General features: G+C 32.7%; 5 protein-coding genes across 9 annotated transcripts; 2 read left to right on the top strand and 3 right to left on the bottom strand.

Annotated features, from left to right (window-relative positions):
- Window positions 1–17,244: 17,244 nt before the first annotated feature.
- On the top strand, window positions 17,245–18,933 carry LOC132756941 (forkhead box protein F-like). The gene has a single exon (XM_060748084.1). The coding sequence runs from the start codon at window positions 17,549–17,551 to the stop codon at window positions 18,731–18,733; it is 1,185 nt and encodes a 394-aa protein (XP_060604067.1). The 5' UTR covers window positions 17,245–17,548; the 3' UTR covers window positions 18,734–18,933.
- Window positions 18,934–22,863: 3,930 nt separating this feature from the next.
- Window positions 22,864–26,087, bottom strand: LOC132756940 (F-box/LRR-repeat protein 21-like). Its single transcript, XM_060748083.1, has one exon. The coding sequence runs from the start codon at window positions 26,032–26,034 to the stop codon at window positions 24,649–24,651; it is 1,386 nt and encodes a 461-aa protein (XP_060604066.1). The 5' UTR covers window positions 26,035–26,087; the 3' UTR covers window positions 22,864–24,648.
- A 9,634-nt stretch (window positions 26,088–35,721) lies between these two features.
- LOC132756939 (F-box/LRR-repeat protein 21-like) lies at window positions 35,722–38,439 on the bottom strand. Of its 2 annotated transcripts, none has more exons than XM_060748082.1 (2): window positions 38,360–38,439; window positions 35,722–37,645 (listed from the first exon to the last, which is right to left on the bottom strand). In XM_060748082.1, exon 2 carries the CDS (start codon window positions 37,615–37,617, stop codon window positions 36,229–36,231), a length of 1,389 nt encoding a protein of 462 aa, XP_060604065.1. In that variant the 5' UTR covers window positions 37,618–37,645; window positions 38,360–38,439; the 3' UTR covers window positions 35,722–36,228. The 2 variants fall into 2 exon arrangements, with proteins under 2 accessions (XP_060604065.1, XP_060604063.1); XM_060748080.1 differs by lacking the exon at window positions 38,360–38,439 and adding an exon at window positions 38,106–38,319.
- Window positions 38,412–67,831, top strand: LOC132756938 (intraflagellar transport protein 88 homolog). Of its 3 annotated transcripts, none has more exons than XM_060748077.1 (23): window positions 38,412–38,542; window positions 41,000–41,121; window positions 41,778–41,846; window positions 42,251–42,446; window positions 43,149–43,221; window positions 43,715–43,805; window positions 44,874–44,978; window positions 46,237–46,339; window positions 46,844–46,958; window positions 47,257–47,488; window positions 50,395–50,421; window positions 54,411–54,481; window positions 54,804–54,990; window positions 56,405–56,491; window positions 57,724–57,793; window positions 58,349–58,465; window positions 61,735–61,843; window positions 62,675–62,713; window positions 63,620–63,731; window positions 64,708–64,823; window positions 65,209–65,327; window positions 66,591–66,758; window positions 67,563–67,831. In XM_060748077.1, the coding sequence occupies exons 2-23, from the start codon at window positions 41,011–41,013 to the stop codon at window positions 67,796–67,798; spliced, it is 2,553 nt and encodes an 850-aa protein (XP_060604060.1). In that variant the 5' UTR covers window positions 38,412–38,542; window positions 41,000–41,010; the 3' UTR covers window positions 67,799–67,831. The 3 variants fall into 3 exon arrangements, with proteins under 3 accessions (XP_060604060.1, XP_060604062.1, XP_060604061.1); XM_060748078.1 differs by having other exon boundaries at window positions 38,415–38,546; window positions 41,004–41,121; XM_060748079.1 differs by lacking the exon at window positions 50,395–50,421.
- Window positions 67,832–72,660: 4,829 nt separating this feature from the next.
- On the bottom strand, window positions 72,661–143,006 carry LOC132756937 (afadin-like). 2 transcript variants are annotated; one of them, XM_060748075.1, is made up of 26 exons: window positions 142,721–143,006; window positions 135,228–135,420; window positions 128,105–128,199; window positions 126,827–127,100; window positions 117,156–117,313; window positions 115,777–115,891; window positions 114,174–114,335; window positions 113,720–113,820; window positions 113,056–113,256; window positions 112,403–112,629; window positions 111,847–111,923; window positions 110,985–111,190; window positions 110,495–110,723; window positions 109,894–110,198; window positions 108,998–109,292; window positions 107,872–108,005; window positions 99,654–99,836; window positions 89,642–89,707; window positions 86,201–86,274; window positions 85,334–85,452; window positions 83,449–83,631; window positions 80,341–82,181; window positions 79,393–79,517; window positions 76,364–76,478; window positions 75,902–76,015; window positions 72,661–75,529 (listed from the first exon to the last, which is right to left on the bottom strand). In XM_060748075.1, exons 1-26 carry the CDS (start codon window positions 142,823–142,825, stop codon window positions 74,672–74,674), a joined length of 6,555 nt encoding a protein of 2,184 aa, XP_060604058.1. In that variant the 5' UTR covers window positions 142,826–143,006; the 3' UTR covers window positions 72,661–74,671. The 2 variants fall into 2 exon arrangements, with proteins under 2 accessions (XP_060604058.1, XP_060604059.1); XM_060748076.1 differs by lacking the exon at window positions 142,721–143,006 and adding an exon at window positions 137,667–137,783.
- Window positions 143,007–144,179: the final 1,173 nt, after the last annotated feature.

Genomic DNA, 144,179 nt, shown 5'->3' with positions numbered 1-144,179 from the left:
TTGCATTCTAATATGAAATGGTATTCGTCTTCTAAGACATTACATGAAAAACATTTTCTATCATTTAAAGGTGTATTATTTGGTTTAGTTCACCTACCTGATTCTATGTAAGAGTATGAGATGACACTCTTAACCAAGTGAGATCTTTACAAAACCGTTCAACATTGATAATATTTAGATATGGTTGAAACTTAAAAACAGAAATATGTCTATAAAATAGAGCTCTACTAGAGTTATCTAATCTATTATCTACTAATTATATACATAATTTAAACTTCACAGCTGATTTCGGTAATGCTAAACACATAACGGGTTGTTTAGAACAAAGGGAAGTAACTCAATAATAACATTTTTGTTAATAACATCAATAACATACAATATTTTCAATAGATTTTTTAACTGAAAGTCTATTTCATTATTTTTCATCAAAAAATAGAGCTCTACTAGAGTTATCTAATCTATTATCTACTAATTATATACATAATTTAAACTTCACAGCTGATTTCGGTAATGCTAAACACATAACGGGTTGTTTAGAACAAAGGGAAGTAACTCAATAATAACATTTTTGTTAATAACATCAATAACATACAATATTTTCAATAGATTTTTTAACTGAAAGTCTATTTCATTATTTTTCATCAAAAAATGAAGAAATAATAGCAATATTATAACTAGTTTGGTTTTTATGAGTTGATTTCGGTAATGAAAAGTTGATTTCGGTAACTTTACCGAAATCAAGTTGATTTCGGTATCGTAACGTACCCGTTTAGAATGACAATGACATCAAAAGATAAAAAAATAAATAAAATAGCAATATTTAATTTCAAATTAAGCATGGTCTGCCGTGTCACGTTCCGCCCTGTCCGAAAATTTGATTCGCCCTGTCCAAACATTCCGTCCGTCACGTCTCACGGTCCGCCCTGTCCTACGACCAGTCAGGGAACCAGAATAAATGAAAGCAGTGCATAAAATACCAAATGGCACTTTTAAAACAGAAAATGTAAAATAGAATGAACGATTATTTTATACTATTTCACCGTAAAAGTAAATCAAGCTCGCTTGGAGTCTTTGCCTTTTTCACATTAAAGTTTTGGAAGCCAGAACTCAGATTTTCAAATGATGCTAGCTTCATTCAACTGTTTAAAACAAATTCCTACCCCTAATTTATCATGCAATTTATCCTTTCTTGAGTATGTATAAGTAAAAGAATTTCATGAATGCAGAAAACTAGTATTTTTATTAGATTTTTGAGTTGTCTCCTGGTTCCTGAAATTATTCTGATAAAATTTCCCGATTTCCCCGAAAGTTCGCCATTTTCAGACTCAATTTTATGCACAGAAATTTTACAAAAAATATGAGAAACAAACAGGTTTAATTATGTAAAACATACTACACTAAATCATGCTACTTACAACAGGACAAAAATGTTCACATCTAATTCACTTGAAAATAAATTTTGCACGACTTCCAAATTTTGTAAGGTGTTCCACTGACACCGGAAGTGAATAATTTGACCTACAATGTTTAACGAGCGGCTGAAATTTATCTGCGGTACCCAGTTGATATATCTAGTTCGCGACAAAATGTACAAAATGCGTTGTCAATTATAATTAATATTATCGTTTTTTTATTGATAAACGTCCACTCGTATTGGTCATAAGAGTAATATGTGTTGATCTTATTGATTTTACACTCGTTTATGTCACTAAAGTTATGGACGGTTCCATAATTATTAATTGATTAACTAACTAAGTACAACGGAACTAAAATTGTTATTCATGACTAATTATACATTACACGGGGGTGGAACCCCATATGAATCTCAAAAATGAGCATCGGTAAAAATGATATGTGAATTTCCGCTGCACCAGATGTGAAGCATAACATCAGATGTGACTGGAAAAATAGGCCGATCGCAGGGTAAGTTTTCATCTTTTCAAACATTTATATAAAGTTCAATCCTTTTTTTTAAGAAAATCGAAATGTGATTCTACCCTCCTGACTCTCCTCTATATTATCCTTTGTTGTTTTGGATTTCTATGCAGTCTTTATCGAGATATTCTTTCCGTCGTGGGTTCTGGTGTGTCCAAAACATGCAATATGAATGAAGAAAATGTCACAAACGAACTAAAAAAACATAGATTTTACGAAATCTCACTACAGGTCGATGCTAAACATTCAAACAAATCCTGGTTTAAATATTTATTGAGATTTGGCTACATACAAGGGAATCGCTGCTCAAAATTGCATTTGAGCTCCAGATGTGCTGAAGAGATTCATAAGTGATGTAGAAAACCATCTACAAAACTACGGACCACTTCCATATACTCATTGAATAGCCAATGTATAGAAACAATATAGGTTTTGCATCTTTGGCTGAAAGTTTAATTGTAATATTAGTGTGTTTGATTACCACAGTGACAGAGCTTACTAGCTTATGCTAGCATTAGAAATACTAAAAGGCCCGAGTACATGAAAATGTTGACGCAGAGCGGATAGTACTCTTATGATAAACCATTCACTAATAAATGATATGTAACTTGGACAAACCAAACTGAGAGTATTAAACTTTGTAAAGCTATCGTGTCATATAATATGTTTCTTTAATAATGTTTACATTCACAAAAATATCTATTACTTTAATATTCCACAAGTTATAGTAGTTATAGCGACAGACTGTTATGTGTAAATATCATGGCCTGATGCGACATCGAAGGTTTTTCTTTACAGGATATGGGCCGAGAACATTGTCTGTAAGTAAAACCCGAGATGCCGCCCCAGGTCATGATATTTCTACATAATAGTCGAGTTCGATATATTACACCTGTTTTGTCGCATGATATACAGAAATGAGAATTTTAATAAACAAACAATTTTAATTTATTATTGGCTTCTCTCCATAAATTAAATTCCCCACACGAAACCTTGGTTACTTTTTATGTAACCCATGTCATCCATAATGTCTATCTGTTCATTGCAACTGATTTTATTTATCTTTGCAAATCCTTTCTGTGGAGAACATTTCATGGGATTTAATAGTTGTGAATTGAATATTAAGCGTTTTTTCTTTGAACTGGAAAAAAGTAATACGTGCACTTTCTGGTGAATTTTTGGACTTCGGAGTCTGCGATACGCGGAATCTTTTGACACATGGGGACAATTTAAAAGGCGAAAAAGGAGATGTAAGCGCTGATGACTTCCTCTTTTCACGATACACGTGACGTTTTATTCTTGAAAGTTTTAAACCTTTCCTTTATGTGCCTAGAAAACAACCCATTTTCCGGAACAATAACAAAAGAAACGAATTACGAAAGTGTTAATAATTTACAGTTCCCACTGAAATAACAGTTATAAAGCGGAGAATAAGTTTAGTGATCTTTTGGCGTACATGAACATTTTCAGGAAACAATCTATTTGCATTATGAGCTACGCATGTCCGCTCAATACGGTTAAGATATGTTAAAGTTTCTTTAAAACCATTCAAAGAATTACAGAGCAGGCATAAATTTCAGGTAGGCATTGACCCATAATTGCGACTGTGAGCATGTAAATATTCTGCAGGGACGTTTCTTAATGTGGAAAATAAATATGCAAATCTTCTTTGATCTTTTTTTAAAAGTTTATCACTAACTTTCTTACAGCATCATAACAAATTCAAATACGCTTCACATTACTCTCCTATTAATCAGACAGTGCAGTCGAGTGAATAATTAATTAATTAATTAATGCATGGTGGCATAAAAAGGGAAAGATTGCAGTACACACGACGTCAATAAGTCAAAATAAGCAAGGCCTTCCCACCATATCTACGTATTTTAAAAACCTTTCATATGCAGAATGTCTTATACAATGTATCTCTTTCTATATGGATACTATGTTATTCAAGCTCGACTCGTACAAATGTGCAAATGTGTCTATTTCGGATAATAGTATTTATTACAGAATGATACACAATAGAATAAATTCTAGATTGCCATATGAAAGAGATGCGTAATAATTGTTCATGCTATGCACATATGAATCTCTTCAGCACATCTGGAGCTCAAATGCAATTTTGAGCAGCGATTCCCTTGTATGTAGCCAAATCTCAATAAATATTTAAACCAGGATTTGTTTGAATGTTAATCATCAAATCGTAGTGAGATTTCGTAAAATCTATGTTTTTTTGAGTCCGTTTAGTGACATTTTCTTCATTCATATTGCATGTTTTGGACACACCAGAACCCACGACGGAAAGAATATCTCGATGAAGACTGCATAGAAATCCAAAACAACAAGGGGTAATATAGAGGAGAGTCAGGAGGGTAGAATCACATTTCGATTTTCTTAAAAAAAGGATTGAATTTTATATAAATGTTTGAAAAGATGAAAACTTACCCTGCGATCGGCCTATTTTTCCAGTCACATATCTGGTGTTATGCTTCACATCTGGTGCAGCGGAAATTCACATATCATTTTTACCGATGCTCATATTTGAGATTCATATGGGTTTCCACCCCCGTGCGTTTGCTCGAAGACACCCAAAGTAAAAGCTATGGAATACATTTATTTCTGCTAACATCTATGTATGTTTTAAAAAAGAATCTTTGTTCTCATTGTACCCACCGTCATAAAGAAAAACAAAAGTTACTTACAGATTCACTCTATTCTTCTTTTGGGTTTGAGAAGGTGACTTTAATAGAGATGATCGGTGTTTCGTTCGTAAGACTGATAAGCTGATCGTTACCATTTAAATGATGCTCTAAAGAAATTACTTAATTACCTTAGTATAGCTGCAGTAGTCCTCTGTGTAACACCGCCCCATAGCCCCGGAGAAAAGCAAGGGCTTTAACATTGGAACCAGAAAAAACTTGCCAGCAAGGACATACAGATTGTTAATGGTCCCAGATTGTTGGCTAGGCTATATCCCCGACTGTTTTGGTGTAAAAATAAATAGAAAGGTGAGAATTAGGGCTAAAATGAGCATTAGACGGTCACAGAAGTAAAACAAATGGTGTCATATATAAAAATGTTCAGTATTGTTTCAAGTTGTTTTTTATAATATTAAACAAGTAAAAAAATCTGAAGTTGCTCCGGGCTAAAAATACGACATTGTAACATGATTAGTAATATTCTAATATTTGCATGGTAGCACAAATTGTCTTCAACATTTTATATACATGTATAATAATATAATAGTTCAAATTAAATTCTGGATGGTCCAGATGGGGGCAATGCAAATCTTCCTCTTTCATACAAAATATATATATGTGATCTTTCTTTTATGAAAAATAAAAAGTATTAAACACCTATCATATATATTTGATAAAATCAGGGTATTAAATTTACACGTTCCTGTTATGAATTATCCACCCAATATTTGTTTTGTTATAGTAAATAAAGTGTTAATTACTATTGCTTGATCACATAGGAAAAAAAAAACAAACAATGCTTAAACTGAAAATTGTATCCAATTTCAAATTTGCACGTGCTCTTCGTCTTTAATTCTAAAGGACGTGCAACAAACAGTAATCATTTTAAATTTACCGCCGCGGTACACATCAATTAGTGCAATACGTCAATTACGCGTCTTTATTGCGCGGTTTTCTTTTAAAGTTTTCACCTATGTATACAAGTGCTACTTTAGCGAGTACATCTTTTGTTTTGCATGCTGGATTTTGCTAATAAAACTCCCAGAAAACTAAACTTTTTATACACTTTCAAAGAAATAATATTGTTATAACATTGTGATACTGTGCCATACAAATTGGATTACAAGGACGATTTGTTGCCAAGATTTTAGGTAAGTCAAAGCATAAATTATTTACCTTAGAATTGATTTTTTGTTCTGTGAATGTAATGATATTGAATTATAAAGGACTTAGCATTCAACTTGATAATTCTAGTAAAAAAAGGAAAGAATAAGGTCATATGAAGAAATTAAATGTAGAAAATAATTCCAATGAATGACAATTTAGTTTTATACATCTGTCACAGGAAAAGTTAGTTTAGTCAAGACCTTAATTACATAAATCCCATCTTAAGTACATAAGTCCGTGGTTTTGTGGTAGCCAATCTCTATTTCTAAATTATGGTAACTTTAGCCATTACAATTTATATCTTAAGTTATTTTTGGCTGTATGAAATCCCCTTTGAAATGTGATACTTATTTATATATTATTTTTGACTGTTTGAAATCCCCTTTGACACAAGATTTTAACCTTATTGATACCTTATTTCTAACTACAATGTTTATCACAATACAAAATATTCTGTCTTTATCAAATAATTTGAGTTTGATATAGTCATCATATAGTCATCATAGATTTCAAATAACCAATTTTATGCCTTCAAACTTTCTTCAAGACTGCTTATGTACATAGAGCTATCAAAGGAACACTTAAATAATTAAATATTGTAAAACTTGACAGTAAAAATAAAATTCAGACTAAATTAAAAAAAACAACAGTTATGATACTTAGGAAATAGTTCTAAAATAATTAAAATGATTCATGAAAATGTTAAGTCATGTAAAGCCATGAAAACATGCCAAATTCTCAATTCTTTGATATCTCACTTGATTAGAACAAGGGGAACCACTTTGCCCTTGCTTTTTATTCATTTTTCATTGATATAGCTACTTGTGTTGACTTTTAACAACATTTTTTGTCTATGTAGCTGACAATATTCCAGCATTAGTTTAAAGGGACTCCACTGAGGTTCTTTAAAATGATGGTACTAAAAATATTTTGAAATTAATGTTCCATTTGATTTAGGTATATACCATGTATATTTAAGATCAATCACTAACTTCACTTTTCTAGAATAATTATTTTAATTGTGAATAATAACCCAAATTTGAAAACACTGTTTTTCACTCAAATCGGTTAAGAATAGTACAAAAATATAATTTTTTTCTGAGTAAATTTGTTTACTGGCTTTGCATATATCTTTGTGTTAGGAGTGCTCCAGTTGATCTATGTAAGAAATGCATATTTCATGTTTTAAATTTTTGGCCCTCGGTGGACTGGAGTGTGTTCGAATAATTTTGTTATCTTGGTGTACTGGTTCTTTGGTTGGTGCTGTAAAAACTCTTGAACAGTCAAGCTTTATATATGCGTAATATACAATTTGTTGTCTTTGTTTAACTAGATATTAAAACTAAATTGTCTCTATTTGATTCCAATACTTCTGGATCTGAAGTCTGGGGGATATATATGGATCTGAAGTCTGGGGGGATATATGACTTTATATATGACTTATATAGAAATTGACAAATTAAACTGGGTTTTGTAGAATGGTGCTCAAGTGGTGTTAGTCCCCAGACTTCCGCTGCTGATGTTCTTAAAGTCTTGTTCGCTTTTTTTAAAGAACCTGCCCCGAAATACTTTTTAAATACAATGAAATCTGCTACATACATTGTTATTGAAACATTATATTTTGTTAATACCATTTCTACCTGATCATGATGAGTTAAATGTGAACAAGATATAGCCTTGGATAAAGTTACTTGGAATAATCTTGCAACCTTACCTATGTCTTATAAATTATATGATTATATTTAATCAAAGACTGTAGGATCAGTACTTACAAGCATGGCATGATACAATAATGAATCAGTCCAAGTTATTCTATTATAGAAAATTTAAATCTGTGTTTTAATACAAAAAATATTTAGATATTGTGAGATTTAGATATATAAGCAATTTAGTAAGGAATTGGACCATTTTTGGCTTTGTTCTCATCTTTTTGAAATAGAATGTGGAAGATTTGCTGGTATTGATAGAAACATATGAGTATGTCAACTTTGTGCACTTGATGTTGAATCTGAATATCATTTATTGTTATGCTGTTCACTCTATAGAAATCTTCCTGAATAATAGTACTTGTATTTATTTCCCTGTATTAATAAATTTACTAGATTTTGTCCACAAATATCAGCAACTAAAAGCTTAACTTGTATATTATGCTATGCAGCTGAGAAAGTTATTGCTGCTTTTTAAGCTTTTGTATAATAATATTATTTTATTTACAAATGTTTGATATAAATTGTGATATCTTGACTGCCCTTGACTGGCCACAGGTATATGCCAATAAAATGAAACTATACATTTATTTATGTTGCTTTAACAAAATCAAGAAAAACTGAAGTGTCAGGTTATTTCATAATGACTTACACATGTATATTAATTAAATAAATAAATAGGTTATTAAAAGAAAATGACAATTGCTTTAACAAAATTAAAATAATAAGTTCAGCTATTTCATTCCATGTAACAAGCAAATAAAAAAAGTGAAAATTGATAACAGAAATTTCTGAGATGCAATTTTAATATTTTGATAATAATTGAAGACAAACAAGAACTTTCTAATTAATTTTAAAAAATTAAAAGGGAAATAATTCTGGATATAAAGTGATCAGAGTTACTGACCTTGGTTATATGGGTGATAATAAGGAACAACTTGTCAGAAGCAATCTGTTATAAAAAGAAATTAGTAATTTTCCCAAAGAGTTTAACCCTTTCGCTGCCAGAGGGTTATTTATTTCTTGATCACCTATTTGCCAGAAGGTTTTCTAAGAAATTACTATATCATTTATTAATATAAATATTATTATTTGTTATTAGTATTATAATAATTATATATGTTTTCAAATGTGCTAGTATATAATGATTATTGTCGATTATATTATCTATATATTTATTATTGTTATAATTATTATTATAATTATAATTGTTATTATTATTATTATTATAGAAACGGCAAAAGCCGTCCATATGGCAATACGCCGAAAATATGCCGTCCCTATGGCAGTGAAAGGGTTAAAGGACTGATAATTCTTGAAGCATAGTTGCATGATAGACTTCTTTATGTGTTATTTGAATTAAATTATTTAAACTTAGGTAAATCTCTTTGTAGTAAGGAAGATTGAGAAAAAAACACACATTTTACTCAAAGTTCAAGAACTTATATATATGTACCTTCTTAACTTTATTAGTTCATAAAGTAGTGAAAAAGTAGCTGTCCTATCTTGAAATTTAGGTGTAAGTTATGAACATGTTATGTGGCTGGTGTCACTCATAAAACAACTACATTTAGTTAAACAAATTTATTTTAGTTTAATTGTGTTGGAAGCATCAACCATCGGCCCACCATCACTAAAAATAACTACATTTGAAGAAGTTTTCAGCAAAATGGTGTATTATTCCTAAAATATAACTAGATTCACTAATTAAAATCCATATCATGATTTGGGTGAAGTTTAGTATTTAGTGTAATTCTCTGCAGTATAATATTTAATAAGACAATACACGGCAAATATTTATACCAGAAAATATTGGTGCAAAGCCTATTAAAAGTAGCTGTCCTTTTATTATCCCAAGTTCATAACAGATTGAAATAGATTTGGCATTATCCCTCAGGCTGTTTGTCTGTCCATATTGTCAACATTCGGTCTGTCCTGTGTCATGGAATTGAAAATAATTCGAGCAAAAATCATCATTTTTTTCTTTCATCATTGTTTGGAACCTAAATATCATCACCTTATTGCAATAACTGGTTTACTCCTATTAAATTTAGAAGGACCAACCCGTTACTGCACCGAGGTGATGATATGTGGCTACATCTCATGGAGTAGAAGTGCTCAGTGCCATATCTCTTTTAAAAAAGTTTTTAAAAAATTTCCTTTTGCAATTTTTCATACTTAATTTTGTTACTTAGGTATAGCAGGTATTTACTTAAAACTTTATGGATTGATAGATTTTATAGGCAAGAACAATGAAATTGAACCATTATAAAATCGCTTTTCTGTTATTTGAGAGTTATTGCTTGCTATTTTTTATTTGTATTGGAAATAACTGAAAAGGTATTGCAGGTATTTAACTATTTACTTTGAACTTTATAGATTGATAGACCACATAATGCAAAGGGCAGTGTATTAGAAATATAACTCACTTTGGTATAATTTCAGAGTTATTGCCCTTTCTATTTTTCATACTAAGTTTAAGTACAGACTGTGTTATCTCATTAGCAAGAAGCACACTGTTTTAGAACCATAACTCTCTTTTATATGATTTAGAAGTGATTGCCCTATGTATTTATTTTACACTTAAATTTTCTCCAATCAACTTCATAGTCATACATAGATAGATCTCATTTAGGAAAACTGCATTATCCAAGAATCATTCTTTTCTTTGGCATAATATAAGACTTACCCAGGCAACTCCTCTTTGCGATTTTTCCTATTCATTATTTGTAAGGGTCATCAGAATAATGGTAGACCCTGATGTTGTTAATTGCAAATGCCGAAAGTAGTTAGTCCGGAGAGATCACTGTGTAAAGATTGTCAAAGGACAGGCACATTAATTTTCAAGCAAAATAGTTTCCGAATGGTAGAAGATTTCTAATATTGTTTTATTCTTTATAGATATACATGCTTATTGTAAGCTCTATGATTATTTACAACAGTTAGCTTCGAAATAATAAGGGTTACAAACCCTAATTTAGAATAATATGGTTTTCTTCAGGCCGTTAACATATAACTTCACCGTGGCCGAGGTGTTGTGAAGCGAAAGGTCTGGAGTTTAAATCCCAGTTAATGCAACTCATTTTTTTTTTCAAATCAAGTCAAGTCAAATAAACATTGAATTGAATATCAGTGTTGCAATTAGTCTTATATATAGCCAATTTACTACAACAAAAGCACAGGAAAGTATTGGTGGCACTATACAAAAACAAATATCACAACCTGTACCTTTCTGACATTCTGAGACCCAAACAAATTCAGCGCCTTCTGTGCTTTGATTTTTAAAAGGTATCAACTATATAAAATGTTATATGCGTCAGTGCTGAAACTTCACACATTGATGGATCTCAAAGCAACTATATACAAGAACCATAATTCACCTTTACATAATTAAAGACTTCTACCCCCTTTGCTATTTTCCTATTTAGCGAAAAAGTAAAGTACCGTACATGTTGTATTCAACATTAATGTGGTAAAACAGAGTGATACAGGGCATAGGAATTGAATTCTACATTTAACTTAATTGCATTTGAGTTATTGCCCTTTGTTATTTTTTTGTATGTTTTTCATATGATCTAAACAGTATAAAAAGTTATCTAATTAAACTTCATATAGTGCAAAGATGTCATTGAGAAACTGCACAATGCTGTCACAATTCACCTCAACTGGGGATATCAATTCAAACCCTTCTTTCCATAAGGATTTACTACATGTTACAAGATTCATAACTCTGCAACACATCTCAAGAATTATCTCCCCTTTAAACTTTGAATTTTATTAAAACATTGTAAATATTGTTATATTTTACTGTACTGAAGTATTGTTTTAATATTAACATGAGACTCATTAATTTTTTGGAAGCTTTTTATTAAGTATCCGTAATTTATTACGATTTCAATTTGAATTTTAATGATAGGAAATTTCTCAATATTTTATTTAATACCAACATCCCGATGGACTGGTTGAAGTATGATAGCATAGCAATCGCGAAGGTTCGAATCCTCAACAAACTATTTTTCAGATTTCTTTAATGTTTTTTTATTAATTTCTTAATATCTTGTGTCTTTTCTTTAAAAAAAACTATAACTTTGATTTCTAGATGTATTAATTCAATTTGTACAGTCATACAATGGGTGATGCTCATGCAAAAATGATTCACAAAATATAATAAAACAAGAGCTGTCACAGGAGACAGCAAAGCTCAACTAATTAAATACTAGACACTTTAAGGAAGACTAAAATATGAAAGAAAAATCAATTATGATATAAATATATTTCTACTTATGACAAGAAGTTATAAATGTTAACATAAAATTCAAGTTTAAGGGGGAATAATTCTGGAAATAGTCACACTAGAGTTATGGACATTGTACCACACTATGTGTATAATGATAAGAAATATATATTTGAAGTTTGAAGAAGATACCTGAAAAAGTAAAGAAGTTATAATATTTCTTAAAGAAAATTCTTATTTCAAAGGGAGATTAATCTTAAAATATTGCTTCAAGACTTATGAACCTTGTCACATTAGATCTGGTTGATAATAAGGAATATGTATTTGAAGTTTGAGGTAGATCAAGTTCAAGGGGAGATAAATCTGAAAATAATGGTGTTGAACCTTGTCACATAAGATGTGGTTGATGATAAGGTACATATATAAATCTGAAAATATTGGTGTTAGATTTATGAACCTTGTGGCGTAAGATTTGAAGTTGATACCTTAAGAAAAGAAAAAATTATAGTAAAAAGCAAAAATCTAAGTTAAGGAGATAAATCTGAAAATATTGGTGCTAGAGTTATGAACCTTGTCAGATAAGATGTGGTTGATGATATGGAACATAAATATATTTGAAGTTGAAACCTTAAGAAATGAAAAACTTATAGTAAAAAATAATATTTTTTGAGGAAAATTCTTAGTTCAAGGGGAGATAAATCTGAAAATATTGGGGCTAGAGTTATGAACCTTGTCAGATAAGATGTGGTTGATGATATGGAACATAAATATATTTGAAGTTGAAACCTTAAGAAATGAAAAACTTATAGTAAAAAATAATATTTTTTGAGGAAAATTCTAAGTTCAAGGGGAGATAAATCTGAAAATATTGGGGCTAGAGTTATGAACCTTGTCAGATAAGATGTGGTTGATGATAAGGAACATATATTTGAAGTTTGAAATTGATAACTTAAGACATGAAAAAGTGGAAAATATTTACTACACCAAAACCAAATCTGAAATCTGGACATAAGAAATAATGTTTCATTTAGATTCAAACCTACAACTTTCAATTTGAAAGTAGAATTCTTAACTCCTTAACACCGAGGCTAGTTTAACAAGTGTTGTGTCGGTAACTTGAAGTTATATGTAAACCAAACCGTAATGCCACACTTTAAAATCCGTATGATTTACTTTGGAATCCAACAATTACCAACAAAAGATAATTGGATATTCAAAGTCTTGGGTCAATATTGCCAAACAATAAAAAGTCAAATGTTAACACTATGGAAACAATACTGATAATGGAGGTTGGTGTAAGAGATAGTTATTAATGTAAACAAAATCACTAATACTATACATGAACTTAATATAAAATTCTAAAAAATGAAACAGAAGCAAAAGATTGTTCAGACTATATGGTTACTTTTTTCAAACTGTAACAATTTTATTATTTTAGAGGTTAATTAGTCACCAGCAGTTTATAGCCTACATTTTATTTTTTTATCTACACAGTCATGCAAGTTAATTGATACTTGGCATGTTGGTAGAGGGCCATATAGTGATTATGCACATCATTTTAATTTTTATGTTCCCCAAAGGAACATAATAGTTGATGCTTGTTCGTCCTTCCGTCTGTTTGCCATCAGTCTCACTCTTGTCTACAGAATAACAGAAGTGTTGAGAAATAATTGTATTTAAATTTCACACAGTGATAGAGATCATTGAGAGAAAGTGCAGTATCTAAGAGTCATAACTCTATCACAATTAATTTGAAAATTATCTCCCTTAAAGTCCCTCACCCATTATGCCTCATAAATACTTTTATTTTTATTTCTCAAAAACTTTACAATTTTGGTGTTTTTGTTGAAGTATCCAATAATTAACCCCTGAACCATCTTTTCCATCTGCTTTTTGGCAGAAAGTAAAAGTTTGTATATTGTTTGGAAGTCAAAATATTACATTTTGCTACTTTTATGACATTATTTCAAATTTATCATTACTATCTTCAGGTAATAAGCAGTTAAAACCATCATTAGTTTTACATTATAAAATTCATGTTTGATCCGTCTAAAAAAGTGAATTTATTTGTTTCCGAGGCATAAAATTCTTGTCCATAGTATAGCTTACCTTAAGTATAATTGACATTTCATTGAAATTACACACAAATAATTATGAGGGAGTTATTGCCCTTGACATAGTATAAATTTGCAATTTTCAACTTTTTCATGCATAGCTCAAAAAGTATTTAACCTGTAGGCCTGAAAATTTACAAGAATGATGGTCAGCATATGTTTTTATTCACCTTGGGGTTTGCTTGTGGATTTATTTTGGTATTTGTAAAGTTTTTGCCCTTGACATAGTAAAGATTTTTAGTTTTCAACTTGTGTTACATGCAGCCCAAAAAATATTTGAGTCATAAGATTGACAAAACAGTGGTGTGGGCGGGGGGACCTTTGTCCTATTTCTAGTCTTATCTTGTAATTAGTTTTTTCTAATTATCTTAAATTATAATAATACTTGCCAGCAGAAAAACACAGTGAAAGATACCAGTGAAAACAAATGCAGCCTCAAATAATTATCTTGCTTAATTTTTTTAATTATCTCCTTTTGTGATACTATTATGATGTTTATTAATGCTTGTCGGAAGTATAAATTCTAAACTATGATATCTAGCCGTCCAGTTAGCTCAATCGGTAGACCTCAGGCAACCCAAGTTTGATTCCCGAACGGTACAGGTCACTTTGTTGTTATTGATCATGAAATTCTTTCTTCGTCATTCACAATGTACCTCTACTCTGGCATGTACAGAAGTTTCAGTTCATTTCGAAGGGAAGGCAACTAGTACTGGTAAACTGCTTGACAGCTTGCCCAGGAATGTTACAGTGGCTGAACTGTGCTCTGGTAAATTCAATGTGGCTTACTGCCATGGAAAACTACTAATACCACCATATCTAATTCAAACTTAGTAGTAGAGGCTAATGAGAGGAAGTGCATTGCCGAAGAACCATAATTCTACATTACTTAGATTTTTTAACTCCCTATTATAAATTTAATAATAATGCCTAGAGAATTACTTAAAAAATATTGAAGAAATTAGTGATAAGCATGAGGAAGTGCAGTGTACAAAAGTGGTAATTCTACCTTGCTTAATTATCTCCCTTTTTGATACATAAATTTTTCTTGATAATGCTTGTCGGGAGTAAAACTGTTTATAATATCGTATTGAACCTTCACATGGTTATAGAAAAAAAGAAGTTTGAGGAAGTGCAAAGTTTAAGTACAATAACTTCTCTGGCTAAGTTTATGAATTATCTACCTTCACGATGCATAATGATGTTTGTATGGCGAATAACTTGAAATGTATTCTAAAATTTTTATTAACACATTAAATGCAACTTTGAACTTGTGCATGTGCAATTTTAGTTTTTAGACCCCTACCGATTTACCGCAGGGGAATTTAGGTTAACCCTCCGTCTGTCCGTCCGTCTGTCAGTCCTCAAAACTGGATCCCGCGATAACTGAAAATATTTTTATGAAACTTGATATATGGATAGATGGCAGTATGGGAATTATGCACTTTTTCTTTTCTTCCTATGAAAGAATTTTCTGGTTGCTATGACAACAAATAGACTGAAAATATGGCAAATTTATCACATAAACAGGATCTAGTGATAATGCAAAGTACTGAAAATATTTTTATGAAACTTAAAATATGGGTAAATGGCAGTATGGAGATTATGCAAGACTTTTTCTTTTCACCTTTTTTGAAAAAAATTGGTTGTCATGACAACAAATAGACTTAAAACATTGCAAATATAACAATATTTGTGATAAGTAAAAAAAACCTGAATTTCTATGAAACTTAAAATATGGATAGATGGTAGAATGGAAATTACACACATCATTTTAATCTTTTCTATAGGGATTATATTGAGAGTTGTCATACTTAACAAATGTCGGCAACCTCGTCAAGATTTCTGATTCTAGTTTTTAGGCTTCTTTATTTCTTAAGGTATTTATTTCAAACTTCAAACTTTATGGTCATCAGGTGACAAGGTTTTAACTCTAGCACAAAAATTATCAGAATTGCCTCCATTGATAGTGTTTTTTTAAATAACTTCTTTTTTTCTTAATGTAACTTCTTCAAACTTTCTTATTATCACTCAAATCATTTGTGAGAAAGTTCAATACTCTAGCAAGACTATTTCCAGAATAATGTACCCCTTGAACTTTTTTTTGAGAAATTGGTATGTTTTACTCCAACTTCTTCATTACTTACATGATTTACTTCAAATTCCCACATCATATCAATATAACAAGGTTTATAAATCTAGCATCCATATTTCCAGAATTATCTCCTCCTTAAACTTTGCTTTGAATTTTTCTTATTCATTCTTTTAACTTTCTTTTACTTCAAATTTAAAATCAACATTCATTATGAACAGCATCATTACTAATTGTTCTGTTACACTCACATCATGTATGACATCTTGGATCTTTATTTCAAGATATCTCCTCTTTAGGAATTTTGCTTTTAGAAATGTTATATTTTGGTAACAGGGATGTTTAAAAAATTAACTTTAGAGTGTCCTTCAGCCTGACTGTTCATAAAAACTGTTTCCTGTGATCACTTTTAAAGAACTTTTCCAACAAATTTTCTTAAAAAAGAGAAAAATTGAAACATTATTGAATGGCCAATGGCCATTCAGAATGTTGATGGGGTTCTAACCGATAGGGGACATAACGATTGCTTGCAATACTATGATAATTGCTTGTTTTTCTTGATATTGAAAAAATATAGAGGATATTCAAGTTAATTCTATTAATACAGGATTTATTTTTATTGAGTGGTATGAAAATAAATATTTCATGAATGGTGCTAGCTATAAGTAAGATAATTTTCATACCACTACATTAAAATAAATCCTGTATTTATAAAAAACTTAAATTTTCTTTTTATTTTATTTATTTTTCTCTTACAATTTGAAAGACCTTACATTTTTTGTACTGGCCAAATTTTGAAGAAAGGAGTCCAACAAGACACCAGTAAAAATATGCCGAGAGTGAAAAATAATTTTTGAATGAAAATACGGAAAATGAAAATATGCATTTTATTTCATCAATATTTCAATTATAAGTATATAATAAAATATATTAATTGATTTTAATTTCATAGTTGTTCTGCTGTCTTCTATGACAGCTGCTCTTGTTGAATTGTGCAATCAGCTTTGCTTTTTAAGATCATTATTTTTTTGTTATTGCTGGAATTTTTCATACAATGGCTGTGGTTTTATACAAGAAACAAACCTTATTGTATTGTATATATATTTTACAATACACACTTCTTATGTACATGTCAAAAGCTCTGAAGTAATCTAGCTTTTTAACAATGTATCACAATGTCTGCATATTCATTAAGTCAATACTTGATAGAAAATAAACCGAACAAACTTGCATTCATTAAATTGTTATAATTTATTTAATAATTGAATTAATCAACTTAATATCTTATTTCAGATATGGAGGGCCAGAATTTGTTAGATTACGATTACCCACTGCTAGAGTCTCCAGCTAACCTTGTCATCAACTTGGACACACCAGCAGCATGCGGTGATGCAAGCTCAGTCACAAACGAGCCACTTCCATCATTCAACACATTCAATCAAACAGTGTCTGATATTGCTTGCTGGTACAAGTTACCTGCTCTCAGTGAAATCTCTTCTACACCAGCAATTGACACTCCTGAAACTTGCAGCGCTAAGCAGTTTTCTGAATCAGAAAGCTGTACAGGTGAAAAACAAGAGTTATCTGATCGATCATTTGACATGGACAATATTCTCGGCATTGAACGTCACTGCTACAGTCCACGCCACTCTACACCCGCAAAAGATCTCTGTAACACATTACCACATCAGACATCAGAAACTGAAAATCTACTTCAATCTAATGTGACTGTGAATTATGGACAATATCCAACATTTACCATGAACTCCCTGTTGAAAGCCACAAATCAAAATGAAGCTATGGCTCATCCAACTGTGTACAAACGACAAGAAGACAAACCCCCTTACACATACGTAGCAATGATAATAGTCGCCATCTTGAATTCTGAGGAGAAAGGACTTACACTTGCTGGCATTCGTGACAAGCTTACGGAGATGTTTCCTTTCTTTAGTGGCGAGTATACGGGGTGGAAAAGCAGCATTCGTCATGCTCTCTCAAACAGCAAGTGTTTCTACAAAATACAGAAAAGAGATAATCAAGACACCTTGACAGTGTATGTATGGAAAGTTAACACCAAGTTTGTGAAATCTTACACATTTAATCGTCAGTCAAAGGGACCTAAGTATGAAAGTTACAAATTCACTCTTCAGGAGGAACTTGGCCTCCCTCCATTTGAATACCCATCAACTGATGACAGCTTGGGAAAAGACATTAAGCTCCCGCCAAAACCTTGTTTCCATAGTGATTCTGTGTCATTAGCCGGAAGTGTGTCAGAGGACTTCCTTAATGCCAGAAATGACTCTGTTCCAACTCCTATGAGCGTGATATCTGACGTTGACAGTGCTCCCTCTAGTGTCAGTGATAACAAGCCATCTCTTAAACGTAAACGTAATGAGGATATTACATCATCTCAGCAGACGGCACCTGCAAGCAAAAGGCAGACGACATACTACAATTATCCACACTATGGATATCAGCAGTACCCACAAAGCGCCTATCATCCTACATACTATGGATCAAGTTATCACAATTCTACTCCTTTGTCTGTTGGTGACCAGTGGTCACGTGACTATAATCAGTATGTGTACCCGCAGCAGTACAGTGCTCAAACAATGAACGTTAATGCTTACTCCAACGAGATTCTGGCCATGAGAAACTTGTGGTGGTCTTATTATAATGGAATGGTTCCCAGCAACTCTCATCTCCCACAGAATACAAATGACAGTGACCGGTACCCTAGTACTCCTATCAACATGACCAAATGTGATGAAAAACAAAGTGAATGAACTAACTGTTGTGATCAAAAGGACATGTGAGCAAAGTGAGTGACCAGTCATAGATATGAAAATAGAATAAACGATTGTTCTCAACTCATCATCAAAATTAATGAGTAATTTAAAGTGTGATGCGTGGTGTTGACAGAATTATACATGTATATTGTATTTTAAATGCATAAGGTAAAATATTGTTCATTGTGACATTAGAAAGTTTTATTGTTTCAAATGCATTTTTACAGTACATGACAAGGTTTATGATATTAAGCTTTATTTTGATGAAGACAAAAATACTTCTGTTAAGTTTAAAAATAAAGACAAAACGTTTTTATTGATTAAAAAAAACTAAAGTATTTTTTGTTTTACTGAAAAATGGTGGTTTTTATTGTATTTTTAAACATAAAACTGCGCATAGGCATTAAAAAAAATATATTTTTTTTTAAAGTATAGAAAAATTTTTTTTACAATGGGAAAATGCTTTATTATCTTTTAAAATTATAACCCCTAATGTATAAAAAGAACATTACACTGTATTTAGATATTAACAAAATCTTTATTGTTTAAATTTATAAAATTATTATAATTTATCAGTTGATCTCAATACTTCTTGCCTGTCAAAGTTGCATGCCTCCAGTTGAGCAAGAATATTTTACGAAAATCTTGAGAAAAATGTTCAAAGATTTAAAGAAGTCAAAAGATTCAAGTAATACTTTACATTTTATCTGACTTTACAGTATTTATCACCATATTTCTACAGTGTACATGTAAATGGTTATTTTTTGCATTCATCTTTCTTAGGTAATTTATGTGGATTGTAAATGTTGTCTGCAATATAATCTTAATTACTTTCTTTGTTCACTTCACCATATTTTACTTCTGAATACATTTTATTTAATATTCCTGATAGCACTTTCTGTTGTAAATTTAGAAAATTAGAATTTTTTAAGGCATGCGGCTTTAATTATCAATATATTTTCATTTATTATCTGCCATAACACTTTCTTTCATCTTCTGTTCTTTTTTATTGATTCAAGATAGGCCAAGATAATTGTTACACATTCTATTTGAATAAAAAATTTTTTTTAGTTTTCCTTTTCTGACTTTAAATTAATCCAAATCATGATGTAAATAAAAGAATATTGATCAATAAATGTCTTTTACAAAATTCTATAATGAATAATTATCAGAAATTTTTTTTATCAGTTGTGCTCATCAACACGATGTAACTAAAAAACGAGATGTTTTTTTTATCAAGTCTGGTTCAGAACTACATGTATAATCTTTCACTTAGCTCAAGTTTGACTAATTTTTGTTCTTTTTAGCTTGAAATATCATTATATGTTTTAATGATGAATTTTTATTGCATGTATGTTAACTTGCCGATGTTGTTATCCTGTTCTTAAAGTTTATCGTTTTAATAATATATCAGCTTATTATAAAAACAGTTACAATAATCTTGATTATCATTAATAAAAGTTTAAAACTATTTGTGTTTCTGATATTTATGTGCACGATGCACATGTTGTACATGTGAAATAGTTCTGTTCTGTTCTGATAAACCAACAACTTTTGTGATATTGCCCCACAAATCCCTCAGAAGTATTGGATGGTCAAATCTCCATCCATTATCTCCCTTCCTTTCTTTTATTTACTGCTGTATAACGATCAGGGGAAGTAATTGCTTCTTATAGATCTACTATATATATATTGGGTTTTTAGGTTCAATCACAGGAAATTGACAATCTATAAGCAAATAAATAAAAAATAACGGCAAATATACCCCTTTATACTATAAATAAACACAATTTTTTGCTTATATTTTACAATTAGTGATAGAATGTCAGCTCCTGTGGTTCAATCCATATTTCTAAAGTCTCAAATCCACAGACCCTTACATATAAAAAGGTAGAAAATTCCATTTAGGTATAATCCTACAAATAAACAACATGAAAATTAATTAGTTTTATTAACAAGAGGGCCATTATTGCTCATCTGAATATAAAAACTTTCCATGACAAGGAACAAGTAATATTGTAAACTATAAACAAAAGCAGATGTAAAATCCAAATCTTATACTGATATCACACAGTTCATATTTGTATCTGAAATAGTGCATGTTTAAAAAAATTACTGGTTGCTATTGCTAAGGGAAAAGAACAGTTCCAAAAGATGAGTACATATTTGGAAAAATCAATGACTCTGTGATGTGGGGCCAATTCTGACTCCAACAAACTTGGTAGACACTCACTAGAAGATGTTTCATGCTAAATATCTAAGCTATATCTCTGGGTTCTTTTAAAAAAGATTCTTTAAGTTTAACTACATGTATATACTTTTTAACTCATTTTTTCATAGAAGTGCCTCTGGACACATCTATTACCTCATGCAAGCTCCTCTGGATAAAAACATGTGTGATAATTGTCTAAATAATAAGTAATAAAAATAAAGACCTTCTTTTTGAACCTTTCCCTTATTTATATAGATTTAGAAGGAGATAACGATTAGTTTCATCTACCTTTACTTTAGTGTTCTTAACCCATTGCTTCATGAGCATTTTGTGAAAAATGGCTGTTTTCATTGAAAAGTCTCCCGTTACAAGTTCAAATTGCTATAATACTATAAAAACTGCTTCAACACTAATCAAACTTGGCACAAATGTTGACTGGACCATTGTCCTTGCAACAACATGCTCAGGCTTAAATTTTCTGTTACCATGGCAACGAGGGGACATCTCAAAATTGCCAAAAATCACTATTTTGCGTTGATTTTTTCCATCAAAATTGATTTCAAAGTGCTGCAACTTCTCAATGGATTGAGATAGAGTCAAATGCTTTTCAGCGTTGGTTACACGTTACCTTATGATCATTCTGGGGTCATTTACAGCCTCTCACAAGTCCAAAATTTTCTTGGCGATGAGGGGGACTCCGCCCCCTTAAAACCCCCCCAAACAGAAGGGGGCACATCCCCCTTCTGGCAACCCCCTGATGTATCTTTTGGTTGGGGGGCCGCGCCGAAAAAAGGGTCACTTTTTTTTAACAACATTTCTCAAACAAAAACAAGTTTTTGGGGCCTAAATAAGGCATTTTTCATCATTTGAGACAACAAAAAGGGGGGGGGGGATGAAAAAGGCGTTAAAAGGCGTGTATATGAAGTAATGGGTTAACAGAAAATGATGAAAATACTTGAAATTACCCTAAATCGCGTTTTTTCATGTTTAAATATGGCCTGTCATATAAATTTGAAGAAAAAATTGTTGTTTTGTAGATTTTTTCATTAACAGAAAATGATGAAAATGCTTGAAATTACACAAAATCGAGTTTTTTCATGTTTAAATATGGCCTGTCAAATAAATTTGAAGAAGAATTGTTGTATTGTAGATTTTTTCATTAACAGAAAATGATGAAAATGCTTGAAAATTACCCTAAATCGCGTTTTTTCATGTTTAAAACATGGCCTGTCATATAAATTTGAAGAAAAATTGTTGTTTTGTAGATTTTTTGATTTTTTTCATTAACCCATTACTTCATGAGCATTTTGTGAAAAATGGCTGTTTTCATTGAAAAGTCTCCCGTTACAAGTTCAAATTGCTATAATACTATAAAAACTGCTTCAACACTAATCAAACTTGGCACAAATGTTGACTGGACCATTGCCCTTGCAACAACATGCTCAGGCTTAAATTTTCTGTTACCATGGCAACGAGGGGACATCTCAAAATTGCCAAAAATCACTATTTTGCGTTGATTTTCTCCATCAAAATTGATTTCAAAGTGCTGCAACTTCTCAATGGATTGAGATAGAGTCAAATGCTTTTCAGCGTTGGTTACACGTTACCTTATGATCAATCTGGGGTCATTTACAGCCTCTCACAAGTCCAAATTTTCTTGGCGATGAGGGGGACTCCGCCCCCCTTCAAACCCCCCCCAAACAGAAGGGGGCACATCCCCCTTCTGGCAACCCCCTGATGTATCTTTTGGTTGGGGGGCCGCGCCGAAAAAAGGGTCACTTTTTTAACAACATTTCTCAAACAAAAACAAGTGTTTGGGGCCTAAATAAGGCATTTTTTCATCATTTGAGACAACAAAAAGGGGGGGGGGTGAAAAAGGCGTTAAAAGGCGTGTATATGAAGTAATGGGTTAATTGTGTGGCTTATCAGTATTGGAATATCGTAGGAAAATCACATCTGACCTATGGGAAAATTGTGCAATAACCGAGGCGGGGCTAACTTTGACCCCTAGGCTTTTATTTGAACAAACTTGGTAGTTACTCGCTAGAAAATGTTTCATGCTAAACATCTAAATTCTAGCTCTTTTGGATTTTCTATAAGAAAATTGTTTTGTTTTTACTATATACATGTACGTAAGGAAAAATCAACACCCTTGGGGCTTTTATTTGAACAAACATGGTAGACACCCACTAGAAGATGTTTCAAGCTAAATATCTATCCTGTAACTCTTTGGTTTTTTAAAAGAAGAGTACATTATGCCTCAGAAATGCATATTATTTTTTAATCCTTAAGAAATGTCAAACACCCCTGGTGCCAATTTTGCCCAGAGTTCTGCATTGAGCAATTTTTAAAGGTGACCACTGAAGGAATATTCCTGCGAATTTTGGATGAAATTGACTTACTGGTTTATGAAGAGATGTTGTTTGAAGTTTACGGACAAATGGCGGTCACATAAGCTCATCTCATCACTTTGTGTCAGGTGAGCTAAAACTAGAACTGTGTCCAAAGGACACAATTGCCCCTACTGACAACATATATATGGTATATAGTGAAAAAATCAACAAAGGGCCATAATTCTGTTAAATTTTGTTGCAGCAAAAATTCTTCCTTTACTTCCATCTACACATTAAGGTTGTTCATCCCTGGAAGTTTAAGCAAAATCTGCCATCCGGTTTAAGAGGAGTTGCGTTCACAAAATTTCTATATGGTATATTGTGAAAAAATCAACAAAGGGCCATAATTCCGTTAAATTTGGTCACATCAAAAATTCCTTCCTTTACTACAATCTACACATTAAGGTTGTTCATCCCTGGAAGTTTAAGCAAAATCTGCCATCCGGTTTAAGAGGAGTGGCGTTCACAAGATTTCTACATAGTATATAGTGAAAAAATCAACAAAGGGCCATAATTCTGTTAAATTTGGTCGCAGCAAAAATTCCTTCCTTTACTACCATCTACACATTAAGGTTGTTCATCCCTGGAAGTTTAAGCAAAATCTGCCATCCGGTTTAAAAGGAGTTGCATTCACAAGATTTCGGGACATACGGACAGATGTAGGGATGGACAGATATACGGACGGACAGACGTACAAGTGCAACGCTATATGCTCCCCACTTTGTGGGAGCATAAAAAGAGTAGTTTTTGATAAATGAGATAGATTGAAAAAATAATGGAAATACAAAATGTATTAGGTATACAAAATAAATGTCCAATTATTATACAATGTAGTTTTCCTGAAAAGATGGTCACAATAACTGATAGTAAGCAAACAATAATGGTGTCATTAGTGCCTATTATTGCTATTTCAAAGGTGTCAGTCTCTTAAACCTTCCTGTATTTCTTAAATGGAGTTTTCCATAGTTGGAACTTTCCATGATAAATGCAGGGGATTAGCCAACAGAGCCTGGTCATATTGGACTTACTGGTGGCAAAGCTAATCACGTCCAGTCCAAAATTTATGGTCTTAATACTAAATAGGCGAATAAATTTGTACATATTATGCAGCACTCCTATCAAATGAGTAACCAAATTTAAATCAAACTCAAGAATGTATAAACATTAATTTATAAGCATTTAAACATTTAAAATGCACTATAGCATAGTTTACAATTTTTGTCACCATATTAACAATACGGTTACTAATGAAGTAAGGGCGTCATTGAATATTTAATTAATCTGGAGGCCTGCTGCATTAATAAGTATTACAAAAGCTTAAAATGCTTCTTAACAAAGTTTTCATACATTGCACTGCCTTCCGTGTAAAAATTCCAATGCTTATTAGTTAGCTGTAAGACAGCAAATTTAAAATTTTCAAAGTTCACCCATGACCTACTTATAAGATCAAACTCTTCATATGGCATTGGATGCAAAAGGTCTGAATTAAACTCCGCATATTCAATCTGCTCCTCTCGTAAGAAGATATCTAAATGTTTGTTAACACTTAACATAAACAATATATTTTGACTGTATAACACTTCTTTAACAGCTAAAGTTCTAAGCAAAGTGCATCCGAGGACAATCTTTAAAATACACCTGTTTAATTCAAGTCGCATGGATCGATCACCTAGGGCGAGCTCGTAATTTTTCAAAAAGTGGCTGAAGTCTATAAATTCCACAAGGGTAGATGAATAGTTACATACATTGTTGGTTAAAACTGGATAGTTCAACAATTCATACTTGATATCTGAGACATATCTGAGACATTTTATTGGGATTTCTTTCTTCAACATGATATCTTTTGTAGTCCATTCATGTCCCACCCTGAAAAGGCAACAAACGCGTAACTCTGGTCCTTGCTTCTTTATTTCTTGCCACTGCCAATCTTGAAGAGCTTCATTGTAAAACTCCATATGCTTTGAGATAGCCAGGATGTGTAACTTAATCAAAGATCTACTGGCTAAATGATATAGTAGGCTGTAACTTAGGAAATGCGGCTCAAGTGCTAGTTCTCGTAGATTGACCAAAGACATGAAGTTTTCAAGGTTGCAAAACTCAAACGATTGAATAATAGTTAATTCTTTAATTGTGTAAGAATGGGAGGCTTCGAAAGGGAGATCTGATTCTGAATAATTGTCAATGTCTCTTACATACAGTTGTTCCAGTTTTGAATTTCGCAGTATTATGTTGTGTATTGCTTGTATATAGCAACAATCGTGAACTTGGTCATTCTGCTGCATTAGCTGGACACTGAGATTGGTAATATTTAAACAGCAATTGGACAACGTATATAAAATCCTATTCGAATGCCTCCCTCTGAATAAAATCTTAACACGTCTGAAGCTTCTTCCAAACTGTTTTATTACACTTACATACTTTTCAACAATTGCCTTAGAGATGCTTCCAACAAGATGAGTGAAAGAAAGTTCACGTCTTAACACATCAAGACCATTTCCAAATTCATCAACATCTTTCTCAGAGAATTCAAAGCATTCCCAAACCTCTGGTCTATGGACAGCATTTTCCCACGCTTTGCAAACTCCTCCTATACAAAGTCTGTCTACAGTTGGAAGGTAGCTGAAAATATTGCCTAGAATAACTTCTGGAAGATTTGTCCACTCAGCAATAGTTTCCTTAGTCCCTTCACTCATGCTTTCTATTTAGTTCCAAACAAATTTTCTGAAAATATGAAATTAAAAATGAACACATACATTGTACATACTGTATCTTAAAAGTATAGTTAATGCAAAATGTGACTTAAAGAAAACAAAATGAGAAAAATTGTTAAAAACACAAATGACCCCAGCTCAGATTCTTGTCAGCAACATTTCTAAAAAATGTTTACCCATTCATTCAGTTATGGACAGAAAAATTGCCAATTTTTTTTTAAACACCTGACAGAGTTATGGCATTTTGTAATTAAGAAAAACATAAGTTGGCAAGTCATTGCTATGACTTGTGATGAAGTTGAAAAATATTAAAATTTATCAAATATACAAATATGCAAGACTTTACCATGAAACCAGAGACCCCAAACTCTATCCAAACTTAAAGGACCACCAAAGGTATGTTCCTTATAAATATGAGACATTGGTAAAAAAATACAAAGGCTGTATAAAACAAGAACTGTCGGAGGACAGTAACGCTCGACTATTGGAAAAGTTGTCACAAGTGTGTTTCATTGAGTATAATAATGCTTACCAATATGAATACATAAAATTGTCCTAAAAGGTTAATCACTGCTTTATTATAATGAATGCATAGAATTGTTCCAAAAAAGGTACAAACCCTTCAGTAGTTTTGGAGATACCAGCTTACAAGCAAAAATTTTACCTAGAATTTCTAAGCCGAAAAAGATCCATAATTATGCAAAAATAAAAACAAATCAGAGTTATGGGACTTATGCCAATCATGTTAGATAATCACAGAGAACAAGTGTGTGAAGTTTCAATCCATTCCCTTCAGTAGTTATGGAGATACTAGAGGTGTAACGATTCATCGATGCATGGATACATCACGATCTGCCCTGTCCTCGATGTATGCATCATAATGAATTTATAAATTCCAATATATCAGGATGCAATACATATTTCACCACCCAATGCATTGATATAGCAGAAAAGTATTGCAATACACTAATAGTTAGTGTAAAATGAAAAATACCTTTAATCCTTAAGTAAAAAGTAAAAATCCTTAGAGAATAAGTAATGTATATTGTTGAAAGATCAAAACTTTAAAATATGTTATAATAACAAGATAAAGAGTTTATTGTTTTGTTATTGTAATAGTTTTATATTACATTCGTAATAATGCTGTGAACAAATTACCAAGTTTTTTATATAGATTAAGTCTGAAAGTCAGTATTGTGATACATATTGCATCGAAACATACAAATCACAATATGCATCGCATTTTATCAAAGTATGCAATACATATCGTGAATCGCATCGTTTGGAAAAGCAAGTATCTTGATAAGTATCGTGACAGAAAAAAATGGCAATGCACAGCCCTAGGAGATAACAGCTTGCACGCAAAAACTTCGAAAAAGGGGCAAAAAAGTAAATCAGAGTTATGGGACTTGCGCCAATCATGATAGATAATCACAGAAAACAAGTGTGTGAAGTTTCAATCCATTCCCTTCAGTAGAGATACCAGCTTACACGCAAAAACTAAACCACAGGGACGCCGACAAATGGGTGACTGCATCTAAGCTCGATTATTCTGCGAATAGTTGAGTTAAAAAGTGTAAAAAAAATCTATTGTCATCACAAGTAACATTGACCTTGTGACCCCCAGCACTGGACCAACCAAGGTATTTTTTTTCCAAAAATGAAAAACATCAAGCTATACATGTAAATAAAGGTTGTATATATAAGCCAATGTGTAAAAATATATTTTTGGCACCTTTGACCTTGACCCCTAACTGAATCCAAAGGAACAGGACCATGCAAGATATCTATGAAAGATATCTGTCAATAAGTAAAGGCTATATATGGGCAAAAATTTAAAAATCAATTCTTAGCACTAGTGACCTTTATTCAACTGACCCCTAACTCAATCCAAAGAATGCAAGTCATCATCCTTTCAAATATGAAAAATATCTATCAAAAAGGCTATTTTAGCAAATGTGTAGAAATCTATTGGACTTAGACTTATTTGTGGTACATTGTACTCGATTTATTCTATACGTACCATGAAAATACTTTGACACGTTGAAAAATTCGACAGATAAAATTTTGACTCGTATATAGGTTTTTATAAGGAATATATAGGTGGAAAAATAGGGACTTCCATTTTACTTCGACACATTGGGAAAAACAACTAACCAAAGTTTGACTAATAGAAGTTGTACTGTATTAATTATAACTTAGAGCAACTTATGTCTGTTGAGGTAAAAATGCAACTTTCCAGCTCAGAAGGGTGAAGACCTCAGATCATTATTTCAGGCAAGCAAGTAAGACCACAGACCTTGTATTAACTAAGCCTACTGGATAGCTTCTTTCCATGTAATCGGAATGGCCTAGGCTATTACCTTTAATAACCTCAGAGTTAATACAGATTGAAAGTAGTTCTACCACATGGTTTCAGATGTAAACAGAAACAGAGAGTGTAATCTTCGAAAAAAGTAAAACTAATGTATATTATATTTGACATCCAAAGGAAAATATAGTTTGTTTGGGTACAATTTATTGAAAATATGTCTGACAACCATTTTTAATTTAAACAAGGCAGTCTAAAGGACAGCTGAATCCCAGTCCGCAGCAGACATGAATGTGTACTTCTTGACCTTAAACAGACCATGAACTTGATGTTGTGCCATGTATATTGTATACATATAGTCTCATGATAGTAATTATTTTTGCCAAGTTATTTTAAATCTTCCATAATGGGGAACATTTAACCTTGACATTAAAAGTAGCAACCTGGATGTTGGGTTCTGCATATTATGTCATAATGGTGATCATTTCTGTCAAGTTATTTCAAATTTCTTTAAGCCTTTTATAAGTTATGGAGCGGACACGAAACATAGACTTTTTAGCATTCAACCTTAAAGTGTGACCTTATCTTGGGGGGTAGCAACCCAATTATTGCACTCTGCAAATCGTCTCATAATGGTGATTACTTGTGCCAAGTTATTTCAAAAAATTGTTCAGTGGTTTTAAAGTTATGAAGTGGGCATGAAATGAAGACTTTTTGACTTTTTACTCAGACTGGCCTTGATGGTAGCAACACAATAATTGTGCTCTGCACATCGTCTCATAATGGTGATCACTTGTACCAAGTCATTTCAAAATATTTGCAGCGATTTAAAAGTTATGGAGCGCACACAACATGTACACTTTTAAACACTTGACTTTAAAGTTTGACCTTGGGGATAGCAACCCAATTATTGCGCTCTGCACATCGTCTCATAATTGTGATCACTTGTGCCAAGTGCCATGTTGAAAAATCACAGTGAAAATGTATGTTAAGTTTCATTCCATTCCCTTCAGTAGTTCGGGAGATACTAGCTTAAAAGGAAAAAGTTAACCATGAGTATAAAAGGGGGCATAAATTTGGAAAGTAGCAAATCAGAGCTGTCCGATGACAGCATGCTCGACAATTAGAACAGTTATCAAAATAATGGCATTGGACTAATGGAAAGGACAGGGATTGAATATAGGTCTACCTTTTGACAGACCAGCACTCTACCTGTGTGCTAGCCCGGCTCGCTTAGTGGAAATGCATTTTATATTTATCAGAATATTATTATGAACATGACTTTTGAAAAGAAGTTTGAAGTACGGCAAGTGAAAATTGAAATATTTATTCAAAAAGATGCAGTTACATGTATATATGAAACAACTGATACTTTTTATTAGTATTTATGAATATACAAAATGGAAGATGTCCTCATAAGCTTAAGTTACCAATAAGAATCTGAATATCATAAAAGCAAATAAACATTTAAACAACGCAAAAACACTTTTGAACAAAGTACACTTTCGGTCAAATTACAATGTGAAAAGGTGTCTTAATAAAGATGTGAACAATTATGATAGCAAAAATACTTCTGAACACAAGAGTACACTTTTATTATTAAAAAGGCCTCTACCTGTGAACAAAAATGTGTATAAAGATTAAATTATCAGAAACCTTTATTTTTGTTTATAAAAATATATGCAACAAATTCCTTTTTAAATCAAGGAACAAGTCAGCAGTTTTGTAAAGGGCATGTTGGAGTTTTACTGGACAGTCATGTAACATACAACTATGACCCTTCATGCATATGTGAAGTTTCAAATCAAAATCTCTGATAGTTAATGAAATATGTAAAACTTACATGTTAACATTAACCAAGAGACTAAGTAAAAAAGGGGGAGATAAATCAGCCTAAATACATGATACAAATATGAGTGCTGTTCAGTGATCATTATTTATGACCACAAATATACATAAGAAGTTTCAAGTTTGTATCTTTAATAGTTTCACAGATATGCAAAACTTGCATGTAAAACTTAACCAAGAAAAGGATATTTCAGTCAAAATACAGTCAAAATACATGGCAGAGTGGATCTTGAGATGTGACCTTCAAATATGACATGTACATGTACATGTGTAAAGATTCAAGTAATTATCTTTGATAGTTCTTTAGACCTTTAACCTTTAACCAAAATTTCTTTCAAAGGGGTATATTGCTGCAAATATTGCAGGCAGAGTTATGCAACTTTGCAAACTGATGTACATTGTTACTAAAAAGTATTGTAAATTTCATTTGAATATCTCAAGCAATAAATGAGATATTTGACCAAAAAATTAAATCAAAATTTCTAAGTTAAAAAAAGGGGCATAATTCTGTAAATATTGTAGGCAGAGTTATCCAACTTGTCAATCTGATGTTAATTGTTACTATAATAAAAACAACACCTTTGTATATTGTTTACCTGAGTTTTTATTACTTCAGTCTAAGACTATATGTTGGCAATTTGATCATATTTGAGTACAACAAGTTATTCTAACATTTTATACATTGTGTCCCTTTGTGTCCAAAAAGGTTCATACCGTGACAATTCACTTCTCTATGATAAAACAAAGAATGCTATGTTGAATTGATCTACTATATAAACAGGGTTTTCACTACCACTCCATATTTCTGAAGTCTCAAAAATAGTAAAATTAAAATTCTGATATATTTTTTTTTCAAATCCACAGATACGGTATACATATTTATATCCCTTAGATATAAAATAAGAACTGTCAGAGGACAGCGACGCTCAACTATTCGAAAAAGTTGTCACAAGGGTGTTTCATTGAGTATAATAATGCTTACCTATATGAATACATAAAATTGTCCGAAAAGGTACACAGGCTGGTTATAATTAAAAATATTAAGATGTTTTATCAAGTAAATCACTGCTTGATTATTATGAATGCATAAAATTGTCCAAAAATAAGGCAAAAAAGAAAACCCTTCAGTAGTTATGGAGATATCAGCTAACAGGCAAAACCTGAACCAAGAATTTCTAAGTCAAACTTGAACTCCGCGAGTCGGATGTGTCGCCTTGTGAACAATATAGTTTAGGAGAAATGCCCACACAAAAATGAAATTTGAAAATCAACAAAGGGCAATAACTCAAAAAATAAGAAATGCAGAGCAGCAGTTTCTGTGCACTGCACTTCTTATCAATAAGATCTATCATCCTATTAAGTTTCAAGTCTAAAGCTTTTATAATTTATGAGAAATGGCCTGGACAAAAATAAAGTATGAAAATTAACAAAGGGCAATAACTCAAAAAATAAGAAATGCAGAGTACCAGTTCTTGGGCACTGCACTTCTTCTTAATGAGATCTATCATCCTATAAAGTTTCATGTCCATAGCTTTTATACTTTAGGAGAAATGGCCCGGACAAAAATAAAGTATGAAAATTAACAAAGGGCAATAACTCAAACAAGAGCTGTCAGTAGGACAGCAACGCTCGACTATTCTTAGTGCTTGATAGTAAAAAAAATGCTTGATACAGTTACCTCCTCCTGTTTACAGGTTGGGGTCATGATGGTGAACAAGTGTGCAAAGTTTCAAAGCCATATGTCAATGGACTTTGAAAATATTTGAACTATTACAAAAACTTTAACATAAGTGGTTACGCCGACGCTCGGGTGACTGCAATAGCTCTACTTATTCTTATCGAATAGTCGAGCTAAAAATAAGAAATGCAGAGTACCAGTTCTTGTGCACTGCACTTCTTCTTAATGAGATCTATCATCCTATGAAGTTTCAAGTCCATAGATTTTATACTTTAGGAGAAATGGCCCGGACAAAAATAAAGTATGAAAATTAACAAAGGGCAATAACTCAAAAAATAAGAAATGCAGAGTACCAGTTCTTGTGCACTGCACTTCTTCTTAATGAGATCTATCATCCTATGAAGTTTCAAGTCCATAGATTTTATACTTTAGGAGAAATGGCCCGGACAAAAATAAAGTATGAAAATTAACAAAGGGCAATAACTCAAAAAATAAGAAGTGCAGAGTACCAGTTCTTGTGCACTGCACTTCGGGTCATTATAAGAAGCATGCATACCAAGTTTGAAGTCAATCCAACTTATAATAACTGACTTATGCTCTGGACAAGCTTTAGGGGACGCTAGCCGACACCGACGACGCTGCCGCCGACAAAAGTAACCCCTATATGTCGCCTTTTTCAAGGCGACACAAAAAGGGGCATAATTATGTAAAAAAGCAAATCGAAGTTATGGGACTGAAGCCAATCATTTTAGATAATCACAGAGAACAAGTGTGTGAAGTTTCAATCCATCCCTTCAGTAGTTAAAGAGATACTAGCTTACACGCAAAAACTTAACCAAGAATATCTAAGTAAAAAAAGGGGCATAATTATGCAAAAAAGCAAATCAGAGTTATGGGACTTGTACCAATCATGTTAGATAATCACAGAGAACAAGTGTGTGAAGTTTCAATCCATCCCTTCAGTAGTTAAAGAAAGGCTTACAGACACTTCACCCCCCAGACACTTCACCCTAGGCCCTTTTTTGCAGACACTTCACCCCTCAGACAGTTCACCCCTCATTTTAAGAAATTTGATTGAGACACTTCACCCCTCATTTTTTTTATTTTGTGTTTAACAATTATTTATGTAGACTATGTTAAATAGTACATTCAATAGTGATTGAGCATGTTTATTGTTTTAACCCATTGTCTAATAAATTTTGAGTTGATTAAATTCGTGAAGTTTTGGTTCTTAAGTTTGTTTTCAGTTTGATCCTTACCATATAATAATCATTGAGTTACGTTCATTTCGTGATGGTGTGTGCTTTAACCTTGTGCTTAATTTACATAACTGGTGCTATTTATTTGTTTAATAAATGACATTATGAATGATCTTGATAATTGGGTCTGATAATGATGATAAATAATTTATATTTACTATACTTTATAAAGCAGCTGATTCATTCATTTATATTCATTTTATTTATTTTATTTTATTTATTTATTAAATTAATTTATTAAGAATAAATTTAATTTTCATACAATTATACCATTTTAATTCAATTATCTAATCAATTGTGAGATAACCGTTGAATAAACAACTAATCAACATGTTGAATAAACAAGGTGACATGCAATAAACTCTTCATGGATGAAAGTGCTGTGATATATCATTTGGCAATACAACCAATTAACCTAAATCAGCTTTAAATTTTGTAAAAATAAAGGTTATAAGCAAAATTTTTAATCAAATAATACGAAAAATAATATATATAAACATATATAAGCATTTTGTTGTTGACCAACTTGTTTTATTTACTTTATAGAAAAAAAATGGATGAGGGGTGAAGTGTCTTATTGATTTTGGGGGGTGAAGTGTCTTAAGGGGTGAAGTGTCTTCAAAATTTGAGGGGTGAAGTGTCTGGGGGGTGAGGTGTCTTGCTACCTAAAGAAATACCAGCTTACACGCAAAAACTTAACCAAGAATATCTAAGTAAAATCAAAGTGCTGCAGCACTGAATGCGACGGACATGCAACCGGACTTTTTTTGAGAAAAAAAACCCACAAAAGGTGTAACAGAGAAAATTTGTTCCATACAAGTTCGAGATTTGTAGTGCAATATATTTTATGTGTCCCAATCTGATATAATTCAGATTTTCTACTTTCAAGCAGAACAAGTCCAAATTTTTAAATACAGAATGAAATTTATGTCTTAAAACTCTGGTCAAACTTGTAAATCAGTGTCCTTATTGATTTATTCCAAGAAATGATAAGTAAATAGAAAAAAAACTGTCAACGAAATATTTCTAAAATATAACCATGCAAATAAACTTCAAGCATAATACATAATACATGTGAGAACGTTAATTAGAATAATATTGCTTCGTGTTATATCATAGTGGGCATAATTATAAACAATAAAATATTAGTCATTTGTATTTTTATTTCTCTTGGATATGTCTCATTAAAAATATTTTTGGTTAAAATCATCAGCAATTAATGGTGTATTTTTTTTTAAAATTTAATTATTTTTCATTTACAAGGTTAAGATGTAGAGGCCAGAGCACATCGTTTTTATTTTAATTTAAATGTCGCTTAAGCACTACAGTGTTTAGTTGTCCCTTTCAATTTCACACTAAATTCCATTTTCAACTTGTTTGCTTCTTACAATAGAATTTCTTAAAGTATTGCATGTAAACAAAGTAAGTATACGCTGGTTTATTACATGTATAATGTGTACTCCCGAAAGTCAGCACAGGTGATGCAGAATCTATTTTTAGAATAGTGTTGGCTATTATAATCTCATAGCAGGTTAACTCATATCGTGACCTAGAAAATTATGTAAACAAAACACAAGAATCGGAAGTGGAACTGAAATTATAACTTCCTTCAAGAAAGATTACCACGAAAGACTACACGGTGGTAAAGTGTTGATCCCATGCATTTTCAATAATAGATATTTATAATACATGTACTAACCATTGTACTGTAGTCTAATTTATTAATAACTGCTGCATATTCATGCAGCTAAATCCGCGGTATGAGTCACGGAAAGAGTTCTTCTTTTATTAATGCGCGAGTTATTCTAGAGTCACGAAAAACTTTTGATCTGTTTATAAAAAATGTTTAATGGAGAAATATTTATTTCCTACTAATATTTTTAATGAATTATTGAACTTACTCAATTATAGCATAATTTGCTGTCCTACTTTTTCGACAGCGGTAAATCGTTTCAGCAGTTATTTGCATATTGCGCAATAATACTATGGGGGCTACAACGTTTTTATCAATCAAATACGTTCATATTTTAACTTGGATAACTTAATTCGAAATTGAAAAGGCTAAATATGAAAGTTTTTAAGATATCCCGATAAAGTATGGAAGTTTTATAGGATCAAATTCATGTACTATTTCTTGGGCTGTTATTCGGTTGAGGACACCTCCGCGATTGTAGCCGACGAAATCCCATGTGTAGATGACATAGCGAGGGCGCATCCGTCACAAAAAGGGGCATAATTATGCAAAAAAGCAAATCAGAATTATGGGACTTGTACCAATCATGTAAGATAATCACAGAGAATAAGTGTGTGAAGTTTCAATCCATTCTCTTCAATGGAGATACTAGCTTACATGCAAAATCTTAACCACAGGGACGCCAATGCCACAAATGGGTGACTTCATTAGCTCAATAATCCTGCGAAAATTCGAGCTAAAAATCTTACATAAAATTCTAATATTTAGGTATATTCTTACAAATAAACTTTTTCTCAAAATTTTAATAAAAAAAGAGGATTTTGACAACTGAGGTAGATAAAGAAAAGGAAATACAAAAAGTATCAGGTATAAAAAATAAATGTCCAATTATAGTTTTCCTGGAAAGATGGTCACAGTAACTTCTCTTATAGTAAGAAAACAATAATAAATGGTGACATAAAATGCCTATTATTGCTACTTCAGAGGTGTCAGTACCTTAAACCTTGCTGTATTTCTTAAATGGACTTTTCCATATTTGAAACAGTTCATTATCAATAAAGGGAATATCAAGATGAAAATTTAAAGTTAGCCAACAAAGTCTGTGGATATTGGACTTACTGGTGGCAAGGCTAATCCTTCAGTTCTAGGAGATTAAGGGTTTATGCCTAAAAACCCACACACAAAAATATATAAAGAAAATGTACCTATGAAATGAGTAACGAAATTTAAATCAAACTCAAGAATGTTGAAACATTTAAACATTTTAAAACACTATGACATTGTTTTACAATTTTTATCATCATATCAATTATCAGCCCTGTTACTAATGAAGTAAGGGCTTCATTGAATATTTAATTGATCTGGAGGCCTGCTGCATTTATAAGTATTACAAAAGCTTAAAATGCTTCTTAACAAAGTTTTCATACATTGCACTGCCTTCCGTGTAAAAATTCCAATGCTTATTAGTTATATGTAAGACAGCAAATTTGAAATTTTCAAAGTTCACCCATGACCTACTTATAAGATCGAACTCTTCATATGGCATTGGATCGGAAATAAACTCGCTATATTCAATCTGCTCCTCTCGTAAAAAGATATCTAAATTTTTGTTAGCACTTAACATAAACAATATATTTTGGCTGTATAACACTTCTTTAACAGCTAAAGTTCTAAGCAAAGTGCATCCGAGCACAATTTGCAAAATACACCTGTTTATTTCAGGTCGATCAGAACGATTACCTTGGGCGAGCTCGTAACTTTTCAAAAAGTGGCTGAAGTCTATAAATTCCACAAGAGTAGATGAATAGTTACATACAAGGTTGGTTAAAACTGGATAGTTCAACAAATGATATTTGGCATATTTGAGACATTTCATTGGGATTTCTTTCTTCAATATAATATCTTTCTCAGTCCATTCATGTCCCACTCTGAAAAGGCAATGAACGCGTAACTTTGGTCCTTGCTTCTTTATTTCTTGCCACTGCCAATCTTGAAGAGCTTCATTGTAAAACTCCATATGCTTTGAGATAGCCAGGATGTGTAACTTAATCAAAGATCTACTGGCTAAATGATATAGTAGGCTGTAACTTAGGAAATGGGGCTCAAGTGCTAGTTCTCGTAGATTGACCAAATACATGAAGTTTCCAAGGTTGCAATACTGAAACGATTGAATAATAGTTAATTCTTTAATTGTGTAGGAATGGGATGCTCCTAAAGGGAGAGGGCTTTTCTGTTGCGATTCAGCATAATTGTCTATGTCTCTTACGTACAGTTCTTCCAGTTTTGAATTTCGCTGTATTATGTTGTGTATTGCTTGTCTGTAAGAAGAATCATGATTTCTAACAACTTGGACATTCTGCTGCATTCGCTGGACACTGAGATTGGTAATATTTAAACAGCAATCGGACAACGTATATAAAACCCTATTCGAATGCCTCCCTCTGAATAAAATCTTAACGCGTCTGAAGCTTCTTCCAAACTGTTTTATTACACCTACATATGTTTCAACAATTGCCTCAGAAATGCTTCCATCAAAGTCGCTGAAGAAAAGTTCACTTCTTAACACATCCAGATCATTACCAAATTCGTCAACATCTTTCTCTGAGAAGTCAAAGCATTCCCAAACCTCTGGTCTGTGAACAGCATTTTCCCAAGCTTTGCAAACTCCTCCTATACAAAGTCTGTCGACAGTTGGAAGGTAGCTGAAAATGTTGCCTAGAATAACTTCTGGAAGATTTGTCCACTCAGCAATAGTTTCTTCAGTTCCTTCACTCATGCTTTCTATTGAGTTCCAAACAAACTTTCTGAAAATATGAAATTAAAAATGTATCCATGATGACATATATGTATAAATTAAGCAGTGTTTTCAGGTGTTCACCAGTGTCATTGGTGGAACAAAGTGTTAGGCCACAGCCTTGTGACTCTCAAGGATTTGGACATACCAACCAGGGATGCAATCATTGGTGGAACAAAGTGTTAGGCCACAGCCTTGTGCCTCTCAAGGATTTGGACATACAAACCGGGGATGCAAGAGTCGCTTTCCCATCATAGAATGAGTTTTAGATAACACCACTCACTGCATAAAATATGAACCACCTGATCACGGATAAATGGACTGTCAACTGAATAGTTATTGAGTTACTGTAGTGAAAAATACAACAATGACAATATATTTTTTAGATATTAGAATCTACATATCTTAGAAAAAAATTTGGTATGTAGTCTTGTTTAGTAAAAAGTATTTGTTTGAAAATTAATTATTACCTTGCTTTTATTTATGTCAATTGCCAGGAACAAACTACTGCAATCTTTTACTTTGGTGTTGTAATCAGACCGTGATTATGAGTAATTGGCGAGGTGATCCGAATGTACAGAATGAAGTTAAAAATGTCAAAGTCAAAGAGGAGATAATAAGAGATAAGGAAAGACGTGTGAAACAACATATTATCAGACAAAATAAACTTATAACGATTACTGCATATTAACATTTTGTCACGGAAAAATGTTTTTGTTTATACCTAAAAATATGTTACGTGCACTTTTTCTGTTTATTGTTACGTTAAATTGTGTGTACGAACGAACACTTCCGCTACTAATGGACTGCTTCCGTAAATGCGCAGAACAAATGCGCAGTGAATGCATACCAAATTCCATAGACAAGCACTAAACATAAACAAAATAAATTTAAACCGGCGTTTCTTGTGAGTATTGCTTATGTTCATTTTTACAGGCTGAATGAAAATATGGAGACTGTTACAAATCATTTATGAAAGTTGGCACAATGAAAACTTACATGCTCATGTGGTTATTTACAAATTTATCATAATGATCATCACTGTCATGACTGTCAAAACGTTACTTTAGTTTAATATGAAATTAGGCAAAGCCTATGCACGGGGAAGTCGTTAAAAATTCCTTTCATTCTTTCCGTTTTAATGGTGTCATTCGGTATAACATGCACCGCTTCCGTTTTCACTCGGAACACTCGACGTTTATTATTTATCCGAAAAGTTGAGATTTGTTCCGTTCTCGGAATACCCCGCCTATTATCATGGAGTTACATTGTAAATGGCGGCGCCTGACTAGAACTGACACTGAAAATTTCATTGATAGGTATAGAATTCTATATATTTTTTAATTGTTTTTTATTTGATTTTCTTTTAAATATACACGTGTAGTCTATAGCCGGGCAAGCCAAAGCCCGGACCCGCTTCGCGGGCCCGGTCTTTGACTTCCCCGTATTAAGGTAAGCTTCCGTTAAGTAATCATATTTAAATAATTTGCCATTATGTCATTGTGTATTGTTTCATAGCAAGAATGTTTGTACAAATAGATAATATGAAAAAGGCAAAGCCTCAAAGCGAGCTCGATGTACTTTTAACGTGAAATAGTATGAAATAATCGCTCATTTTTATTTCAAATGCAGTGACGAGTGCGTGTGACGTCACACGTACTGTGTTAAATATGGCTCCGCCCCTGTCGTTAAATGAATTACGAGTTTCTGGAAACGTTGATAAAACTTTGTTTGTTTAATTTATTTCACTCTATAATTTTTCAAGCGAAATAAAGATTATTAAAAGTGAAATAAATGTTAAATTTAAAACGTTTGCGACATTAAAATAGCGTACTTGATTTGATTGTTTTGCACATGTTGTTTGGCGCTACATTGTGATGTCACGTAAACAATACTTTAAACGTCTGTACAGCGTTAACGACTGAATAAAAGATATTGGTGTTCGGATACATTTTCTTAGTTAGACCATTTTCTTTCATTCTAGATAGCTTTCACAACAAAATTCGACAAAAAAATGTTTTTATTTATCAGATTTTTCAAACAAAATGGCGCCTTCAATTTTCATTTTACATTTTACGTTTTAAAACTGTCATTCGTTATTTTATACACAGCTTCCGTTGTTCTGGTTCCCTGTCCAATTGTGGTTCCCATAGATGTGCGCGGGTGACCAGTCTACACATCCGTTTTCAGTCAGAATTCCTCAGTTTTTATCGTTATCTTTAAATTCGAAAAGTTGCGATGTGTCCAATTCGGTCCTTCGAACGAAAGTTTTCTTAGTTTACTTAGCAGGTACTCGCGTTACCGTAAAGCTCGCTTTGCGAGCAGGCCCTTCGGGCCAGCTCGTCGAGCTCGCTATAAAACATGAAATGGCCGTATGTAGTATGTGGCTGTGTTGAGTGAATTGTCAGGTCTAGGATTTCATGATATTTACGGACAGTCAGTAAATTTATGGACCATCTATAATTTTACAGATTTTTCTATCTGTAAATTTATAGACATTAAATGCGAAAAAGCTAATTTGCGCGGACGGTCTACCTTTTTATAAATTACTTTTTTGAAGATATTGAGAGAGGGGAAATACTGACTTTTGTATTCAATATACAATGTATACATGTAATTTATTTAAGTACTCATAAATTAAAGAAAATAAATAAAAACATTATCTTGAATCATACTTGTGATGTCTCCCTATTTAAGCATGAGACTCCCTCTTTCTCCTGTCAAATTTTCAAATATCTTTCTTAGAAGAAGGGGTATTTAAAAATAAAAAGAAATCTCCCTCTTTTTCATTTTAAAATTTCCTTCTATGTCTATGTCAATTAAAAAATCTCCCTGTTTTTCACATGTATGTCCAGGCCTTTCCCCAGAAATTTTGCCAGGCACAGGGGCAAGTTTTAGCGAAAAATGGGGGTGGGTGTCTTGAATTGCATAGCAATAATCTTATTCTAGAATCAAATTGAGAGAAAACTTAATTGTTGCATTATCAATCCATTCATTACATTTGTCCACTGTCTTGTTGCCACTACACTTGTTATTCTCAACTTTAACTTGTAGACAGTCCAACACAGATCATTCAGATGGGTTACAGATGTGTCATACACATGTAGGTCACTAATCTAAATATATTTTAGCCTACTGTTATACATAGGGATTCTTTTGTATTATTGGGGAGGGGTGGGGGCTGTGCCAAGGACAAAACTGGTGCAGTGTAAACTTTACTGTGTAAGTTTATAATTTATCGTAATTTTTTGCTTGACATGAAAAATTTGAGAAAACTTAACTGTGGATTAGCTAAGTGCTCTATTGTATTATCAAGGAATTTCATTGGTTGCTAAGGCTGTAATTTGATTGTCGTCATTTGCAGGTAGTTAATGTATGGCCGGTGTTAATCGTATGAGCATGATGGAGCAAGTACATTTAGGAGGAGAAGATGAAGATGATGTCTATGGTGGATTTAATGACTACAATGCAACACTAGACACTGATGTAAGTACCAAGTTAAGTCGTCAGTATAAATAATTGGTTTAATGAAACATTCTCGGTATGAAAAGATCGAATGAACTATATAGGGGCTTTTGCGGCTGAGTGGTGAAGGTTGATGACATCAAATCACTTGCCCCTCACCACTATGGGTTTGATCCAGCCTGGGACTTTGGATTCTTTCATGTGAGGAAGCTACCAAGCTAGCTGATCAATTGAATGTTGATGGTCCTACTCAGGTTCCTGCTAGTGCCTGAAATAATGCATCTTAAATCGTTTTTGACCAGAAAATCTAGAAAGTCGCCATGTGACTTCTACTGTGTTGGTATAACATGAAAGCCAACCAAAAAAACCAAATAGGATATAGTCTAAAGGAGAGTACTGTTGTTATAAATTCTCAAGATTTAACTTCTCTTGTTTGATCTACATATTTTTTTTCTTCAAATTTTTAAACTTATGTTATAACATTATATAAGCTAGTGATCAGTGAATTTATAATAATCTAAATCTTTGGTCAAATACTCAAGATTTAACTTCTCTTGTTTGATCTACATATTTTTTTCATACTTTTAAACTTATGTTATAACATTATATAAGGGAGCAGTCTTATAATAATCTGGTCTGATTTAATTTTTCATAGTGTTTCTATTTCAAATTTTCAGGATTTGGCCAATGACCCAAGTTTTCAGAAAGCAGTATTGAGAACAAGTCATGGTAGACGTCCACCCCCTGTAAGTGATGATAGTGTTTATTTACATTGTTTATTCAAGTTAAGCATCACAGTTATAAGACAACAAAGCTCTGATAAAGAATGGCCTTGTGCACATTGTGTCTATTGGCAAAAAAGCCAAACAGCATAACATTATTGATTTTCTTATAGTTTTGATAAAGATGTAAAGGTTGGGAAGCATTTAATGAAAAGAAGCGCTTAAGTTTGCTGAAAAAGAAAAATGAAGTATCCCCCACTGGTGTGCCATTCCTATATGTTTATTTGGAGTTTTTGTGGCTGGATATTTTCAAAGTTGTGTTCTTTCGACATTACTCTTCCTTGCTGATCTTTGCTTTCATTTATATATGATTAGGTTTCTATAATTTTCTTAGTACATCTGCAAAACAATATTGAATTTTTGTCTAGACTGGATTCCGAGGAGGAGCTGGGGCAGGGGCTCCTGTACTTGGTGGTGCAAGGATGGGAACTGCTATGAGAGGGGGTAGAGCTGGTCCCTCCTCAATGGGACGTCCAATAACTGGTGCAGCAGCTGGCCAGGATCCCCAGGCTAGACCAATGACAGCTGTAAGGGCAGCAGGTTATACTGCTGTAGGGAAAAGAGGTAAGAAAGAGATGAGTTGCGTCAGGACAAAACCAACATAATGGGTTTGCGACCAGCATGGATCCAGACCAGCCTGCGCATCCGCGCAGTCTGATCAGGATCCATGCTGTTCGCTTTCAGTTTCTGTACTTGTTATAGGGTCTGTAAGCGAACAGCATGGATCCTGATCAGACTGCGTGGATGAGCAGGCCTGTCTGGATCCATGCTGGTCACAAACCCACTATGTTTGTTTTGTCGTGACGCGGCTCAAATGGTTAAAAAAATCTAATTTAAATCCTCTCACTGCTGAATAGATATAATCAATTTGTCCTGCCATGAATTTAAAGCAGTTTATTTTGTGTTTTTATTTTAACCCTTAACATGTTGAAGTTTTGTAATGAATTTGTCATGCTTTAAATTTGGAACAGACCTTCAAAAATTTTGAGGGATTTCAATACTGTGTGCCATTACATTCAGACAGAATAAAAAAAAAGATGGCATCTTTGGTAAGCTACAATTTCCCTTAAGTGTTGTCACATCCTTAATTACAACATACATGATCTTTAAATTTTTTGCTATTTGTTTTGTTTGATGTACGGTCCTTTAAACAGTGTTTTGGTTATTTATATACTAGAAGTTATGATAATTGTCCCTGGATTAATTATCAGTTTTATTAATGGCTTTTCTGAATTCTTGTATGTATTTATATATTTTTCTTTACAGGAGTTGCTGGGTTTGATCCTCTCAACCAAGCAGCTGGTCCAGCGCCACCCTTGGAGCCTAAACCTGAAGACAGGTATGTATTTAATAAACATAGTGATTGATCTGTACATATTAGAAAATATTGTTATTTTAAACCTTAACTTCCTGAATGTTAGTAATTGATTTGCCCATCTTTTAATTTGGAACAGTCCATTTGAAAATTCAGGAATTTCAGGAATAAAATACAAAAGTAGAGCAACCAACAGTATAGAGCCTGATGAGTTGTCAGATTTCACGGACTATACTAAACTATTGGCAAAGGCTAATCACTTTCATTGTCATCAGATGTAACTTCTTTTTTCCTGTTTGACACATGGGCATGCTTGTGTTATTCAGAAGAAATATTAATTAATATGAAAGATAAAAACAAAGTCTTGCTTAAATAAATGGCCAAAAGACTTTATAATATACCATGATACTGAATTAATTTTCACGTAAATCACATAATAAGAAATGGATCTCAAGTATTCCTTAGATAACTTTGAAAATGATAACAAAACTGTTATGGCAAACATGTTTCATTTTAGTCCTGAAGAAAAGATCCGCCAGTTAGAGAAGAAAGTGAATGAACTTATTGAGGAGAGTTGCTTTGGTAACAGTCGTGGAGAACTAAATTTGGTAAGATACATTCTTAGTTGATCATTGAGGGATATAGCTTTATTTATGATGATGTTACTTCCCACAGTTGCATTTATTTTTAGCTCATTTTTTTACAAAAAAGTTAGGCTATTCTATTGATTTCCTCCTTTGATCAACATTTACACATAATTTAAATTATTTAAAGCTCATTTGTTTTTAAAAAACGGGAGGCTATTCTGCTTACCAGGGCATTGGTGTAAAATTCTTGGTTAAAGTGTTGTGTGCAAGCTTAATTTCTAATTAACCACTGATGGTATTCACCTGAAACTTTGAAAATGTCTTTGAGAGCTTAATTGTAAGTCACTTTCCAAGTGCAGTAACTCTGGTCTAGATATTGACTTAATTATATTCATTTTATGAGCAATTTCATTAAAATCGTAAGATCATAGTTTTCACTCGTTACTCTTCGCTACCTAGCAAGGGTAGTGGAGTGACAGTTAGATATTATTTAATGAGATTGTTTTATGAGAGAACTCTTATGGTTTAGCATGCAAGATTAATCTCCAAAGCTATTGAAGGAATCCTCTGAAAACTTCACCTCATAATTGTGGGTCCAGAACCCATAACTGTGACTTTGATTTTATTAAATAATTTTCTTTTCACATATAAACAAATTCTGCTTTTTCCAGTTCCTTGCTTTATTATTAAGCAGTTAAGATAGTCCATTTCTGTTACATGACAATTTATTCAACTTACATTTTTACTTACTTTATAAACATACTTTGCTGTTAATTGAAATGCTTAGGTCAGAAAGCATTGAAAATTATGTTTGGTTTATTTATTCCCTACAATGGGGTATAAAAATTATAATCTGGTATCTAGAAAATTCAACCTCAAGTTAGCGTTTCAGTGATTTGTCAACAAAGCCAGATAATACCTGGTGCACAGAAATGATTGACACTTAAGTATCAAACATCAGAAGAGCCATTCAGATCTGTATAGTAACTTTGTGTCGCTGAACTTGGTGGTGTTACAAAGCTCTACATATATACCAGTAAATTATGCATGTCACATATCGATCATATACAAACATATTTTCTGTTGTAGGCATTAGAGAAGGCAAAGGAAGCTGGTCGTAAGGAAAGAGTGTTGGTGAGACAGCGAGAACAGATGTCCATGGGAGATCAGATTAACCTTGATCTAACATATTCGGTAAGATGCATGCTCTTTATATACAGTAGAACTTCTATGAGTCGAACTTCAATTAGTCGATTTTCTTGATGTGTCGAAGAAAAATGAAAGTCCCAATTTTTTCCCCTATATATTCCTTATAAAAACCTATTTATGAGTCGAGATTTTATGTGTCGAATTTTTCGAGGTGTCGAAGTTTTTTCGTGGTCCATATAAAGTAAATCTAGTGCAATTGACCACAAATAAGTCGAAGTCGTTCGATAATTGTGACACCTTCGATCTAGAGATATTTTTCGCACCTTAGCTGGCTGCGAAGACTATTTCCAATCAACTTGTGTGACAGGTGTTAATTACACAGCCGTGTGTTCAAACAGCCTTTGTTTGCGATAAAATGTGTGATAAAATGCTTTAATCGTTTCTATTTTAATTGCCGTAGTGGTAATTGACAGTAAACAGTAAGAACTTCTTTCATTTGTAAACGTGACCCGGTGTCGCGTGAGAATAACACGTGAAATATTTATTATGAGCTGATTTAGTTATCGCCCTTTCGTATTGTTACGCCTTTTGTAACTCTATTGTATACGTCAACGGGTAGTCCAAATAATAAGCCGTGAAAAAAGTTATTTAACATTCTATATATATCATTGTAAAATATAAAATATCAGATTAATGATGGAAAAACATGAAATAGGTTTCGTTATAGATGTTATAATTAGAAGTAGTCATGGGTCGAAATTTTGTCATGGAATTGAGTGAAATTCATGAGTCGAAGTCCCGATGTGTCGAAGTTTCTACGCAAGTCCCTTCAACTTCGACTTACCGAAGTTCTACTGTATATTTTTTTTTTTTTTTAATAATATTTTCCAAATAACTGCTTTATTGTACACCTGCATATGAAACATATTTTGTTATATTTTGCCAAATATGACTTTACAGTCAGCTGTTTACCTTATGTATGAAAGCATTGGATGTTATAAATCAGCATTCATTTTGTGTAACAAATACATGAATTAGTGATTCTGTTTTGTGTAATTAAGACTTGATATTTAATTGTTTTACGCTAAAAATACCACATGTTCTGCTGAACAAGTGTTGCTGGGAGCTTTACTCATCCTTAGTTAATTTCTACTCGTAGTTATTAGAAGATGAGTGGATAGTCAAACTCTGCTGTGGAGAACAATCTTTTTTAATGTGGTTTACCATAAATGCTGCAAGTGTTACTGAATTGAGCTAGATGTCTTATTATATTTTTTCATTGAATTTTAACTAAATATTTCAGGTACTATTTAACTTGGCCAACCAATATGCTGCCAATGAGATGTATAATGAGGCACTGAATACATACCAGGTCATTGTAAAGAACAAAATGTTCAGTAATGCAGGTATGTTTCTGTTTGACATCTTGGATTCAGACTTTTAGCACAAGTATCTTAAATAATAGTTGGGGTTATCTAACTTGTGAGTGTGTAGTCATCACTGGACACTTAGTTAAGGTTTTGTGTGCAACTATTGATTTTAACTTAGCTGCCATCAATGTTTTAAGCCATCAATGGGTTAACCTAAGTATTGTTTGATTTTCAGAGTCTGCTTTTAGTATATCAGTCATTTAATGGTTTCTCATAATATTCTTAAATTTCAAGTTAGAACATTTTTTTTGCCGATTTAATATATGAAGAGTAAAAATTTTCATAAAACATGTGCCACCCTTGTCACTACAGTCAAACTTGAAAATATGGACAATGCTAGGGAAAAGCTATTTAATGACAGGTCATATATCCAAATTTTTATTTTTTGAAGTGAGGTTTTCAGTATTTTTGTTGCAAATATATTGAGTCTTTAAAATCAGATGTTAGATACTGTACTTTACTATGAATAATATGTTTCAGGTCGACTGAAAGTGAATATGGGGAACATTTACTTCAAGCAGAAGAACTACCCAAAGGCCATTAAGATGTACAGAATGTCACTGGATCAAGTTCCAAACTCTCACAAAGAAATGAGGTTGGTTGCTGTTTCTTTTAGATTTGCCCTTGTTTGTCCGTCTTGCTGTCCGTATGTAGACAGTGGAATGTGGGGGCATTCCACCTGTATGTTTTTGAGCAATAGGTGTTTTTTATCAAGAAAATTTCCATCAGGGGGTAATAGCTATAAACTGATATGTTATATTTCCATAAACTTTGGCATAGAATAATATATAATGAGTTTTATGAAATATTCTTCAAAATTATGCAATGTCTTGGGAAAGATCTATGCAAGTCTGTGTTAACAGTAGATTTTATTCTTGTTCTGTTTTCACTAGGACTAAAATCATGCAGAACATTGGTATTGTGTTTGTGAAAATGGGACAGTACAGTGACGCTATCACTTCTTTTGAGCACATTATGTCTGAGGCACCAAGTTTTAAAACTGGTTTCAACCTGATATTGTGTTACTTTGCCCTTGGCGATCGTGAAAAGATGAAGAGGGCATTCCAGAAACTTCTCACAGTAGATCTGAAGATTGACGATGAGGATAAATATCTGCCGCACGGGGTGAGTACGGTTATACACAGTGATTTGATTACACATACACACACATATTTTGAAAATGAAAATTGCACAGTTGTCTCCCTTGTTTTAATGTGTTTGAAGTCTAAATTACCACATTGGATAAGTACAGTTACACAGTGTGTCATTATGTGTGATCTTAAAATAGCACCAAGGTTTTTAGCTCGACTTTTCTATGAAAAGGGGAGCTATCCTACTCGCCCCGGCGTCGGCGTCGGCGTTAGCGTCGGCGTTGGCGTCACACCTTGGTTAAGTTTTTCGTACCACCCCACTTTATTTCAGAAGTATTACAAGTATGGCTTTGAAACTTACCATACTTGTTCACCATCATAACCTCCATCTACAGACAAGAGTACATAACTCTGTCAAGGTTTTTGACAGAATTATGGCCCTTTTTTGACTTAGAAAGTGTATTGAGCTTGGTTAAGTTTTTTGTACCACCTCACTTTATTTCAAAACCATTGGAGGTATTGCTTTGAAACTGACCATACTTGTTTACCATCACGACCTTCATCAACAGACAAGAGGACATAACTCTGTCAAGGTTTTTGACAGAATTATGCCCTTTTTTGACTTAGAAAATACATTGAATATGGGTAAAATCCACTTATTGCCTTAACCCTTTGAGATATTGCTTTGAAACTTTTAATGCTATTTCACATCATTACCCCATCTGTACGCAAGAGAAGGTAACTCTGTCAAGGATTTGTTTTAAAAATTAAGGCCTTTTATCGACTTAGAATCTTGGTTAAGTTTTTAGTACCAGTCCACTTTTTGACTGAACTGTTTGAGATATTAATTTGAAAGTTGGAATACTTGTTTACAATCATGATTCCCAAACATGTCCAGGAGAAGGTAATTCTGTCAAAGATTTTATTTGAATTATGGCCCTTAACTGTCAATGTTTTGTATTATAGGCAATCGCACTAAAAAACTTAAAAAATCTAAAAAAATTCATTCCTATCCACTTGTTCACTTTACCATAAATTATGTCATATAAACATTGCTGTAATATTCAAGGGTATCAAACAACTAGTTATTTTTCTCTTTTTGTACTTGAAATTAAAATCAGTAGTATAATACTATTAAATTTATTTAAGGCTCAACTCAGTTTTTTTTTCTTTCTTACCAGCCCTCTTTTGACTTAAACATTTCAACCTTTGCTGCAGTGTTCAAGGGTATCACACAATTCAGTAAAATAATTCTTCACTAAATATCTTAATGCTCATGGCCATTGTTCACTTTAAAAATACAGAGATTCTTGTATTGCCTTTTACTGCAAAAACTTTTTTTATTGGCAAGCAATAAAAAAGTCGAGCGCGCTGTCTTACGGACAGCTCTTGTTAAATCTATTTTGTGGTGGAATATTCCTACTTCTGTTCATGTTACACCCATCATGTAGTTTCAGTTAGAATAACATGATTTTGCTTTCTTTATATTGCTAACTAGAAAAATTCTCACAAACACCAAACAAATTAATTGATGATTATTTAACGAACAGTCATCAGAATGAAGAAAAAACAGCTTTGTTTCATGGTCTTTCTTATTGCAATTGTTAAATTTTACTGAATGTGAAGGTCGGTAATACACACAAATATAGTAATGAATTAATTTATCAATGATTTAATCAATGATGGGGGTTGTAACAATATTATGATGTTGAAAATTGATCTGTTTTGCTATTGTTACTGTATTTCCATAATATAATTAAATGCTGTTTTTGTTTATGAATTTTAGGACACTAAGGTAAGCTGTAGTAGTGATCTCATCTGCTTAAATTGTAGCCTCCCTATGGTTTTATTTCTCATTTATTATTTTTTTTAGCTCACCTGGGCACAAAGTACTCAGAAGTGAGATTTTGTGATAGCATAATGTCCAACTTTCTATTCGTAATCCTAAATATCTTTAAACAATATCTTCTCCTTAACCACATTTAACATATTGACCAAACTTCACAGGTATGATCACCTCAATAATAGCAAGATCATTAGATTAGAAAACCAGGGGTCACTGGGTATTTCGGGCGAGGCAAAAAATTTGTGGGAAAATTTATCTCAGACATTGAGTCTAACAGTCATTTGTCACTCACAGCTAATTCAGATTAGTAGTTGGTTACTTAGGGAGAAATTTGTAATTGCTGGTTAGTTATCCAGGAAAATTGGTTAAGAGAATAAATGTTAATTGCTGGTTAGTTATCCAGGAAAGCTGGTTAAGTGGATTGATTGCTGTCATATGACCAGAAAATATGTTGAAATTGGCATAAGAAAAAAAAAACAACAACAGAAAAACAAACTAACAAACCTGGGGTCAGAAATGGTTCTTTCCTTGGGAGCATTTTATTTATACTTTTTCATTTTCTCAGGTGAGTGATATTAGCCAACTTGTGGCTCTTGTATAAATTAGTAGGATTTATTTTCATTTTTGTAATGAATAGTTTATAATTTATTCATCTGATTTAATTATTTATGTGTTTTGCTTACACATTATTAAATAGTTTTTGCTCATTATTTATCTTTCCCTGGGCAGTCAAATGTTAGTCAAATATAAAGATATAATTTTGGTTTTTGTTGCATGTTATATTAATGCTTTGTATTTCTTACTTCTTATTGATTGTAGTGGACTGACAATATGAAATTTGGCATCTTTAATTGAATTTTTAGTTAATTATTATTTGTATGTGGTATTTATTTCTTTCTAGATACTGGTTTTTCTTTTGTAATTATTTATTTGAACAAAGAAAATTGAGAACAAAGATCAATGTATTATTAGTATAATTATGTATATATTTAAATTGATTTGGAAATGAAGGTTGAAATTATCATATTTAAACTTATGAATATGTCACAAGAACATTTTGTTTAAAGATATGATTTTTGTGTTTCATGGTTTAGGATAAAGATGATGATAAAATAAGCCAGGTATTGTATAAATACGCTGCACAGTTTATTATTATTACATGTATAGGAAATTAACCTAACTTAAGTGTATACAGATATTTAAGAAATAGAAGATACCTGAGAAAAGTTTAATTGGACTAGATGAAATCTTAATTTACTATTGTTCTTGTAATAGAATGATATTATCCTATGCTTTATTCTTTTTATATTCTTCCCTCTCCCTTTAAGAATAACATCATTTGTAGATAATTATTAAATATTAGGAAATGATATTTGATTTTTTTTCTTCTTTTCTTTTTTGAAAAAATATTTTTCATGTCTATAAATCTACTTGATTTTGAAATGTAATTAAATGTATTTTTGTTTATCAAAACTTTCAAATTGAAGAACATGTTTAAGTTCATGTGCAAAATGTTGCATTGTTCCATTTGAAGAGATGTTTACCAAAGTAATTGAACTGTTTGCCCAACCATATTATTACACTATTCTCGAAAGTTTGATATTTTCTTTAACAATACAGAGGCTAAGATTCTGATATGTTGTGAGAAACTGTGGCATCCATTTTCCACAGTTATCTACCCTTTTTATGGACTTTTTCAGTATTTATGTTAACCTAATTTGTGAAGTTAAGATTGATTTAACTTTCTATCAATGGCTTCACAGTTCTTACCAATACAAGTTGTGGCGTGGCCGAGATTTTCCCCATCAGACTGTATTTAGGTTGCTGCCAGTAGGGTAAATTTTGTTAGGGGAAAATGTTTCCATGAGAAGAAACTTTACACTATGGCTTTTTCTGGTGGCAGGAACGGATTCAAAAAGGGGTTTCAAAAAACTTATGCTTTTGCAATTATTTTTTATTTGAGTCTCTCCAAAATAACAAATAAAAACAATTCAATGGGTAATTTTAAATAAAATTATTAACGGCCATTCATCAGAATTACAAGAGACTATAAAAATTTTTAACCTTTCCCTTATTATAGGTGTTTCGACGGCTTTTTTTGACCCCCCCCCCCCTTTTTTGAGGCCTCAACAGTGAAAAAATGTCCCTATGTAGACCCCAAACACTGTTTTCGTTTGAGAATGTTGTAAAAAAAAAAGTGCCCATTTTTTTCTGGCGCCCGTCACCCATCCATAAATACATCAGGGGGTTGCCCCGAAGGGGGGCGGAGTCCCCTCATCGCCCAGAAAATTTTTTGGACTTGTTGAGAGGTTAAAATGACCCCAGGTTGATTATATAGATATGCGTGTAAATCAACGCTGAAAAGCCTTTGAACTTCTATCTCCAATCCCTTGAGAAGTTGCACGGCACTTGAGTAATTTTGATGGAAAAAATCGAGGCAAAAAAGTGATTTTTTTGGCAATTTTGAGATTGTCCTCATCGTTGCCATGGTAACAGGAAATTTAAGACGCGAGCATGTCGTTCCAAAGGCAATGGTCCAGTCAACATTTGTGCCAAGTTTGATTAGTATTGAAGCATTTTCCATAGTTTCATAGCAGTTTGAACTTGTTAGAGGAGGCTTTTCAGTGAAAATGGCCATTTTTCACAATATGCTCATGGGGGAAAGGGTTAATCTAATGGAAGGGAGGCAACTCTGCAAGAATGTCCAATGTCACTTACAGAGTTACCTCTCTTCTCATTCCATATTCATATGCATATTACAATTTAAAATTGCTAAAATAAGAAACTATTGCTAATCTTGTTTTTAAAATATTTAAGTGTTTCTGATTTTTTGCTTTACAGAAAAATTTCCTTAAAATGTTCTTTTCCCTTTAAACCCGTAAAATTACACTGAATAGCAATAGATTCTTAAAACTATAAAATCATGTGAATAAAATTATTTCGCATCATTGGAAAGATAAAAACCTATACGAGTAAAAATAAAACATTATTCACATTTAAGTGACTGTACAATCAAACTAGACAATCAAACTAAAATAAATAAGTATAAAAAAAACTAAGTTGGCCATTTTTCTGGAGTTATCTCCCTTGCATTTATTAAAATTAAGTATCTCTGTCTGTAGGTTGAATATTTGTTACCATTTACAAATAGCACTGACAATTAATGAATTTTATTTAATACAGCTTAAGTACAGCTAAAAGTGATTAAAATTTCGTTACAGTTTATAACCTCATTTAGACAAAATTTACAATAATCATGATGGGGTTCCCTGTCTTGGATATGATTGAAACTGTTTCAGGATTGCCATAGTCTTAAGTTGTATGCTTCCGGGGGATATGTGTTTACCGAAAACAGTTTCTTGTTGATTACTTCTTTTTTTTCATATCGGCTTCTTTTGTATCTAAGTGACTGGAAATACAAAATGATAATTAATGTTGGGTGTATCATTCAAATTTATTAACAGTTCATGAAGAATTTTATATAAATATAGAATCAAAAGCTATTACCATATTACTGCAAAATCAATACTCGATTATCATGGGGCACTAATTTTGTGGTTTTCATGGACAGGTCAATCCACGAATATAAGATCCAACAAAATTTCATTTTGTCTGCTCTAAAGTTATTTTGCATTACATTGTTAACATTTTACCTTCTGGAAAAATAGACAGTCCACAAATTAATGAAACCATGAAAATTTTCTGCATGATAAAAACCACGAAATTTCATGGCCACGAAATTAAGTGAATTCACAACTTTACTCATAGAAATCAGATATCTCTGTCATTATGTATTATCAGAAACTTCTAGCCGTTATATTTATGCATTTGCATAGAGAAAGTTAATTTTATTATTTTCTAGTTTGTTAATTATATATCTTATTAACATAGATGTAATAGAAAATCGTATAATGCTTTCAAAGATAAAGGAAATAACACAATAATAATCAATATAACCCTAGAAAAATTAACATGATTATATATATGTAGAAAACACTGTGCAAAGACTTCTTCCCAAATGTCTGTCATAAGGAAATGGTTATGGAACCTTACCCTATGTTTATATTTATACATTGTATGTAGGTTTCAAACCTTTTAACAAATTGAACTTATGTGGCGGCATGGCCAAGTGGTTAACGCGTGGGACTAGTAATCTAATGATCGCTAGCCGCATGAGTTCAAACCCTGTCGGGGGCAAGTCGTTGTTTCATTGAGCAAGAAACTTTACACACATTGCTTAGTACTGGTTGGTTCCAGGAACAGATTCGAAAGTGTGTCTATAAGCTTATAGCTTCCTACACAATCGAACTAAAGTAAATTCTGTATAAACCAAATTGAACTTAAAGTGATCAGCCTTTGAGCTAGGCCAGCATACACATCAGTGTTGTCTGACGAGGCTCTATATTGTTGGTAGCTCCAATTTTTATTCTTGATGATTAAAATCAATTAAACTTTGAATGGACTGTTCCAAATTCAAAGCAGTTTAAAAACAGGTACACCAAGAGTAAAACAAATATAAATTGTATTTAGTTACAAATAATGATTTGTATATAATATAAGTAGCAAAATTTATGGAAAGTAAAGAAATATTATAATTTATTGGACACTTAATCACTTGTATGTACTAATATTGTGTCACAAATAGCATTACTGCTTTTCTATATTTATTGCTTTGATGGAAAATGCTTATGTTAACTTTTTTGCACAAAATACATATTTTATTTATTATATTTTTGGACCAATTTGAAATTTTAGGGCATAGATTTTTACAGGTGTTCTTTTAAAAAGGGATTTTGATATTATAAAGTCGAAGTGGAATGTATGTTGACAGGAAAAAAAGCATTTATTTCCTTTATCAAAAAAAAAAAAAAAAAAATAAGAAAAGAAAAAGAAAAAAAAATTGAAAATTCACAATGTTATAGTACTCTATTATCAAGCACTGAGAATGGTCTAGCGCCCTGTCCTTGCTGCAGCTCTTGTTGTTTTCTGCTATAAGAGTACTACATGTATCTCTTTAATTAATTCATTATTGAATGTTAATGTTGCTTGTTTATGAACATCTTGTTATGTATTATTTAATATTAAAGTTATTGTTATGATATAATTACAGGAAGATAAACAGTATAATTTAGTACTGGAGATGATCAAGAATGATTCATTACGACAGATTGAAAGAGAAAGGTAAAACTCATGTATTTCAGTAAAGAAATTGCTTGTTTTTTTTTTTTCGCTCAATTATTTTTTGGGACAAATTTAATAAAGCCAAAGTCGTTTCCTGTAACTTACATTTTTGAAAAAAAAATATTTGGTTTTTTATTTTAAAAACCCAATACTTTTAAGTAGGCAAATGAAATTTGCTTTTTAAAAAGTAAGAATGTTTTATAATATAAAGACTAATGGTTAATAGTTAAATAATGATGTATGGGTTAATATTTGAAATTCTTAACGTTTTTTTATATGTTTTTTTAGTAATCAAATTTGTGTATAAACCTTAACATTTTAGGAAATACGAGGCTGAGAATTGTATAAAGACTGCAGCAAAGATTATCTCGCCAGCTATAGAGGTGAGTTTCGACGCAGGGTACGACTGGTGTGTGGAGCAAGTGAAGAACTCGCAGTACATTGACCTCGCTCACGACCTCGAGATTGACAAAGCTATCATGTTCCTCAAACAGAAAGATTTCAACCAGGTTCGTATATTGTTAAATATGTTATTTCGATGGGGAATTATTATTTTTTTGATTTGCTGGGGGAAAAAAAAAGAAATTTTTAAATTTAAAGAGAAAATAAAAAAGGGAAAAATGGGTTTTTTGGAAATTTAAGTTATTGGATATATGGGGGAATACAGTAATGGGTTATATGAGAGAAGACAGTAATTGGGTACATGGGAAAATAAAGTAATAACATATATGGGAGAATACAGTAATGTGACATATGGGAGAATACAGTAATGGTGTACATGGAAGTATACATTTTTTGGGATATATGGGAGAAAAAAGTAATGGGATATATGGGAGAAAAAAGTAATGGGATATATGGGAGAAAAAAGTAATGAAATATATAGGAGCATTCAGTAATGGTTTATATAGGAGAACACAGTTATAGGATATATGGGAGAATAAAATAATGGAATATATAGGAGAATTCAGTAATAGTTTATATGGGAGAATACACTAATGGGGTATATGGGAGAATACAATAATGGGGAGAGTACAGTTATGAGATATATAGGAGAATACTGTAATGGGATATATGGCAGAATATAGTAATAGGATATATGGGATAATACAGTAATGGGATATATGGGAGAATATAGTAATAGGATATATGGGATAATACAGTAATGGGATATATGGGAGAATACAGTAATGGGGTACATGGGAGAATACAGTAATTGGATATATGGGAGAATATCTTAATGGGGTATATGGGAGAATTCAGTAATGGAGAGAGTACAGTAATGGGGTATATGGGAGAGTACAGTAATAGGTAAATGGGAGAATACAGTAATGGGATAAATGGGAGAGTATAGTAATGGGGTATATGGGAAATAATGGGTTACATGGGGAAATACAGTAATGGGAGAATACGGTAATGAGATATACAGGAGACTACAGTAATGAGATATATGAGAGAATTCTGTAATGGGATATATGGGAGAATATGGTAATAGGATATATGAGAGAATACAGTAATAGGATATATGGGAGAATACAGTAATAGGATATATGGGAGAATACAGTAATAGGATATATGGGAGAATTCTGTTATGGGATATATGGGAGAATATGGTAATAGGATATATGAGAGAATACAGTAATAGGATATATGGGAGAATACAGTAATAGGATATATGGGAGAATTCTGTTATGGGATATATGGGAGAATATGGTAATAGGATATATGAGAGAATACAGTAATAGGATATATGGGAGAATACAGTAATAGGATATATGGGAGAATACAGTAATGGGATATATGGGAGAATATGGTAATAGGATATATGGGAGAATACAGTAATGGGATATATGGGAGAATATGGTAATAGGATATAATACATTGATAGATGAGATGCCTTGTTCATGATAAAATATTTGTTTTCAGGCAATAGATACATTGAAGTCATTTGAGAAGAAAGATTCAAAAGTTGCGTGTACTGCAGCAACAAATCTTAGCTTTCTGTACTTCCTGGTAAGCTTTGTTTATTTATATTTATGATAAAACTGCTGAATGTGTGTAAAGGACTTGTCCAGCTTTTATTTTTGGAACTATCCATTATCAATTTTACGGATATCAAGATGAAAATTGATTGTTGGTCAGCTAACAGTATAGTATCAGGTCCAACTGAGGTCGGCCTGGCTCCATACTGTTGGCAAAGGCAAGGAACTTTGAAAGTTTGAAAAACGAAACAATATCTTATGATTGGTATAATTAATTGTTAAGGATTATTAAGGAGTTTCTACTGGACTTCATTGTTTCTTTCCATACATTTTGCTCAGTTTTATATACTTCTGCTGCTAGGCCTAGAGGTTAGATATTTGGCCTGTAGCATCGTGAAGTAACTCTCAATCAAGTTTGTCAATATCAAGACTTTTGCCCCGGCACTATACATAGGCTCATAATATTAAAAGTAAAGTTTAAGAAAAATATTTTTTTTTTTTTGCAATTTTTTTACCAAATATTAGCATATTATTTTTATTATCAAACATTCATAAAGTTTAGTACTTTTGTGTTCTTAAAATATGGTTTTGAATTATAGAAAAATGACCTTGAGGTAATTGTTAGGTTGTAAAGTTTCTTATTTTAATTTTTTGTTTCCTCTTACTCTTAGGTTTTTATAAGTGTTTTGAATTCAAGTTCTTTTCAGATTGTAAAATATTTGATTTTTTTTTTACATGTTTTTACCTGTTTGATTAAAAGTTTAAATGTTTGAATCCGCAATGAATATACGAACAAGTTTCTTTGAAGTTTTTTTTCTGTGTTGGAGATTTAAGCTTATGTTTTGCTCAAAATTGGTAATTATCGTTTTTGAGTAGTTAGGAGAATGAAATATTGCCATGATATGGAAATAAATACATCTGGCCCATTTTCACACAATAACAACCTTTGTCAGAACTATTCCTACCGGCATTTGTATTAAGTCTTAGACTGGAATGGTCATATAACTTACTACAATAATCTATATTATAGCACAATGCACTCAAACTCGAGATTTATTTCATTAATTGAAATCATTGTGCCTATAAGTTAAGAAATAGAACATGTGTACATAATTTTATTTTATGTTTTCTGCTGAGTTAAGTGTGTATGGTAAGCGTATGAATATTCAAAAAGAAAATTTTTGATTGATGGATTTTTTTCTCAAGTTTGTTAAAATTTATATGCTAGAAATATTGAGAATGAAATATTTATATATTTTATAGGAGAATGACCTTGCCCAGGCAGACAAGTATGCAGAGGTTGCCATGACGGCAGACAGATACAATCCTTATGGTAATGTTTTATTACCTCACTGCAGTAACGAAATAAGTCCTTCTAAATTTTATAGGAGTTATTGCAATTAGGCGACGGTTTTGTCAACATATTAAAGATTGTTTCATTAATTTAATTGAATAAGATTGTTTGACTAATTCTAGGCGGACTGGTCACTACATGAAAACAGTGCAGACCAAGACCAGGCGGAACATCTGTGTGCGTCTGATCATTGTCTGTACTGTCAGCTATTATGGAACTATATATTTTAAAATTTCCCTCAAAATGATGAATGATTTTGTTCAAATTAAAAGATGAACAAGTCATTTTAAGATATTAAGCATAGTAAGGGCTTAATAAAAAACATCTGAGTGATATGTCAAACTACAATTATACAATACCTGATAGCGCAAGCAAACACTGGAAGAGTTTATATCTTGAACACCTGGAATTGAAACTTTAAAAAAGGATGTGTTGATGAAGAACTGTTTTGTTAGTACTAAAAGCACCAGAATGAGCTTTTTTCTTTAATGTTTCTTTACTATAAATGATGAATGTTTTTTTTCTCTCTTTCAGCATTGGTAAACAAAGGCAATGTGTTGTATTCTAAGGGAGATTTTGAGAAAGCTAGAGAGTTTTTCAGAGAAGCATTACAGAATGACTCGTCCTGTGTGGAGGCCTTATATAACTTGGGTAATGATAATTTTTGTATTTTCAGATTTTTTTTTAAGTCTCCTTATGTAGTGACAGAAATATTATGTAGTTTTTGGGTCGCCTTGAAAAGGCGACATATTGGGATTACTTTTGTCGGCGGTGTCGGCGTCGTTGTCGGCGTCCCCTAAAGCTTGTCCAGAGCATAACTCAGTCACTTTAAGTCGGATTGACTTCAAACTTGGTATGCATGCTTCTTTCAATAACACGAAGTGCAGTGCACAAGGACCGGTACTCTGCGCTTCTTAATTTTTGAGTTATTGCCCTTTGTAAATTTTCATTCTTTAATTTTGTCCGGGCCATTTCTCCTAATGTATAACAGCTATGGACTTGAAACTTCATACGTTGATAGATCTCATTAAAAAGAAGTGCAGTGCACAAGAATCGGTACTCTGCACTTCCTGATTTTTGAGTTATTTCCCTTTGTTAATTTTCATACTTTATTTTTGTCCGGGCCATTTCTCCTAATGTATAACAGCTATGTACTTGAAACTTCATAGGATGATAAATCTCATTAAGAAGAAGTGCAGTGCACAAGAACAGGTACTCTGCATTTCTTATTTTTTGAGTTATTGCCCTTTATTAATTTTCATACTTTATTTTTGTCCAGGCCATTTTTCCAAAAGTATAAAAGCTATGGACTTGAAACTTCATAGGATGATAGATCTCATTAAGAAGAAGTGCAGTGCACAAGAACCGGTACTCTGCATTTCTTATTTTTAGCTTGACTATTCGATAAGAATAAGTAGAGCTATTGCAGTCACCCGAGCGTCGGCGTCCGCGTCAGCGTTGGCGTAACCACTTATGTTAAAGTTTTTTGTAATAGTTCAAATATTTTCAAAGTCCATTGACATATGGCTTTGAAACTTTGTACACTTGTTCACCATCATGACCCCAACCTGTAGACAGGAGGAGGTAACTCTATCAAGCATTTTGACAGAATTATGCCCCTTTTTCGACTTAGAATTTACGTTAAAGTTTTTGTTAATAGTTCAAATATTTTCAAAGTCCATAGACATATGGCTTTGAAACTTTGCACACTTGATAACCATCATGACCCCAACCTGTAGACAGGAGGAGGTAACTCTATCAAGCATTTTGACAGAATTATGCCCCTTTTTAGCTCGACTATTCGATAAGAATAAGTAGAGCTATTGCAGTCACCCTAGCGTCGGCGTCGGCGTAACCACTTATGTTAAAGTTTTTGTAATAGTTCAAATATTTTCAAAGTCCATAGACATATGGCTTTGAAACTTTGCACACTTGTTCAACATCATGACCCCAACCTGTAAACAGGAAGAGGTAACTCTATCAAGCAATTTGACAGAATTATGCCCCTTTTTCGACTTAGAATTTATGTTAAAGTTTTTGTAATAGTTCAAATATTTTCAAAGTCCATTGACATATGGCTTTGAAACTTTGCACACTTGTTCAACATCATGACCCCAACCTGTAAACAGGAAGAGGTAACTCTATCAAGCAATTTGACAGAATTATGCCCCTTTTTCGACTTAGAATTTATGTTAAAGTTTTTGTAATAGTTCAAATATTTTCAAAGTCCATTGACATATGGCTTTGAAACTTTGCACACTTGTTCACCATCATGACCCCAACCTGGAAACAGGAGGAGGTAACTCTATCAAGCATTTTGACAGAATTATGCCCCTTTTTCGACTTAGAATTTACGTTAAAGTTTTTGTAATAGTTCAAATATTTTCAAAGTCCATTGACATATGGCTTTGAAACTTTGTACACTTGTTCACCATCATGACCCCAACCTGTAAACAGGAGGAGGTAACTCTATCAAGCATTTGGCAGAATTATGCCCCTTTTTTGACTTAGAATTTACGTTAAAGTTTTTGTAATAGTTCAAATATTTTCAAAGTCCATTGACATATGGCTTTGTACACTTGTTCACCATCATGACCCCAACCTGTAAACAGGAGGAGGTAACTCTATCAAACATTTTTTTTACTATCAAGCACTAAGAATAGTCGAGCGTTGCTGTCCTACCGACAGCTCTTGTTCGACTTAGAATTTACGTTAAAGTTTTTGTAATAGTTCAAATATTTTCAAAGTCCATAGACATATGGCTTTGAAACTTTGCACACTTGTTCACCATCATGACCCCAACCTGTAGACAGGAGGAGGTAACTCTATCAAGCATTTTGACAGAATGAAGCCCCTTTTTCGACTTGGAATTTACGTTAAAGTTTTTGTAATAGTTCAAATATTTTCAAAGTCCATAGACATATGGCTTTGAAACTTTGCACACTTGTTCACCATCATGACCCCAACCTGTAGACAGGAAGAGGTAACTCTATCAAGCATTTTGACAGAATTATGCCATTTTTTCGACTTAGAATTTACGTTAAAGTTTTTGTAATAGTTCAAATATTTTTAAAGTCCATTGACATATGGCTTTGAAACTTTGCACACTTGTTCACCATCATGACCCCAACTTGTAAACAGGAGGAGGTAACTGTATCAAGCATTCTTTGTACTATCAAGCACTAAGAATAGTCGAGCGTTGCTGTCCTACCGACAGCTCTTGTTTGAGTTATTGCCCTTTGTTAATTTTCTTACTTTATTTTTTTCCAGGTCATTTCTCCTCAATTATGAAAGCTATAGACATGAAACTTCATAGGATGATAGATCTCATTAAGAAAAAGTGCAGTGTACAAGAACCGGTACTCTGCATTTCTTATTTTTGATTTTTTATTACCCTTTATATATTTTCATATTTTACTTTTGTCCAGGCCATTTCTCATAAATCATAAAAGATATGGACTTGAAACATCATAGAATGATAGATCTTATTGATAAGAAGTGCAGTGCATAGAAACTGCTGCTCTGCACTTATTATTTTTTGAGCTATTGCCCTTTGTTAGTTTTCTTATTTCATTTTTGTCCTGGCCATTTCTCCTAAACTATATTGTTCACAAGGCGACACATTCGACTCGCGGAGTTCTAGTTATCATTAGAATCCAAGAGTTATATTTAAAAATTAGATATTTATGCAAGACCAAAAGTTTACTTAGTAAACATTTGGGACTAATTGGCAAATTAGATATTTGCAAATTACTAATCACTGCTGTTAAACTTATTTGATACTTGAATATCTAAGGAACAATTATTTTAGTGAAAATCTTTATTTTTTGAAATCAAATCCATTGCAAAAATTTCTGATTAACAGGTCTTCTAAATGGTCAGAGAATTTTATGTGTCCTTTAATTTGTGCTTTATTTCAGGTTTAACAAACAAAAAGATAGGTCGTCTGGAGGATGCTCTCGATGCCTTTTACAAACTACACGCTATTTTAAGAAATTCTCCACAAGTTATATTCCAAATAGCAGACATGTATCCTTGTATTGCATACAACATAATTATTTAATGAAGCTACATGCATGGTACATATACATACACTGAGATTCTATTCTAAGAAGCTTTAATCAGGTGATTGTATCATATGGAAAGAGATAACCATTTGTGGGACGTCAGTTGCCAAGTGGTGACGGTCAATGACTTTAAACTTCTTGCCCCTCATCGTTGTGGGTTGGAATCCCACCAGGGAATTTGGATTCTTTCATGTGAGGAATCTATCCAGCTAGCTTTTAGAACGTCAGTAGTTCTACTCAAGCAGTTTGTGCTTGAAATAATGCTCAAAGCGACACCTGAGATTAGAGTTTTTTTCAGGGATTTTGGACTGATTAACATCATTTGTAAAGATAATGTCATAAAATAGATATTAAAAGAAGCTCCACAGAGAGCCAAAATCCTGAAAACATAAAAATTGAAATTGTTACATAAATCAGCTGAGGCACTTTTAAAGTGGAAAAATATTTTTTAAAAATAGCAAGGAATATACTACATAATAATGAAAAACACCAGTTTGAGTTACTGGTAAATGTCTTTTATTTTAGGGTTAAGCTGCCTCATAAATTTTTTTTATACAACACATAAGAAAATTATTAGTCTGGACCTACATCAAAAAGTACACAAAGCATAAAAATATATTTCCAGTCCCCTCATGTCAAAATACCTCACTGAAGTCCCTTTGATTATGATACAGGTTTATCTAAATCAGTTTGATTGGCAGTTAGATTACTGTTTAGTTCTATCTGGAATCTGTAAGGGTATACAGCCTATATGTACTGATACAAACTGGTTATTTCCTTGACATTAGAACAGTCATGATCAACTTGAAGATTCTGCACAAGCTACAGAGTGGTAAGTTAAGTTGTTTATGTTAATGTTTACTTTGAATAGAGTTTCAATATTAAATGAGCCGCGCCATGACAAAACCAACATAATGGGTTTGCGACCAGCATGGATCCAGACCAGCCTGCGCATCCGCGCAGTCTGATCAGGATCCATGCTGTTCGCTATCAGTTTCTCTACTTGTTATAGGGTTTGTAAGCGAACAGCATGGATCCTGATCAGACTGCGCGGATGCGCAGGCTGGTCTGGATCCATGCTGGTCGCAAACCCATTATGTTGGTTTTGTCATGACACGGCTCATTTTATTCGTAAACAACTGATATGTCATACATGCCATGAAATCCTGGATGTTCATAATTGTTCATAAACTGGGTGTTTCTCTTTGGGACAACAAGTGAAAAATTCAGCAGTGTTTTGTTGTCAGAATGTTAATACTACCGAGTTATATAAATAAAAACAAAATACTTAAAGTACTGCTCTGTCTCGACAACTCACTTGATCATCTGACATCACCTACCACCAATACATTCTGATGTTAAATATTAAGCTTGAAAATGTTTATACTATAGGTGTCCAGGAAAGCTGTCCAGAAATTATGAATGATGTGTTATATAATTTTATAGGATTAATATTTGTAAGGTGGTTGTTATTAAAGAGATATGATAATTGGAGCATAAATTGAAAACTCAAATCTCTGCATATAATTTTCCATCCATGAATAGTTTTACACAGTCTTGTAATCAGCAAATGCATTCTTAAAAAAACTTTCCACTGAGGCCATGCTTTCAAAGTATTTCAAATAGAATGTTGCTTGATTATAGAACCTTGCTTGATTATTTTGAAAAGAGAACATATTTTGTGGTCCAAATATGATAACGTGCTGTTTTAAAGATAAGTTTTAATTCTCATTGATAGGTTCATGCAGTTGATTGGTGTGGTACCCACAGATTGTTCAGTTCTTGCTAGAATGGGTGAAATATATGACAATGACGGTGATAAATCTCAGGCATTCCAGTACTACTATGATGTATGTATATATTTGAACTGCGTCACGACGAAACCAACACAGTGCGTTTGCGACCAGCAGGGATCCAGACCAGCCTGCACATCCCCGCAGTCTGATCAGGATCCATGCTGTTCGCTTACAAACCCTAAATCAAGTAGAGAAACTTATAGCGATCATCATGGATCCTGATCAGACTGTGCGGATGCGCAGGCTGGTCTGGATCCATGCTGGTCGCAAACGCACTATGATGGTTTTGTCATGGCACGGCTCATATTTATTTATATCGTATTTGTCAGACTCCATTGACAGAGAGGGACTTTCGTGGTTGAATTGTTCAAGACTTTGATTAAAAAATTCATTGCCTCTCTGTTTTTTGCTCAAATCCTGTCAATGACTTTTAATTGTTGCCTTAAAGACGGTTGATGGTTCTACTATTGATAGTGGTCTATTCTAAAATAACACAAAGAGGAGCACCAGGGACCTTCCTCCACCAGTTAAGCTTGAAAATTGCCATATATTATCTTTACAGTGACTGTTTCACATAGAACAAAATCAAATCTTTGACTGAGGACTTATATATATTAACATTCATTTGACAGCCTTCTTAGCCATTTCATGGTTTTACATTGCAAAACTTTTAACAGAACATGCTTTACTTGCTTTGCAGTTCAAATTAAATTTGTGTGTGTTTGTCTTTTCTATATAAACATACAGAAATTTAGACATGATTATAAAATGGTAATTTTGAATTGTTGGATTGATCAAGTAGACTGCATATACATGTACTTTATTTGAAACCTTTGTACAATGATGGGTTTTAAAGCAGCATTCCTCCAGTTGAGTAAAGAAATTTAATTAAAGAAGTCAAATGTTCTTGCTTTTGAAACAAGCTTTTAAAATTTTTGAAACAACTTCAAATATGAATAATTTCAATCATGTAGAAATTATGTGGAGAGACACTGTTATAAATTATGACTGTATTATTTTATATTTTCAGTCCTACAGATATTTCCCATCCAATATACCTGTGATAGAATGGCTAGGCGCTTATTATATAGACTCCAAATTCTGTGAAAAAGCTATCCATTATTTTGAGAGAGCTGGTATAGTACAGTAAGTTAATGTTTTTATATTTTATCAGAAATTTCTGTATTTACTTTATGTACAAAATAAGCAAAGTGATAACAAATGTAAATTTTAAATATAAAAAATTGGAAAACTACACTTCATTTTAAGGTTTGGTTGATTTAAATTTGTTTATAATCATTCTACACTGAACCATCATGAGGTTGTAAAGTTATAAGTTGTTAGATTAAGCATCTTGTAATCTTGTATTCTGTTGTTGTTTTTTTAATCCTAGGTAACATCAATGATTGTTTATGAATTTATTGTAGACAATTGTTTACTTAGCAATTTTCATCTTAGGCAGGTACAAAAAAGTTTATAGTATAATGTGTAACTATTTTAAAAAATCAACATGACTCAATATATTTTTCAGACCAAATCAAGTAAAGTGGCATTTAATGATAGCCAGTTGTCATAGACGAAGTGGAAATTATAACCAAGCCTTGGAAACATATAAATTTATACACAGAAAATTCCCAGATAACGTAGAATGTAAGTTGTAAATTATTACAAATTGTTTATTGTGTTAATAAGGTTGAACTGTAAGATTAGATAACAACAAACCAAAAAATGGGTTAATTTTAAAGATATTTAACTAAACTAAATCATGATGAAAGGTTACTTGAATCATCGCTCTCTAGTCAGCTTCCTGGAACTAACTAGGACTGGTAATATACAAGGAAATACGGTTGTCACTCTAGAAGGGCTTGAACCCACAATCACTGGGTTTAGAGGCAGTTACTTTAGCCACTAGGCAATCACTATCCACCAATGGATTGTGTGTCTATGGACACCAACTAAGCACAAGTTCATGTACCAGTTTGGAAGTTTGTACTGATGCCAATGTCAAAAAATTTCTAATTTTTACTTTTTCTACATAATGAATCTTTAACATTAAATTGTAATGCTTTTCATGGTGAACTGAAAAACTGTCTACAATAATCTAAATCCAGACACTGGTAAATCTGTGTAATGGCCATGTCCTTTGAATCTGGAACACTCAGCCTTGTCCTTTGAATCTGGAAAACTCCAATAAATGGCCATGACCTTTGAATTTGGAACACTCCAATAATAGGTAAAAGGATTTCAAATCAGAATACGTGTACATGTATTAACATTCAGAAGGATTCAGTATAAACCCTAGTCAGGTTGTATCTATATGCAGCCTGGTCTGGCTCTTTACTGAAGCCAAATGTCTATTATCTGTACAAGTGCTCAAAGAGTAGACCCTTAATCTGCTGAATCTGTGTAATGGTTTTGACCTGCTTTCAATCTCGAACAGCTCGTTTGAAAATAATTGGATTTAAAGTTAATATTCACAAAATGTGAGCTTCCAAATGTATAGAGCCTGAGTCAAAGATGTTCAGAACAGGTCTGGCTGTTTACTGGTGGCAAATGCTAATCACTGTCAGTTCCAGTAGGTTTGGGGTTATAGCTGCATGCCTCTAGATGAGCCAAAATAAGTCGAGAAAATGTTACTTGAGAAAATTTTACTGAGATTTTAAGAAAAGTAAACTATTCAAGATTTAAGTTATAATTTACATGTTATTTGCGATTAATGACCGATTTTGCAGTATTTAAACACCACATTTTTACTGTGAGACTAATGCAGTAAGGGCAATTTTGTATGTTTTGACCTATTTTTTTTGGTAATTTACATGAATTGTAAGCACACTTTGCACTTTGCAAAATTTAAATACTTTTTCAAAATTTTCATGAAATCTAAATAAATCTTCATTCATTATTTATCAACAGGTCTTAAGTTCCTTGTACGTATATGTTCGGACCTTGGATTGAAAGAAGCTCAAGAATATGCCACAAAATTGAAGAAAGCCGAGAAAGCTAAAGAGTTGAAGGACCAGCGTGCCAGTAGTGGTACTCGGCGTGGATCTGGACGCAGAAGAGAAGGAAGTGCTGAAGCCGGTAACTAAACTTACAAATATGTTGTTTTGTGTAAATTCATCAAGATATTGTACTTTCAAAACATTCCCCCTAAATTTTTCAAGTGCCCTTGCACATACTGTCTGGTTTTTTGTTCAATAATTTTTAGTGGAAATATGGCCTTTTGTTGTTTTTCTTTCCTCCATTTATGTTTTAGCAATACATATACTTTTTGTGCACAAATCTTATTGCATATTTTAAAGGATTTCAACTGCCTAGTATCTTCTTCAAGTACAATGGAGCATATTGTCAGTGTTTTGTAATTCAGTCTTCTAGGGAAAGCCTAGTTTTCTGAGAATATTGTCACTACTTATGTTGCGTTTGTTTATCAATTCTGCAAATTTTATTTGATTGTTATAAAAAAATCGTACATAGACACAGTGCAATTAAGATGTTTTATCAATTTTACTTGTTCATCTCTTCACACATATTTCACAACTGGCTATTGAATGGTCTTCACTGATACAGTGGTAATCCAGGATTTGTAATAATAAAAATACCTTACCTTTATTAATCTCTTAAACAGTGATGAACTGTAGCATATACCATGAAACATGACCATTAAAGTTCATATCTTATCTGCAGTGCTTATAGGTGGCGCTATGAATGCAAATTCGCACATTCTCAGATGAGGAAGGAATGATCATTGAAGTGTTAGTATAAATATTTTAAGGAAACGTTCATTTTTATCTTTCAATCATTTGTAAAATCTAAATCACATTAAAATGCAATCATTATTATGGCAATCAGAAATTTAAATTAAAAAAAATTGTTTTAAATGTTTAGATCGTGAAACAAGTGCTGGTACGAGAGGAGCAGGTAAACGAGGGGCCGCCAGAAGACGACCAAATCTCGACGATGCAGATGAAGAGTCATTCCAACCACGTAAACAGGAAGTTGATTCAAATTACGTTGATCCTCTTGGACCTCAAATGGAAAGACCAAAAACGGCTGCAAAGAGACACAACCTGGATGATGAGTTTGCCGATGAAGAACTAGGCGATGATCTTTTACCAGAATAAACTCACTCATTTATAGCCGACTCATTATGTTCGGGAAAAAAAATCAGATCTGACTCATTTTAACATAACATTTGAAAAAAAAACAACCCTAGATCTGATCTAATGTATGCAAAAGATTTTGTTTTCTCAAAACTTTTTCAATAGATAATCTTACTTTCTTCTATTCAGCAGATTATGTTACACTTTACATGTGAAATAGACCTTTTGTGTGATCTTGTACCTTTTCAATAACTTTTTCATGTAATATGACATCTTTTTCTTTTACATAATTATCTTGAGAAATAAAAGTTTGACAAATATAAGAAAATTTGCTGTTTAGATTTATAGAAATTGTGAGTCTGTAAATTATTCAGATAATGTTTTTCATATCTGTAGGATTACACTATTTGAGGAATTTTATGTGATCTTTTCAATTAAAATTATATCACTTTAAACTTGACAAATATAAGACTGACAAATGGATAAACTTGAACCGTCTCCCAAAAAATACAACTGGCCAAATCTTAACTGTTTTTTGAAATTGTATAGACCTGTGATCACAAGCTCAAAAACATACGAAAAAAGTTTTCTCGTTAATTCCTTTATGTACATATCAAAGACTTATTTATTGTTTATCATTTAATTCCGTCCAGTTACATGTTACTGATTATATTTTGTACATATTTGTTATATTAATGCTTAATTAGTTAAAGGTATTTTCGAAAAGATTATATTTATAAGATTCTGTGAAGTTTTTTGTATACTATATAATGGGGGAAAATGTTTCATTCAGTAATTTAGCTAAAAATTTATAAAAGCTTTTTAGCCATTGATTTTGGCAAAAGCTTGATCTTTCACAATGCTCGCTATTTATATGTATTTCTGCTAATGAAGTATAGGAAAGTATGTTTAAATCAATTAACAGCAGTTTTAAAATTTCATTTATAGTAAAAAAAAAAGAGAACTTTTTGATGATAGATATTAGTAGATACATTATCTATAAAAAATAATGTTTGGTTGTTTAAAAGTGTATAAAGCTATATACATGTATATCTGCTGCCTGTAGTTTTCAGAATTATTGTTTGAATTCTAAAATAAAAATACTGCAAAATGAGTCATTAAATGCACATAACTTGTAAATAATTACTTAAATCTTTTTAATTTCCTTGAAATCATAGTACATTTTTTTCTCAAGATTTTTTTCCTTGAAATATTTTGGCTCATTTGAAGGAATGCAGCTTTAATTCCATTTTTCAGTAGTGTTGACAATTATTCATTTCTGTAAAATAAATCTTTTATTTGTAAAAATGTACCACAAATTTTTAAACGTGTTTTGGGGTTCCCGGAAGGGGTTAATATTCTTCAATTTTAATGATTTTCTTTTCATCTTTTTTTATTTTTTCATCATCCCTTTAAATTTTTTGCAGAAAAGGTGTTTCATATAACAAGAAGTTCCCTGGTAGCCCACCCACACTTGCCAAATTCTTATTTTTGGTTTTATACAGAAATTTATTTTTTAAATCATAAGCTAAAGCTTATAGACACCACTTTCGTTTCCGTCCTGGCCCCAAACCCAGTCCCTAAAGAAAATAAAGGGAAATTTTTTCTTCCCTTAAAAAGGAAAAAACCCCTTGCCCCTACGGGGGTTTAAAACCCATGAAACTAGGATCATATTTTTTAATTCAATTTTAAAGAAAAAGGGGCAAACTCTGGCCCCCCCAAATATATAGATGATCACGTGAAAAAAATGGTGAATTTTAAAACCCATTTTCCCTTTTTAGAATTTTTTTAGAAAATTCCAACTTTCATGAAAAAACAAACCCAGTGTGATGCCTAAGCGGGGTCGAGTAAGTAATTTCCAATTGTTTGAATAGAAAAGCCCCAAAATAATTTTTCGCATAAACCCAGAAAAATGTCCTATGATTAAAGTTTAAGACAGGGGACTTTGGCCCTTTCTCCATAAAAAAAGGGGTTTAACACAACATGATAAAGGTCATTGATATTTTGGTCATCCCCATGTAATATGCAATGTCATTTCAAGGAATTTAATCCGAATTTTCAACCTTTTTTCCAAGGAGAAAATCAGTTTAGATGTTTTATCTTTTCATCGATTTTACTGTGATGTGGTCCATGCCAGGTGAAAAAATGTCTGAACAAACTTTGATCCTAGGTACTTCATAACATTTGGCAAAACTATTGGAGATGACATTCTTTTGGGATGGCAAAAAAATAAAGTAAATAAAGAAATTTGATATTCACAGTACTTTTCTCCTTCACATAAATTTTATTGTCTTGTATTTAGTAGGTAGTTTGTGTGTCAAATATTCCAAGTTGAACAAAAATCCCCAGTGCCTATATAGCACTAAATGGACCCAAATAAAAATTACCATCACGTCCCAAAGAAGTAATTTTGAATTGTATGTAAAAAGTGGTAAAAAACTTCCCCCTTTTGCACGTGTATTCAAAATTAAACAAAGAAAAATTTAATTTTTTAAACCAAAAAAAGTAAACCCATACTTTCAGCCCGTCCCGATTTACCCCCAAAATATACCTTATAATTTTTTAAAAGGACTTGTTATTTTTTAAAATGGACCCAAAACCCTTATTTTTAGGGAAAACCCTTTTAAAAAAAGTACTGGGCTGAAAAAGTGCCCTAGTGCAGGGGCCAAAGATCTGATAGCTTTAACTTTTTTAAATCCTTTTTATGGGAAAACCCGGTTTCCACCAGCAGGCTTAGAGAACATATCGACTGCTTGGTGCGAAAGTGTGATAACTCCATCTTTATGTCATATGGGTTACAACCTTTTTGCACTAAGCCACTGACATAGTAACAAACAGTCTTATGATTTCATTTCTTGAAACTAATTCATATTGTCGGCACATACCACCTGCTTAGGATCACTTCAGACATTCAATATTTGTAAATGTCGTACATCGATAAATAAAAGACAAACACAAAATATGACCGATATAATGGTTTTATTTTATCTGGCATTTAGAAAAAAGTTCGGAGCTATATCTCCCTACAGTGTTTTGTTGTCTAGCAGTCTATGAAATGGTCCTCAAAGGTCAAATATGGGAAACAAACAAAGAATAGAACAAGAGCTGTCCGTAAGACAGCGCGCTCGACTTTTTTAGTGCTTGCCTATAATACAAAACATTGACAGTTAAGGGCCATAATTCAAATAAAATCTTTGACAGAATTACCTTCTCCTGGACATGTTTGGGAATCATGATTGTAAACAAGTATTCCAACTTTCAAATTAATATCTCAAACAGTTCAGTCAAAAAGTGGACTGGTACTAAAAAACTTAACCAAGATTCTAAGTCGATAAAAGGCCTTAATTTTTAAAACAAATCCTTGACAGAGTTACCTTCTCTTGCGTACAGATGGGGGTAATGATGTGAAATAGCATTAAAAGTTTCAAAGCAATATCTCAAAGGGTTAAGGCAATAAGTGGATTTTACCCATATTCAATGTATTTTCTAAGTCAAAAAAGGGGCATAATTCTGTCAAAAACCTTGACAGAGTTATGTCCTCTTGTCTGTTGATGAAGGTCGTGATGGTAAACAAGTATGGTCAGTTTCAAAGCAAACCTCCAATGGTTTTGAAATAAAGTGAGGTGGTACAAAAAACTTAACCAAGATTCTAAGTCGATAAAAGGCCTTAATTTTTAAAACAAATCCTTGACAGAGTTACCTTCTCTTGCGTACAGATGGGGTAATGATGTGAAATTAGCATTAAAAGTTTCAAAGCAATATCTCAAAGGGTTAAGGCAATAAGTGGATTTTACCCATATTCAATGTATTTTCTAAGTCAAAAAGGGGCATAATTCTGTCAAAAACCTTGACAGAGTTATGTCCTCTTGTCTGTTGATGAAGGTTATGATGGTAAACAAGTATGGTCAGTTTCAAAGCAATACCTCCAATGGTTTTGAAATAAAGTGAGGTGGTACAAAAAACTTAACCAAGCTCAATACACTTTTCTAAGTCAAAAAAGGGCCATAATTCTGTCAAAAACCTTGACAGAGTTATGTACTCTTGTCTGTAGATGGAGGTTATGATGGTGAACAAGTATGGTAAGTTTCAAAGCCATACTTGTAATACTTCTGAAATAAAGTGGGGTGGTACGAAAAACTTAACCAAGGTGTGACGCCAACGCTAACGCCGACGCCGACGCCGGGGCGAGTAGGATAGCTCCCCTTTTCATAGAAAAGTCGAGCTAAAAATCAGCGATGAGTTAACATAATCTACATATGATGATAACAGTAAATTTCATTTAATGAAATAACTTTACAGTAGAAACAGATAGGCTCTAACTATTAGGTAAAATTTCTTATAACAATAAGGCACTTTTTAAATAATCTATTTATACTTTAACTGGCTTTTTTTTCCTAACCATGTTAGATTTTGAGGTAAAACTAGATTAACTTCACCTGACCAATGAAATTACAGATTCGTCAATGATTTTTTTATGATAAAACTTCTTGATTTGAAAAGTAGAACAATTATTTCCTTGAGTAATAAAAAGAAAAGGACACAAATATAAGACATATACTTCCGCTCGAGGGTTAAAAATGATATGTTATAGTACTTCTTAAATAATAAATAAATACTATACAGTACAAAAGTTTTTCCCATTCTTTAGATAGCTGTATAAATATTCTGTGTAATATTATAATTGGTCTTGTACTAAAAAGTGGTTCTATATCCAAAATACTGTGTTAATAAAATATTAATTTTCCATATACAGTTTTTTACTGTGTATTGAAACCTAGATTATTATAAAACAAGTCTATGAGATTTCGATGAAATACAATTTTTACCGGTTTTTTTTCCTCTTTATGACTCAATGAATGAAAGCTTATGTAACTAAAAAAATATTGCATTTTTTTTTACTTTTATTTTTGAACATGATTATCAACATGATATTTTATTGTTTTTAACTTCTCTGTACAAAATAGATGACAAATTCAATTTTAATTTGCAGTCCAAATTCTTACAGAATTTTTCATCATAAATCCAAGTCAAATTGTATCCTTCTTATAAATTCTCATTTTCTCTTTATATTCGATACTTAAAATCTTGTATAAAATAATATTTTCCAATGGATGAATGTGAAAATGTAACAACAAACAATGTAGAACAATAAAACACAATTAATTACACAACCATTTCATGCATAGGTGTTTTTAAACTGCGACAATGAGGGAGATAATATAGGCCTCTGTAATGTATTTCTTTTTATATCAAATATCAATTTCTTGTAAAAATATTTATCTTAAAATATGTACATAGACAAACATAACAACAACTGATCGGTGATATGTTATGATACTTTTATATAATATATATATATATGAAAACCATAAAAATCTATTCAACGTTACACATTTATGCACGTTTTGTTTCAAATGACGTTAACAGATACAGGCAAGTGACAAGTTGATCAACAAACAAGTCGCTCACTCCTGCGTAACGTTCGAAACAGAAATACGTAAAAAGTCAGACAACACCAGAACAAACAGAAAAAAAAATCCTAGAAATAATATAAAAGTACAGCATAGAGAAAAATGCAAGCAACCAAAATATATAGATATTCATAATCTGCTAATTAATTAATTGATAAGATAATTATTTAATTTATATAATAGTAATTTTCAATAGATATTCACTCAATTTTCTGTTTTTTTAAATCTATTAATTTTTTTTCAAGTGGAATTAACGAAATTTCAGCAACAAAAAAATCTCTGTGTTCCACAATTGTTAGTACAGAGTCTAGAATGTGCCTTGGTTTTGCGTGTTTTTTTTATTAGTTCAATTTTAAAATCCTATCAAATTTATACCAAAGATGTACAGTTTTAATACAAGATAAAAACGTTACATACTGAAAACAAGTCTGCTGACAAGGTGCTCGCTGACAATTAAAATAATGACAATAGATTTTATTAGCATTAAACATCTTTTTTGTCAATTGCAAATGAACTATAATTAAGGTTCAGAAAAAGTCAAAACTAATATCATAGGAGAGAGGCAGCAGAGTCTTAGTTTCCAAGAAAAAGCAGTTTTGGGCCAGATGCACTTTCTATTGCACCTGGCCCACGGATATTAAATAATCACAAATTTGTTGAATAAACATGAGAATTTTCGCCTAAAATGCTACTATATAATACATACTACAGTTTTTAAATATCTAATAAGGTTTTAAGAGATGGGAAGAAAAAAATCACTATCATCAAACAGTAACTATTTTGATGTGAGATAACGAAAAAAAAATTGTTTAACAACCCAGTACAAGTATCACAATTATGATGATAATAATGTGGAATGCAGTATAATACATGTAGAAAATACATAGTTACATACAAATGTACATATCATGTAAAAAAATATATACTATTTACATAATAAATGCTAACTATCTGACAAAAGACGAGACCTGCTGCATAAATTACGTGCGCCATGATGTTTTTCCCTTTTTTGTTATTGATTATTGCTTTGTATCAGCCATTGTAAACGTTTACGCATTTATACATACTCTATATTAAGTTTTACACGCATATTTAAATATCGAAACAAATCTCTGAATATCACATAGCGGTTGTTCACAACTCATTCCATAATAAAATGTTAAGCACAACCAAGAGTTTCATTATCCGTAAAATCTTGTCCATTAAAATTTGTGAGAGTACGTAAAATTCCCCGTCACTCTCGGACACAACACGAAATGTTCTCATAATTCACCCCTCTGAACACAATTGTAAAGCACTTATTCTGCCAGTGCTTCTCTATATTTGCTTTCATTATTTACACCTTGATGTTAGTTCAAGGTAACCGAGATTTTACTTGCATATCTTCTTAATATTCATTTTAATTCATAATGTGGAGTTAGATTCACTGCCCGTTATATAGTAGCTGAGATTCAATACGTCTCTGGCTTGTCGATGCTTTTGGTTTCTCCTTCGGAGTATGCTCCCCCGCTTCTTGAGCAAAGAATTTCATCTTGTCTCTGAACGATAATCTATCAGCATTTTGTTTATTTTTGTTCGCCATTTTTGCTTCGATTCTAGATCTCGGATCGCGATATATTTCCTGCGAACCAATCACCGTCGGTGTATTTTCTTGAGTTCTATATTTGATATCATTATTGTTTACAGTGGGTGACGGCACAGAACTGACTGGCACTGACTGTGACTGAGAATAGTTTGTACGTGACATACTTTGCGACTCCGGTGGTGTGTACGCCCTCTGAAATGGCTGATATGATGAATTATGTGCGGGGCTTCCTTGCCCCATTTCTAAATTCACTTGTGGGTTAAATGATACAGATTTTTTCGAGGGCATATTGTCCTGACCTCCGTATGGAGGATTGGTGTGATAACCACCGTTATACCTATCCATGTTATCATCACGTGCGTTCATGTTTCTTCCTGTATTGTACGAAGACTGTCTCTCTGGTGGGGGCGGACCACCATACTGACCTTGATTATAATGATCTGGCACAGTTTTTGGAGAACCCTGAGGCGGCAAGTTTTCGTATTGTGAATAATATTGATTTTGCTGATAAGCTAGGGCCTCTAATCGTTTTTTCTCCTCCGCAACTCTGATTTCCCGTTCCTCTTCACGTCTACGACGCTCCTGCTCAGCAAGTTGTTGCCGCTGGTACTCCTCCTCTTGTTTACGTATTTCTTCCCGAGCTCGGGCCTCCTCAGCCTCTTTCTGAGCCTGAATTTCTTTCTGTCTCTGTCTCTCCTAAAACATTATAAACCTTTCATTATCAAATAACACAGGTTGAAATATAATAGCAACACAATATTTACAATGTCACATGAAATAAATATCAACAATGTAAGAATTTGATTTCTTTACAACTTAAAACCATGTATGAAGATGCACTTTACGATAAATATGAAACCTCTGTAATAGAAGGCATTCAATATTCAAACATATGTTTTCTATGTCATCAATATCTAGAACACATTGTGTTTTTGTCCGTTTTGTTTTATTCCTTGTTGTTGTATTTTGCAACCTCGGAAAATATACCATACTTGATATAATTATCATCTTATCACATGACTAGAGATCACTAAACCTAAAATATCAACAAAATTACAAATAAATTACCATTTCTTTTCTTCGTTCCTCTTCCTGTCTTTTCTTCTCTCGTAATTTTTCCTCCTCTAGTCTCTGTTGACGTAAATTTTCCTCAATCTCTCGACGGTGTTGTTCACGAGCCTCCTGATAATTGTAATATAAAGTTGTAATATAAAGTTGTAATATAAAACATAGATACTTAAATATTAATAATTTGTCACTACTTCTTAATTAAACCTTTTTAACATCTATATTTTGCTTTTTCTGAACATATTTATTTTCTATTTTTTTACCCTTTCTAAACATCTTTATTTCTGTATTTTTTACTTTTTTGAACATGTTTATTTCTTCTTTTTTAATTTTTAACTATTTTTAAACATGTTTATTTTGATAATAAAATCCCTTAATTTTTTAATGGACTGTTCCCAGTTCCAAAGCATGCCAAAACAGCAACACAAATTCATGTTAAGATTTTATATTTCAAACAAATACCTTTTGTTTTCTAAAATATTCTTCTTGTTCCCGCTGTTGTTTTTCCATGCGTCGTTGTTGTCGTTGTTTAGTATCCTCGCGTTCCCTCTCAAACATCTCAATACGTCGTTCTAACCTGTAAACATAACATGCCGTACTTAAGATAATTATACATGTACATAAACAATATCAGTTTAAATCAAACCTATACAATTTCTCATGTAATCAAACTAACTTTTTTTTTTAAATATCACAATGCATTTGATAAAACTCAGCTCATTGCTCAGAGTTTCACAGGTAAGATTTTATTTCATTTGGAAGCCAGCATCCCGAACAAATAGAAGCCCCCTGCCCCACCCACCAACAACCCACAAGGGCCACCCTAGGAACTTAACTTCACAGTATCAATATATAGCTTTTATGCAACATGCTAAAGTAAATGTGGCATTGTGTGTGCAATTTTAATAAATCAGTGACATTTTGTGCTCCATCTATACATTTAATTTATAAAATTTCATAGTAAACTTGTTTCTGCATGGCAGTAGGCTTTGTGCAGCAAATGAATAAAATTTAAACTCCCTTCGAGCCCTTTTAAAAAGCAGCAAAAATTTCACCCATACACATAAATGTAAACATTTTCTGGCAGTTAATGTGATAAAATTACAAATGAAAATGTAATACAAAATTAATATGAAATGTATCACTTTTAACCATATATGTAAATAATTTCAACAAAGTTAAAATTTCCCTTGTAAAATGTGAACATTTATCCCAAAACCGTATATATGTGAAAATTTCTAGTGTGAAAAATTTTCTTTTATATATAAGAAAATTTTTACTACTAGAATTCTAAAATACAGATCTTGTCTAGTGCACTATTACTACCTTTTTGTCCTTAGTGAATCCAAGACTGCTCTATATCAGTCACCATAAGAGCCGCGTCACGACAAAACCAACATAATGGGTTTGCGACCAGCATGGATCCAGACCAGCCTGCTCATCCGCGCAGTCTGATCAGGATCCATGCTGTTCGCTTACAAACCCTATTACAAGTAGAGAAACTGATAGCGAATAGCATGGATCCTGATCAGTCTGCGCGGATGCGCAGGCTGGTCTGGTTCCATGCTGGTCGCAAACGCACTATGTTGGTTTTGTCATGACACGGCTCATAACACTTTTAACGAAATAGGGTAACTTGAATTAATAATCAACTTGTATCAGTGAGAACTAAGTATCCCTCTTGATTTGACCAGGCACCCCTAATTACAAATCCAATAAAACCGAATTTTGAACTTGTCTGCAATTATTATTAGGAATCATTTTAAATTTGATCAGGCACCCTAATTACAAATCCAAATTAATAAAATTTTGAACTTGTCTAAGATATTATTAATGAATCATTTGAGCTAAGATTCTGAAAAGGTTGGACACATCTTGAGCAATGAAAACAGAAAAAAAAAAATACATGAAAATTGTAGACATGATTTGATGACTCAATAATCAGTAAAATATAACAGCACAGAGATGAGTGTAGGGCAGTTGTTTTTTTTCCACACAAAACTTGATATGAAGATTTATTCAATCAACCCTTTCACTGCCTAAAATTTATCAACTGTTCTGTAAGTATGACTGACAACAGATAGCAAGCCCTCTACCCTTAAAGCTCATCATTGAGCATTCATTTTCATAATACCTATCAGAAAAAAATAATAATAAGAAGACAGAATTCTATCACAAATGTGACACCCATCTACTGCATGCAATATTCTTTCTAAAATCATCTTTCTAAGAAAGCAATCTTCAAAAAGCTTCTAAGCCAATTCTTATTATGAAACCCCCATAAAGCAGAATTTTAAATAATACCATTATTTAATGTCAAAAATTCTACTCTCAATAAGAATATTAACCCTTACCCTGATCACAGGACATTTAATCAATATATCAGCCCTTATCACTATAAAAAATAATACTTTTATAGAGATAAGGCTGTAACTTTAATACACATACATTTTGTGATTTATTGATTAAATATCAAGTTCCAGTGCGTTGATGGTACTGAAAGTGTTCATTCTTTTGCCACCAATATAAAAGCCAGACAAGTTGGCACTATACTGTTGGCTGACTTACTTCTAAATTTTTTATCTTAACATCCCTTAAATTGATCATGGACAGTTCCAAAAATGTAAGTTGGACAAGTCCATTTCAGAAATTCAGCAGGTTAAGGGTTAATTATAGCAAGAATTTTAGGTAACCAGATATATTCTAAAAATATCCTCAATTTAATCATGAATATTACTCTGAAATCAATGAAAATGGAGAAGAAGAAAAAACAACATGACAATCAAGTGATGAAACTTGTGCTATTCTACGGCAACATCTAAACTTAAAAAAAATCTATAAAGAAAAACATGATCCCCAGTTCCCAGTGCCTGACTGCAATGCATTGCAAGAGTACTATACCCTTGTGAAACATTCTTCACTGATACACTGGGAGCTTCCACTTCAGGTTTCTCAGCAATAGGCGGTGGCTGCTTATTTTTCAAAATTCCCCTGAATTATACATGAGCATTGTTTCGCTTATCTTCCCTTTATTCGTTATTCTACCCCTAGATATTATCATCTATTTTACCACAAATCACATTATAAGAATCATTATTCCATATAATAGTTCATGCTTTAGCTTTAAAAAAATATCCCGTGCTTTTTGAAAAAAAGATATCACCCTAAAAATATCAAATACAGGAACATACTAATTTTAAAGTGACATTATTCCCCAATTTTGTCCATTGTTGAGCTCAGTAGACTTACTATGGAAATAAGAATATTTAGCATTTTCCTAGCTAATCTGGGGATGGGCATAATGTCACTTTAAATTAACACCAAATTCAAATTATTTCGGCAAATATTCGCACAAAAATATTTGATGTTTTAGTATCTTCTAAAAATTGCTCAACAATCTGACCAATTAATGCATTGTTACAATGAAAATGGGGTATTTCTTTGAGTTCATGTATAAATGCGCAGAGACTCGTATCATTAAGATAATTCACCTCTGCATTCGCTCTTTTTCTTTCTCCATATCCTCGTACTGACGTTTCTGCTCTAATTCCTGCATCTTCATCCGACTCTTCACAAGATCCTCTTGTAATCCCTGCACTGATATACGAGCACTTACCTGCACAAGAAAATCACAACATTTAGAACAGAACAGAAAGTTAATTCAGTGCAAATACATCACAATGACATTATGGACCTTTCCAGTGTTTACAGTTAAATGTAAATTGGCTAACTTGTTACCAATTGCTACACTGAGATAATACATAGTCACTGGTTGACCTGGTTTGCACAAAAGAACACATGGTTATGTTTGTGATACTGTTTGTGAGCAGCTGACCTAGCAATGAATGGAAAAGGTGTGACTAAATGCTCCGCTACGAAAAACCGGAAAGGTTCGTAGAAAGCAAACTATCACACTATACATTATTATTAAGCCAGAACTTGGAAACATAGTATATAAGCCTTTGTTAACAGTACAGTCTCAGGCCGGCCTGCACTTCTGTGCAGTGTGACAAGGCTCTATACTGTTGGCTGACTAACTTCAAAATAATGTTCATCTTCATATAACTAAAATTGATAACAGACAGTTACAATAATAAAAGTTGGACAAGTCTAAATTCAGTAAGTTAAGAGTTTAACTAATTATCATTTTGCAGTACCTTTTTCTTCATCTATTTAATATACAATGTAAATGGTATAATTTTACTGTAATTAAAATGGTATAATTTTACTGTAATTAAATAAAAAATGCACCATACTTTATTTCTAAAATTCCTCGTAATTCATTTATACTTTTATAGCTATCAAATAAATTTTTCCGGGTTTTGTAATGAATTATTTGTTAACTACGCAAAAGTTGCATTGATAATTCTACATCAATTTCAACATTAATATAATTATCAAAGTACAAACAAGCATTAAGTTGTGCAACTCCTACTTACAAATCTATCATCGTCGGAATCATCGTCTTCGTCTTTGTTCTGTACTTCTTGTAATCTCCTATTAAACTCTGCATCCAGTCTTAGTTTTCGTAAACGTTCTTCCTCTTGTGGTGTCCGATGTGGTCTAGACTCCAATTCAGCGATCTCCATCTCGCGTATACGATTCATTCCTTCTTCCTGTTCTTTGAGTTGCTTTTCTTTCTCCTCACGTTGCCATGGCGACAAAATTGTTTCGCGTTGATCTTTGATCTGGGTATGAATTGCGGGCCTAAGATTTGACTGCGTTTTTCTTGGATCATATGATTCGTACAAATTTTGTTGTTGTTGTTGATGTGGCTGTTGGGCAGATGGACTGTGCTCCATACTTCTGTTTGGATAGTTAATATTTTGGTAGTCATGGTTAGGCTGATACCCAGCTGACTGTACTGGCAATGACTGTGGCTGATGAATTTGGAAACCAGCTGAATGTGGAGGCTGATATCCGGTCGGATGGTGGGGCTGGTACCCAGAACTCATTGGAGGCTGGTAACCAGCAGAATTGGGTGGAAGTGACTGGTTCCCAGGTTGAGTTGCAGACCTTGGGTCACGCATTATTGATGTAGTGGAAAATGGCTGATTTCTGCTATTCTGTGGAGGAAGATTGCTATAACTTGGGTCAGAGGGAGGCTGTTGTAAAAGTCTGTTCTGTTCTTCACGTATTTTTTGTTCAAGTCTGTAATCCATAGCTGGTGGTGGAGGCAGGGGAGGTAATTCTTCATCTTGCAATTCATCCATTGACGGTGGTGGCGGCAGTTCTGGAGGAATTTCGTGCATGTTACTTGACATATTTGGGCTCTTGTGCATATCACTTCCCCCTGGGGAATGCTTATTTCTAAAATCTGCTCGACCATCATGGAAGCTTGTATTTTGGTAATGACTCTGAGAGTTGGGTGAAGTGTTAAAACTCTGTGATGCCTGGGGATACACTGGTTTATCTCTAAGCTGTGGGTTGTAGAAATGAGGTTGAGTTTGTCTGTTATCTATGTCTGATCTTGGAATCTCTGTAGGATGTACCATTGGCTGATTTGGTTTTGGTGCCACTGACGGTTTTGGTGCTGTCATTGGCTTAGACTTTTCTTCTTCCGGTTGCCTTAGCTGCTGGAATGGAGGCGTTGGTTCTTGTTGCCTTGGTAACGTATTTTCGTAAAAGTTTGGCTGTTTCGACTGGTTGCCCATGTCCATCTTTCTAATCTCACCTTGATTTGCATAATTAGGTTGCGGTCTAATATTGCTATAGTTAGGTACTCTATTTTCGAAACTGTCATGAGGAGACCCTTGGCCATCCTGCCAATTTCTCAATCTCTCTTGACTGATCTCCTCTGACTTTGGACGTCCGTTCCTTAACTCTGGCCTATCATGAGGAGCAATAAACTGTGATTGTGGTCTTTCAAAATTCTGTGCAGTTCTTGCTGGTGATTGGTGCATAGGTGGACGATTGTATTGCGTTCTGGGCGATGGTTGTTGACTCGTATTTGGATATCCTCTATTCTGATCCCTAATTCTTGGGTCAATAGGTTGATTTTCGTAATCGTGACTTCTTGAATCCTCCAGTGAATGAGGCTGATTATAATAGTCAGGGTTCTGATTGCGCTGTAACGCACTTACACTCTGTGCTGGCCGCATCACTCCTGGATCATGTCGGCCATCGAAAGAATTGTCAATGTGAAGGTTTGGAATAGATTTTGATTTATCCATCATATCACGATTATCACCACGTCTGTTGTGGTGACCGTGCGGATGCGGTGCCTGGTGACCAGGTGCTTGCACATGTAACCTTTCAGCAGCAGACATTGGTTGATCACCTAAAATAAAGTTACAAAATATTAAATTACAATTATGAAAATTCACATCATTTCCAAAGCATTGATTTTAAATATTCTTGAATAAAAACAGTTCCACAAAGAATACTTGTTCAAACCATTTATCCAAGAAGTTTAATGCAAAGCATTTTATATGAAAACAAATATAAGAAAGTACAATATGAAGACATTTTGTTTCATATTTAAGTAAAATAGAAATTTGTTCTGGAAAATACAAATTTTACATGAAAAGCAAATAGGTGTCCATATGGAATGATTTTTTTAAGTAAACTTTTCAATCATCACTGCACACAGATACAACTTACTGTTTGAACACATTTCACAATCATTCAATTTCTTATTTGATTTCAACAGATCATTATTATTATTGTTATCTTTTCTAGCAAGCCAACTTCTCATAAGCTCAGAGTCGCTTTTTGACTGCTGGCTTGACGAGGGGTAACACGTCCCTGGCTCAGATCGACTTGAACTTAAACCACTTTCAAAAACATCATCCTCTCCGCCGCCATCCTCAGCAGATACGAGCTCAATTAACGAAGGTGTGCTAGTTTTTCGTGGGTAACTGTATAAGGTTCCACGACTAAAGTAACTCGCCAGTGATAGAGACCTATGAAAATTCTTCATTCCAAAGTACTCCCCCTTAGGTGTTAATTTTTCAGCTTTTGCGCGGTAATCTCGTAATTCACAGGCTTCCACTTTCTGTTTCAATACTTTAATAGGGACCTGAACTTTTAACTTTTCTATTTCTTTTCTTGCTTGATAATTGGGTGGAAGTTTACGTCCCGACCTGTAGCCTGGAATAGTGTACTCAACCGAGACCAGTTTGTCCCGCTTCTCGACTGTTTCAACCATTTCTGGAACAATGCCTGTATGCCATGTATTACGTCTCTCTCGCTTAAAAGACGATCTCTTTCGCCTTGATTTGTGGCGAGCTGAAACCAATACATGAGATCGCTAGATAAGTATTTAATACTCGGAAATAATGTTATGTAAGTTATAGTGATTGCTAGTGTAGTGGATGACAGTATCAGAAAATTTCATGTAAGCTTCAATGGTATACCTTGACCTCAAACTTTACCTCAAGAAAGTTTAGGTGTGACCTAACCCAAGGCTTAATAACCATGAAACTGAATAGGCCAAAAACATATCTGTCATATTCCACTGTAACAAGCACTATAACTATCCTATTGTGCAGTGCCTTTTAGAAACCCCTTGTAAATAACGAGGTTATTTTCAGTCAGATACATACTGTTGAGAGCTGGAGAAGATCTACTATCAGGGCCACGAAGACCTTGACCTCTCATATCACGAGGCAGTGTACCTTTCTGCATGCCTGGTCTACGATCATTTTCTGGCATGCCATTGTAGGGAGGTGGGCCGTCCTCGCCAGGGCGCTGTTTACTAGGTGTCATAGGGGTCTTCTGAGGGGAAGCTGTAAGAAAAAAGCAACATTTTTAAAATACAAGCTTTGTGACGGACAAGGGACGGACGAACAGACGGACAATGGAGAAGTGATCTAGGCAACACAAAAAGGCCAGAAAAATATTTAAACTATTTTATTTCCAAATCTGCTTCAGTTAAGTAAATAACATCAATACATCTGCCCTGGAATGTCTCACTAACTTGAAAACTTTGGATACTGAAAATGCTTCGATAAAATATTCATTAAGATACATTAACAACAACTGTCGAGACAAGACAATGAATTCATCTGAATGAATGTTATGTTTAATGACAATAATCATGATCATATAATCAATTAAATACGGTGAACTTAGCTGACCTTACATCTACAGTAAAACCTCTGTAAAACAACACCTATTGGGAGACAACGATTTTGGTTGTTGCCGAGTTGATGCTCTAGATAGGTTTCATTTCTAGCGAAAGTCTTACTTAAGGAGGAAGTTATACAGTAACTGTTGTTTTAATGAGTATATTGCTATACATAGCGCTGATCCGCAAAGGTTACATTGTAATTATTACAGCAAGTTACTTGCATGAATCAACTTAAGTTTGATGGGGTTTTCTTTGTTGTTTTTCTGTTGTTGGTTTAACATCAAACCAACACTGACTATCCAGCTTTTTTATTGGATGAAAATTTTATGTGCAAGCACGGGTGGGCACATGAATAAACCAACCACCTTCCAAAAACTAATAAACTAACTGGATAACTTTCTCACACTAGAGTATCAGGAGTTCCTGGTAGAATGCTGATCAACAGCAACTCTTTATCTATATGACCACAGAGGCCAATTACTTAAATCATTCACAAGGTTGCAAAATTATAAAGCAAAATGCTATCTTTAACTTTTAATATATGCTGTAGACAGACTTTTATCAAACTGTCTTCCTTGCATCAAAAACACAACTTGCTAGACTAAACATGGAAACATCTAAACCATTAAATGTGTTTTGGTTACTATTGAGTTGTTGTCACTCACAAAATTTCATAGTTTCAAGTAAAGTGCAAATCATGTATATTTTGTTTGTACCAAATACATGCAACATCTTAATGTCATACACTGTCTACAGACAACATAAGTTCAGGTATACAACATTTCTATTGCATGATACTTCAACAAAAACATACATGCAAGATAACACTGGTCACACCTGCTGTTATATTCAGTTAATGCATTATTTCAAATTACAACAGATCTGTAACTATCATTCTTACACTAATTTACAAGGTTCAAGTTTGTTGCATCAACTGCATGCTTGTACCTCAGACATAATTTTGTCTAGTTTTTTATACCCATTTCAACATATATGGGTTATACCTTGGCAGTTGGTCAACCTAACTGGCTGTCCTGGATAACTAAGCGGTGTCCTGGATAACTAAGCGGAGTCTTGGATAACTAACCAGTGCCCTGGATAACTAACCAGTGTCCTGGATAACTAACCAGTGTCCTGGATAACTAACCAGTAATTACTAATTTCTAAGCATATGACCAAGGCATCAAGGTCCGAGATCAATTCTCACTGGGAAATTTTGCCTTGCCCAAAGATTAAAACCATTGACCCATTAATTACAAATCTTGTGGCTCAAATTTGTAACTTTTACATTAATATCTATTTTATTAATCATAACTAACAAGTGTATAACAGAGTCTTGCTAGAAAAAGTTCACAAACCTCGTTGCATGATGGGTGATGGTTGACTGAGGAGTGTGGCTAGGCCGTGGTAGATGGCACCTTGTTTAGCAACTTTTAATGTTACAGTATTACCAGTCCTAGTCATAAGCTCAGCCGCTCTGTAAATAAAACATGATATTATACAATACCATTTGAAAATATAAATAAATGAAAATGTATATCATACTGAATGAAAATATACAAAGAAGAGAAGAAAACTTTTGCAGCGCTGTAAATTAAACATATATACAATATTCATCAACACAAATAAAAAAGTTTATTTATATACTAAATGTAATTTATCAAAGGTATTTCATGTATATGATTGTTTCACTGAAATTTGTTTCAACAAAAATCTAAAATCTCTGACAAGGACCTTGATGTACAAAACTGTGACTATACTTATACCTAATGGCTAAACATTATTGTCACAATAACATGTTGTGTTTTGGATTCTGAACAATCTGTTGCCAATTTAACCAAAATGTTAAAATTAAGCCTGATCAGACAGTTTTATTTGTTTGTTTGATTTTACGCCTTTTCCCAACAGTATTTCAGTCATATAGGCGGGTAGTTTCCTAACCATCGTTCCTGGAGAGTTACACCAGTACTAGACTACCTTCCTCCGTGCTAAACTACCAAAGCATCTCCCGGGGATCGAACCCACTCCAGAGGTAACTGGATTAGAAGTCATCGACTCTAACCCCTCGACCACGGAGGCTGTATATCAGACTGAGTAAAAGTGTAAAAGGTCCTCTTGTATTCAAACGGATAACACTAATATAGACACTCGATAACTAAAAACATTTCAGAAGCCACATTCTATAATGATAATAGTTTGTACGTATAAGAGATAACAAAACTTACTTTTCTTGAGTTAATCCCACCAGACTTTTGCCATCTACTTCTAACAGCTGATCTCCTGCTTGTAGTCGCCCATCCTATAAATAGAAAATTACATTGTCATAAGAAAATTACATCATGTAAATAACATTGTTGAAATTTTCATCACACTTTGTAAACATAATTATGTACACTGGACACTGTACCAAAAACAAGGCATGCAATAAAATGCAACTTTTAATGGGTATAAATGAATTAAGCAATTCTAAAAAGTGAGTAAATTGAAAATAATAGGTCAATGCAGTGGTTTCAATACATTTTTACACAAAAACAAAAAAATTAACAGGAATATAGGCTAACAAACAAGTGAAAATTGTACAACCCTTATAATGTCCTCCCTGTAGGGTGGAGATTTTACCAGGTCTAAAAAGTCATAGCCCATGCTATTTTTGGAGAGAAGCTGGACTTTAAAGTTACAAATAACTGGTGTTATTCAATTTGTACCGTACCAATATTTAATTACTTTTTTGTACTTCCTATATTTGTTAACACTTGTAATAACTATATTTACAACACATGTATATAGATGGTGTTACTATTAATAGATTGAATATCTTCTGTATGATTCACTTATTTTGGTTAAGCCTTCCTTATTCAACACTGACTGATCTTCTTTATATGAATGTTATCAACAAAATATCACATGTTAAAACCTTCAACATAGAAGTCATACTGATTTAATACAAATCATTAAATTACTATTGCATCACATGATCTCACCTGTCAAAAACTTTCACTCAAACCCTTTTAGTAAATTAATCTTATTCCCTTTTTCCTCTTGTAAGCTAAGTATCCAAAATTTGAAGTTCAATAATTATAAAGTTCATCCAAAACAACCTCCGTTCTCAACGTGCACAACCCGTACAATAAAATGTTAATCATTTATCGACTTATCGCTACAAAATTCAATTACATATAGCGAAATTCCTTTTTTGAACAAAAGTCGTTCCTCTGAGTCAATATTTACACAGTTATAGATATAATCTTTAAATAGCATTAATATTACACAAGAAATACTCTTCATAAAAGAAGGGGGGTTTTGCTTCCAATTTTCAGCATTGTTTTGTGGTCAGGTAAAAGTGGCCTAATCTGTTTTTCAAGAACATGAACTACATGTTGATTACAAAAATGTGTGCATTCCATACATTCTTTATAGGTAAACAAGCCCATTTTCAGTTTTAACAAACATTTATAAAAAATTATTTCACAGAAAGTACATTATAAACAAGTTTATCCGTAATTTTAAAAGCAATGTTATCTTCACACCCAGCTATTGCTACAGTAACACCTGTACACAAAAACCATTATAAGGGAAACACAATTAAAATCATCAGATGATCTCTAAAGTAGAATGCAGTCAGTTATATGGTACAAAAGGACTATTGATACATTCTTTTATATGTTAAACTCTCATAAATGTTATAAGAAACTCATGGTACTTAACGCCTCCTGCGATCAGCGAATGTCAAAGTTCACTTCAGTCAAATATAAGTTCAAGGTCAAGATACCTGTGTTATAATATGTATTCATAATACATAATATGGCCTTTAGTGATAATTTTATAATGTATATAAAGTCATTATTAAGAAATGGACTTAAAAACAGGTTTCACTGTATCTTAAGTATTAACAATATATAATTTTGTATATTTAAAATATGTTTCTTGTTTTCAAAACTTAATTATCCAGCCAAATCTTTTTTGCACACAATAGACACATTTCCGCTTAATAAATCTTAATGTTTCAGACATATTCAACCGTATAAAATATAAAATGAAGAGGCGTTTGTAGAATAAAGTTATTTTTGTTTCTTTAATAAACATCATTTGAAGGGAAACACAGGAATAATTTTACAATATAACGAGCGGCAAATTACTTGTACTTGAAAAATATATTATTTCGCCCACTTGCCGTATCATAAATTACAATAACAAAATGCACACAATTATTTTGTAAAATTTGTTAAAATGAAGACAAATTTCTTCATTTCATTTTCTCGAAACTTAATTACTCACAAAACCATTTAAATTTACCACAACAATTATCTGCATACTTAATCAGAATTATCAAAATGCAATTTTTGTAACAAAAATTTAAATGAATTTACTTCTTTCTAAAACTTACAAATACAGGTAAAAACTACTGTTTAAATAAAAATCAAAATAAGGAAACTGAAAGTAAATTTTAATACACAGTGAAATGTAAGACTTTCAAACTTGAAATGAATATGATTTATTTATCTGGCCTTTAACTCGAAGTTTAATATATAACTGGATTGTTACATATCTTAAGTGCAATATAAATCTTAATTACTTAATTTTAAAGCACAGTACAATATAACAGAGACCCTATTTAGATCCCATATTCTATGTTCAACTCTTCAAATGTAACAAAAACTCAAGGCCGATTTTCTTCTTTCGTGCCAAATTGAAATTCTTTTGAATTCAAATTTGAAAATTTAATTATATCCGTTACCGAATGAGACTACAGGAAATCGTAGTACGTTTTATGTAAATTTCACTCGTGCGACAGTGCATGACCTCAACGTAATGACTGACAGGTGAGATCAAGTATGCGATTTGCATAATCAATACAAATCTCCGACATGATTAAAGGTAATTTCAAATCTTCACATGCACTTTTGTGTACGGTTTGATTTAATTTAGACATTGATGTGAGATTTAGTTTTCTCCCCATGCTTTCAAAATGAAGCCATATAAAAGGTACTGGGTATACAACTATATACTATACAGCATTGCTGTTCACAACAAAACAGGCATTATGGAACAAGTTTATTATTATTCATGAGAATGTAAAGGAAAAACAAATAATGATGCAATAATGGCCCGTCAAAAGCATGTGATTAAACTGACAATCTTTATCGCTCATTCTCTGAACACTTTTGTCTAGCTATCACCCTACTATCTGTTTATCAAATCATATCCTCATTGTTACAGATATCCATTTTATTTTAGTCTTTGGTATCTAAAACATTCCACTTTTTTAACCACAAAATAAACAGATTGAAGTATTCCTTCATTCAAACCTCAATAACAAAACCTTTTCAACCGTTGGAATTCCCTCTGGAACTGGTTGGGATGATGGTCAGTCCTCGCCACCAGTAACGAAAGATTTAAACAGCCTGGAATCAAACTCTTGATCGAATCATGCTTTCCCATACAGACTACCAGTAAAGGGTACAAGACCAGTGACCAAACATACATGATATATCCATGCTGAATGGCCATACCAGTTACAATTCACAGCTAAATTCTACTATTGTTAGCCAGGAACCCCTAAATTTAAGTCCATTAATGTAGGAAATAACTTTAATACAATAAAAGAATGGGTTTACAGTTGATAGTATGGGACATACTTTTTATAATTGTGATTTTAAATCACTTACAATAGCAGCGGCTCCTTCCGGTACAACAGACTTAATGTAAATCCCTCTCTCCCTCTGTCCGTCTCCCTGAAAATATACATTAAATACCATTCTTCAACTTCCTGTAAACTCTTCACAAAAGAGGTAGAAAATGACAACATTGCAATTCTCCAAAATGGAGGTAATATTCATGTGATTTTGCATTTTTATTGAATACATCATACAAAACATTTATCATGGTATTTGAACTGTGACAGTAGCATACTGTACAAATTGTATTCAATACCGCAACAAATCATCATCAACATTTTCAGTTCATTTCAAAACATATTTTCAGGCAAACAATAAATGCTATTGTTTAATAATAACAATCATATTTTGTATTATTACCCCTCACTATTTTTGTAAAGTTAATTTCTCATAGGCCAATGGGAGTTATTCTTACGCCTTCGGTAACATTAATTTCCCCTGGATAATTATTTTTACTGATATAAAACTATGTGTTATTTATATAATGATTTAGCTTCCTCAAAATATCACACAGTAATAAACCTATCTAAATATGGCACAACAAAATATACAAGTAATTCAAACAAAATCCGTAATTCATTCCAATTCATTTTACTTACCAATCAAATATAAGTAATATCCATACAGAATATATTATGGCAGTCCATTAATTAATCTCAACTCCTTGCTATTTGTTTATCAGCTATTCAAAGAAACTTTTTTGTTTTACATAATACACAAAATCATAAACCATAAACAAAATCATAAATTCGTAAATATCAATAGAAAACAATGACGTTTCAATTTTCCCCCAAGTATTAACTCCTACTTAAAACATTTAACATATTACACTTTGATTGCAATGGCAGCAATGAGGAAAAATTAAATGAATGTTTAAACAGGTAAACATTTATGGATTTACGCGTAATGTAAAAACTGCACTGCACAATAGGATTTCTATGACTCATAAAGTCATAATAATAAATCAAAACTTGAATATATTACATATACTACATTTAATTATTCTGCAGAAAAAACACCATGAAGTGAAATAATTTAAAGGTACAAAAACGCTTTTACCACATTTTCTGTATTCAACAGTTTTAGCATTTAACATATTTCCAGAAATTTTAAAATCAGTCTTAATTAAAACCTATGTATTTCAGACTGTTTGTGAGGAGCATTCCCAGCTTATTATAAGATTGCTCTCAGGTTCATTTCCTGGCATAAACCAGTACTGGTGCCACATAAGGAAACATGTAGAGCTTGACCTCACAAACCCAGGGTTAAGAGATCAATACCTTTACATAAGGCCATTTATCACCAGTGCCATTAAATGACATTGTAATGTTCAAACCCCAGCTATTATGTGATATAGTATAGTTCAAATTCCCAGCTATTATGTGATATTGAAGGGTTCAAATCCCCAACTGTTATGTGATAAAGTGTGTTCAAACCCTGAGCTGTTATATGATATAGTACAGTTAAAACCCCCAGCTATTAAGTGATAGAGTACAGTTCAAAACCCTAGCTATAATGTGATATAGTACAGTTTAAAACCCCAGCTTTTATGTGATATAGTACAGTTAAAACCCCCAGCTATTAAGTGATATAGTACAGTTAAAACCCCAGCTATTAAGTGATATAGTACAGTTAAAACCCCAGCTATTAAGTGATATAGTACAGTTAAAACCCCCAGCTATTAAGTGATATAGTACAGTTAAAAACCCCAGCTATTATGTGATATAGTATAGTTAAAACCCCCAGCTATTTAGTGATATAGTATAGTTAAAACCCCCAGCTATCATGTGATATAGTACAGTTAAAACCCCAGCTATTAAGTGATATAGTACAGTTAAAACCCCCAGCTATTAAGTGATATAGTACAGTTAAAACCCCAGCTATTAAGTGATATAGTACAGTTAAAACCCCAGCTATTATGTGATATAGTACAGTTTAAAACCCCAGCTATTATGTAATATAGTACAGTTTACAACCCCAGCTATTATGTGATATAGAACAGTTTTAAACCCCAGCTATTATGTGATATAATACAGTTTACAACCCAAGCTATTATGTGATATAGTACAGTTTTAAACCCCAGCTATTATGTGATATTGTACAGTTTTAAACCCCAGCTATTATGTGATATAGTACAGTTTAAAACCCCATCTATTATGCATTATAGTACAGTTTTAAACCCCAGCTATCATGTGATATAGTAGAGTTTAAAACCCCAGCTATTATGTGATATAGCACAGTTTAAAACCCCAGTATTACGTGATATAGTCGAGTTCAAATCCCCAGTTATAATGTAACATGGAAGGATTCGAACCCCCAGCTACAATTATTATGTGACATAGTATTTATAATACCCTGATATTCAAATATGTCAAAATTTAAACTACCTACACAAAGCATTAAACAAACAAAACTCCACTAAGAAAGCATTCTTTCTTAAAAAAAATGAATAGTCTACTCAAAAAAAATCTTAAAGTAAAATACGAATCCCATTATCCACAATTGTTACATCCTCAAAAAGTAAAACCTTACAACAAAAGTCGAATCCTTTTCATAAATTTACAAAACACAGACACAAAAAAAGAAGAATTCACATATAAACGTAATATCTATCTATTCTTGCAATAAAATCACCAAATAAATATTGACAATCAACTCACAAAGTGCAATACAACCCAATAAAAGAATGTAATCTCAAAAGAGCAAACCTCTGAAAAAGCAAACATTCACCCAAATTATATCCAAAGACACTTAACGATTTTCCCTTTTTTTTCCCCTCTTCTCCGTGGATTATTGAAATCACTTTTAAGAACGAGAGCTATACAACAGAACAAAGTTCAGGTAGGCTAGCTATATGAGTAAATTACGCTACATAACTTTGACGACAGTTTCAACATTTTTCTATTGATTTCTCGCAACCAGACAAATTTACATGGAGTACATGGACCGGAAGTTATTGGGTCATCAATAGGGCTTATTTAAACATTCGAACACTTGAGAAAGGCGTCTTAACCAAATAATTTATACTAAAACCGTTACACAAATTTAGTTCTTTTTTTTTTTTAGCAACAACGACCGGATGCCGTCTGTTCAACTGTAAAACAATAATGATATTTATGACGATAACAAAACATTAGAAATGCGTATGTTAACAAGGTTAAGTTTACCGTTATACAAATACCAACACAGATTTCTTCTTTCAGCCATCAAGTGGGCTCTTTATATGCTAATATACAATATCAACAAGATTTACAATAGCCAATGTCTGGTACATACAAATCTCATTCAACTCGAAGTTATATTGGAACTATCACTTTGTAGAGGAAAAGAAAATAAATTTCTGCAAAACAAGGAAATAAATTTTAAGATTTCACCACCTTGATCATTTTCAGGAAAAAGATCAGTAAATCAAATGTGTAAAAGTATTAAAATCAAGTATCAACTTTGTAAAATTTTCTTAAAATTGCAAAATTTAGTATACATGGAAGTAAACATTGTTTACCAGAAGTTGTATAATCATGGTGCCTTTGTTTTGTAATATATATCCTAAAAAAAAAAAATACTCCACAATATCTTCTCTAAATTCTTTCACACCATGCTAATGATGTTCTTATCGTATCAATGAGGAAATTGTGGCAAAATTTCTGAAAATTTGATACCAAATTAACACGGTTATCGAACATGTGTTCAACAACATATTTAAGCTGGCTTGGATTTTTTTGTTCGTTACTTTGTTATTCTTACAGGATTAAATAGCTATGCTGTAAAAAGAACAAAAGAAATAACTCTGATCAAGGTAGCTTAGGAGAACATCAAAGTGCCAGCTTTCTGCATCATAGGACACAGAATAAGGGGCTACCGTAACCTGATAGAGTATTAAGCCCAGGTGATAACCCGGCAGTTTATGCCGCTATAAATAAATATTTGACAGCTTGTCATAACCTGTTCCTGTTACACCAGAGTATATATTACATCAATATCTTGCAACAAATGAATACTTAGTTTTTTTTGTTTTTTTAAGGACAGCAACCTACTGTGATTTGATTTTGGAACAGTACATTTGAATTTGAAGGGATTTTAATATCAAAACACAAACATTGACCAGCCAACACAAGACTTCACAGATGTGCAAGCTTGGCCTGGCTCTGTACTGGTTGCAAAGGTTAATTACTTATGTTCTCAGCTAGCTGGCAGAATGGCTTATACCTATAATTTCATTCAGATGATGCTGTGTGTCAGAGGCATGCATCAAGGCTATATTAAATGCATTTAATTTTCTTGAACTGACTTCCCTTATGTACTTTTTATGCCAATCTTTGAAATGTTAACTTGACAAAAACAGACATGTTAAATGAAAATTTAATTGGATTAAACCAGTCAAACTTCATAAATCTTTTAATTTACTACATATATCTACATTTACACTCTGTGTTCTATAATCAAACATTCACACAAACATTTCAAAAAGTCAAAAAAATAAAATTATAATGCAAAAGAATGTCTTTAGAAAATCAATTAGCCTGTCATATCAGTAACTATTATCTAATTCAACCCTGACGTTTGGACTAAATTATTCCACTATCGTGAAAAAACATCAAAATAATCGCTGCCAAAAAATCTTTATCAAGCGCAGCCCATTGTTTCGCTCCTTCAAGCAATTATAACAAATACAACCAAACAAAAGCTTAATTAGTACATTAATTGGTCAATTCTAAATTCTTAAATGATTTAAACAAGATACAAAAAACCATTAATGAACATTGTAGATATAGTATATATAATATATTAAATTTTGATAGTTATAGTATTCCACCTACTGAAATTCTACAGAGCGGACAATACCTTTTAAAAGCAAGTTTGCGATTAAATTTATACCGATTTGAATGATAATCACAGGAACTCCACTGAGGTCAAAAGCCTTCAAACATAAAATTTAAATTTCTTACATAAATCAGCTGGGGCAAATAAAACAGAGATATGCAAAGGATAATTAAGATATATAAAAAGAAATAAATTGATAGTAATATGTTTGTTCTATTCTTAGCCTGATTTGATTGAAAAGCATTGCAACGCTTCAAAATTTGGATTATTTTTTTTCACAATTAGAAACGTTATTCAAGCAAAGTGAGTGCAAATCTGAAATTTCGTATACAAGTTATTGGTCCAAACCTTCATCAAATAGAACACTAATCTAGGAAAAATCTAGACAACTTTCATGTCAAAACAAATATTAATTTCATGTTATTAATATCTTTTTTTTTGTATTATCTGTCAATTCAGAGTTGATAACTATTGAAATACTGGGCAGGTTGAAGAAAAAATACACCCAAGTAGCAATTCAGCTCTTAGTATATAAGGATGTGTTTTTGGTATTAACAACTATAGTACGAGCGCAATGCTAAGGACCGACTTGAATGCCAGAATATCACAGGTAACTTGAACCAACAACCTTGCTACCTGACAATTATTGACAATAAGGCATGCACATTTTTGTTTTACTCACTTGAATAAAAATTTACTCTGCAGGGAAAATATATATTTTTGTCAAGTGCAATTTAAGATTGATAAAAACTGTCAACATATTTGATCCATCGTAATTTTCTTATATCATTGTATCAATGCACACATGTAAAATGCCTCGATCTCCAGGCAGCTCAAGAGCACTTTCTCTCATTTATATTATTATCCAATCAAAATCGTACAAATCTTTAACCCCTTGACACACATTACAATAAATCAAACTTAACTGTAAACATTAACTTTTAAGACAGCATAAGGACACCTTTTGTTCATAATTCAACAGTGTTGACATTCAGCATGGAAAATATAATTTTATCAGCAGAGACCGAAAGTTACTGTATCCTTATATAAACCCAGTTTAAATAATTTACAAGATTAGTAAAGCTAGCTCAAGATTTATCAACAAAGAAAACGTAAAGATAAACACACACGCTTGCTTCTACAGTTGTTCACATTAAAACACGAACTGATTAACGAAGATAAAAATAGCTCGTTTTGATAACTATAAATAGCATGATCAACCCCTCGATACAAACCACCTGAAGGAGAAAACAAGAACTATCAAGACAGACTTTGAAGCATAGCACTACATTCACTTAAAGCATTCATTTTTCAATAATTGGATAAAATCCCACTGTGGCACCTATTGCAGTGCTCTGATTCATAAGAAATCTTACATTGCTTGAATAGCTTTTTTTCATTCCAAACCTGTAGCAAACTCATGTCAATAAAGTCTCTCGATGTAACTATAATTTCTAAGACACTTGGCAGAAAGCTTGCTTAGACCCCCAAGACCTAGTATTGAAACAAGAAAGCCATTTTTAACCTCATTTGTTCAGTTACAAACTTGCTTTTTGCATTAAACTGCCATCAAATTCGTCTGCATCAGTGCCATTAAAATTGTCTCTACAGAAACATTTGCTGTATCATCTATGCCTCAAAATCATTAAAAAGACATTTATATTATCTCAATTCAAGTGAATATAGTTTAACACATTACATACCTCCTGAAATAACCACCCTTATCAGCATAAAAACCAGACAAAGAACAAACAAATAAACAAACACTATGCTAACTTTGAAACAAACAAACAACAAATAAAACAATATCAAGACAAAATGCAGAAAACAAAAAAATAACTTTCAAATTCAAAGGTAGGTATTCAACAATCAAACACTGTATGATCATTGGTATAAATCCAGACACTCTCAATTGTTAAAATACTCATCATATCCCAAATCTATTTATCATAAAACCTCTTGTTTGATCTGCAATCTAGAATGACCATATCGGGACACCATTTATCAAGTTAAGCACTTCAACCGATACTTTCAACAGCACTTTACCCCATTTGTATGCACTTGGACATGACACTCAAGAAACTATTATTCCACATTATCCAAATTCTTTCCACCACTTAAACTCCACCGTAATTGCTATGAACTTCAACAATTCCTATCCATAAATAAATACGCCACAAAAAACTAAAACTAAAAATTAATCAAAATGATCCTTAAAAAACTTAAAACACAAATTTAATTAAATTCTAAAACATATATTATAAAATCCCATACAAATAACCTTCTCACGTATTTAAAAGAGAAAAACCACACAGAAAATGTTTTGATATTAAAGTCAATTGCTGCTTCAATTTTTGTTTAAATTGCCATAAATGGCCGAGAACACAATTGAATACAATTGAAGTTTGTTCCAAATGCGGTAATTTAAATGGCGGAGTGAGATAAATAATTTGTATCGGCTAATCAATGACATACGGGTAAACTAGTCAATAAAAACGGTTACTTCTACTGGCAACCATGTATGTATATCTTATAATGTACACTACAGGCTCGTAGATCTATTAACAGTACTGAATAAAAAGTTTCCATTTTTCAATCAAACATAATTACGCTACTCGAGAATATTATTATTTCATTTAAGCTATAAAATTGAAAGTTCCACAGGTATTCTTTTGCCCCAAAATAATTTAGCTATAAAATAAATCATATTTGGCTTCATCCAAGCAATTAGGCGAAATCCTACTTCAAAATTTATTGCATGACAAATTATTTAATTAAACACACAATAGGGTAGATTTGTTTTCTATCACTGCTTTATTTGGGTCTAAGCACAAGAAGGGCAATAACCATTTATAATAATAAAAGAGCTTCAAAAACCAAATGGTGGAACATTCCATCAAATTGATGTAACGAATTTGCCATTTTAATACCAGAGTACTCCCTGAGGCTACAACATCCCTGCCAACATCATAGTTATCTTAACATGTGCCACTTTACTTATATAGTGCCACATATAAACATGACCCACTGACCTAAATGTTATTGTCTTTGACTACTGACTTACACTTTGATAGACACATGCAATTTCAATTAATTCAGTGAAAGTAAAGTATTACAAATTAACTCAATTTTTAAGTACAGCCGTACCCAAGGACACCACCATATAAGCAAAAGGAAAACACAAGATCAATCATTAACTTGGTCTAGCCGAGGCTTGTTTAAGAAACCTCCTCCAGAAATGAGTCAAAACATACACTTGTTATCCAAATGAAACAAACAGATCAATTTAAGTAAAGCAAAACCTCCATACACATGTAATTCAAATCAATACATATACGGTAGCAAGCACTGATTTAATGTTTGTATTCAAGTTAAACAGGACACTCTAAAAAACTAACTTTTTAAATTAAGATAAACTCTATATCAAGAAAACATTCAATTTTTTGCTAAAGAGTAAATCACTAACTTTAAGCAGAAAATAATATGACATTCCTAGAAAATGTATTTGGGTTGAATCAAACTGACACAGTCAAGGTCATATGGCTACTTTCTAGCTTTCAATAGTGGATATAGAGCTTAGCTGCCTCTCTGTGCAAGAAGTGAAGTATCTGAGATACACCATCAACCTCCCATAAGCTACCTGTCTAGTTTCCTCACATGAAAGAATCAGAAATTCCTACTTTAATAGAGACAAGTGATTTGAAAGTCGATGCGTTAACTTTTTGGCAAAAGAGGCCACTACTGCCACTGTGGTCCAAAATTCAGAAACAAGCAAGAATTGAATTATAGGGAGGATTGAATCACAGAAAAAGGAGGCAAAAGGTGTCTTAAAATGAAGTAAATGTAAATCTTAAATGTAGTCGTACATAATCATGCCTTGGCTTTCTAGGGTGCGACTTGTGCAATTATAAATTGACAGCGATCTTAGAGCTACATTAATTATGTCTGCAGATTGCATGCAAGATAATGATACACTCTATACAAAACAAAAGACTAACTAATGTACAAATGTACAAGGTACCCCCATTTCATGTCAATTTTTTAATATACCTATTCTAATCAATTAGATAGTATAACAAGAGCTGTCAAAGGAGACAGCATGTCTGACTAATTAAATATTCTGTAGTAAAGGAAGTTATTATCAATTGAAATAAGAGGGCTATGGTGCCCTATATATATATCACCCAACAAAAGTAGGAAAATCTATTTTTAGCCTTGGTGACCATGACCCTGACCCCAGAATATTTTTAAGGCTTATTCAAGGGCCATTCATTCCAAATATCTATGATAACATTCTAAATATTTAAGACTGTATGATACATACAAACAAGAGCTACCTACATATAGAGCCTAGCCAGTCTGCATGTATGGCAAAGGATGATCATCAGGTTAAGGGATCAAACAAGGAAAATTTTGACCACAGCCATGATTCCATCAAAATTTATAAAGGTTACTTACACTTTTAATCACATAAAGTAGTTTAACTCAAGAAACTTGCAGCTTTATCTTTAAAATAAAGAGGAATGTCTAACACAACTTTTTCATTTAATAGTTTCATACAAATTCATTTAATGGCTTCAAATTTAAACATATAGCAGTAACTATTTACCCAATGGGATACAATGAGTCTGCCAAGTTTCAAAGTAACAAAACAAACAAAATTTACAGATTTCTTAAGAACTATTCTTCTTTGCCTATCCTATGAATAGAACAAATGCTTAAAACAGAGGTAATTCATCAAGTAATAGTGTATTGATCACTGAAACATTACAAAAACATTTTCCTGGCCATTATTTACTGGCCCATTATTTACAGAACTGTTTCAACTACTTCCCTTAACAAACATTTCTCCATTACATAAATGAATCCATTCACTGAATGCTATTACATTGCAATAAACCATTTAAATGTATATTGAAAACAAAGATCTGCTTCATAACAATCGATTTTCATTGTCACCTTCAAAACTGCAGAAAAAATTTAACTTAAAAACTTGTAAGAAAATTTTTTTTATTCAAAAAACCTAATTTCTAAAACTAAAATTGGTCTAGAATTATTCACACATAATATAAGTACACTTGACCAGAAATTTGAAAACTTCCATAAAATTTCTGATTAACAGTACTGACCCCTCTCCAATATTAGATTATACATTAATTAAAAATCGAAGAGTACCACTCACCTTTGCTGCAACGATGCTCAACCCCATACTGCCTTTCACCTTGTTAAAGCTGACCACAATGACTTCCGGCTCTTTTGAAACTGGCGATGATGGACCCTGAGGTGGTTGCTGCTGTTGCGCCACTTGCTGCTGCGCCTGCTGCCGTGGATCCGCAATTCGATCTTTCCGATCACGTATCGATTCCTGTAATTTACGAAAGTTTATGAAGCTTCGTACCAGTGTATAAAACATCGTATGTTACGAACATAACCGCTTATATATAAAATCCAAAACTACAAGACTTTCCATCACATAACGACTGCTGTAACTGCCCAATTATTTCATCAAATAAGCCTTATTAGTAAGAAACACTCTTATCTTTCCTTAAATGGAAGCTACCACCTCAATGTATTGATTGCTCAAATAGCTTCTGATATTTAACATGGAAGTTTAGAGGTATCATCTGCAGTATTGGGTTCTTGTAAGTGTTACCATAACAACACCGCCAATTTGAAATTAATTTCCCGAGCTCCTCAGGAGTTTCCAAATTAATATCGCAGCATTAATGAATGTAGAAAAGATAATTATAAAATCATATATCAATATCCTTAAATTACATCAACATATATCATGAGCTTTAAATTAAAGCATTTCTCCATTAAAGCATTTCTCCATTAATTTTATAGACTCTTTGTATACCACCTAGGTAATATCCAAATTATATTATAGCAAGGCAATATCAAAATTATATTATAGCAATTAGATTTTGGGGTAATATCCAAATTATATAGTATTTTTGCAATTAGAATCTTAGATAAATATCCTAGTTATATTCTAGAAATTAGAAATTTGGGGACAATATCCAACTGAATTTGAGAGTGTCTGAATTATAGTAATGTACACACATGGAATAAAAAAAACAAGGTGTGTATTTGGTCACCAACTTAAATCTGTATGCTGTATGGCACAGTTATACGAGATGTGCAGACTGTAAAATAGAGCTTATGGTGTTTGTGTAATTTTGTATGTTTTATGTTACAAGACCAACCAGCACTGTTATTGTCATATGGCATTTTCCCTGCTTTTCTGGTGGAGGATAACCCCTCCATGCATTATGTCAGGCACAAGTATAACAAAATCAAAAGTCCCTGGCAGGATTCAAACCTATTGCATTGAGGGCCAAGTGGTTTGAAGTAAATTACCTTAACCATTCAGCCATGGACGCCCCTATTTTAGTATTTATGGTAAGCTTATAGTCTTTGTGTTCCAGTAAAATAGAGCTAATGGGTGGTGTGTTGTTTGAGTTCTTGTGAAATAGAGCTAATGGTGTTTGTGTCTTTGTAAAATAGAGCTTATGATCTTTGTATTATTTTATTTTGACTAGCTCCACATATTCAGACTTTAATGTATCATTGAAAAATGTAGAGCTCATGGTCTGTTTAGAGTTTTTGGTCTTTGTATCACTGTAAATGTAGAGGTTATGGTCTGTGTGCCAATTAAAAATAAAGAGCTTCTGGTCTTTGTATCATTGTAAATGTTGAGCTTATGGTCTGTGTGCCAAATAAGAAACTTCTGGTCTATGTATCATTGTAAATGTAGAGCTAATGGTCTGTGTGCCAATTCAAAATAAAGAGCTTTTGTTCTTTGTATCATTGTAATTGTAGAGCTAATGGTCTGAGTGCCAATTCAAAATAAAGAGCTTTTGGTCTTTGTATCATTGTAAATGTTGAGCTTATAGTCTGTGTGCCAATTCAAAATAAAGAGCTTCTGGTCTATGTATCATTGTAAATGTAGAGATTTTGTAAACTTTGAAGCTCATGGCCTGTAAACCATTGTAAAATGTAGAGCTTTTGGTCTATGTGTCATTGTAAACCTTGGAGCTCATGGCCTATGAGTCACTGTAAAACACAAAGCTTTTGGTCTTTGTGTTTTTGTAAACCTTGGAGCTCATGGCCAATCATAATAAAATATAGAGCTTTTGGTCTTTGTGTCAGTTTAAACCTTCGACCTTATGGCCTATGAGTCACCGTAAAATATAGAGCTTTTGGTCTTTGTGTCAGTTTAAACCTTGAAGCTTATGGCCTATGAGTCATTGTTAAAATGTAGAGCTTTTGGTCTTTGTGTCTGTCATTGTAAACCTTGGAGCTCATGACCTATGAGTCACTGTAAAATGTAGAGCTTGGTTTTTGTGAACCTTGGAGCTCATGGCCTGTGTCTCATTTTTAAATTTAGAGCTTTTGGTCTTTGGATTTAATCACTATGAAATGCAGAGTTTATCAAGAACTTTAGTGCAAAAAAGTTGTAACTAATATGACATAAAGAAATAAAACATTTCTTCCTCCTTAAGGTTTTTGTAATATTGTAAAACAAAGAACTTATCTTCTGTGTGCAAAAGAAAAACAAAGATCACGGTTTTGTATCTCTATGTAATAGTATATTAATGTAGAACCTATTAACTGAAACATTTGTCATAAAATGCAGACTTTCTGGGAAATATCAAGGGCTTCAAATCTAAGTAGGAACCTTCTGAATTTTAAAAAATAAACAAACAATTAAAGGTTTCAAAGGAATGCTATTTTCTGAAATATGAATTTGTTTCTGAAATATGAATTTTTAAAACAGAATTTTACTTGTAAGCAAACACAACTAGAACTGCCACTATCATGGCGTGAATACCCCCGCATACCACTTTGTCAGAATCAACAGTGGCCATTTAGAGCTCAAGGACAACCTCCCTGCCAAATCTGAGGTTACTAAGCCAGTACATTGCTAAGTTATGTATTCTACATGCTTCAAATGTGAAAATGTCAAAATCAATACATTGCGGACAGGACATTCTTTAGCAATTGAGAAGAAAAGCTTTTTTTTGTCAAGGTCCCGGTGACCTTGACCTTTGACCCAGTGACCTCAAAATAAATAGGGGTCACCTTATTGTCATGATCAACATCCATGCCAAATATGAAGACTGTTGGTCAAAGGAATCTTAAGTTAATGGGTGGACATACTTTTTGAAGTCAAAGTCCCTATGACCTTGACCTTTGATCCAGTGACCTCAAAATCAAAAGGGGTCATCTACTAATCATGACTAACCTCCATGCCAAATATGAAGACAGTGGGTCAAAGGAATCTTAAGTTATTGGGCAGACAAGCTTTTTGAAGTCAAGGCCCCTGTGACCTTGACCTGGTGACCTCAAAGTCAATAGGGGTCATCTACTAATCATGACTAACCTGCATACCAAATATGAAGACTGTGGGTCAAAGGAATCTTAAGTTATTGGGCGGACAAGCTTTTTGAAGTCAAGGCCCCTGTGACCTTGACCTTTGACCTGGTGACCTCAAAGTCTATAGGGGTCATCTACTTATCATGATCAACATTTATGCCAAATATGAAGACTGTGGGTCAAAGGAATCTTAAGTTATTGGGCGGACAAGCTTTTTGAAGTCAAGGCCCCTGTGACCTTGACCTTTGACCTGGTGACCTCAAAGTCAATAGGGGTCATCTACTAATCAGGACTAACCTCCATGCCAAATATGAAGACTATGGGTCATAGGAATCTTAAGTTATTGGGTGGACAAGCTTTTTAAAGTCAAGACCCCTGTGACCTTGACCTTTGACCTAGTGACCTCAAAATCAATAGGGGTCATCTACTAATCATGACTAACCTGCATGCCAAATATGAAAACTGTAAGTTAAAGGAATCTTAAGTTATTGGGCGGACAAGCTTTTTGAAGTCAAGACCCCTGTGACCTTGACCTTTGACCTAGTGACCTCAAAATCAATAGGGGTCATCTACTAATCATGACTAACCTCCATGCCAAATATGAAGACTAAGGGTCAAAGGAATCTTAAGTTATTGGGCGGACAAGAAAAAACCGACGGCCGGACGGACGGACAAGCTGATTCCAGTATACCCCCCTTACAACTTTGTTGTGCGGGGGTATAAATATATTATTCATAAAGAGAAAGTCTAGTTAATACTAATAAATTATCTTAACTTATAAAAGTCACTAGATAATAGTATAAAATAATAATATTAAAAAATCTCATTTGAAAAATTTATTTTGGTGTTATTTCTATAGCTTAAGTCAATGATGCCATTTTATATATTACTGTTGAATTAATGTAGTTATTTATGAAAATTGTATTATTTGTGAAGGTATAAAAAAACTTACTCATGAAAAATAGGGCTTTAATCTCTTACAACATATCTTGCATAATGAACAGCATTTAAAATTAATAATTTTTTCACTAATCAATGCCTGCATGAAAATTTTAATAATAAATTAACCATACTCTTTGTTTTTTCAGAACAGCAGCAACATGGGCATTGACAAACGTGAAAAGCTTGGGCTCTGGAGGTTTCGTTACGGATCGACATTTTTCCCTGACCTTCGTGCTGCACACATTCTTCATTGCTAAATATCAGCTTTACAATTGATGTGTTCCACTATTATCCAGTGTGCTCGAACACAATTTTTCCATATTTTTTCACTTCTTAAAGAATCATATATATTTGTATCACTTGTCCAAAAACTATTTCAAAACTAAATTTCATTCTTATTTAATTCATTTTTAAATCCTCAAATCCCTCTTCATCAGTCGCACACAGACACTATTTAGCACACATCAGAGCAAAATTAAACGTTGAAAAAAAAAAGAAAAAGATGAAGGTAGAATAAAAAAATCTGCTTTTATCAGTAATTTTTCCATTCTTGGAACCATTAAAGGTATTATCTGGTATACACTTTCATCGCTTAGCAACATATATAAAACACAGTGTAACGTATTGGCAAACAGCTATACATGTACTATCACTTTACATTAGATCAGTATATGTTAATTATTTATTTCACAACTTACACTAGTATTCCATGGCAACAATCACACACTATCCATTTATTGATACCTAATTGATTAGTTAATGGTACAAAAAACTTGTACAGTATTCTCTGATCAAATGTCATAAAAATTGTATAGCAACACATATCTCAAATACCAGTGAAAATAATCAAAATACAGTTCAACCTCAAAAAAGCGACCCTCTGCGAAGCAATTACCTCTCACAACAACAATAACAATTTTTTCCAAAATAACACTTCTTTTAACCTCTCAAAAGCCAATAATTATATTTAATCTCTAAAATGACAAAAAACATGAATTAAACCTCTCAAAAGTCATACCTCTCAGCAAAAATAGAAAATTATATCTCAAAAAGTGTGTCACTCCGTAGAGATTGTTATTTACTCTTTTTACAAAATGGATTGTAAATACAGTTTAACTCAAATCTCTTGAACTTGTGAACCTGTTGAAGGTATCAATAAAAATAATAATAGCCTATTTTACTTAAACTTAAGATGGCTAAACACTTAGGGACTTGACAGATTCCAAGATTTTTCAAACTTAAGACAATATTGCTCAACAATATAACTAGGGTTGACTGCAAAACTGCAGTAACTTATATGAAATAAAGAAGGACTTATAACAGTCTTGCAGTCAAACCGCAATAAAACCTACAACTGAAACAGGTGCCTTTTATTTACTGGATGTATAATTCTTAAGTCGATGACAATTTTCCAAGCAATTGCACAGGCTTAAAATAATACTCTTACAAATTTACCTAGTTTTACAATACATCTATATATGTGCTCCAAGCCTGTGTAACGTGATAACTCATAGATCTGATATTTCCTCCAACAGATTGTTACCATATACAGCTGTTAATATCTTATTACAATTTGTCTACTATTACTATAATATAAATTTAATGATCTAGGTATTCCACCCATCTGATCATATTAATTTCATTTTGTCTATAATAATAACCAAGCCTTCAGATATGCAAAAAAAAAATCAAAAAAAAATCTAGTTTTCAAATTCAAAGAAATTCTTTACCAGAACAACAAATCTCGTAAAGAATATAAAAAATTAACGATGCATTAAGTAAAAGGATGTCAAAGGTCAGTCAAAGAGGTCAAGTAATTAAAGGTTAATTGTTTGCTCCAACTGATAAATGCATGTACATGTACTTCTTGTAAAAAGCCTCCGGGAAATGGACCAAGTTACTTGCGATAACAAAACATATGGTGCTTTTTTTTAATATTATTTTCAATCAAATCATATTACAACTCCTTTTTTTTCTTTAACATAAAATTTCTTGATTATTTGTTCACATGAAAAAAAGAAAGATATTTTCTCCTGATGCATCTACTGATGCATTTAATTCCAGATAATTCCGAGTGTTAAATATCCCAGGTAAATCCAATATTAATGTGAAAAAGACATGTTTCACAAGTAATTTAGCACAGTATCACATTAATCAATGCTGTTTAATATCATAAATCAAAAGGGACCGAAAGTAATCAATAAAAGCGCCTCAAATATTCCGCACGATGTCACAACATCTCCAGGTAAATTATCATTAAAACAATTAATGTCCTTCTCCACACAATCTTATTTAAACAATCAAGTTTCGAAATGCGGCATGAAACATGGCTTACAACATAGTTCATACAAGTGTAAAACTGTCAGTTACACATAGCAAAAGTTTCATCGAATGAAGTTCTAATCATATTCAACCTGTAACAGGTGCAAGAAAGTGGCAGCATGGCCGAGTGGTAAACATATCGGACTAGTAATCCAAGGTTACAGGTGCAAGAATGTGGTGGCTAGGCAGAGTGGCTCACGCGTTGGAATAGTAATCAGAGGTTACAGGTACAAGAATAAGTACATATAAACAAACTTAACCGCTTTAAACTTCCATAATTGTTACTGAACATACAAGATAAATTCTATTTTTCACACTCAGCAGTTACACATAAAGAATTACATAAAGAACAAAAACTATTCATTTTTAGTTAACCCTTAACCTGCTGGAACCGAAAATGATCCAGCTCAGCCACTTTACAGTCAGGCCAGCCTGGACATCTATGCAGTCCCAGGGCTTGAGCTAGGGGGCAACTAGGGCGAAGAAGTCACCTTCGGATGAGCGATTTTGCCGTAAACAAACTTCAAAGCGATTTTGTAGTAGCCTGATTTTTTTATGACCTGTCATACCTATTTACGACACCGAGTTCGACCACAAACTCTACTGTTGCTAGCTAAAATTTTGTTTTTTAATACTGAAATCTCTTAAATCTTTGAATGGACCAGTCTAAATCACAAACCGGTCAAATCCATTACATAAATTCATTGGAGTAAATATCTAAATAATTATGCACACTGCTGCGACCATACTGCTTTAAACATATCATCATGAATTGATATGTCATGCTGAACATTGTACATGGTACATGTTATTTCATTTGACAGTTTATTGAGGAAATAAATCAGCCAAGAGTGCACAAATACATGCTGTGTTTTAACATTACATCACATACCTAGAGTACCTAACATTGTTCAGTAATGAAACATTTTAATAGTTTAACACAAATCTATTACAACACATTGACAGTCAAGATAAAATTTGTATATTACACTATTGGATAAACGGGAAAAGAAAATATTTTTTGATTAATATCATTACTTTAAGGTCTAGAGATTAATAATTATCTTTAATAATTATGCATGGCATGACAAACATTGCAGTCTTATTTGATTGCGTACAAATATTTGTTACCCTTACTTCCACCCAAGCAGAACAGAAGGCCTACCAACAAGCCGCTGGCCAATTACCTGCCCTGTCAGGGACATTCAGATGCTAAATTACCTAACTTATACCTGACAGAAAACTGTAAATATTCAGGGATTGAGGGGCCAGCTTTGCAAAAAGCTGGAGCATAATCATACAATAATACCCAATCTATTTCAGTTTGAAAATACATTAAACTAAATGTTGTAAATAAATAATTTTAACTTAAAAAAATTTCTCCCTTGCATTAAGCTTATTGATTTTATTCCGAGATTCATACTCTCCATTACTATTTTTATAAATTTTCTTTGGGATCAAACGTTTCAATAAGTGCTAATCCCTAGTGACTCATTATCATGATTTACTTAAATATCACTGCACTTTGTTAACTTAAATTGCATATTTATTGATTGGTTAACTTCCATATCAGTATCACAATCAATATTACAAATCTTCAATATCACAAAGCTTCAATAACACAAAGCTTCAATAACACAAAGCTTCAATATCACAAAGCTTCAATATCACAAAGCTTCAATAATACAAAGCTTCAATATCACAAAGCTTCAATATCACAAAGCTTCAATAACACAAACAAAGCTGATTCTTACCTCAATTATTTGTGATGACTCGTCGTCCGACATGTACACAGTCCAGAGACCACTGGCCTGTGGTTGGTGTGCCATTCGACATAGACCAGCCCTTGTCAATGGCTCAATGAAATCCGCCAATCCATTTGGAACACCTGGGAAGTAAATTTAGGGAATTAATATCTTTGAACATGTATACTCAAAACCTTTGTTAGCGATTCGAATATTTATAAATATGCAACCAAGGTTATGTTGACCTTTAAACATCTTTGACTCAGCTCAACAAAACATTGTCTTCTTCACCCAAACTTTAAATCAATTTTTTATTATTTTTCATTATTTTTTATGAAATTATACATATCATAAAAAGTAAAAATCCTCAACACATAACAGCCAATTAATGTATAAAGGGAAATAACCCTAAGCTAGAGAGCATTTTGATATGATATAATAGCCTCCCTTAGTATACTTTATTATTGTTTTTAAGTCATAGTGAATCACTTAAGGTTATATTGCAAAGTTTCAGCTATTCCAATGGGCAACTTAACAGTTCATCCAGCTGCCAACATGGGGCAACTTAATAAATTTCTCCAGTGTGCAAATTGGCAGTTTCTTTAGTGAGCAATTTAGCAGTTTCTTCATTCGAGAAATTTAGCATTTTCTTTAGAGGGTAATTTAGCACTTTCTCCAGAGGGCAACTTAACAGTTCATCCAGTTTGCACCTTAACAATTCTCTCATAGGCAACTTGACATTTTTCTCCTGTGGACAACTTAGCAGCTTCTCTTGTGTACTATTTAGCTGTGTCTTTAGCTGACAACTTTTATCTTTCTTTGTATTGCTTCTATCACAATCAATCTTTCTTTGTATTGCTTCTATCACAATCAAGTGTTTGAGTAGAACCACCTGCTGTCAGTATGCAAGTGAACATATCAATGACTCTAGTTTTTAATTTGAAAGTAAATAAAAGATTTTGTTAAGCTTTGGTTAAAAACATATTTATTTCAGCATAATTGCGAAACAAGTTCTTGCGAATTATATTAATCACTTTTGAGTCCTTGAACGAACCAGTACTGGTATCATATGAAGAAATATGATCTCTGGGTTGAGAGGCAGACACCTTAACCACTAGGCCACCGCTCCCCTTACCTTTAATAGTATCACAAGAATATCCATCTTCAGGAAGTAAAAATGGAAGCTGTAAATCCTGGTCCTCTTCTAATTGTACTTGACGTCCGTCTGTGCGTATCAGCTCATCCGCCATATTCTCTGCCACAGACACGACTCTGTCGATAAGATTGTGAGGTATTGGGGGCTCCATCGGCTCAGGTTGGTAACGTTCAAGCAATTCACGCAATTGAAGGGAGTTCAGCTTGAAACAGGTGGAACTTATGTTGGCTATGTCATCTGGACTACTTTTTGGTGCTTGCAGCAAATGAGCAGCCTAAAACAAGGATAGGATAACATTATTACATCTGGAAACAAACAAATCTAGAACTTGTAATTGTAATATGAATCTTTGAAGACAAAGGTATACAAGTTGACAAATTTCTGATAAATACAGGATCTGGTGAAAAATGATGCTATTGTTAATAGTTGAAATATTGTAAAGCATTAAACATCAGAATAAATCTCTGTCAGAAAAATAGTTGTTGTTTTTTAAAAAACTTATCTATTAATAATTCAAAAATTCCTCTATTAACATTAGAATAATGACTGTAAGTTGATCGCATATCAGTGGAGATAGAAAAAACAACAAAATTTACGCCATTTTGGCTATTGTATAATGACTTTTCTCACTAATCATGTTCATATATTTAAAGGGTTATCCATCAATTACGAAATGAATCAGAGACAACTGTTCAAATAAACCCATATGAATCCTGATATGACCCTATTCCTATTACATGTAAGAACTTTAGCATAAATATAGCTAAATTAACGATAATCTGCATGACATTAAAAAAGACATTTCAATGGCATATTCCAGTAATTCAAAATACAGAACTATTATACAACAAGGTAAGAGTACTATAACTCTTTACCTGAATTATTCTACAAAGGTGGCAATCGGCAGCCAGTTCTAGGCCTTGTTTCTCGGCCCAGGCCTCTACACGCCCTAGACGTCTCTTCAGTCTGACACCCCATGCCTTGGTGCACAGGTTCAATCTTTTCTCTGTGACGAGGATGTTAAACACCCACATGTTAATAAAGTGAAATAACTGGGAGAAGAGTTGAATGGTGAGTGCAGCGTTCACGCGACATCGTCTCAGTAGATTCATGGCCGACGACAACGTGTCTAAAATGTCCATCATAGTTGGCTTATTTCTGTTATAACGACTCCTATCATCTAAAAAAAATGACATGAAAACCAAATAAGTTTTTGCTTTAAAAAATTTAAATTGGACATATGTTGGTTGGAAATAAAATTTTTCAAGGGTGGAAGTTTCACTATACAAAAAGTGTTAATGAACTTTGTAGCAACTGAATTTATAACTTTTTTATAAGAAAGTTTACACAAAACTAGCAGTAAATGATTTTTTACTTCAAACCTAAATCCAAACAAAGGGTTTTTAAAAACATTTTTAAATAAAAAAAAAAAAAAAAAAAAAAAAATAAAAAATAAATTTGGTAGAAAAAGTTTACCTATTTCACCATCGTCATCATTTTCATCGAGGAATGCTGGAAGTGTGCGTTGAAGATCGTACTGTAGACATCGTACTAGGTGATGAAAAGCCATCTGAACGGCCTCGGCTAACATCTCCTGCGAGTCCTGACTGAACAAATGTATATCATGATCCTGCTTGAAGAAATGCAGGATCTCCGACGCATTTGCCATCCAGAATGCTAGAGTTGCCGGGTTATCACGATTATCCTGGAATATCAACATACAAAATATTAGAATACAATACAATATTTAGAAAGTGGAATAAACAAGCAACACTGGTTAAGTTTTAAGGTGTAAACACCATTTTGACTCTCGTTAGTCTTCTTCAGATTTGAAAATATTACAATATTAAATATCCTATATTTTCTCCTAAGTTGAATACACAAAGAATTAGGGTGTCTTTAAAACAACACACTTGACTACTTCTAATTGATTATTTATAGATTTACCAATTGAATATCAATTTACCTGTATTGCTTGTGGAATCATCTGAGCTATTTTGTTAACAACTGACGTCAACTTATGAGCTCTGTCGGACGGACTGAGTTCCGGTCTGTATGCACTCGAAAGCCGGAATCTCACCGCCAGATACATGGTGTAGGTAGGAGAAAGTTTGAACTGTGTCGCAGAAGCATTTGTGTCAAGAATAACTGTACTCAGAAAATCGTTCTCTTCTGGAAGAATATACAAACAAACAACATTACATTCAATAAACTAGAAATAAAGTGGAATCAACTAGTATAGTTTCATACATAATTTGTGATTTTTTTTATTTTACCAATAAAAACAGCTCATATGCAAAAGAAAATCCCAACTTATTTTATTACTACCATGGAACTAAACACTTAAAATATTAAAACTCACAAAAATAGCATTCAAGTGTGAAAAGCTGTGCAATTTACTATAACATGTATCATTATCTATACAAATAACATATTCTTTTAGTCATATGTGACGAGAGTTTCACTAAAGAATTTCTTTGTTATCTCACTAAAATCACCAACTTCTACTTTCAGTAGATTTACAGGTTAAACAACACTTTGTCACATTCTCCTGCAGCTTTATTGAAAATTTACCAAATTTTTTTCTTTCCAGCTGGGTCCTTTGACATAACTATTATCAATCTACAAAAAAACGTTCTACTGATGACAGACAAACTGATATAGCTTTTACTGTTGACCTGCAGGAACTGTTATCTGACAAACTTCAAATTTTCATCCCGGTATCCCTAAAAATTAACAATGGACAATTCCAAAAACTGGGCAATCCATTCAAGAAATTCAGCAGGTTAAGGGTAAAAACTTCGTAATAATAACGAAAGAGTACATACTGTCATCTCTAAACTCTAAACTAGCTGGTAATGCATCTTCAAACTTGGTGCCGTCAGGTCGACTTTCACGAGGTGAACTGAAACAAATACAGAAAAGAAAGGTAACCAAGCGTAATTTTGCACCAAAACTGAATAAATAGAGGATATTGAATGAGAGTAAGTTCAATACTGAATTTATTGATTAAGTTGAATAAAATTATATTATGCCAGCCTATGGCAAGTATTAAATTATTTTATCAACAAGTTCAAAGAATTTAGAAATGAACTTACACAAATATGATATTCTATTTATCACATACCCAAAATAAAGACTGTTCAAGTGAAAAAGAATCGTTTTTTCATTGATGCTCCTTAGGGTAAAGCTAATATTTAGCGTGTCTTAAGTAAATGATGTTATGTCAAAATATATCCACAGCTATGCAATACCATTTTTACAGAGTCGGAAAAGTGGAAGGGTAATGTGATAAAATGATACAATGTGATACATCAAAGTTATATTGCATAGAAAGCAAATGATGTCGAGTGATAAAAAATCTATAAACAATCAAAAACTTACGCTCTTGGCATATCATCATGACTGCTTCCATGAACACTGCTGCCCTGTAAACTACTGTGACCGCTTTGTCGACTTTCTTGTCTCTGTGGCTGCTGAGGCCGAACACCGTCCGTCGTCTCTACACGACCATCCATATCAAAATTTGTTTCCTGTGGACGGTTAGGGAAGGGTGGGGCTGTTGCTTGTCTCTGTGCTAATTCCTGAGGCATCCCGCCTCTTCTCATTTTCTGTAATGTTAGATTATCATACTAAATATCTGAATACATAGGATAATTCAAAATGATTTAAAAACTCTAGTATTCTAATAAACTGAAATAGCAATCTAAATTATAGAAGTTAAAATGAATGCCAACATGGGAGAAGTTTGCAATAACATTTTCCTGCTGAATTTATTGAGTGGGTTTTTCAAATTCCCAATTTGGAAGAATCCATTTACAATTTTCAGTGTAGCTTGACGAAATTTTAAGATTAGAAATTAGTTGTATGACAGAATTAAGCCTAATCAAACTGAATTGGTGTGCAGTTGGTCTGGCAGTATACTATAAGCTAAATTATCAATGAAACATTCATCAACAGTAAATTTTTTCCATTAAATAAAGTACAGTGAAAATTTGACAAAAAATTGCAGTAATGACATAATTTAAGCTGTCTACCTCTTCCCAAGCAGGATCGAAAAATCTAAATGCATTCTGTTTGCCGAATTTGACCGTCATTCCGTGCTGAAGCATTGTAGTCTCTTGAATGCGCTGGTTGTTAACGTATGTCTCGGACTCGCGACTGGTTGGGGTAACCGTCACTACATCACTGGTGTGAGCTATTACACAATGCCGAGACTGTATGTTTGGACCATATAACTAAAATTAAACAATAAAATCTATTTATTTTTTAAATTTTTTGATGACAATAAAAATTGTTTACATTCTTTTAAACTCAAAGGGTACCGTATTCTGTACAAGAGATTGCAATTATTTATTAATCTGCAATGTACTTATTATTATGCAGTTAAAACTTGATTATTCAAAAATTTATTATTTTAAACTGTATTAATTATAACTGTATTAAAAACATGTGACAAGAATACTGTACTCAAAACCTGTGACAAGAATACAAGTTACCTCAGAAAAGTTTTAAAGAAGTATTTATCTGCAAAGCAAACCCACTTAACTATACGCCCACCCAAACAAAACTTGAGTGTTAAACACATTCAGCATATACCTCTATGATTCTCATTTTTCAAAAACAAAAAAACAATGTAAACAAAGCTTAAAATTTACGATCTCACAATTCATAATTTATTATATTAATCATCTTGCTTACTTGTAAATACTGTCCATTTGTGGATGGTGGTTTTTCACGGCCAACTTCTGTAACATCTAAATGTAACCTATGTACTTTACCTTTCAAATTCTCTGTACCATCTGAAATGATAAATTACCCCCAGCATTTACATGCATGACATTTAATACAACAACACAAGTAATATAATATAAATTAATGCATCAAAAAAAATGAAAAGTGCATTTTATAAACAAGCTGATGAAAGATTGCAATTTTTTTCTGGCTATTAATCAAGCCTGAGAGACATAATCGTGTATGCAAGTTCTTCATATTCATATACATCAACACTTGCATAATTAAACATATTTAAGGGGAAAATAACTTTTCTCTCAACTTAAAATTGAACCATTTTCCATTTTTTCTCAATTCTGTAAAAGATGGGTTTAAGATTAGCAAGGTTCCACTGTACTATCATGTATTCATTTTTAAATACCTGGATTTAATTCCACCAAGAAAGGTAATTTATTAGGTGGGGTTTGCTGGCTACTAGGTGCCTGTGTGGATCGTAGATCTTCATGGGATACCGCCCGTTGTCTCTTATATTTGGGCTTTATCATATCCACATTCTTCCTCTTCAATTGGAACATCAACATTCCTAAATCACATAATACATAAAAAATGATCAAAAGTTATAATATATTGTGACATAGGGTTTTTAAACTTTTTTGGGGCAACAACCCATGCCTTTCTTACTGGGAAACTACAATGGTGTTTTTCATAAAAAGCCATATAAATTATGCCTAACCGTCAATTTCCTTTTTAATTTTCTCACTTTGCTTCCAAAATTAAATTGGAAACTTTAAACAGTTTTTTAAATTTGGAAATTATAATTATTTAGCCTCCATTTTCAACCAGAAATATCACCGTGAATGTTTGTATGATATGGCATTGTATCATATGACAGAAGTACCAAGATTTTTGCATACGGCAATATGTTACATGTCATACAAACAGATTTAATTACTACATCACATTACTACATCACAGTTATTTCATTCTGATTCAATACAAACTTAAAATCCTTCCAATAATTTTTTCATAATTGTGACCACAAATTCAACAGTGTTTGATTTAATTGTTGTAAAACCTAAAATAATACAGAAACTATAAAGGTGTCACTCTCGGCATTATTTCTCAACAATGGGTAGTTCCAGAATAGAACCACAATCTTCCCTAAGCTACACTGACGTAAGACAAATCCAATTACAAGACACTTATTCGTTACAGATTTTACGTACCAAATTTTATCAATCAGCTTATTAAAAAAAAATAACATACTAAGGGTTAAACACTATGTACAACAATATCATCTTTAATTTCAAAATTGTTTTGGTTATGAATCTCAATCAGATTTTCACAATAATATTAAACCAGCCAAAATCAGTTTTTCAATCCCCCTACCCTCTTTAAATGTACTTAAATATATCATTTCCACCCAAACTTTGACAGTATTATTACATATGTGCAAACTCAGCGAAAAAAACAAACTTATTAAGTTACAGCACAGTGTTAATGCTAGTGTATATTAGAACAGGTGTGTACTGACTAGTCTGACAAATTTTGCGAACTGAAATCCCTTAGATTTATAATAGACAATCCAAAAACACAAGCAGGAAAAGTCCATTATACAAATTTTGCAGATTAAATGTCATAATGATATATTATAACGATATGATTTACACTATCAAATGACATAGCAATAAAGCAATTACAACAAATACCTGGGTTATCATCACTGCTAGAGTCTGTAATATGAATATCTAGGTCAACCTTATACACATGTACTTCCTGTTTCATATTTCTAATATAATTCTATTCATAATAAATTTAAATCCTACTTTTAAAGTGATAACATGTATTTTTGGAGATTTTTTATAGACAGTTTGGAGTTTTTAATTTTATAGATATTTAGGTCTTTTTTTTTTTTAAATAATACTACCCTCTCATTTATGAAGGGCCATCATGGCCCTTTTATACAGTGGCAGTTTAATGGGGAATGTATATATAACATTTCACATCATGATTATTCACATTACCTCTGCTAGGCGGATGCTGCATGGCAATAGCTAACGGGCATTCATCATCTTCCATTATCCTTTCCTCGCCTATTGTACCTCCGTGATATTCTCTTTCCCCTGGTGGTACCAGCACCTGAAATCATAATGAAAATCCATACAATAGATGTTATCCGGAACTCTGCAAAGCGGGTTTTTCCAAGCTAATCAAATCAGTAGGTACAAACTAACTTTTACCTTTATAGCTTTACGCTGCACTACCCTTCAACCTGTTTCGCTTATTTTCTAAGCTTTTACTGTAAAAGTTTGTTTGTACCTACGTAATAGCTGGGAAAAACCCAAATATTCTTAAATCCAGAGAAAGTGTATACCCATATAACTTTATTGTTTTGGCCTGTGTTTCCAATCACCCTAATAATGTCAGTGTCATAATGTGCCTTTTTAACTTTAAATTTACTTTAATAGTTCGCACAGCCTCTGTATTAAAAAGTAATAATGCAGCATTACAGCTTTACTGCCAAATGAATACCTAAGGTGCCCCATCTATATATTTTATCAGTCATAAGTCGGCACCTGTGCAACTCCTGCATAAGTAAGTGAAGGAACAGCTCACTGATGCCTTTCCAAGCATTATTTTTAATGTGCAAGGTGACTTCATACTAGAGCCAACAACCTTCCATAAGCTAGCTGCACAGCTTCTATACAGTCATGAAAGATTTCATTTCACCTTGCTGGATTTAAATGCCTTAGTGTTATGATGGGGTCGGTGACATTTACTTACTCAGGCACATCACAAACATTATTTTTTTTGTTAACACATGAGATGTATGCTGCTGCTCTGGTAACAAATGATATTTAAATTGTTATTTACAGTTTGCTAAATTTAACTTGCTGATGTATTTTTTATTCACAATGTATGCTTCAAAGTGAAATTGTAATTTACTGTCTAGCCAAATTTATTACATAATTTGAACTACATAAATCATTCTAAAAACTCAAATAGGTAGTTTATCAGTTACTCAAAGGAAGGTAACACTTTTTTTTATTTCTTTCACATTCGAATGAAAAGTACTTTAAGGTAAAAGTATTAGATTTACTAAGCAAATTGGTTCATAAAAACTCCACAACACTTATCAGCCATTTTCTCATATAATAATTTAACAATAATTTAACATTTTACAGTTCTTGTGAATGCAAAGGACTGTTATGATGGTGGGTAAAATTGCAGTATCATCTTTCAGATTTTATTATGAGTATGTCCATCTGACACCCTTAATCAATACAAAACTCACAAAATAAATCTCTTGATATAAATTCATTATTCAATCTAGTGAATGAAAGTGGGGTATGAAAGTAATAACACAAAATAGCAGATTTTTTTTTGAAATGACGTAACTCACCTCGACAAGTACAAACTGTGAAGTATCTTCAGTATCAACATCATATTTCTCCATCGCTTCTTTGATGACATGTTTTACTGTATCTGCTGTCGACAGTAACAGTGTTTTATATGGCACATCTGGCTTCAAAGTCTCACCATAGATCTTCAATGTACCCCCTGAAAAATGGCGGAAGATTAAGATGTCAGTAAAACAAATAAGGTAAAGTGCCTTACTTTATCCTTCACTAAATACAATTCAACATCCAATGAGACAATGAATGAATAATGCTCTTTTAATGACTGAGCATATCAGAATGATACCTTGTATGTTTGATTGTTTGTTTGCTTATGGTGTACAAACACAATTTAGGTCATATGATGCCAAAACAGGTGTTGTTACCAACTTTTAGCAACACCAGGGGTTAAAACCATCTCACCTGCTGGAGCTTAGAGATGCATAAATTCCTGTCATTCAAACCCATTTTGTTGCCTCTTACGATCATGCTGGGTTAATTGGTGGCTTCAGTTTTAATGCCTCAACCCATAAAGGCAACCCCTTAGTCACAAGGGGCAGAATGATACATGTTTCCGTATTTAAGAACATGGTTAGTCAATGTGACCTTGACTTTACTGTTGTGCATGTGATTCCAAACCTTATTTCTCTAAAATCATAATAAAAACTTCTTAAACGTTCAACAGTCGCCATCTACTTGTAATTTGAAATGATCATTTTTCTTAAATCTTTAAATATCACTCGAGAGAAATCAAATAAACTGTTGTACTGTACTCATGTACCCAAAACAAATTTTAAAGCTTCATCATTAAAAAGCACAATGTCAAGCAAATTCTGCTTTAAACACTGTCTTCTTAAAACAATCATATTTTGAAATAAGTAAAACTTTTTTCTTAAATCAGTCCATCATTTCAACACTTTCAGTTTTATTTATACCCAATAATGAACTTCATGAAAGTACACTTTGAGACGGCCCCCCACAAGTTGTCATAAATGCTAACAGTTTAAAGTAAACCTGAATCAAGTAAAGCATATCCACCTGTCTAATGGTGTAACATTTCAAATTATTACAGCCTATACATACTTCTTAAATTATTTATACTTTGTAAGTGTGTGTGTGTGTGTGTGTCATACATATATATGCTTTACACAGTAATATGTTTAATGGGGATTATTTATCATAGAGAGATTGAATTACCCTTCAGTTTTACATTATGAGGTTTCACTTTATAGGTGTTTCACATTTATTAGCCTGGCAATTTAAAAAATAAACAAACCTTTCAAAATTTGGGGGGAAAACCAACAACAAAACAACAGCCAGTGAGAGAAAATAAAATACATATAAATCATATTTTTATTTTTTTCCTTTTTTTATAGACCAAAAAGTAACCTGAGTATTACTATCTAATTCACCTTTATTTTCTTAAAATTTGTTACAACAAAAAGTGTCATGTGACAAATTTTCAAATCCAGTTCAGTGTAACAAAATTGCAACACTATTAGTCAGTCTTTCTAACCACAAACTTAAAAGTGTAAACAAAGCAAAATGTTCATAAATAAAATTGCATTTCATTTTTTAATATTTTTATCTAATATACATATCCATTAAAATCTTAATTAATTCTACAAACAATATTAAATGAAATAAACCGGTAAGATTTTCTTGCTTAGCTTTAAATTTTAAGTATTACTAACTAAACTTTTAAAGTTATTTTTGGAAATTTTTATCCTAAAAAAACAAGAAAAGTTAAATTTATCTCCCCTTAATCAATACATTTTTCGAGACAGTTTATAATCGGTGTATATCATGTATATGGAGTGTAAAGCTATGGTGTGTAATAGAGAGTCAATGAGTGTAAAAATGACAACGGCTGTCCACTTGTTTTTACTATCTACACATCCATCAATGTAACAGAGACAGCCTCGGGGACATTTTGTCCAGTCTATGTGATACCTTTATGACCCGCTTTATAACAATTTTAGTTCCCATATCCAACCTTTTATAGACAGTATAGAACAGAGAAAGTGTCTGCTCTAATTAAATACTGACAAATTACCCTCATGTCCATTAGGAAAATATTCTACCTTAATAGTTCCCATGAAAGGACTGTATCCAAAATGGACACTTTTGGACAGATATAAACTATGGCATAATTAGATTAACCAATAAAAAAACAAGGAACATCGCAATGCGATGCAACCAGGTTTTCAGCAAAATATTTCACAGAAGCTTTGTCATGAAGGGGCATTTGTTTTTAATTGAACTTTTAGGAGGAATTATGGCTTTTTTAATATTCCTCAAACAAAAATGATTGAGAAATTTTATGTTGTCTATTCACCTTTTTTTCCCAAATGTTTTAGAAAGGTAAACAGTACTTTATTTTTGCTTAATTTTTGCATTTTTGCGTCTCTTGTCATTTTCTTTTGTCAACAATATTGGCGTGTGGTGTTTTGTGCGATATCAAGAAAAGTATGTTCACAATTTTAAAACAAGATTGCATTTGAGAAAAATGCTATGCCACCGCATGGTTCAAATTTCATAGCTGTACATCAAAGGACAAGAAAGTAGGTCACTGTCCCCTTGGGCAAGGCATAATTTTGACCCAAGGGTTTAATAACAATCTTGATACCTCTCCAAAAAACAACATTTCAAGTCAAATATCTAAGCGATAACTTTCTCCCATTCAGAAAACATTTGTTTTATTTTCTGTTTTTACTATGTGTACATAATGAGAATCACTGCCCCCGGGCAGGGCCAATTTTTGACATTTGAACAACTTTGATAGAGGACCTTTGGCTTTAGATGATATTATATATCAAACATCAAAGCTCTATGCCTTGAACCTTCAGACAAAATTTTTTTTCTCCACTATATGTACATAATGAAAATCAATGACCCCAGGGGCGGAACCAATTTTGACCCCAGGGCTATAATTTTAACAATCTTGCTAGAGGTTTACAACACAATGTTTCATGCAAAATATCTTACCTCTAGCATTAAAATTTTGTCAATTGCTAGAAGAATTTTTTTTAAGTTTTTACTATATACATATAAGGAAAACCAATGACCCCTGGGGCGGGACCGATTTTGACCCCAGGGCTATAATTTGAACAATATGGGTAAAGGTCTACCAGACAATGCCTTATGCAAAATATCTAAGCTCTAGGCCTTTTGGGTCTTTTCAAGAAGGTGTTTTAAGTTTTTACTATATGTACATATAGCGAAAATCAATGACCCCGGGGCGGGGCCGATTTTGACCCAAGGGCTATAATTTGAACAATCTTGGTAAGGGTCTACCAGATGATGCCTTATGCAAAATATCTAAGCTCTAGGCCTTTTGGGTCTTTACAAGAAGGTATTTTAAGTTTTTACTATATGTACATAGTGAAAATCAATGACCCCCGGGGCGGGGCCAATTTTGACCCCAGGGCTATAATTTGAACAATCTTGTTAGAGGTCTACCAGACAATGCCTTATGCAAAATATCTAAGCTCTAGGCCTTTTGGGTCTTTACAAGAAGATTTTTTAAATTTATTCTTATAATTCCTTTTGGTTGCCATGGCAACCAGATTTCTGCATGGAATGAAATTCTTTGAACAACTTTGGAAGCCCTTCACCCAAGGAACAATCCTGCCAAGTTTGGTTGAAATTGGACTAGTGGTTTTTCACAAGAAGATTTTTTAAGTTCACTATATAATCTATATAACACACACACAAACACACACACAAACACACACACACACAGGTGAATCGCTATATGCCACCGCATCGCAGATGCTGCGGTGGCATAAAAATACTTGAATGATGTCTTGGAAGAAACATGGGAATTTAGTGAGCGCCAGGGCACTTGATGACAAAGCTTCTGTGAAAGTTTGGTCAAAATCCATTGAGAAATGTAGGAGAAGTTGCGCACTGTAGAAATTGTTCACTATATATTCTGTATAAGGAAAAAATATACAAAGGGCCATAATTCGGTCAAATATTATCCAATCACAAAACCCCGACAATATGTGCCAGGCACTTGAAAACAAAGCTTCTAAGAAAGTTTGGTCAAAATCCGTTGAGAAATGTAGGAGGAGTTGAGCACAGAAGAAATTGTTCTCTATATATTCTGTATAAGGAAAAAATATACAAAGGGCCATAATTCGGTCAAATATTATCCAATCACAAAACCCTGACAATATGATAACAAAGCTTCTAAGAAAGGTTGGTCAAAATCCGTTGAGAAATGTAGGAGGAGTTGCGCACAGAAGAAATTGTTCACTATATATTCTATATAAGGAAAAAAAACAAAGGGCCATAATTAGGTCAAATATATACCAATTCATGAATTGCAAAACCCTGGCAATATGTGTCAGGGCACTTGATGACAAAGCTTCTGAGAAAGTTTGGTCAAAATCTGTTGAGAAATGTAGGAGGAGTTGCGCACAGAAGAAATTGTTCACTATATATTTTATATAAGGAAAAAAAACAAAGGGCCATAATTAGGTCAAATATTATCTAATCGCAAAACCCCGACAATATGCGCCAGGGCACTTGATGACAAAGCTTCTGTGAAAGTTTGGTCAAAATCCGTTGAGAAATGTAGGAGGAGTTGCGCACAGAAGAAATTGTTTACGCCCGCCCGCCCGTGATCTTCGGAAAACCTGGTTAACTATCATAAAGACAGCAACTGTTAAATATTCATTAAAAAGTCTATTACATGCTAAACAATAACAATAATATACTTATTAATACAGTAAAATGCCTTTCCTTAAAAGCATTAACTTTAAATGGTGGGAAAATAGAATATTAATACGAGTATGTTTATTAATAATTAAGAAAAGTGGGCATTATTTGATTTCCATACAGTCAAGTTTGACACAGGTTTCCTTTAAAGTATATATGCGAACTATGTTGTCAATTTGTGCTCGTTAGATGGTTATACCTTAATTCACTTTCACAAGTATTTATATCAATTTATCACCATATTTTGTAATATAAAAATAGAAGAAGATCCAGTAAGACATCAACTTTGTTACTTTTTGCATGGCCCTATATTACAATTGTGTCTCAGAATTGAGTGAGTAGACAGTTATCAAAAGTTAACGACTTCTACCCATGCAATCATTGTTTCCAAATATGATCTCAGACTGATGTTCTCTAGAAGTAATTTTAGATTATCACGATAGTAAAATGGCTGTGGGATATGACCTAATAATTGTGTGATTATATCTTATAAATCTGAAAATAATAATATCACATGTACATGAATTGTGCTTCCCTTGAGACTCAAATCTGACACTGGAGTTTTTTAAAGGATTAAATTTGTCATATAAACATCCTGAGGTTTAAACCTGTTGCATTGCCATCCAAACCTTTCTGAAGTTTAAACCTGAAAAATTTCAGAGCCTTTAAAAATTCTAAACTGCTTGCCTTTACATTCAGACCCTCCCAAAGTTTAAACCTGAAAAAATTCAGACCTCTAAAGGTTTAAACCTGTTCAATAAACATTCAAATCCTTCCAAGGAGTAAACATTCAGACCCACTAGTAGTGTTAACCTATCGAGTAATACTTGGACACTCCTGAGGTTCAATCCTGTTCAGTAATCATTCAGACAAACTTGTAGTAAAAAACAAAACAAATTAAAACCCATCCAAGGTTTAAACCTGTCAAGTAAACATTCAGATCCACCAGAGGGGTAAACCTGTTAAATACAGATTCAAACCTTCCTTTAGGTTTAAACTTCAAAAACTTTGAAACTTTCCACAATAGTCATATAAAGAACTCTGCAGCAATAAAGTCAAGTGGTACTTAAGAATCTATATCAAATACAGTAAATAAAATCTTTGTGAACCATCAAGATTAGCACCCATCTTGCTAAAGTGAACCAGATAATCCACTTGTATTTTATCAGCACAGAGCACTCAAAGTCTACGATTTAGCTAATTACATTTGACATTGTTTATCCTATTGTTTGTTCCACATTCCAACAAGGTTATCAGCTGGACTGTAACACTAGACACTTGCTTAGAGTGATTATACTAATTTACATTTTTTCATGTTAGGCCCTGTTCACTGGCAACAACTAAAATACCAAGCCTTTTTTTTCCCCCAAGGAGTGCACAAAAATGCATACTGAAAAAAGAAGTTATCGTAATCTTAAACCTTACACTAGCAAAAGGTTTTGAAATTCAGTGTTTATACCTTAATTATTATATAGAAGGTATGCAGGAATTATTTGCCTTCAAAATGGTAAATGCTAAAGTCATGTGTTTAGAAAAGGTGGCAAACGATTACAATCCGTAAAGTTTTATATAAATAACTTCAATGAGATAACATATAAATTCTAACCAAGAAATTGAAGTGGCATGCCAATATGCAAATTCCAGCATGAGTAGAAAAGCACAATTATTCTTTGAATACACTAGCTTAGAAAACATAATTTGTTATGAAATGTCAGAGGGTAAAAGTACAGACGATACAAATTTCATGTTAACAGGGTCTTACATTACAGCATTGCATGACAAGTAACCATTATAATATCTTCTTTACAAGCATTTCTTCCATTTCTCCAATGTTTCTCCAGAGTATTTAGATATCATATACTATATGCTCTATTTTGCTACATTTTACTTTTCTGCTCTGAAGTATTTGGGTTGATAAATAAAAAATTTTACCCTCATTTTGTTACTTACTATTTAATTGATTTTCATGACTTTGAATTCAGACAGCTACAGGACAGCATTGTTTTTAGGGATTTCGGAATCAAATACTAAATGTAAAGCATCCATTCCAGGATAGTCTGGTTTGACTTCATGGATGAGCAGGCTAGAGTGGCTCAATATTCTGGGCAAAATCTCAGTCAGTATAATCCCCATAAGATATCAAAATTATCTTAAAGTACAGTGGAATACAGGTGGTAAGGCGCAGAATACTATACTGAGATGAATGACATGCAACCGGGGGTTTCAAACCTGTGTTGTTCTTCTTATTGATTGAAGAACCTTTCTGCGTTTACATGACTCTCAATCACAATTCCCCTCTAATAAGACTTGTAAAGTTCACATTTCACTTATTTTCAATTAAACAATTTGTCAATGTCATATGTGAAAATTTTAATTAATTGGTTTGCCCTGAAACTGAAACAAATTTACAAGGTACACAAGTATTATTAAACTAATGTTTACCTAGCCTGCAATAGTGAAGTTTAACCCTTTTCATTCGTTTAACAACACTAGTAAAGATAGCTTTTTTCATTAAATCAACTGGTGCAGAAAATGCAATTTATTTCTAACTTTTGAGAAAACAAACTTTTTCCTGTATGTTTATACTACTTCAAGGTTTGTAATATGCATCTATAAATGTGCCACATTTTTCCCATCATCAAATTATATATAACATTTTAAAAACGTAAATTACCTTAAACTAGTATAATAGAAATTGATAATACATAAATATTTATGGTCAAAGAAATACAACTTGAACAATTCAGGCATTTCGTACAGGTAAATCAATTTAAAAGACAATATTAAGAAGACTGGGTCAATTAATGGATTTATCGGGAAGAACCCACATATCTCCAAATTTGATCTCTGCTGTCCTTATCGTTTCATCTAATCTGGAAGTTTATCATAACTTTATTTTATTCATAAAACAGAATATGTGCAATCTATTAAGACATATTTACCACAAAAGGCTATTTAATTACACTACTACAAGAGTAATTTACTTTAGATAGCACTTCAATCGCAATTCAATTTAATGTTGTAACATTTTTATTGCAAATTTAGATAAATTACAGGCCATGTTCCCTAAATTTTTATAATGGATACCCGTTTCATGAAATTCAAGTAATGAAAGATTCTATGGCCTATTTTTCTAAGGATATAGGATACCTTTCTGGAAAATCTTGATGCTATTATGATTGTTCTGAAAAATTATTACATTATATAGCAGTCGCTTATCAATACATGTATAACCTGCCCTAAATCCTTTTAACTTGCCCTTATCCCTAGAAAACACCCAAAATCCTTCGAAAATACTAAATTTTTTATAAAATACCAAAAAGACCATAAAGTAAGTTCTTACAAGACACAAAATTTTGTAAATGCAGAAATGTATGCTCTGTTTGATAAGATGGTAGTGGTTATTTGATTGTAGTGCAAAATAAGACAGTTCTGTTATACAGTATGTACAGTACCTGTATCAATCAGGGTCTGTCACTTTGGTATTTATGCTATGGGACTGATATTCTCAAGACAATGGCATACTCTGATGTATTTATATCCTAGATAAAAGCTGTAAACATCAAGCTGCCTGATAATGAACTAATGAGCTCAGCTAAGAAAACAACAAAACTGTCATTTCACATCCTACAGGAGAACTTATTTACACTACAGTAATTAATTCTATTTCATCTTCTAATCTGATTTAGCTGACATTGCTGATAAGCATGTATCTGGCTGACAAAACACAGGTGAGAAGGTTGCCACAAACAAATGCCACAAAGACTGACTATCCCCCATTACTGTCACAGAGAATTTTCATGGACTAGCTATCTTAATTGTTTATGAATCCCCTTTAACCTGATCAGACTAAATTAATGACCTGTTGTACATGTTGTGGTCCAATGGAAAATGGGTTTAATTAATTTTTGAAGTTCAGTGAACATCTTGAGGCTTTTGATAAAATTCAAGGTTTTGGACAAGGGAATATAAGAGAGTGCTATGGTTGCAACTGCAAAAACAGCACATGACTATTACCATAGTATCTGAGGGACGAGGGATCCCCTAACAAATTTTATAGAAAAACTGAATCTAGAAATATCTGAAATGCAATAATATCAAGGGTGATTGTCTTAAATCACAGTGCAGGTAGAGAAATCCAAGATGGCATCCAAGATGGCTGCCAAAAATATTGAAAATTACCATATACACACTAATACTTATCATTTTTCACTAAAAATTGCTAAAATAGTGACTTCTTTTTTGGTTATTGATTCATTTGTTGTTGTTTTTTTAAGTTGTTTTTCTTTGTTGTTTTTTGTTGGCTTTTAATGTATGGCAACTTCCAAGATTAACATGTCATGAAAAACCTCAGTGAGCAAGCAAACAATGTATCCTTAAAATAACACACTCAACACTATCTGTATTATCTATTTGACCCCAAACTCAATTAGGGTCATATCAACATAAACCAGCATAAAGGAAGAAACTACAGAAAAAGAGTGTGTTGCTATGCACCTCAAGGTCAAGTTTGCACCAAACATGAACATGGTGCGAGACTCAAGTGTTTAACTTAAGTTGTCTGTTGTAATGTAATTCTTTGCCTACATGGCAAAACAAAACATAGTAATCAGTAAATATCTATAATTATGAAAGCAGATTCTCAAAAATTTCTAAAATGAAAGGGTGTCCATACTGAAACTGTTGAAAAGTAGCACACATCCAGATGAAAATAATTTTCAGAATGTATAACTACAATAGTATAATAATACATACCATGTATTGTATGTTTTATGTAGAGTAGGACAGGATCCTGTTACCAACAGAGTAAGGGCTAGTTTTGCATTTCACATTGTTCTTACACTTGTCAATATTGAGAACATTTCCTAAATTTGCTGACTCTGGAGCTGCCTGAAGATTTGAAGTTTCAAAAAAGGGCAGTTTTCATGAATAAAAATATAATTCCTACCTTGGCCATTTTGTCCATGAAATTGTTGTAACTTTTTCTCCAACTTTTGCTGCCTTCGCCGCCTCATAACTGCCTCCGGATTGGAAATACTCCGAGTAAAACTAGTCTCAGGGGCGTCAGTATACAACTGTTGGGCCACACCCCCATTCTTATCCACATTTTCTTTGTTCATCTTTCTTTCCTTATCTGCTTTCTTCTTTTCTTTCTTTTCTCTTTTTGACAACTTTCTTTTGAATCCTGGACCACTTTCTTTCTCTGGGGCAGCAGATGCACCCTAAAACAGGTGAGGAAAAAAACTTTTTTAGACAGCAAAACAGATGGACAGAATGATCGAAGGCAAATCTATAGTTCAGCCTTCTATATAAACATGTGTAAAAGATTTTTTTTTTTAAATATAAGCTGAATGTTTTACTGGATGTAAAATTTTGTTGTATGTTCAGGGGCAAAAAAACTTTATACAATTGCCAAGTCCTAAACACTGGTCTGATAGAAAACAAGCGCCCTTAACAATATTGAGAAGAAAACAATAGCACTAAATACTATTTAGCATTAAAAACAATTTCAGGATGCAAATGTATCAAAATCTTTATAATGTAAATACAGAAATTGTGCTTTTAGTTGTTGTTTTTTTTTTGGGTTGTGTTTTTTGTCACACCAAAACAGTATAAGTCATATGGGAACTTTCCAGCTTTACTGGTAGAGGAAGACCTCAGGTGTCCTTCCATGTATAATTTCAGGCAGGAGCGGGCACCTGAGTAGAGGCACCAACATTTTGTAAGCTAGCTGGATAACTTCCTCACATGAAAGAATCCAAAGTCTCTGTAGGGATTTGAACCCACAGTGAGGGGCAAGTGGTTTGAAGTCAACAACCTTAACCACTCGGCAACGGATACCACTAGATTGTGTAAATATAACTAAACATAAGATATTTCCATCACTTATTTCAGACCGAATGCCATATTCACTACATTCTGGTGATACATTTTACATACAATTACATCTTGGTAAAAGAGAAATTTCACCCTTTCAAAGACCTGCACTAGACTGCTTAAGTAACACATTCACAACTTCAAGCCATAAATTGATTAAAGTTCACAACAAATGTAATTTAAACGTAACAGCTATTACATCCTAACATATCTAAATAGGAGAAAAGTGACCTTTAACATTAAAATTTTCCTTTTTCTGATCCTACATGATTGTATATATCAAAATTTCAAGTAATAATAAATATTTTATATCAGAAGATTAAGGATTAAATTAATAAAATCTGCGTACCTCTCTGCGTAGCAAAAATCTGCCTTCTCGTACATCTTTCCCCCAGTTCAACTGCACGTATAGAATTCTTTCGTCATCCAACAATTTCCTCTCCTCTGTAAAGAAATTAAAGACAATGGTAATTGCATATTAATATAGAACAATTATTTTCATGGATTGCTTAAAGAATTACAGACATGTGGAAGCCAGTTTCAAATCTACAGATTAACCAGTTTCAAACCTTGAGAGGAACCCAAAAATAATATACTTTTTTGCAAATTTCTTCTTATTTCTTATTTAATATGATAAAACAATATGATAATAAATGTCAAGCGGGTCAATAAACAATAAAATGTATGATAAATACAAAAAAACTTCAGCTAAAATATTACACTAAAACATCAATCTAAGTTTCAAACATAACACCACTTGTTTGTTTATATGTAAATAATATCATGCACATTTAAAATTCAATGGACACCTTGCATCAGATTGCTCAATGTGTGCAAACATGAAATATTTATTGCGTTTTACCACTTGATTTTAACTGATTTCTTAACAGATTTATTTCGAGATAAAGTGATCTTCTATGTATGCGTCCTATTTCAAGGCTGCATATTAACATAGATTTAACAAGTGTTTTATCTCTTTAATTTTGATGTTTACAAGACAAGTGCCAAATTATATCTACACATAGTTTGCGTTTTTTTGCGAGATCAATTTTTATGGTTCTTGTAACTGACATAGTGTGTGGCCATCTCAAGATCAAATCTTCTTGCAAAAAATAAAGCTACTGGGATGTATAATATAAAATATTATATCATAGTGTTATGAAAATAGTAACTGTCCTCAAAACAGATATGTAAGAGTATTTTAATCAAACTGAATATGATATATAAATATATAACACACTGACATGAATATTTGCAAATCAGTGTTAGACAAAATACACACAGTTGTAACAATTGCATTGTTTGATATACATATATTATATGCATTTATAAAGCAATAACGCCATGTCATATTAGGCTCCCAGCCATACTGGAAGGACAGGTGCACTTAATTACAATACCATATGAAAGCAATTACTAGAGCTTAAACAAAATTATTCAGAAAACTAGCTGGCCAGTTTTATCATATCAAATTGACAATTATTCCAACCCACTGCAGTAGGGAGGGCACAAAAGAGGATGGACAAAATTTTCAATCATCATAATTTTGCCACAAGGAAATTTGTGGGCATAAGTTTCACCCGAAAAAATAGTATTATGTATAGTCCAGCAGGAAAGTTAATGGACATGGGTTCCAAGCCAGTGCCCATATACAAGTCAGTCAATGACAACTAGGCCACAGAGGCCTTATTTCTTACTTTGTACAATTCATATGTACATGTAATATCATAAATAAAAACTTCATTGTCAATCAAAAATTGCCTTCTTATCCGTCAAATCAAAAAATCAAAACCACAAATTTCCTCTTGGCAAAATTATGATGATATTTTTCAATTTTATACAGTAAATTCTCCGTCACTGTAATCATGTTATCATCTTAGGTAAAATACCATTTACATCCTTAATGAAATTCAAGATGTACTCCATGCATATAAACTGATAAACATTCTAATTTTAACAAAGTACTGTGTGGGAAAAAACACTATTTGTATACTTAAACAGCATCTAAAAACTGCGGGTCAGGTACGTTGTCGGCCAAAATTTAGCATCTCAATCGCTACATCAACATAATCAATAGCAATTTATCAAATAGTATATATTTAATGACTTTAGGAATTACAAGTATTTTTCTTAAGGCGAGCTCATTATAAAAACACTATAAACAGAAAATAAGGCCACTCGGGTCATAACACTGGGAAATATATAGTACGTCAAAATGTCATAAAATATATATATAAAATAACTTATTACAATGTATTTTTTTACATTTATATAAAACAAACATCAGGGACAATGCATAATTATGCATACCAGTGTATATGTTTTATAAACAATTTGACGGCCTGACCCTAGTATGATTAGTAAAGCTGGACTTATTATCCTAATGCTTCTTTATGCTTTTGCATATGTTAATGCACGAAAAAATTGCATTAACCCATATTAATTCAAAGAAATTGTAAAAACGTCCGTTTTAATATTTCTCAGTTTTAAATGGAAATGAATGGTGGAAAAAGAAAAGAAATGACCTGTTTTAGTCAAACTTAATGACCAAATTTTCTAAAATTCCACATTAACATTAAATTTTCAAATTTAAAGCCAAAAAGACTCTTACTGTATACTCTTCAAGCATGTTTTAAGAAGCAAATTAATGGTGTAGGGAAAAATAGTGTGAATAGACAGGATTTGGAAGTCCATAGTGACTCTGAAATTTGACAGAGATCTGTGAATTGTGTCTCAATGGATTTTCCCCCATCATTCCTTGCCCCCCCAAATCTTTGTTCATTAAAATGGCTTCTCTTCCATTCCCCTCTTTCTCCCCCACCTCTCGCTTAAATTTTTTACATATGCTTACTCGAGGTCTTTCTAAATTTATTTCAAGCTGGAATGTTAATCTAATTGACATAATTGCGTTGTTAATTCCGTTATTGAAAATACTTTATTATTTATAGGTACTGTGTTATTATGGTATTTATAAGTAAGTTACAAATTTGTATTGCTAATGAAAGGTATGTAAAAGGTGACCTGCATTTACCCACACTGGAATGTTAGAAATGTCATCCATTCAGCACAAACATGACAATCCTTTGTAAGTAACTACACAATGTGTACCTTGAGGTAGTGGACAGGCCTATAGTAACTTGTTTAATATATGCAAGCTCATGAATATTAACTTCATTTGTATTTATGGATCACCATAAAAATTGCAGATTTTGTTTACGAAAAGCCATAAAATGTCAAAATGACTTTTCAAATCTTAGTTATCCAAATATATGTACACTATGCAGTGAAAATTATTTCTTATATTATTTCTTAAACGTTCATCACACATTTGGCTTAAATTCATACAATGTATGCATTCTGGACTTGCTATACTACACTGATGACGCTCCCAAATATAAATTTATCATACATGCCCACTACATATCGTAGTTATCAGTCAATGAATGAAAAAAAGTAAAAATTATTTAGCGTAATATGAAAGAATTTTACTCAAGATACATTTTGTACTTGGATACTGATCTATCAATTGAAGGTGACCATTCCCTAATCCATCTGGAACCCCTGTTTAGAGTGGTCCAGGGTACCCATGATATTTTCAGCCAATGCTGGAATCCAAACTGTCCAATATATACATGTATCAGTAGTTATCCAGCAATTGTTAAATGTACCTTTTTCCAAGCTTATCCCCAGTGTAAACCAGGAATGACAGCAGAAGGCAGGTAAATTTTATAGCTTAACTGCCTGACTATAATTCCGCATAATTTCTCATTCTGAGCTGTCGAGCTATTTGTCAAACTCCTACAGTCACATTAGCCAAGAATGCATCTTAAAAAACAAAATGGTCCAAGTGTCTAACTGCAAAATCAGTAACTGTTATGAGTATGGTAAATAATGGCCAAAATGTCCAGATTTTCAAATCTGTTCTTTTTTACTCTTAGCCAGCTGAGATGGCATACACTGCAAGCTATTCAGTCAGTCCATATTTTGGAAATTTCCCTAAAAATGATTAATGGTTTTATCCAGGCTGAAAGATGGACAAGTCCATTTTTGACAGTTAAAATACAACAGATCAATTTACCAAGTTTAACAAATGGATGTTACAATTATAACAATTTTCCTGAAATTTAACACATTTTTGTAACAACTGGTTCAAATAATAGCTTGAAACAGAATACACTAGTGTGACACAGATGGGAGGTAATTATATAGTATTGTCCTTAAAGGAACGAATTTGAGAATAACAACGTTTTAAAAGCTACTGAAACACTATCAATTTTTCAATAGACAGCTTATTTAGCAAATTGAATTATGTGAGAAAAATGCTCTTGACTTCTCCATTTTATAAGTTTACGGAAGTAGATACTACATTAAAATCACAGTATGGGAACTGTTTTTTTTAGTTTTTTATCCAAGATGCTTTTTTCTCAATGAATGCTAGATCATCTTTAAATAAACAAACATAATGTCCGACTTATAAAAGCTTTAGCAATAAATCATCGTTAAGTGGAACCTTTCTTAACCAGTCCCCTCTTTAAACTGACTGTCTGGTCCTTTTTTTCTCAACATAATTTACAGCTTTTATCAACAAACTTTTTCATCATTTAGGATACCAAACGACTGCTGTGGCCAGAATGTCTATAAACAGCATAGAAGTACCCCTTGTATTGTGGCCTTACATCATGGTTGCCTACTTCCCTTTACTTCTTTATACCTCTCTACTAATTGGAATAACTTATTGATACATGATTTTTTAGAGAAAATCCCTTTAATATATTTCTTGCCCCGCTTTTTCATCCGATGAAAAGGCCTAAATTTTAAAATTTCTGACAGTCTATTTTTCTAGTAAACTGTATTCAGCAGCATTCTATATGGATAACTGCAGGCACAACCACCAAAAGTGGGTCAACAACAAAGTTTATTTGACACTAACAAAAAAAACGTTTATAACAACAGTGGGTCCTGAAACCCTTCTTTCCTCTTTTCTTTAATTTTTTTCTTATTCCAGTCACTGACTTATTCCTTTCTAAAACAGACCAAAAGCTTAAAAGTAGAAATTCATTGTAAATGATGTTTTTGCTGACTAGACACTGAAAAAGAAACTTTTCAGTGTTTATTGATGGGTAGTCAAAAACAGACATGGGTTTAGATAAATACAGTGATCATAATATACATTTGAAAAGTGTGTGGGCCTAGTGGTGGGAGGGAGATCAATACTAACTGATTATGATTTATATTTTGGATAAACACTATGATCCTAGTAACTTTTTTTCTTTTAGTGTTTGAAAATTTCAACACCCGATATTTGTATAAAATACCGTAAAATTCCTAATAAATGCCCCTCCCCTAGGTCTTTTGATAATGAAAATAATTTACTCATCAGTGCTGAACTCATAATTAAACACACAATATTATTCAAATCATTCAGAATCCATTTTATTTTATAGTAAACACAAATAATCAAATATGTATAAAATGAACTGTAAAACCTTTATACTTTTTAATGTTATTACCAACACTTGCTAACACTTAATGTATTTACAGTGATTTTTTGATTTAGGAAAAATGTATTTTAATAATAGCCCCCCTTTTGGAAAATGTTTAGCCCCCAGGGGCGTTTAATAGAAATATACGGTACCTTTCAAGTTTACATGCTTTATTATTTTAATAAAGCATAAGTGGCACATGCTATATTATTTTGATTAAGCAACAGTGGCACCATTGTTCAATATTCACAGACTTCCTATAGCTTACCCCTGAACCCAGTGTAAATCCTGCCAGGTTTTTTTTTATTTTTTCATTAGAAGATGTTATCCAGCGGGCTTAAAGAACTCAAATAGTCTACTGAAAAATTTCAACTCAGGGGTTTGACTCATGCCTGAAATAATGGAAAGAGGGGACATGGCAGATAAGGTCTTCCCCAACCAGTATATTTGGAAAGATGCTATTTGACCATTACAGTCAGTGACACTGCAGTGTGACTTGCAAACCAACCATAAAAACCAAACCAAATTCTTTAATTTAAAACATCGAAAGCCAACATTTTATATAGAAATGACTGCATGATGAAGCTTTCTTAAACAAAACATTGTCACTCTTTTTCAGGGTTAAAAATTCAGTGCTGAGAGAGGCACAAGTGATTCAAATTGCACTTGACTGACATCAGAAAGACATTATTATTGTCACCAGCAATGCAAGAATACTTACAAATCACTCATATATATGACCTTTAAGAGATGGCTCTTTAATGGCACTATGCAGTCTCAAAACACTTAAAATTGCCAATACCTAAGAAGATATTTTGGACAGTTGACAATTATAGTCCTCATTCAATAATGACCTTTACAAAATTGCCATAATTGGCAACAGATCCGAATATATACAAGTACACTGACTTTTCCGCAGGCTTTGTTTTGTTTACTGAAGGAATTACAAATATATATAATAGAATTTCTACGCTATTGGCTCCAGATTGACTCTATATTTTACAGTTAAAATGAATTGTAATTTTCATATAGGATTGCAAGTTTTATACTTTCAATTAAGTTGTAGAAAATGCATATTCAGCTGACTGTACTTATCATGCATTCAAAATACAATGCATAAATTCCATTCTTTTCCTTTTAAAATTCAAAGCCTACTTTGAAGAACACGAGAAAAGTTGCTAGTGGAATACTATGTATTTTGCCCTTGGAAAATTGTATAATGTTGTTAAGTAAGTTGTACAAACTTACTGGTTTAATAACTTTAATTACACCTATTTTAACAAAATATCTTGTGAAAAGAAGATTGAAAATTACTACAGTGTAAAATCCAATTGATTTCCCCCAATAAACTTTATCTGTGCACACACCATTGCATATATAATAAACTTATATCATAAGTCAGTTGAAAATTCAACCTTTAAGCAGACAGCTTAATTATTATTATTAGCAAAACAGATTAATTCTATTAACTTAATTGAATTAAGACTATAATTTTGAACTACAAATATAACAGTCAGGCCCTGGTTTATTTAACTTTTATCTTCTTGTTATAAATTCTCTGAAGATATGTACTGTACACAACAAGATATGTTGATATTTGAGGTACAAGCTAGCTTTTGAGCAGTATTATAACTTATTTATTCAACAAATTGGATCGCTTCTCCACTGAAAAGTAAGCCCCACCCCAACCCCTGCAGGATTGAACCTACAGTGATTGAGAGCAAGGAATTCAAACTTTAACCACTACACATGGTCCTATAAATAAGCTACATCAATCTACCAACTACGTAATTATTAACATAAGAATAATGATTTGCATATAAAAAGAGACCATAGCTTTAATTTTGTTATCATTTGTGCTCAACACAGTCATATACATGTAAGAGAGAAAATGCAATGCTGACATTAAATTTTCATTTTCACATACATGTACCTCCTCTTTTGCTTAGTCAACAATGAATAACTTAGTCAACAATAAAACAATCCTACCTCCATTTATATGAACCTCGAACAGGTTATATCTGTTAGCTGTCAACATGCGCATGTCTGGACGAAACTTCTCCACCAGGACATCAACAACTTCCTTTGTGGTGGCTGAGCTCGCCACCCTTATACACTTTGTGACTACATTATGGTCTTCATCTTGGAAGTAAAATCTTACAACCCCGTGGAACTCTAAGCTCTGTAAACAAATAGATACATGTATGATTTATGTTAAAATATTTGTATAATCTATATAATCTGCAAGTTTCTTACATGTTTCTCAAGTCAGTCAATTAGTTTTTTTGGGGCTCCAGTTTTAAGTGCCAAACATAATGAATTTGTTTGATTCATTTTAATGCCGCTTAAAAGTTAAAACAAATCTTTGGTCATATCTCTGTAGTTGGTCCACCTAACCAGTTTTTCTGGTTAACTTTTAGGCTTAGCTAATGCCCCGGTCACATATTCACGGATAATGCCACGGAAGAGCTACGGTCTAATCGCTCACGGATCACTACGGAAATGTGAAATTCCGTGGCCCGCTACGGTTCCAGTACGGACACACAACGGTATGAGTACGAAGTCCGACGGATTTACCACCAAAAGCCCCCGGAGAGACACGGATTGTGACGGACCGGCACGGTTTGATACGGAGCGACACGAATCAGGACGGACGCACTACGGATACACTACGGTATAAGCACGGGTTAGTACGAATATTTAGTACGGTCTGATACGGAGAAGAACGTATTGATACGGAGAAGAACGAATTGCCAAGGATCTATACAGACCTAATACATCCGTCCACAACCTCTTGCTTGCTCATTTTCAAAATGCCTCAAAAGAAAAGAACACCTAGAAAACGAATTGCAGAGTTCAATGATTTTGGCGGGGAGGATTCAGCCTAATCGCGTCCGACCCCCGAGACACATCAGGTCCAATTAAAGTGAATTTCTTAAAGGACGCTGGATCCTCAACAAGTTCGGCCATGAGAGCCTCATACTAAACATAAAGCGGTCTTCGTAAAAGCCCATCTCTAGTCCACCATCTCGTCTGTCTTCTCTTACCTGATTAGATATGGACTAGTAATCATTAATGAAAAATGTTGATCAATACTGCTTCTCTTTTAATTTTAAGATTTGCTGTTCATCTTACAATTACATTAATTATCGTGATGTTTATGTTTTAAAAATATGTAAAAAGCGTGTTAATTAATCTTATTATCACTGAAGGGCCAGCGTCCGAGGCTTATGAGACACTTCGTTTTATGTACATATTTACTCCAATTTCACGATCCAATGTTTGTAAAATATGTAGCATTAAATGTTATTCTATTACTTATGAATTGTAGTACGATATTAATATAAATTTACTTCTATGCATGTCATCAAGCAGCTCGACCACTGCCTCCGCATTCTGAGCCATTTCAATATAAAGTTGCAGCCAGTAAATGGCAATTATCATTTATTAAATGTTCCCGCAAATATGTCTGTTATTAACAAGAAGGTAGTATTTATACCCTTGAAAAAGTACATGATACTTAATTTATCCGTTCTAAACAGTGGTGGGCCGTACCATTCCGTGTTGCAACGCAATAAACCGTATAAGACCGTGCTAATCCTTGCCTCTCCGTAGTACAACGTATTACGATCGTGGCTTTCCGTGACAATGCCGTATTAATCCGTATTAAAACCGTAGCTTATACGTAGGGTAACCGTACAAATACGTAGTTCTCCGTACCAAACCGTGGAAATCCTTGACAAGTTGGTGGACTACGAATCAGTACGGACTAATACGGTTTTCGTACGGACCAGTACGTATCAGTACGGATTAATACGGACTAGTAGGGATACGCTACGGTTGATTTTTCCGTAGCAAATTTTTGTGCATGTTCAAAAATTGTCAAGGATCGCTACGGATATACAAGGACTACTACGATTGATTACGGTTACAATACGGAGAGCTACTGACCAGTACGGGTAGCTACGGACGATGCCGGAATTAATCCGTGGCTCTTCCGTGGGCGTTTTCCGTGAATATGTGACCGGGGTATAACCTATACTTCAATTTCTCTGCAAATGACTAACTACTTATGAATATGATATCCCACATGATTTATGACTGAGACAAATGATCATTAGACTCAATTGTCAAAGAATTTGAAAGAAAGTCCCTTTAAAGCTTTTTTCAAACTAACTTTTTTTATTAAGGAAAGCTAGAGTACACCACCAGTGTTTCAACACCAACAACACTTGCAGGGAACCAAATAATTTGTACCGGTAAGTACAAAATGCAGAAAAATATAGCAGCTAGTGAAATATTAATTCAAAGAATCTTGGAAGGATCTTAAAACCTTCAAAAACCTACAATTCATCCAAACTTGAAAAGACTTCTTAATCCTGTACAAAGTAAATCATACTTAGTAAATGAAAACAGAAATCAATTCACCTGTTCAATACTGAATTCAGTTTGGCGTGCACCACGTTTCTTAAAATTCACAAAACCAAAACACCCAAGTAAGCTCATATTAAAACTTTACATGTGTACAAGTATGATAATGTCATGTATGTAAATGTGTATAAACTGTTCAAAAAACAAATAAGTGGTAAAAATACTAAGAAATCGCTCAGGTAAACTAATAATAATGCATGGTCTGACAACATGCACTAAAACGCATGGTTATGACTGGTAAATGAAAGCAGAAATTCAAACACATACAATAGTACTACATTTTCTGTTGTATTTGTGAAATAGTAATAGTATAACTTGATATAATGATAAATCAGATTTTTCACAGTAATTTCTCCCAAGTGCCGCATAACAATCACTACATGCATTGCATATTAATGACCTGGTACTAAATCAGGTATAGGTTAAAACCACCTCATGAATAAACTAGAAGTCTATAAATTCCCATATTAAATAATCAAACAGATCGCGACACAGATATCTAAATCCTAATATCACCCAAGAGAATTTCAATGTCACTTCTTATATTATTCCATGATAACCAGATTTCAAAAACCATCAAACAAAACTTTTCTGCTATTATTGATGAGTTATGCAGAACAATTTAAGCTTCAGGCAAAATACTTAGTACCTACTGCTTAGCTATATACAATACATGTACTGGAAGAAAATTGATTCCATGCAATCCATTATGCCTGTCAGCAGTATATACCTATGGACATGACTGAGCATTCCAATCCATCTTCTGTTTAGTGCAGATGACAGTGTCTTAACAATCTATTTCTGGAAAAACCTTTGAATCACTCAAATTATCATTAGGCTACAGCGTAATTCCAATGGACCATGATGCTATGTTTGACCACTGTAGTTCGTCACTGGACATTTAATTATAATTTTTATTCTAGACTGCCTTAGTACTTTAGACTGCCTACTCAAAATAACTGCAATGGGTGTGAAGCTTCCTTATTTTTATATATCTAAGGCCATATTGACCACAGCTTACATCTTTTTCAAGGAAAGTGAGAAAATAAAATGCCCCAAAAAAAATGAAAAAGAAAATTTATGAAAGACCATGAATGTATGGTGTGAATTCAAGAAAGTAAGATACCTTTGTTTATTTGAAAAGGTGAAAGAATGTCAATGATTAACCAGTCTACCTACTATCTTCAACACTTCTGAATATGTTCATTTTCTCGTCAAGAGACTCCAAACTTCACTCAAACAAACCAAAGGAAAAGAAGGGGGACATACTCCCTCATTGACTCACATAAATTTCAACCTAACTAAGGCCCTGACTGCATGATCTAATCATGAATATTGTATTTCCTTCAACTCACTAACATATGTGACCACCACTGTCTCTAAAAGATTACACTGTACAAAACAAGGCGTATTGCATGTAGTAAAGCTTTTTCATGCAACAAAGTTTATAATGGTAAAACAAAACATCCCTAAAGCTCATCTTAAAAACAAATCTATCATCAATAGTACTACACTTACTGTAGATAATCAGATAGGTAAAACATATGTTCAGTGTCTTTTATAGCTAGCACCTAGCACAAGATAACACTGACTTTTTTTTGGGGCTAAAACATCTGGTAAACTCTTCAAACAAATGACTGTCCTGAAAGATTGTCTGTCAAGATTTTGAAAATGCATTTAATTATCTTAACTCATTTCAAACATTTTTTTATCACTTTTTAGGATGCTTGAAAAACTTTAATTTAGTTAAGCCCCAAAAGGCAATGGCATAATATAAAATTAAAGTAATGATTAATGAATATGTACAAACAAATAAGGTACATGTAAGAGTTAAAATTAAATTAACCTTTGAAGAATTAATATTATTTTCTATCAGTTTTACACTTTTTACTTATGGATTGGTGCCATATCAAAAATGTTCAAAATGACTTACTTTTTATATTTATTAAAAAAATAATTGAAAGTAGAAAATGACTGTACAGTTCAAACACATACATGTAACGGGACAATGACCACGTTTTTAAGAGGTGAAGTACACCTGAGCAGGCTACCTTTCCAAACAGTTTTAAGGGCTTAGGCATCTTAAAAAATGCAGAGATGTGCCTTTAATATAATAAGAAATCTGCGAACTTCGGGCAAATACCCATTAATATTATATCTTCCTGTACACTTATGAAATTTGAATTTGACGATATTACACAAGACATGAAAGGATGCAATTGTGTACATGCATGTCGTGTTTAAAGTAAGTTGCACTGACACTATCATAAGATGGTGATATCATTATTAAAGCTTTTCAGCAGGGAGGTTCAGAATGAACCTGGAAAATAATAAAGATATGCCTGTATCATTGATTGTATATTAAAACACAGGCATATTTTTGCATGCAAAAAGAGATTCATTTCCCTAAATTGAAATCCTATGAGACTAGTAATAAATTCATAAAAGAAGCATCTTTATATAAACCATATGCCAATTGTCAATATGTCATTATAGATTGGAAAATGATCTTTGTAGTTGCTGGAACTCTTGAGATTGGTGTCAATTTGTATGAATAACAATACATAAATTTATTGTTTAACTTTTGCTGACAAATTGAATGTTGGAACTTGAAATTAGGCATAAAAAAGTTGCAAAACTGTTGATACATTATTCATATTAGATGACAAAACTTTTTAAACTTTAAATGCTTGGTAAGGATAGAAATGGGCCTATAGACCATAGGGTCTAAACCAGGAGTATATAATTAAGGTTACAGGGCTCATCCTAAAGGGCGATTCGGGCGAAAACTTCGCCGTGTATATTCCAATTTCGCTCTCCCGATTGACCAAAGAGAAGTCAACATTGCCGATAAAATCTTAATTCCCAAATAGTAATAAATTGGCGATGTAAAGAGCAGAGATTGTATCCGCCCATATAACGTCTGCTAATTATCATTATCCAATCAGAGCGTCGCTTTATACTACCCTTCTACCTGTAAGCAAAGCGATAGACCGCCTACTCTAAACAGTAAATAATGAGAGCATCGACCCGAAACGGTATATTTGTGTGACAGTTTTGCGAGTTTAATACAGGATTTGGCGATAATTTCCCGATTATCTAAACATGTGCAATCTTTCCTAATTGATTTACACAATGCACTTCGATGGCGTAAAGGCGATGTGCAATGGATTTTTCACGGCTGTCACAAAACTGTTACTAAATTAAAATTAATCAGTTTCATTAATGATCAGCGACCGGATAGTTTTGAATGATTTCAGTCCGTTAACATCAATTTTTACTGTAAAATTATGTCGCTCACGTCATGGCTACAGGGCGAAATGCCCAAACCTAGCAGTAAGAAAGTTACTGATTCTGATAGTTACACCTACGCGAAAATTTAAGAAAGCCAATTCGCAAAAATCTTGCGATTGGTATGTTGTAGACAGTGAGGGTGTTTGGCATTGTTATCTTTGTAGAAATGCCAAATTTGACACAGCTTACGCACGTGGACACGACATCCCGGCTAAACTACATATCGGTCGTATATAACAACAAAATTTGTCAGGAAAGAAGTGTTCTTACTGTTTCAATATATATATTTGTTTTAATGTCGTAAATATGACGCTCAGATTAAGATTTATCAATATTGTAAATTTCAAAAAGCATTATTTATAAAGATATTACCAAATTTAACATTTCATGAAAATAAAGGGAGGTAATTAGAAATTTATTTTCTATAATTTCTCAGTCAAATTTTTCAATAAGAAATGAATGTATATAATTTTAGTGATCAAATATAATGTGCACAAATGTTTGCAATACATATTTTACATATTCTGCGATGTTTGAAAATTGTTTTATAAGTATAATTATATGCATATAAATACGACATTACAACATACAGGGTATTAAAAGAAAATTCTGTTATCAGAACAGAATAGAACAGATTTTATTAATCAATATCCAATGTAACTTATCTTCTTATAAAAGTGAGGATAATAAAAGTGAGGAAAGTAAAAAATATAAAAAACAATTTTTTAATCATATTTCTTACACATTATTATCAACAAATCTACATGAAAATATATAAACACATATTTAGAGAAAGCTGATAAATAGATATCAAAAATAATTTGTTTTTATTCATATTTGCAGCTCAAAAACATTTAGATGCCATTGCCAGATCTACTATTAATTAATCTACTATTAATTAAATAACTGGAGAAATATTATAAGTGATGTTAATTGTGTTTATATTATAATTAAAGGATGTATAGCCATGCATGTTAATGCATACACATTGGGTTGTTTCCCTTCTCCCTAATTTTCGCGAGGAAGTCACTTCTCCCTAAAATTTCCCCCCAGGATGAGCCCTGGGTTAATTAAATTCCATTATCTTGAGTGTAAGTTTTATTTCTGAAATATACATGCTGAGTAGGGTTCTAATCATTGTGATTGGCATGTTGGCTCCATTAGTGTCAGTTATTCATAATGGCCCATTCCAATCATAATTTTTATATCTTAATTTAACAAATTTTAGATATAAAAAGTGCTATTTAAGCTAAATTGTGTATTTTTACACCTACATACCACAGGAGACAGTATGTATCATATACTGTGGTATATCTATGACAGGTGTATACATACTGAGATATATATTAATGACTAAGTGACAGTCAATGCACTTGTTAACCAATCCTCAACACTGTAACATCATTCAACATCAGGAAGTATGGCAAAGGGAAACAACTTTTGCCAGAACGTATAATTAATGCAATCAATGAAACCTACAGGTGATTTATAGAACGAAAACAATGAAGCAAAATATATCTATGTAATAAAAACTCAGACATATTAAAACGCTCAACTGGTGACAATCTATTATGTTTACACACTTGACCTCAAATGTATACACGTCGGCCATTTTGGAAACTTGTTGACGATTTTGATACCTGATTTACCTGTACAGGTGTCAATTTTTAAATTTTGAATTTATTGTTTTCTTAAAATATATATTTAATTCTGCTGATTAATTGATATTAAATCATTTATTTTACACCAGTTATTACCTCGTTTGGTGGACTAAGTTCAAAAAGATCGTAATGTTCCGAGTTCCACTGACTTATCAAGTTTGCAAGCTTTTGACGATCACGGATTTCCTCCGGTTTCACCATTTCGCTAAAGTAAATCCAAACCGTTTAATTTAATTCTCTAAAATCGAAATATTTTTAATTTATTCCATCCACAAAAATACTTGATTCTTTTCGAATATCACATTGTAAACACTGGGGAATGTTTTCCATAAGTTTACACCGTTTCAACGGCCTCCCATCGAATTGGAATGTAGTGCGCATGCGTGGTGAAATATTGATATGCAAATTGGCAAGGTGCGTGCAGATTCAAAATTGCTAGGGGTCGTCTCAAAGGGCCATTTCATCACTTAATTAATTAAAAAGGTTTTACTGAATAATTAACTGGATTAACACGAGCCATGACTTTAAATGAAGCCATGCACGAACATATTGTTTGCCAGTTTTATTGACTTATTCTTTCTTGAGACATAATTTATAATTATATTATACATAGCTAGCTATATGCTGTCATACACACAGGACTCCAAACAGCAGGAAGCTATTAGCTATTTGCATGTGAATTTATTATCTTCTGAATCGTGCAAACGTACCTAACTGTTGAAAATACTTCTTGGATATGTGTACCTACGACTTGACTTAAGGAATAAACTTACTTACAATATATACAGGAAAAAAACGCGCATATTCTTATATTTTCAATTGCAAAGTACATGTAAATTTCATTCACTTCTGTGGCTAGAAATAATGTTGCAAGAATCATTTCCCCCAAAAATGATCGTCATATTAGGTCTATTCAAAGACAAATCATGCACATACATAACAATTTTATTCAATATCGGTAATTTGCGAACTTATTTATCTAATCAAGACAATCTAATAACGTAATTTGTATCTCATATTTTATCCGAGCGTAAAATTGACCAATAAGACAGAAATAAAGAAATGACGAATTGATATTCCCGGTGGAAATGGTAATTGTTCTTTTCACTCTCGTAATACAACATAGTTAAAATACGGTTGGTTAAAATATTATTTATCTTTGGAAAGAGTTCCACGGTAGTTCCGAAACTGCTTACAATTATTCATAGGGGCGACAAGTAGTGTAAAGTGAACAAATAAAAAAGTATATGAGTATGACCAAACAGGGCATGCATTGCTTTCTTCCTGAGAAAGAAAACATGCCAGTTTATTTTTTTTTTCTAAATTGTTATTTTCCGTAACTTTCTAGTAGAAATGCTGATGTTTACATAGACTTTGCATGTCTGCTTTTAGAAATACAAAAATAGTTTACTTTATGAACAACTCAAATTTCTAAATACTATTAGCAATAAAAATAGTCTTAATTAATTAAGCTGTATTTTTTAGCTGTGAATAAAACATATCTATTGTTCAATAAATGTCTATTAATGAATATTAGACACATCTTAAAATAATA

Source organism: Ruditapes philippinarum, unplaced genomic scaffold (assembly GCF_026571515.1).
Source record: "Ruditapes philippinarum isolate M1 unplaced genomic scaffold, ASM2657151v2 ctg1426_1_1_1_1, whole genome shotgun sequence".
Taxonomy (NCBI): Eukaryota; Metazoa; Mollusca; class Bivalvia; order Venerida; family Veneridae; genus Ruditapes; species Ruditapes philippinarum.
This window is presented reverse-complemented; position numbering and strand designations above follow the sequence as displayed.

Coding starts and splice junctions, on each gene's coding strand:
- LOC132756941 (XM_060748084.1), top strand. CDS start 17,549: ATGGACAATATTCTCGGCATTGAACGTCACTGCTACAGTCCACGCCAC.
- LOC132756940 (XM_060748083.1), bottom strand. CDS start 26,034: ATGAGTGAAGGGACTAAGGAAACTATTGCTGAGTGGACAAATCTTCCA.
- LOC132756939 (XM_060748082.1), bottom strand. CDS start 37,617: ATGAGTGAAGGAACTGAAGAAACTATTGCTGAGTGGACAAATCTTCCA.
- LOC132756938 (XM_060748077.1), top strand. CDS start 41,011: ATGGCCGGTGTTAATCGTATGAGCATGATGGAGCAAGTACATTTAGGA. Junction 41,847..42,250: donor ATGGTAGACGTCCACCCCCT/GTAAGTGATGAT, acceptor ATTTTTGTCTAG/ACTGGATTCCGAGGAGGAGC. Junction 50,422..54,410: donor ATGATGATAAAATAAGCCAG/GTATTGTATAAA, acceptor ATATAATTACAG/GAAGATAAACAGTATAATTT.
- LOC132756937 (XM_060748075.1), bottom strand. CDS start 142,825: ATGGTGAAACCGGAGGAAATCCGTGATCGTCAAAAGCTTGCAAACTTG. Junction 109,293..109,893: donor ACCTTTGTAGAATAATTCAG/GTAAAGAGTTAT, acceptor TCCTTGTTTTAG/GCTGCTCATTTGCTGCAAGC. Junction 99,837..107,871: donor AGTCATCACAAATAATTGAG/GTAAGAATCAGC, acceptor CGTAAATTACAG/GAATCGATACGTGATCGGAA.